A 134031-nucleotide genomic window follows, 5' to 3' on the forward strand; every position below is an offset into this window, starting at 1 on the left:
CTCTATCTCATTATATTTTGCTGATACTATATTCAGTAAATTAGTTTGTTTCACCTCAGATTGTTGTCACTGTTTTCAATTATTTTGGGATCCCCTGTTTCTCTTTTCTGGAGGCACAGATCTGTAGATCCCTCTGTCCCGCTAGTGAACAGCTATGGGCTAGAACAGGGCCGAACCAGCCCATAAACCGTTGACATACGGATAGAAAATGTCATATTTTGTAGAGAAAACTGGTATTTCTGAGTGAAAATGTCTTATTTTTGGGGAGAAAACTGGTATTTCTGAGTGAAAATGTCTTATTTTGGGGAGAAAATGTCACATATTTGGAAGAAAACTGTTATTTGCCAAACGAGAAGCAGCGACTGGGCTGGGACGAGGTGCCATCCCAACGTCACAGCTCATCCGCACTCCATTGGCTCCAAGCGCTCATCAGTTGCAGGAATGCATTGCTCTGCGTGATGTTAAGAGTGGGGATTGTTGGTAGATACAGATTCGGTCAGGCATGCCACACTGCAAAATCCCACCGCTATAGACTTTTTACTGCTGGCTCACGGGCACGGATGCGAGAACTTTGATGGAATGTGCTGCATGAACCTCACGGAACACTCGTCATCAATACACCAACAAATAGCTAAGCTACAAACCCTCACCAGCCATTTGCAGGAAGAAGAGGCTTTGGGATTAGAGGACTGGCTCCGTGGGCTAGGAATTGGCCCCTGGTTTCGAGACAGCATACGATTTGTGCTTATGATACTGGGGGTATTCACTGTGTTACTGTTGGTGGTGCCATGTGTGTTCTCTTGTCTACAGCGCTTAATGCACCGGGCAATTGATAAGCTAGTAGGAGCTAGCCTAGTTGTCCAAAAAGAAGTGTGGGGAGCGTGATTGAGACCTGGCTTGCTGAGAAAGGCCACACAGACAGTATTCGGCTAATGAGGCGAGAGTAAACAAAACAAGGATACGCTGCCCTTGAGCAATATACAGGATGTAATCAAGACAAGGACATGATGCTCTTGAGCAGTGTAACAGGATGTGAAGGAAGGAAGCAGAATGTAGAAATCAGAAAGATAAATGGCATGGTCTAACCACAAAAAGTACAAAGAAGGGCTGGGGCTACAAGTAGCTGAAAAGCCTATCAGGAGCTAAGACTTTGCAATATGTATGAGCTTCATTAGCACCAACATAAATGCACGCAACCTTGCTGATTAAAGTTGAGACTTTCTGATCAGTTATGTGGTTGTGTGTCTGTCTCCCGCCGAGCTCCAACAGGGTACACTGTAGGGCTAAATGTGGCCTTCCTCTCCAGGCTGTTTCCTATTACCTCTTGGTCAAAGTGAAATGTGCAGTCCCAGAGGACTTCGTCTAGCTGAACATGACGGAGACCCAAATTGTCTGGGGACTGACCAAAGCTCTGCAGGAAACCCCGTGGTTTGCTCCCCTTTACTCTCTCACCCTCCCTAAACACGTCTGGTGACAGCAGAGCTTTCCCAGGCTCTGGGCCAACTCTGTAGCAGACTCCCATCTTACATTTTTTGCTTTAAGTTGGGTGTGTTTTGTCCTTTCCTCTACCCATCTTGAGGCAGCCACGGAGTACTGAGTGCAGGAAAAGGCCCTCCAGGAGCAGACGGGGCTGCGCTGTGAACCAGGGCCCAGCAGTTGGGTCAAAGCCTCCTGAGATCATGTTTTAAAGAAACACAATGAAACAAATCTCCCCATCACAGGACAGGAGGGGATGCTGGGAAACGAACCTCACTCCTGTAATTAGATCCACATCTCGTGCCCACGTGGACTCAGAAGTGGGAACGGAAGGCTGCTCTGCTGTTCTGCTGCCTCAGCGATGGTGCAGCGGTTCGTGGGCACCACTGTGGCGGTGCTGCTCCAGCTGATATTCTCTATTCTTCTGAAAAGGGGGAGTTTGCGTGCAAGAGACAATTTTCACCGCACCCGAAGTCATTCATCTCTCCAGAAACAGCAGCGGATGCATAAAGAAACACGCTTCATCTCGCTGTGAACACCGCTGCGCGCCCCCAGTCAGCGCTTTCCTCGTGGCATGGATACAGCCCGTGCTCGCCTCGCTGGAAGGCCCGCACGGCACGGGGCGGCGCGGGCTCGGCCTCGCTGCGGTCCCCCACGTCCCCGCCCTCCTCCTCCCGCAGCCCCAGCCGGAGCCCGGCCGTCCCGGGGTCCTGGCAGCGGAGCGGGCGTCGCCGCGGGCAGCCGGGCCGGGGCCACCCGCGACGTGCGCGGTGATGATGCAATGACCCCGCGCGCAGCGCCCGCCCCGTTCCGCGGGCCGACCAATGGCAGCGCGGCGGAGGCGGGGCCGAGCGCGGGCTCTCTTCCAATGGCGGCCGTGGCCGCGGGGCCCCCGTGATGGCGCCGGCGGAGGCGCGGGTGTCCGTGCGGAGAAAGCCCGGGCGCGGCCATCGGTCCCTGCAGGGAGGTGCGGATAGGATGGAGCCAGGCTGCGCCCGGCGCTGCCCAGCAGCAGGACCGGAGGCTCACGCTGCACCACAGCAAGTTTCCCCGCAGTGCTGCCACCGCCGCGCCGCTTCCCCTGCTTGCACCAGGCAGGCTGCACAGCCCGTGCAGGCGATGCGCACCCAGACGTGCCCGTCCCGCAGAGCGCGTCCAGCAGCTGGGGGACATTGGGGTGGTTGCTGCGAGCCGAGAGCTGCAGCTCCTCCAGCTCAGGTTTCCCTGTATGTCACCGCTGAGCCCCCAGCTCGGCTCAGCGCCGTTGGATATTTTTGCCGGTGATCACGGTGCAGGAGATGAGTGCATCCTTGTGAAATCCACCGGGCATCCTAAGGGACGAGGTGCTGCTGGCACTCCTGAGGTTTTTAAGGGGCAGCAGGGAAAACTGGAGGGCTCAGGGCGGTAGCTGGGGGCTCTTGAAGGGACTTTGAGATGCTGTGGGTTCAGAATTGCGGTTTTTCCTCATGTTTCACACAGAAGGTGGCAGTTTGGCTCAATACCTCGAGGTGGCAGCAGGACCCCCAACAGCAGAAACGTCCGCTGCCCAGAGCCCCGTGTATGGTTGTGAGAAGGATGGAGGGTGGAATAGACGTAGAACATGCACAGGATGTTATCAGATGAAATTCAGCGTTGGCACCAAGCTTCCCCCAGAAGCTCTTTGCAGGCAGCTCAGTCATCGTGTTTTATTCTCTTCTCACCTCAGTCCAAAAGTATTATCCACATCTGTCAGCAGGTCTTACCTCCAACCTTCTCAATGGACAGTGCTTCAACAGCACCAAGTTGCCTCTGTGGCCCTCATTCACCTCACTGCGTTAGCACTCAAATGTTATTCTCACTGAACTACGTTCTTTCTTTCCTCCTCCAAATAAAATATTTGTCAGACTAGAAAAATAGAAGGCTGAATCTGGGACACCCACAGTCTGCCATGGGGAAACAATGCTGCAGGACAAGAAAGGTCTGTGCCAAGGAGCACATCTGCAAGCCACAAGAGAAGTATCACCCTGCAGCCCTTCTCCACTGAAACAGAAGGGAACACCTTAGAGAGACAGAGCACACTTCATAAGCTCAAAATCCAGCACGTCAAGCTGGCAAGAGAGGACTCTGAACTGCCACCGTTTACGCTTCCCTCCACAGTGGGGTCCGTCACGCAGAGCTGAGTAGGAACTTACCGGCATTGGCAGGGCCCTTTCTTGCAGCACTTCTTCTGACAGGATAAAATCATAAAGAAATCATAACAGAAGTTCTCTGTGAAAACTACATGTAACGTTCCTTTTACAAGCAAGCAAGCCCAATACATGCTGGTAAAAATTCCTGCATCAGAAATAAACAAAGATGGCACGGCAGGACAGAAACAGGTAGTGTGCGTGTTTAAAGGCATTTCAGAGCCTGATGGTTCTTGCTGCAGCACACCTGACTTGTGTTAAAAGCTGAATAGGTACAAGAATACCTGTTTCCATCAGGTACCTGCCATCATCCACTAGAGCCAGACTTCTGAGGTCACCTGGCCCAAACATTCTTTTTGCTCAGCACTTTATTCCTGCAAGAGAGATTTGATCATATAGCACATGCATCAGTCTTCAAACGCCCCATCCTAGCAGCAAGGAGCGAGGAGTGGCACTAATACTTCTTCACTGGTGGGAATCTCAACAGAAGGTGTTGTGCTAAAGTTGTGACTTTATACGACTGTTACCTTGTACTCTTTTCTTTTAGTCTCTCTCATCATGAAGATCTGAGGATGACCAAAGCCTGTTGCCGTGAGCTTTGCTGAACCCATCAATATTGTGGCTTAGAGGTATTACACCAGCACATGGCATAGGAGAACTCTGTAACTTAAGTGCCAAGGGAAGAAGGGGAGCTGTTTTAATTCATCACCTCCTGTAAACTGATAGTCATTGACTTCTTGTCACACCCTACTCCTGTAAAGCAGGATAACAAGGATTTAACGATGTTTACAAATGTGGTAGAGCACGCACATCTGAGCACGCTCTCCTGTCTCCGTCCCAATTCTAGAAATACCCAGAAGAGCTCAGTGTTCTCCTGCTTTCATTTACTTACATGAGCTATTTTAAAATGCATGTTGTTATAGACTGGCACAAGCTTTAGTGCCTAAAGCCACAGCTTGAGAGGCCAACAGCAGCCCTGGGCCTAAGAACACAGCCAGAGAGACTGGCATTGACCCCAGGACCTGAAGCCATAGCTGGGGATGCTGACAGCGGCCATGGGGCTGAAAGCCACAGCCACAGCCTGAGAGGTTGGCACAGGGCCCGAGGACTGAAGCCACAAGCACAGAAAGGCCAGCATCAGCCCTGGGGCTTAAAGCGCCATCCACAGCCAGGCAGGCTGGCACCAGCCATGGGGCCTAAAGCTACAGACAGCCCAGCACCGACCCCAGGCCCTAAAGCCACAGCCAGGGATGCTGACAGCGGCCATGGGACTGAAAGCCACAGCTACAGCCCGGGAGGCCGACATCAGCCCTGGGGCCTGAAGCCACAGTCAGAGGCCAGCACCGGCCCTGGGGCATAAAGATGTGCCTTCCTATTGCTTCCTACTAGTTCCCCCCGGGGCTCCATTGACCACGATGAGGCCATGTTGGTCTTTCCTGGTTTTTATTGGGCTGCACAAGAGTCATCCTCACTTCTTCGTTATTTTACTTCAAATAACCCCATTGGGTGACCATGGTGTTGGTTTCCTAAAATTTGGATCTGGGAGGTGTCCATTTCCTTCACTTATGATGAAAGCACAGAAGTGATGCAGGCACTCGCTGAGGTCACAGTGGTTGCTGGGCTGGGAGCGTTTGTGCCACAGCTGGTGAGCAGAGCTGGTGCGCTGGTGAGCGTGCTGCACGCAGAGACTGAGCTGTTATTGAGCCTTCCTTGAGAGAGATAACCCTGTGAGAGCCCACTGGAAGCACCACTGCGGTGTGTGTGAGCTGGGCACAGCTCAGGCTGAGCAGTGAGCAGGTGAGCTGGGTTTGGTGCTGGCTGGTTGCTGGGAGGTGTCTCAGCAGAAAAGCTGGGCTGGGGAGGAGTTCCCAGCTCCTGCAGTGCCCCTCAGCACGGCTGTTTCCAGGGGAAATGGGTTCTTGTTGAGATTCCATCCCACGATTCAATGAGGGTGATGAAGTATCATTATTCCCTTAGAAATCCACTGCTGGGGCCCCACCTTCATGTCAGACATTGAAAAGGAAGGAGAGTGCAGACTTCACAGAGTGCAACTTGTGCCTCACTGCCCCACGGATGGCTGGGTGCAGAGCTATTGAGGGAACTGAGAAGAGCACTTGCTGACAGAAGCCATGACAGTCAGACACAAACTGGAGCTAGAGTTGGGCAGCTCTTGCAGCCAGCTGATTTCCAGACGTTGCCCTCCTCAACACACTACCTTGCATGGCAGAAGAAAGCTGGGAAAATGCTTCTTCCTCATGAGTTTTCACTTGTTGATAATTTCTGCAGGGTTCCTGTCCAAAAGGAGATTTCAGAGACCGAGGCAGTCTCAGGAAGAGTGAAGCCATCTCTTTCCAAGAGCAGAGAAGTTCCTGTGCAGAGAGCCCTCGGAACTTCAGCTTCCTGAGACTGCGGTCATGTCTCAGCAAGGGGATGACCGCAGTTCCAGTTCTTACTCTGTGAGAGGAAAGGTATGGCTGGGTTTCCCTTGCCTGGTGTTTCTTCCTTTTTCTCACGTTTAAGGGAAGGGGTGGAGCAGGAGGAGCCCTACTGGTCCTTTGTGGCCTCAAAAACCAGTTGGATTTTGCGCTCACTGCTGACAGCCCAGGCTAATGACGTGGAAATGACTCAGGCTGTATTTTCCCTTAGTGATAATTAATCTCTCAGCACTCTGATAATCTATCTCTGGCACAATCTGGAAGCTCTCTGCAAACCTTGGCTGCCCGTTCCCACCGACGTTTCTTCCTTTCTCTCCTCAGAAGCAGCGCGGTGCGGTTCCCCATGTTTGGGAGCAGCAGCCAGCAGGCTGCTGGAGATCCAACAGCGCCTTGCAGTGCACAGAGGGACGTGATGGGGACGGACCGTCCTTCCTGCCACGCAAAAGTGAGTTTCTTCAGTCCTTCCTCTGTCATGAAGGATGGAGGATTGAATTTTGAGTATTACTTCTGAGCGGTTGCAGTGCTGTAGGGGATGTCAAGTAACCATTGTGGAAGCGTTAGAGATGCCAACAGTGGCAGTTGGTGGCAGCAGTGAGACAGATGTCTGTGTATCAACGATGGTTCTTTAAGTTGAGTGAATTCCTTTTAGGGCCAAAAAATATCTTCCTCGGCTTTTGCACCTTTTCTTTGCTGGTGCACCTTCAAGCTGTCAGGCAGACCGGGATTCCTGTGCTGCCATCTGAGCAGGAATGAGAGCAGTCATGCTTTGTGTAAGTGCCCTGCAGTTTAAACATCAGTTTCTGCTTTGGCTGTAAAACAGTGTCTTTTGTTTCTTTGGGGGTGGACGTGGGCTCACAGGACAGTGCTGCTCCTGGTGTCTGTGAAATCAACACACGATCTGTTGTTGCAGGGACAGAGCCTGTGCATCCATGGAATGGTGCTGGGCTTGGGGGAAAACGGAAAGCCTCCCCAGGTAAGAAGCTCTTGTGAGCTGTGGTGTGGGTACCTGCCTCTAAATAGGGCTGCGTGAAGGGGTGTGTGATGGAGGAGAGAGGAAGGAACACTGCAGATCTGTGCTGACTGCAGAAGTAGCACAACACTGTAGCAATGGAAAGGCAAATTGAAGAAACTACGCTTGACCAGAAGTTTGTGGCTGACTGCTGAAGTCTTCCTGCAAGGAGATGCTCTTCATGTCTTTCTTGTTTTCTTTCTGTCAGAAGCTGATGCCAGTGGCCTTCCTCTGAAGCGCAGCCATGCGGAAGGGCAGAGGAGGAGCACCGAGTGTGACATGGCACCCAAGAGAGGTACAGGCACACAATAGGCATCTGGGTGTGGTGCGCTGTCTTTCTAGTTAGGCTTTCTGCCTGTCCTTTCCTGGGACTGTTGTCGTTGTGTGCTGGTTGTGGTCATAATCACAGTCAGGTTAGCATTCCTGCACTGATTAGAAATGTGAACCCACAGTTCACCCGAGATTCTAAAACTGTGAACACTCCAGATGAGACGTCCTAGCATTGTGGCCCATTTTGCAGACTGAAAGTAGCGTTGGGCTCTTGTTCAATCTTGTTGCTTCTCCTTTCTTAACAGAGATTGGTGCTGAGCCAAATGGCAACATCTGTGTGAAAGTGGTGCAGCAGGTCCGCTCTGAGAGAGCTTGTCAACAAGCAGCAGCTGAAGCTCCTCTCCAGGCCGGAGAGCTTCCTAGAAGAGCAGGCCCCAGCACAGGGGAAGACCTTCCCCTGCCGTGTGCCCCTGCTCCGTCTCCAAGGCCCAGGCTGGATGTAAACACAAGGGCTTGGAAGAAGGGAGACCAACAGCAGCGCAGCTGCCTGCCAAAAAGAGAGCGGGCGGTCAGAGCACAGACAGCGTGCCGGCTCCAGCAGCACAGCCTGGGCCTGCCGCAGCGCGGAGCTCCAGGCAAAGAGGTGAGCAGGTGCTGTGGTACCGCCGTGCTGAGCTGCTTCCCTTTCCAAGCACCCCGAGTTTGCTTAGGGTTTGCTTTGCTTTTTCCTTCTCTGTAGAGGGGAAAAGAGTTGAAGGCCAAAGTCCAAAGGCAGTGAGGTACCAGAATGTGTAACCCCGTTTCTTTCCGTTAGCTCTTGTTGACACGGCTCTTGTTGTTCCCAGGCCTCCGTCTGTCAGACATGGAAGAGGTTTCCCGAGGGAAGTGGTGTCCTGTTTCTGCACTCGCTTTGTTTCTTTCCAATCCTCCGCAGTGAACAGCCTTGTGGAGATGATGCAGAAGCTGCAGCTGAAGGACTGAGAGGCGGAGCGTCAGAAGGCAGCAGCTGCAGTGCGCGGCGTTACAGGGCAGCGCTGCGAGTGCCGCCCAACTCGGCACTCCACCTTTGGATGCAGTCAATAAAAAACAGTCACAATTAGAGACTGACAAAGAGCACACGGCCTGATTTGTCCAGCAGCACTGCTGCACCACCTCCTCGTTATTCATCTTGGAGGAATGGAATGTTGTTTCTGCATTAGATATTAAAAAGGGGGAATTTATCTGAAGAAGTAGAGAACAGTGTACTTGTATTTTGTAACTTGTCCTTCGAGATAGCTGATGTGAAAAAGTAGAAATACCATACTGTTAGTAACATACTTTAGAAATATAGTTGCTGAATTGTGTGAGTAATTCTTGCTTGCAAAACTGCAGTCGTTTTTAAGTGTTTCAAATAGTATAGGTATAGTATTATGGACTAGAAAGCATGTTGTAGGGCTATTCCGCTTGGATAGGAGACCCTCAGCAAAAGAAAAACAGACTTCACAAACATCAAAGAAGCCAGGGCCTCTACACAAGGCTGGCTTGCCTTGCTCTGTGGGTAGGTTGGGATGGATGCAACAGGCAGGCATCAAAATACTCCCCGCTATCCTCCTTCCAAGCTTATCTCTATGTAAGGACGAGCAGATGTCCAGAAACAATGACTGAGTGTTGAATGAGCAAGTGTGAGAACTTAGCTAATTAATGATATATGCTTAGCTAGCAAAAATTGATGTTTATCCAGTATCTGTATGTTTAGTTGAATGTCGGGAAGATTGTGAACCTGCAGTATTCAGCCAATGAGGAACCAGGGGAGAAAGAGATAAGCGTCGAGAAATAGTGCATAAAGGATGTAACGCTTTTTTTCTGTGTGCTCTCCTGCTTGCAGGAGGCCTGCCATTGCAATTGCAAAGAAAATCTGCTTTATCAGAGATACCATCCTGACAAATTATTTGGATATTTCCAACAGTCTCGTGGCACTCCCACAGCTCCATCAGTGAATGCTGCCGTCTATTGATGCAGTGGAGGCAGCAGTCCTTTGCACTGCCCACAAACAGACTGTCTGCAGAGCACGTGCAAAGAGCTGTGAGAAACAAAGCCTGGCCACGAGCGTGCTAAGTGAGAGAACAATGCCATAGAGATTGCTGCGTTTCCCAGCACTGAGTGTTTTTTTGCTTTTATAATGAGTGTATAACGAACAAAGTTCACCAAAAGGACGGTGTTTTCTCTAAAAATGACACATTGTTGGCCCACAGCAGCATCTCTGCAGCTTAGGACCACCAAGCTGCCATCCTGGCACTGTTCTGCTTACAGACAGCGCTCCAGGCTCTGCTGATGTGGCACTCAGGAGGCGTCCCTCTGTCGTGCAGCCCTCCCCAGTGCCTACCTGCCTGTCCCTGTTTTGGCTGGGATGGAACTGTTTCCTTTGGAGCGCCTGGTATGACGCTGTGTCCTGGTTCTACCAGTGCCATCCTGCAGGCTGTTGTGCCCAGCGCAGTGCTGTGGAGCTGTGCTTCCCGGCCCTGTGCTCTCCAGCACTCTCGTGTGAGTTCTGCCTCTCCCAGGAATCTCCTGTTCCCAGGAACCTCCGCTGCTCCCTTGCACACACATCTGTGTGCACATACATGTGCAGAACCACACACCCACACGCAAGGACTTCCCTGCACACATACTGTGCATTCACACACACATGCAAGTACATCCTTGCACAGCTCTGTGTGCACACTCCATCCACGTGCATGCAAATGTGTGCAAAACCACACAGCCCTGTGCCAAGACCTTGATGCACACAACCGTGTTCAAGCATACACACACGTGTGCAAACCCATCCCTTTGCACACCAACGTGCATGAAGACACGAGCGCAGCTGCACCCTTGCACACAGCCATGTGCACACGCACATGCAAAACTAACTCACGTGAAAACACTCTGCACACACCCATGTGCAATGCACACACTGATGTTCAGCACCACCTCTAAGATGATCGGAGGGCTGGAGCACCTCTCCTATGAGGAAAGGTTGAGGGAACTGGGCTTGTTTAGCTTGGAGAAGACAAGGAAGAAACTGGGGAAACCTCACTGTGGCCTTCCAGTACTTGAAGGGAGCGTATAAACAGGAGGGGGAACGGCTGTTTACAAGGGTGGATAGTGACAGGACAAGGGGGAATGGTTTTACATTGAGACAGGGGAGGTTTAGGTTGGATATGAGTTTTTCACACAGAGGGTGGTGATGCACTGGAACAGGTTGCCCAAGGAGGTTGTGGATGCCCCATCCCCAGAGGCATTCAAGGCCAGGCTGGATGTGGCTCAGGGCAGCCTGGTCTGCTGGTTGGCAACCCTGCACATAGCAGGGGGTTGGAACTCGATGATTATTGTGGTCCTTTTCAACCCAGGCCATTCTATGATTCTATGTTCTATGATCTCTGCACACCCCTGTATACACACGTACCTGTACTCACAGCTCTATGACCAAATGCTGCTTGCGTGGCACAGCCAACATGCAGACAGTAGGAAATGTCAGGAGGAAAGATGCCCTGCTACGCTCCTTCATTCTCCTCTCTTTAATGAAGGCACTGGGGCACAGCTGCAGCCCCATCCTGAGATGTGGGTTGCTGTGGGATTCCTCGTTTGGACACTGCGGGGTTAACCTGGAGTTGCAGTCCGAGGGACGCTCCTTGTGCGCTCTGGAGATGGAAGATGTGCCAGGAGCAAAGACAAGACTTTCACAGACAGCGCAGGGGGGTGTTCCTGGGCCGGGCGATGACACGCAGAGCAGTGCCCACTGCCCTGGGATCTGCAGCAGTGCAGAAGGGCTCAGGGTGCAGCACTGCAGCACAGCTCACTGAGGACACCAAGTTCAGCACCAGAGCCCCAGGTGAGCTATGGGGGTCCTGGGACGGTGATGGGGGTCCTGTCAGGGACTCTGGGCGTCTGTGAGATACCAGGGGGGACTGGAAGAAATAAGGGATGTGCGAGGGAGGATATAGGGGGCTTCACTGGGAGCCCAGTTAGGGACATGGGGTGCTGTTGGGGACTGTGGGGCTCTGTGAGGTTCCAAGCTGGCTGAAGGGGAGGTGTAATGGGTCTGAGGAGGGCTTATAAGGCTCTGCCGGGGGCTATGGAGGATATAGGGCCATTGGAGGATATTGGGCACGCAGCCTGCAGGAACAGAATGCATTTCAGGAGAAGGCAAGATGTGGGCTGCAGGTGGGACACTGGGGTATCAGGTTGTATGGGGACATAGGGGGAATGGGGGGATGTGGGGAGTGGTTTGAGGTAAAAGGGGGCATGGGGTGGTGTTGGAGTGGTTTCATTTCTTTCTGAAAGGAGACAGGGGGTCCCTGTGGCCCAAAGGTGGGGCCATGAGCCATTACTCCACATGAGCCATACCCCAAGATGACCACATAACCCTGTAGGTGCATGACCCCATGGCTGCATGTGACCCACAGCCCCGCATGAACCATCCCCCCACATGACCCTGTGACTCCCTGACCTTGCCTGCCCCCATCACACTGCAGCCCCATGTGGCTCCAGAACTCTGGGATCCTTGCCGACATCATCCCCACCATATAACCCCATGTGACCCTAACATCCCATCTGACCCCATCATTGTGACCCAGAACCCCATCTGACTCCATACCAGTGCATATCCCCAAGCAACCCCACAACTCTGTGACCCTGCAGGACCCCCTATATACCCTCTCAGAACCCTTTAGCCCCATTTTATCCTACAGTCCCCCTATATACCCTCACAGACCTCTATAACCCCACATTACTCTACAACACCCCTATACCCCCTCTAAGCCCCCTATAGCCTTATAATACCCTACAGAACCCCCAACCCCCGCCCAAGCCTCCTTTACCCCCATATTACCCTACAGCCCCCCTGTATCCCCTCAGAGCCCCCACAAGTCCCGCAGTATCCTACGGCCCCCAGATAGCACCCAGGGCCCTGGATAGCGCCATAATACCCTACAGCCCCCCCATTATCCCCTCAAAGCCCCCTGCAGCCCCAGAATACTCTACATGGATGAGGCTTCAGGCCCCGGGGCCCTATCTGCCTGTGGCTTCAGTGCAGGTCATTAGGAAAAACTTCTCCAAAAGAGTGGTCAGGCACTGGGAAGGGCTGCCCAGGGAGAATCACAGAAGCATAGAATGGCCTGGGTTGAAAAGGACCTCAAAGGTCATCTAGTTTCTATCCCCCTGCCACGGGCAGGGTCACCAACCACTAGACCAGGCTGCGCGGAGCCACATCCGGCCTGGCCTTGAGTGCAGGCAGCTCTAAGTTTGTTCCATCTGCTTTGATAACCTGTCCTTCCAATGCAATTTGCACAGTCACGGCAGCTATTACCACCGGCGGAGTACAGATAGCTGCTTTTCCAGAATATTTGCTGCTTTCCGTTTTGTACAAGCGTTGCTCTTCGCTGCATAGCACAGTTGCTGTAAGTCCAGCTTTTGTTCCCACTGGAAGGCAGTTTGTATATCAGCAGGATGCAGGGGTTAGCTTGGCTGAACAGGAACAGCCACAGCAGGCTGAGCTGTGCCAGGGGAAGATCGACATGCAAAGCACCTGAGCCATGTCTTATTTTCACGTCAAAATGTCATCTTCCGGGGGCAAAACCTGGTATTTCTGGGAGCAAATGTCACGTATTTCAGAGAAAAATGGTATTTCTGTGATGAAATGCCATATTTATGGGAGTAAGTGTCATACTGAGGAGTGTAAAATAGTATTTTGTGGAGGAAATGTGAGGTATTTCTAAGAGGACTGGTATTGCAGGGAGCAAATGTCTTATTCTGGGGGGAAATGGTCATATGTATGTGGGAAAGCCGGTATTTCTGGGAGAAAAAGGCAAATTTTGGGAGGAAAATGGTATTTCTTTGAGAAAATGTTGTGGTTTTGGTTGAAAATGTCATATTTGGTATTGGAATCTAGTATTTTCTGGAGAACACCTGAAGTATTTCTAAGAATACTGGTATTTCTGGCAGAAAACATCATATTTTTGGAAGATCACATTCACAATTGAAATGTGGTATTTCTGGGAGAAAAGGACATATTGTATAACCAATGAATATACAGATGATATAGTTAAGAAATATACAAGAGAGTTTGGCTAAGCAGGTCATCACACCAAAGAAGAACATATAGAGGAATTACCCTTGTCCTGGGCCCGCTGAGAAGACTCTAAGAGGAGCTATCTGCACAAGAGACCCTTCCCCACTGCTAGTCAGCTCTTAAATGGGTCTAGGAGATGTGCAGCCAGACTCCAGCCCTGCCAGCAGCACAGCTGAATTGCCTTCACCTGTGCTCCCAGGGCTGACTCATTGCTCGCCCCAGGTGATCAATCAGAGGTTCAGGCCGTGACTCAGCAGTTGCCATACAGCTGCCCTGGGAGGGACTGGAGTCAGTGTTCCTGGGGTGCTCAGGAAACATGGAGATGCGGTGCTGAAGGACACGGTTTAGTGGGAAATAGCGGTGGTAGGTGGGCGGTTGGACAGGATGATCTTGGAGGTGTTTTCCAGCCTTGGCAGTTGTGTGATTCTGTGTGTTTTGGTGCTAAGGATTTTGCCTCTGTTTCTAAGAAAAGCACAAGACTCCTTGCTGTCTGCTCATTACTGCAAGGTGACAGCCAGCATGGGTTGTGAGCCAGGTGGCCAAGAGGGCCGACGGCGTCCTGGCCCGTGTTAGAAGCAGTGTGGCCAGCAGGAGCAGGGAGGTGACCATCCCCCTGTATTCAGCTCTGGCGAGGCCGCACCTCGAGTGCTGTGTTCAGTTTTGGCCCCTCTCTACAAGGCAGAGACTGAGGCCCTGGGACGTGGCCAGAGAAGGGCAACGAAACTGGTGATGGGTCTGGAGCACAAGTCTTATGAGGAGCAGCTGAGGGAGCTGGGATTGTTCAGCCTGGAGAAGAGGAGGCTCGGGAGAGTCCTTATTGCTCTCTATAACTACCTGAAGGGAGGTTGCGATGAGGAGGGGTTTGGCCTCTTCTCCCACGCAACAAACAGGACCCAAGGAAACGGCCAGAAGTTGTACCAGAGGAGGTTTAGGTTGGACACTAGGAGAAACTTTTTCCCTCAGAGAGTGGTCAGGCACTGGAATGGCTGCCCAGGGAGGTGGTGGAGCTGCCGTCCATGGCAGTGTTCAAGAGGCGCCTGGACGAGGAGCTGCGAGATCTGGTTTAGTGCTTGTGGTACTAATAGGCATGGTGACGGGAGGACGGTTGTGATCTTGCTGGTCCTTTCCGACCTTGTGATTCTATGATTCTGTGATTCACAACACAATCATTCCCTGATTCCCTGCCACCAATCACAGCCATAACTCAACCACAACCCCAAAGCAAACCCCAATCCCAAACAACAACTAACCCATAACTCCAACCAGAACCCCAACCAGAATCCCAGCCCCAACCAGAACCAGAACCCGAACCAGAACCCCAACCCCAAGCTCACATTTCCAATTTCTGAGTTTTGTGCTTCCGTTGCCCTCTTTTTTAATGACTTAATGAAATAATTGCAGTGAGAAATCCATTCCTCAGCGCAGACTGGGGAACTGAGCAGCCGTGAGCAGAGCTGAGTGCTGCTGGGGCCCCACGCGGGCGGGGCAGTGAGTCACAGTGGGGCCCATTGTGACGCGTCCCCGTGCCCCACAGGTCCAGCAGTGCCAGCGCTGTGCCCCTCACTTTCCGTCAGGACTCTGATGGGACAGCACGCGAGCAGACCTGCGGTGCAAACCGCCCCTCAGGCCGAGCCGCAGCGCTTCCTGCCGCCCGTGGCCGCCCGGGCCACGGCCGGTCCCCAACCTCAGCCCTCATCCTCTGCGATGGAGGAGAGAAAGCCTTTCCGCCCCGCGGAGGCCAAGGAGAAGGGCAGCCCCTCCCTGGAGCCCACTGTTGTGCCGCCCGGTGAGTGAGGGTCCCTGCAGGACTGGGGGGGGAGCGCCCTCTGCACAGTGCGGGGGCTGCGTGGGGCGGCAGAGGGCAGAGCCCCCTCCTAACCCTAAACCTGAACTCCAACCCCAACCTCAACCTCAACTCCAACTTTGACCCTAACCTGAAACCCAACCCTAACCTCAACCTCAACCCCAACCTCAATCCTAACGCTAACCCCAACCCCAACCCTAACATGAATCCCAACCCCAACCTCAATCCTAACACTAAACACATCCCTAAACCCAACTCTAATTCCAACCCCCCCTGCACTCCCAATTCCAGCTCCCCGCTTGGACACCTCTGGGATGTCTATGTGTGCCGTGGAGCGTTACGCGATGGACAACATTGAGGCCTTTGTCCGGAGAACGGAGGTGACTGCGGCCACTGCCGTCGCGGCGGCGCCCCATTGTACCCCCGGGTCGGTTTCAGCTGCAGGAGGGCTGTGCTCCCCTGACCCCCTGCTCACGCTCCCCTCACTCTCTGACAGCCTCAGAATGAGGAGCAGAAGATGAAGTTCCTGCAGAGCATCCGCACCATCTGCAACACCGCAGCGGAGAGGAACACGGCGCAGGAACTGCGCATCTTCTGCCGCCGGAACGATCTTGTGGAGAACATCACGGTGAGGGGTGGTGGGTGCTCGAGGGGGGGCAGTGGGCGGCTCCGCTCCTCCCGGCGCTGCGAGCACTGAGTGCCCGGTGCCATCCCGCTGTGCTACAGGTGCTGCTGGCAGAGGAGCCGCACGAAAAGCTGAGCTCTGAACTGCGGCTTCAAGCGATAGCCACCATCACCGCCCTCAGGTACTGCCCCACTGCTGCCGGGATGGCCCCGCAGCATTCGGATGGCCCCACACTGCCTGTATGGCCCTGCAGCCCCAGGGGACGATCCTGGTGGTACCGGGCTGCTGCTCTCCCCCATTGGGGCTGGCCACAGGGCCGAGGGAGTCCTGCAGCCCTGCTGGGCCTCAGCTCTAACACTGACCGTAACCTGGCCCTAATCCTAACCCTAAGCCTGAGCCTAACACTAACCACAACCTAAACCCTAGCCCTAGCCCTAATCCCAACCCCAACCCCAACCCACACCCACCACAGCAGCTCTCAGGACTCCCTCTGCCCCACACATCCCCATGGAGGAGGGGGCTCCTTCCGGCATTGCCCCACCGCTATGCGGAGTGCTGCCCATGGGGGGGGTCCACTCCCCGTCCCGCAGCGCAGCACTCTCAGCTCCGCAGTCCTTGTTTCTGCAGCAAGGTGGAGGGGGTGTTGGAGGAGAAGATCCCTCTCTTTGCTGTGTGCTTCCAGAGCCTCCTCCTGCTTCCCTCGGAGCAGGACCTGGACATAAACCTTTACTCCAAGGTGGGTGCTGGGGAGCTGCAGGGCCTCCCCGCCTTGCAGGACAGGGTCTTGCCGTGCATTCCCCGTCCTCCTCCCCTCTGATCTCCCCCCACTCTGTCCATGCTGCAGACTCTCAGAGCTCTGGATGACATGCTGCACACACTGGTGTTCGTCCACCCCACTGCCAGCATTGGAGAGGAGTTGAAAAACGTCTTCCAGGTGAGCTGTGCCCGCGGGGGCCGCACGGAGGAGGGGCGTTCCTCCGCCATCCCCACCCCAAAAACCTTCTGGGGTGATCCGGGGGGCCGCAGCGCAGAGCAACAGCTCCTCTTCCCACAGGTGCTGCTGCCCTTCACCTCCATGCAGAACTCAGCTGCACGCCAGAGGGTAGTGGGGCGCATCTGGAAGCTGTGCCATTCACTGGCGCATTACTGCCAGGAGAGGGTAAGGGCCCGACCCCCACAGCCTGGGGTCTTTGACCCTCCTTTTCCCCGCTCTCCCCTCTCTGGGCGTGCACTCAACATTCTGCTCTCCACGCACAGCCCCATCACTCCTCGGGACAATCCAGATCCACCCGCTATGACGAGTTCCGCCTGCCCGTGCTGGGGCAGCTGGTGGGAAGCCTCATCCTGTGCTGCGCGGAGGACAAAACACACCGCTGTGCTTTGAGCGCTCTCCATCACCTCTACAAATTTATCCTGTGGAGAAGCCGTAAGCAGACGGCCACTGACTGCCTCCATCCATTGCAGACGTCCCACGGGGCCGAGTGTGGATGGCGCTGTGTCAGCTGCCGCTCAGGGCAGTGAAGAACCCCATGGCACTGGGGAGCTGTGCCCCAGGGCCCCAGCTCGGGGGGGGTAGCTGTCCAGCTCCCTGCAGGGCTAGCACTGCTCACATACCCACACCTCGCTCTCCTTTCCAGGCTGGGAAGCGCAGCCAGATGAGCAGAGGAAACAGGAGCAGTGGGAAGATGACCACGAGTTCTCCCTCACCTGGACCACCAACACCTCGGATGTTTTGCTGGTGAGGAGGGATCGCCGCGCCAGGACTTGTGGCCACAGGGTCTGTGGGGATGGGGGGAACACAGTTGACGTTCCTTCCCCCCTCTGTGTTTGTTCCTCCCCAGCGCTTTGCAAAGCACTTCCACTCATCGGAGAGAACCGACCTCATCCTCCTGGTGCTGCAGGCTATGAAGGACTGCAGCAACTACAACACCCAGGTTGCTTCCACCATGATGGATGTGCTGATGGTTGACTTCAAGCCTACGCCCAACGATGTGAGCAACCGGCAGCTGCTTGCCAGGGGGCTGAGCCCATGGGGGGTGGGGTTGAACTGGAGGCTGGGGGTTGGGTTGGAGTTGGGTTGAGTCCTGGGGGTTGAGTTTGTGTTGGGTGCTGGATGTTGGGTTTGGGTTGGGTGATGGGTGCTGGATGGTAGGTGGGGTGGGATGGAGTTGGGTTTGCTGGGGGTTGGGTTTGTGTTGGGTGGGGTCATGATGGTTAGAGTGGGGTTGGGTTGGGTTGGGTGCTGGAAGGCTGTGTTGGGTTGGGTTGTCCTGCATGGCACTGGTCTGATTGGAGACTTCAGGGTGCTTAGCCCCTCTTGGGGACACCTGGAGTGAAGTTCTGCTGTCCCCATGACCCTTCCAGGTGCAGCGCATCGTGACAGCCATCCACAGGAGCAGGAAGCTGATCACAGAGGAGAAGGCATTGAAGCACATCCGTGACACCTTCCCGTGCCTGGCCGCCGCCAACCCTCGTGCAGTGACACTCAGCCTGCTGCACTGCTCCCCCACCTGTGACAAGTGCGCTGCCCCCACCCCCTGTAGAGAGAGACCCCCACCCCACAAGGACAGGGACCTCCACCCCACGTGGATAGGGACCCCCATCCCAAACGGAGAGAGGCCCCCACTCCACACACATAGGGAGACCACCCCATGTGGAGAGGGATGCCCACCACACATGGATAGATAGGGACCCTCAGCCGATGCGGAGAGGAATCCTCAGCCCACACCTAGAGAGACCCTCACCCCACTCATAGAAGGACCCCCAGCTTACACAGAGAGGGACCCCCACCCCACTCTTAGAGAGGCTCCCGCTGAGGATGGCTCTGTGCCGCAGGGACACATGGGAGCTGTGGGAGTTGGCGCTGTCCTCGGTGGACGTGGTGCCAAAGATGGTGCAGGAGCTGCTGCATCTGCTGGAGATCGCACCGCTGGGCCAGGAGACCGAGATCGGCACCCTTACCCTGGCTGTGAGTTTGAGGGTCTCCCGGGAACACTCCCTCCCCCCTCCGCCCAACCCGGGGGAGCAGCTCAGAGCTGAGCGCGGTTCGGGTGCTTTCCGCAGGCAGCCACGGCGCTGCATGAGCTCCTGCAGTACCTGGAGTACGGCCCGCAGGTGCGAGCGCTCTTCCCGGAGCTCTTTGTGGCGCTCATCATCCAGTTGGTGTCCTCCGGGGAGCTCGGTCCGCTGTTGGTCGCCGCCATCACGGAGGAGCCATTCCGCCCAACTGCACCCACCTGCGCCATCAGGTAACAGCGTCGTGCCGCGCTGACCCGGCGGCACCACCCACGCTGACCCCTGACCCCATGCTGACCCCTGACCCCACGCTGACCCCTGGCCCCGTGCTACCCATGACCCCACACTGCCCCATTTTTATGCAGGATGGTGGTGGAGACAGCGCACCTTTTGCTGCTGTGCACTGATATGGACAACCTGGCGTTCTCCATGGAGGCCCATGACCTGTGGGCGCAGCTGCTGGGCGCTGGCAGGTGGCGGAATGGCCTGCACTCCCTTGCCAAGTACGGCCCTAACCCCCTCCATGTGCTGCCTCACATATTGCCCCTGTGCTGCCCCACATGCTGCCCTCCTGAAATAAGTAGGGATCAAGATGGGGAGTGCTCAGGGGTGCCAAGGCGAGGCATGCAGATGGAAGAGCACACTGTGGGGCAGGATGGGTGTTCCAGTCCCCCCCCCAGCCCGGACCTGTGGGATCAGCCCTCCAACACGGGCTCAGCTCTCCCCCCATCCCACAGGGTGATGCTGAGGAAATGCCGGAGCCAGTGGAGCCGCATCTTCATCCACCTGCAGAAGCTGCTGCAGTACCACCAGCTGCAGTGGAGGGAGGTCCCGGCCATGGCGCTCTACTTCGAGGTGGGTGTGGGGATGATGCAGGGGTCCCCTTGGGGGGATGTGGGGCTGAGTCCCCTCCCGCGTGCTGACCGTCACTCCTCACAGATGTGGAGCTGCCGGGGGCACCGGAAGGATGACACCCGCACAGAGAAGATCTTCAGGAAATACATCCACAGCGAACGGCGCGAGAGCAGAGAGCTGGCGCTGCGCGGGCTGCAGAACCTTTATGCAGGGAGGATGCAGCTTCTGCTGCCCGATGTGCTGCTGTGGCTGCAGGACGTGCGGGCTGATGTCAAACTGCAGGCCACGTGTCTGCTGCAGGACATCCTTGCACAGCACCCCGCCAGCATCCGAGGTGTGCTCAGCCAGCTGGCCGTGCAGCTGCTGTCCTGCTTCAACGAGGTGAGGGTCGCGGGGCAGCAGGGAGCACCCAACATCCTCCGCACTGTGCAGAGCTCAGCACCACTCCCCATGTGTGTCCCCTTCCAGGACAACGCAGAGGTGCGCTGGCGCTCCATGGAGCTCTTTGCGCTGCTGCTGGAGGCGCCAGGCAGGAAGCAGCTGCTGCCACAGGCAGAGAGGAGTCTGGTGCCACTTTTCATCCACATGAATGAGGACATCCCCAACGTGGCCCAGGTGGGCGCAGCTCATGGGATAACGGGGTCGTGGGGTTCACCTGGCATGACCGCAGCCCACCCTGCTGATTCACTGCCTTGTGAATGCTGGGAAAGGCCTCTGAGGTCAGCGGGTCTGACCAGCAACCCCCCTCCACACCCTCCCATACAGTCCTCCTAGATCTCCGTCCCTTGTTCACTCATCCAGCCCTCCTGGATATCAGATACGCCCCCTTATATGCACCCATACAGTCCTCCCAGTTCCCGTCCTCCGCCACACCCACCCCTACAGTCATTGAGCTTAGGAAAGCCCTCCCAGATCCCACACTGCCGTTCCCCCAGACCCTGTGGGCTGAGACCATCTGTGGTGCCACCCCAGGATGGGGGTGGTGGTGACACCGCAGGCTCTCTTGCCAACCCCCCCAACTGTGTTGTTGTCCCCCAGGCTGCTCAGAATGCTCTGATCCATGCCGCCAAGTTCCTGGGCTGGCAGGAACTGCAATGCTTGGCCAGTAAAGCAGAGATCTGGATGATCGCTCACTGCCTGGTAAGGATCCCCACCTTTCAACCCCTCTCCTCCACCCCGGGACCAGCCCTGCTCCAGCAGAAAGGAGGGGGAGGCAGCTCTGTGGGTGCCTCCTCCACCGTGCTGTTCTCTGCAGCTTCAGAAGAGGGACAGAGATGCGGAGCAGTACCTCAAGCAGACCGTGCTGCATCTGAACAGCCCCCAGGCAGCTGTGAGGGAGGTGGCCGTGCGCTTCCTGGGTGAGTCCCGGTCCCAATGCGTCCCCATCCCTCTGCCCCCACCCCCGTCTGAATGCTGTGGGTTCACTGCGCAGGGGAGGCCTTGGGGGATCACTGGGGAACCGATGGTGTTCTTGGGTGTTATTGAGGCAACACTGGGATCATTGGGACATTATGGGGCTCAGTGGGGAATTGTGTAGGGTCTCTGGGGGTCATTGGGGCACCATTGGTCTTTGGGGGCATTTGTGGCACCATGGGGGTCATTGGGGTCCCTGGGACACTGTAGGGTCTCTGGGGATGATGGGAACGCTATTGGAGTACTGTGGGGTTTCTGGAGATCCTTGGGGCCTCATGGGGGTCCCTGGGGGCACTGTGCGGGTCCCTGGGCGCTGTGTGGTCTCTGGGCACCATGGGGCCAGGCAAGTGTTGACAGCGACTGTGTGTGCAGGGATGCTGGGGCGGCAGCTGAAGAACGAGAACCAGGAGATGGTGTTGGACATCCGTAAAGGTGAGCTGTCCCCCCCGCTGCCCCGCGCCCCAGGAAGCGCCGTGTGGGGCCCACGTGGTGACACAGCCCCGCTCCATTGCAGCCCTGCAGGGTGCCAAGGGAGACAGCGAGCCGGCCGTGCGCTGCCTGGTGCAGCAGACACTGCTGATCCTCAGCCTAATGGAAGATGTGCCACCCACCAGGCCTAGGGGCAGAGCGTCGCACCAGTGGTTCCGGAGGATGTGGAGGGAGTAGTGCCCGTCCAAAGTGTTTGGGGGTGTTTGCATTCTGCTCCTCACTGCCACACTAACGCCAACCCTAAGAGCAACCACAGCCCCAAAGCAAACCACATCCCAACCATAACCACAACTCCAACCTGAACCTCAAGCACAATCATAACCCCAGCTGACTTGCGAAAACTCCATAACCACAAAGGAGTGATAAAAGCAGGTATGTTTATCAGCACTGCGTGCACACACTGGATGCAAACAGGGTAACCCCTCCTAGCTTGCAGCTCCTCCTAGCTTGCAGCTCCTCTTTCCCAAAGCAAATGCCATTAATGCACTCCCAAAACAGAGCTGCACCCCGGAGAGGACGAGCTGGGCACGACACACAAAGGTCCCGCGGTCTCTGCATCTGCGAGGGGAGCAGAGCAGCCCTCGCGGGTGCTTTGGGCACACCAGAGCACCCCTGCGTGTCAGCAGGTTGACTGACAGTCAGTCTCCTCTGATGAGATCTCTCCCTCCCAATTCCAGAGGAATTTCCACCCCTCCATGTGGATCCAAGTCACCTTTGTGGTGGAAAAACAGCCCGAGAAGAGAACAAGCGATGTCTAGAAGAAGACCAGGTGAGACTGCAGGCTCAGGGTGGGATCTGCACGGGCTGTTTCCCTGACCCGGCAAGAGCCCATTGCCCAACCCCACACAGTCACTGTTCAGGGCCACCCAGTGGCGCTGAATGCAGCACATGGAGGGCTGGCATGGGGCTGCCGGGAGCCAGCACAACCCGAGAGCTGTGTGTGGGTAAGGCTGTGTTGCAGCCAAGGGTCCCGGCTCGGGGTTGCAGTATTCAGCCCCAAAGCTGTCACCCACTCAGGCAGACCCCTCCCACTCTGTCCTTTCAGTCAGCTGCCAGCGGTCCCGGGGGCATCTTCTGCCAAAAAGCAGCCTCAGAAAAAAAAGAAGGGAAAATGCTCCACCAAAAGCAAAGTGACAGAGATGGGTCCAGCACAGGCAGTGCAACCTCCACGCGGCAAAGAACAACAACACGGTGCGGTGAAAGCCCCCACTAGAGGAGGAGTGACAGAAAAGGCACGGGCCAAGCTCAGAAAGCACTGCAGAGCCCCAGCCCTGCAACAAACAACGCTGGCAGCCCTATGGTCCTCCAGCTCTGAGACCAGCCTGCCCGAGGAGCGCACCTGCAATGCCTCTGCTGCGGTGCCACTGACACACAAGGGGAGCAGATCTATGCAGAGTCAGCCACCAAAGAGCAAAGCGGGGCTCCCCAGGTGGGGGATGTCCTGTCCACGCTGACCAGGGCATGGGGTGCCCAGGAGAAGCAGAGCTCCACCTGAGGCTGCAAAACAGGTGCACAGTTCCCATCTCTGCCATCCCTGGGTGCCTGTCTCAACCCTTCCGTGGTTTTGGCTCGCAGTTTGCTTTCTGAGGCACTTCTTGCCATACAACTCCGACTTAATCTAGGAGATGCGAGGTGGGTGTGGCAACCAACATCACTTGGTGGTCATCACATTTTACATTTGAAAGCATTTCTTTGGAGCTGTTTGCCTTTGGAAGAGATTGCTCAGGAGTGTTTACTGGCTGAAGATCTGGCCTGCAACCAAAAACTCCAGCTTGGTATGGGAGAACTGGGGAACACCACCATCGTATTCAGTGAGAAACAGGATGCAGGTGGGCTTCCTCTGATCTGCTGGCGAGGCCCGGGAGATGGGAAGAAAGGAGTTTCTGCTGAGATCCCAAAGCCAGGAGCTGCTGCTCCGAAGACAGCTGACTCGACCACTTTGGATTTGAACTGTCACTCCAAAGAGAGCTGCCTCTTTTTTGTGGCCCCTTTTGGGCTTATAAATAAGTTTGTACAGTTGCCGTGTCATCAACCGAACAACAACCCCTGCTGACCCATCACTACTGAACATCAAGGTCTGAACTACGAACCAAGCTGGACCCGTGGACCCGTGGTGGTGACCGTCTCTCTCCTGCTTGCTACAGAGACTGCTTGCTTTTATTTCCCATCTTTTCTATCACCCGTCTTCCCCATCTCCCTGAACAACTTGGATTTGTAATAAACTGGACGGGCTAACATCTAACCCGTTGCGTCTTCATCTCTCCGTCAGCTGTACATACATTAAAAGAACCTCCCCTTGCTCTGATAATGGCAGCGAGACAGTGCCGTCTCCTTGAAGAAAAGCAGAGGGAGAGGAACAATGGGGACTCTTCCTTCCAAGACCCCTTGGCTCTGACAGACTACATTCCTTGCAGCCAGCAGAAGAGAGCGTGACTTTGGAAAATGAGGAACTTGAGATCCCAAGGCTGCAAGGAATGTAGTCTGAGTTCCTCATTTTCCAAAGTCACGCTCTCTTCTGCTGGCACACTGAGCACACCAAAGCCCAGGATTTGGCAGCATTTGAAAGGCGTAGCTATGCATGAGGCTGGGCCTGGGCCAAGAGGAGACTGTTTCCTTCCAGCTCGCTGCTCCTTCAGATCCCTGGTGGGAAGAGAAGGGCTTTCTGGGAGGCGCTGGCATAGCTTAGGGGCAAAACACTGCAGCTGGGCGACTTGTAGGGAAGGGATAAAGGGAGACAGAGAAATGGCCGCCTTCCCTCAGCGTTCTGAGCTGAAGCCACCCCGGGGCTATGCATGAGGGAAAAGAACTGAGCTATTATTTGAGAAGAGTCTCTCTTCTTGTACAGAAATCCATCGGTTGTCAAACCACATGGGAAGAGATGGAGGAAAATACAAGAAAGGATCCGTCCCTGAAACTCAGGCCCCAGGAGAAACAACTCCGCATTTAATAGAAATATTTGCATTCCCTCGCCAACTGGGTTTTGAGTAAAAGCTAGTCCCGTGTCCAACAGATTGTTAAGGTACCATGTTGCAATTGAAAATCCAAACCCTGGCTTTAGAAGCAAAGGAGAAGCCAAAGCCTGCCCCCCGACCCCCTGAAACGTTGCTTCTCTCTCAGCCTTGGCAGGCACTCGGCCGGCCATCTCTAAGAGGGCACGGGTGTGCTCCTCCCAGACAGCTCGTACCCAGCGGTGAATGTGGCACCAGGAGGCGTGGGATGGGCTGCCAGGAGCCCCCACTTCACAGGGCTGTCCCCTCCCCAGCCCTCAGCAGAGCCCCAGCTCAGCCGGAGAGCTGTGTGTGGGAAAGGCTGTGTCACAGCCAAGGCTCCTGGCTCGGGGCTGCAACAGGTGCCTCCTTTGAGCACTGCTGTCGCGAGCATTGTTCCAAGATCAAGGTGGGCTGACTGTGAACGTTTCAGAAGCAAGAAGGAGAAGGCCAGAGGCCCGGAAACGTGACCTGTGCAGGAGCTGCCCTGAGCAGCCGAGCACTGGACATCTAGCACTGAACACTCGCTCGTCGAGAGCAGCTGCTTTGGACCGGCCTGGCCAGCACCGCAGCAAGCGATCTCAAGGCACGAGGGGCTTTGGGGCTTCACGCTGTGCTGCCATGCAGCAATGGCAGCAGAGGGCCAGTCTGGCGGAGTGTACTCTGAAGAACTGTCCCAGGATCATAGAATCACAAGGTTGGCTACGACCTGCAAGATCATCTAGTCCAACCACCTGCCCATGCCTATTAGTACCACAAGCACTAAACCAGATCTCGCAGCTCCTCGTCCAGGCACCTCTTGAACACTGCCAGGGACGGCGGCTCCACCACCTCCCTGGGCAGCCATTCCAGTGCCTGACCACCGTCTGAGAGAAAAAGTTTCTCCTAGTGTCCAACCTAAACCTCCTCTGGTACAACTTCTGGCCGTTTCCTTGGGTCCTGTTTGTTGTGTGGGAGAAGAGGCCAAACCCCTCCTCATCGCAACCTCCCTTCAGGTAGTTATAGAGAGCAATGAGGACTCTCCCGAGCCTCCTCTTCTCCAGGCTGAACAATCCCAGCTCCCTCAGCCGCTCCTCATAAGACTTGTGCTCCAGACCCCTCACCAGTTTTGTTGCCCTTCTCTGGCCACGTCCCAGGGCCTCAGTCTCTTCCTTGTAGAGAGGGCCCAAAACTGAACACAGCACTCGAGGTGCGGCCTCGCCGGAGCTGAGTACACTAATGTACACTCTGTACTGAGTACACTCTGTACACAAATGCGCGCAGTACGGGAAATAAACAGGAAGAGTTGGAGAGCTGCGTGCGGTCTCACAGCTATGATCTCATTGCGATCACGGAGACGTGGTTGGACAGCTCGCTTGACTGGAATGTTGTCATGGAGGGCTATTTGCTTTTTAGGAAAGATCGGCCGGCGAGGCGGGGTGGTGGAGTTGCTCTTTATGTAAGAGAGCAGCTAGAATGTATTGAACTCTACCTGGGGGAGAGTGGTGTAGCAGTGGAGAGCTTGTGGGTGAGAATCAAGGGGCGGGCTGGTATGGCTGACACTGCTGTGGGAGTGTACTACAGACCCCCTGATCAGGAGGAGGAGGTTGATGAGGCCTTCCATAAGCAACTGGAAGCAGCGTCACGATCCCAGGCGCTGGTGCTTATGGGGGACTTCAATTATCCAGATATTTTCTGGATAAGCAATGTGGCCAGGCACGCGCGGTCCAGACGGTTCCTGCAATGTGTTGAGGACAACTTTCTGATGCAGGTGGTTGAGGAACCGACGAGGGGAGGGGTGTTGCTGGACTTTCTTCTCACTAATAGAGAAGGGCTCGTCAGGGAAGTAAAGGTGGGGGTAGCTTGGGTTGTAGTGACCACGAGATGGTGGAGTTCATGATCCTGAGTGGAAGAACTAAAGCAAAAAGTAGGACTGCTACCCTGGACTTTAGAGAGCCAACTTTGATCTCTTCCAGGACATACTTGGAGATATCCCATGGGCTAGGGTGTTAGAAGGTAAGGGGGCCTGTGAGAGCTGGTCGGCATTTAAACAGCTCTTCTTCCCAGCTCAGGATCGGTGCATCCCTGTGAGCAAGATATCTGGAAAGGGTGGCAGGAGACCTGTGTGGATGAGCAAGGAGCTCGTGCACAAACTCAAAGGAAAGAAGAAGGCCCACAAAATGTGGAAAAAGGGTCTGACCACTTGGGAAGAATATAGTAATGTTGTCAGGGCCTGCAGGGATGCGACAAGGAAGGCTAAAGCCCGCCTGGAATTGAACCTGGCAAAGGTGATAAAGGGTAATAAAAAAGGCTTTTTTAAGTATGTTAACAGTAAAAGGAAGACTAGGGAGAATGTGGCTCCCCTGATTAGTGACGGGGGTGTTCTGGTAACGGGGGATGCTGAGAAGGCAGAGATACTGAATGCCTTCTTTGCTTCTGTCTTCAGTGAAAAAGCTCCCCCTCGGGAATCCGAGACCCTGGAGGTTCATGAAAGGGTCTGGGTAATGGAAGACTTCCCTTTAGTCAGGGAAGAGGTGGTCCAAGAGCGCCTGGGCAACACCACTCTTCACAAATCCATGGGACCCGATGGGATGCATCCACGGGTGCTGAGGGAGCTGGCAGAGGTGACTGCTGAACCACTCTCTGTCATCTTTGAGAGGTCTTGGAGAACGGGGGAGATGCCTGAGGACTGGAGGATAGCCGATGTCACTCTGGTCTTCAAAAAGGGCAAGAAGGAAGATCCAGGCAGTTATAGGCCAGTCAGCCTCACCTCTGTCCCTGGAAAGGTGATGGAGCAGCTTGTGCTGGATTCCATCTCAGACAACTGGAAGAAAAGGAGGTTATCAGGAGCAGTCAGCATGGGTTCACCAGGGGGAGGTTGTGCTTGACCAACCTGGTAGCCTTCTATGATGTTGTCTCTGGCTGGGTGGATGGGGGGAAAGCAGTGGATGTAGTCTACCTTGATTTCAGCAAGGCGTTTGATAGCGTCTCCCACGACATCCTTATAACAAAGCTGAGGAAGTGTGGGATAGATAGTGGACAGTGAGGTGGGTTGAGAACTGGCTGACTGGCAGAGCGCAGAGGGTCGTCGTTGACGGTGCAGAGTCTGGTTGGAGGCCTGTAACCAGCGGTGCTCCCCGGGGGTCGGTGCTGGTTCCGATCTTGTTCAACATCTTCATCAATGACCTTGATGAGGGGATAGTGGCCACCCTCAGCAAGTTTGCTGATGATACGAAGTTGGGAGGATTGGCTGACACGCCTGAAGGCTGTGCTGCCATTCAGCAAGACCTGGACAGGCTGGAGAGCTGAGCAGAAAGAAACCTGATGAGGTTTAACAAAAGCAAGTGTAGAGTCTTGCATCTGGGGAGGAATAATCGCATGCACTGGTACAGGTTGGGGGATGAGCTGCTGGAGAGGAGCTCTGCGGAGAGGGACCTGGGTGTCCTGGTGGACAGCAGGTCGGCCGTGAGCCTGCAGTGTGCCCTTGTGGCCAAGAGGGCCAACGGCATTCTGGGGTGCATTAAAAAGAGCGTGGCCAGCAGGTCGAGGGAGGTGATCCTCCCCCTCTCCTCTGCCCTGGTGAGGCCTCATCTGGAGTACTGTGTCCAGTTCTGGGCTCCCCAGTACAAAAAAGACAGGGACCTCTTGGAAAGAGTCCAGCGGAGGGCCACAAGGATGGTGAAGGGCCTGGAGTGTCTCTCCTATGAGGAAAGGCTGAGTGAGCTGGGTCTGTTTAGCCTTGAGAAGACTGAGAGGAGACCTGATCCAGGTCTATAAATATCTGAGGTGTGGGGGGCAGAGTGGCGAGGCCGGACTCTTTTCAGTGGTATGTGGAGACAGGACAAAGGGAAACGGCCGAAAACTGGAGCATAGGAAGTTCCGCACAAATGTACGCAAGAACTTCTTTACGGTGAGAGTGACGGAGCACTGGAACAGGCTGCCCAGGGAGGTTGTGGAGTCTCTTTCTCTGGAGATATTCATGACCTGCCTGGATGCCTACTTGTGCGACCTGGTGTAGGGAACCTGATTTGGCAGGGGGGTTGGACTCGATGATCTCTGGAGGTCCCTTCCAACCCCTACAATTCTGTGATTCTGTGGCTGGTCACACCGCCTGTGGCCGGCGCGCTCTTGTGGGCCGCCTTGGTGGCAACCGGGCCTTTCGCTTCCGCAGGCAGGGTCGAGGAGTCGACTGCTGCCTGGAGGCAAATTACAAATTGTGTAAAGCTCTCACTTTCATTTTGTCTTATGGTGGACCATGGCGATGGCTTAACAATAACTTTAGAGGCTGTGCGAATAGCATCCCTGGCTGCACAAGTAGTTGTCATAACTTCATGGGGCTGGAGGCCCAGGGCCTGTGCTTGGGGGGCAATCATTGTTGGGTCTGTACCCATCAGCCGCTCCAGCAGGCTGGAACCATGTAGCAAGTGATCCGCCCCAGTTACTTGAGCTAGTTGTCTTGCACAGTTATCTTCCCATTCTTGTTTAAAAACAATCATCCCTGCTCCGTCAAAAATTAGTCTACAGGTTTATGTCAAATGGGAGCATATCATCTCCCCCAAAAACACCATCTATAAGGGTGGAGACCATAGCTGAGTTAAGCCCTTTATCTGCAATTGCCTTAACAACTGCTTGTATATCCCTAGGGTTTATCGGCGAGTGGACCCTCTGTCCCCCATCCATCACCCGGGCCGGGAACGCTAGTGTGGCCGATGGGGCCCAGTCAGCGCATGCAATCTTTATTTTCCTCCAGTCTGTAAGAGGGATTTCTCCCCCTCACGGTTTCTCTTTAATTTGGATGGGAAAATTTCGGCTCTTAACTGTTCGTATTCATTCCCTCCTCCTCTGAGTTTAAGTCAATTGCGAACCACTCGTCCCAGCCAGTGTCTGATCCGGAGTCAGAGCCCGACTGATCGGCCACTTCCGGTTTCCCGTACCTCTTTGTTAGGCTCCGGCCCCGCCCGCCTCCCTTGCGGGCAGGCCGTTCCCTCCCTCTTGGTTCGTCCCGCCCTCTGCCCAGCGGGATGTTCGCCCCACAGCGGCATTTCTTCAGACGGCCGCTCTGATTGGCTTTCCACCCTTCACTCACGCTCCCCTCACCTTCCCGGTCGCTCCCACCGCCTTTATCTAACACCTCCTCGATGTTCCCGCCAAGGGCGTCCTCCCCCCGCCCTCCCTCTTCTGGCTCGGCGCCATCTTGGGGCGCATAGGGGGGCGGTCGAGCCCAAACTTCCTCGGGCTCTGATTTCCCCGCAGCAGCCCTGGCCTCCTCGATTAACCCACCCCAGAAGGATTTAGCACGTTTCTGTCCCTCCGTGGGCGGGTCGGGGTTCGATTGAGAGGACACGTCATCGTCATCGTCAGAGGGGTGCAAAGTCCGCGCGGCCGCCCTGACTCCCAGTCCCGGGGTGGCCAACAAACGGCTCTCTGCCGCCCTCCAGCTCTCCCGCTCCCGCATGGCCCAGCGCAGGGCCCGCACGACTCTCCCCCACGACTCTAGGCTTCTCTCACAGCCCGAGGACATTGTCTCCTGAGTTAACGCTTTAGTGCACTTATCCCACACTTCGGGGTGGAGAATATCCACCGGCTGGTCAATGACAATAATTTGCAAAAGCCTTGCAATAGCGAGAGTAAAATCTTTGGGCTTACAATCGATACCCCACTGCTTATCTAACTGCGATACGACCTTCACAAGGACTTCCATCCTCCTTGTTGGTCCGGGAGCGTCCTCCCCGCCAGGCTGGTCCTGCCGCTCCGGCCGCCGTTCACCCGTCCAGGCGACAATCCCGGGTTTCGGCACCACTTGTTGCCTATCGTAGGCGTGGTGACCTGGTTCGGGAACGGCACGGCGACCAATCCCAGGTCGCTCGGTCCATCAGCTCGCTGACACCAATGTGGTGGACGGCAAATGGCGTTTATTGGTGGGAAAAACAGCCTTATATAACCTGGGCACTGAACACTATTGGCTATCAGGAGGGGGACCCTGTCTTCCCATACAACGCGATATCTTCCGGGCGCCAGACCCTCACTACCACACCATTCACCTCAGCCCAGAGATCCAGCTTATCCGGATCCCTCTGAAGGGCCTCCCTCCCCTCAGGCAGATCCACACCACTCCCAACTTGGTGTCGTCTGCAAACGTACTCAGGGGACACACAGTCCCCTCATCCAGGTCATCAACAAAGATATTAAACAAGGTTGGCCCCAGCACCGACCCCTGGGGACAGACACCACTTGTAACGGGTCTCCACCTGGATTAACTCCATTAGCCGCTACCTGTTGGGCACGGCCCTCCAGCCAGTTCCTCCTCCTCCATGGGGATGTGTGGGGCAGAGGGAGACTTGAGAGCTGCTGTGGTGGGGGTGGGTTGGGGTTGGACTTGGACTCTTGTGCAGCCCAATAAAAACCAGGAATGACCAGTATGGCCTCCCAGTGGTCAGTGGAATCCCAGAGGAACTAGTAGGATCCAGAAGGAGTGCACACCTGTACGGACCAGAAAAGACCAGGATGGACTCCTGGTGGTCAGTAGAGACCCATAGGAACCAGTAGGAGCGCAAACCAGTCCCGACCCATAAAAAAAAGGAAGGACCAGCATGGCCTCGGAGCAGTCAACGCAGTCCCACAGGAATCAGCAGAAACCACTAGGAATGCACATCTGTATGCCTGGTGCTGGCCTCTCTGGCTGTGGCTTCAGGCCTGGTGACCAGTGTCGGCCTCCTCCCCTCCCCTCCCCTCCCCTCCCCTCCCCTCCCCTCCCCTCCCCTCCCCTCCCCTCCCCTCCCCTCCCCTCCCCTCCCCTCCCCTGCCCTCCCCTCCCCTCCCAACCAGATCTCCTTCTATGATCTAGTGAGTCGTCTGGTAGACGAGGGAAAGGCTGTTGATGTAGTCTGCCTAGGCTTCAGCAAGGCCTTGGACACTGTCTCGCACAGCATTCTCCTGCAGAAGCTGGCAGCCCGTGGCTTGGACAGGTACGCTCTTGGCTGGGTAAGGAACCGCTGGAAGGCCGAGCCCAGAGAGGGGTGGTGAATGGAGCTAAATGCAGCTGGCGACCGGTCCGAGTGTGTGGTGTTCCCCAGGGCTCGGTGCTGGGCCTGTCCTCTTCAAGATCCTTATTGATGATCTGGGCAAGTGCAATGAGTGCACCCTCAGGAAGTTTGCGGATGACGCCAAGTTGGCTGGAAGCGTCGATCTGCCTGGGGGTCGCGAGGCCCTACAGAGGGATCTGGACAGGCTGGAGAGCTGGGCTGAAGCCAATGGGATGAGGTTCAACAAGGCCAAGTGCCGGGTCCTGCACGTTGGCCACAACAACCCCAGGCGATGCTACAGGCTTGGGGCAGAGTGGCTGAAAGACTGCGTAGAGGAGATGGACCTGGAGGTATTGATCGACGGTGGGCTCAACATGGGCCAGCAGTGTGCCCAGGTGGCCAAGAAGGCCAATGGCATCCTGGCTTGCATCAGGAACGGTGTCGCCAGCAGGATCAGGGAAGTGATCGTCCCCCTGGACTCAGCTCTGGTGAGGCCGCACCTCGAGTGCTGTGTCCAGTTTTGGGTCCCTCTCTGCCAGAAAGACACTGAGGCCCTGGAGCAGGCTGAAAGAAGGGCAGGGTCACTAGGGAGGGGTCTGGAGCACAGGCCTTCCGAGGAGCAGCTGAAGGAGCTGGGATTGTTCAGTCTGGAGGAGAGCAGGCTCAGGGGAGACCTCATTGCTCTCTACCACTACCTGAAGGGAGGTTGTAGTGAGCTGGGGGTCAGCCTCTTCTCTCCTGTAACTGGCGATAGAACTAGAGGTAACGGCTTCAAGCTGCGCCAAGGGAGATTTAGGCTGGACGTTAGGAAATACTACTTCTCTGAAAGAGTGGTCAGGCAGTGCAATGGGCTGCCCAGGGAGTGATGGAGTCACCGACCCTGGAGGTGTTCAAGGAACGTTTGGATTTTGTGTTGAGGGACACGGTTCAGCGAGTACTATTGGTGACAGGTGGACGGTTGGACTGGATGATCTTGTAGGTCTTTTCCAACCTTGGTGTTTCTGTGCTTGTGTGTTTCTGTAACCAAGAGAGGAAAAGAGAAGCGTCAGGTCATAAAAGGGCATAAAGGATGGAACGCTGTCTCTGCAGCCGTGCTTCTGCTTGCGGGACGCCCGGCACTGCAATTGCGAATAAAATCTGCTTTATCAGAGATACCGTTCTGATAAAGCATTTGTTTGTTTCCAACAATCTGGGGCCTCCTTGGGATCCTTACCTTTGGGGTTCCCCTGCTGCTGACGTGCAGAAATCAAACTCTATGACCACAGAGTACTCACAAAGCAGTTCTGTTTCATCAGCGCTGCGCACACGCCGGATGCAGGCGGGGATATTCGCACCTAGCCTGCATACGGACGGCAAGAAAGGCACGTGCTTAACGAACAAGCTGCTTACATGTGCATGAGATGTCCAAGCAAAGGCTGGGTTAACACAATGATCAACATTCCCCCCCTCGCCCCACGCCTCAGCCCTTTTATCCTCCCCTCCCCTCCCCTTCCCTCCCTTCTCCTCCCCTCCCCTCCCCTTTCCTCCCCTCCCCTCCCTTCCTCTCACCTCCCCTTCCCCTCCCCTCCTTTCGGCCGGCAAGCCGCCCGCGTGGCGACAGCGCATGCGCGACAGCGTCTCCATAGCAACCGCGCTTCAGCGCGACTGTCCCCGCCCGTTGTCCCGGCGACGCGCCGTCGCGCGCGCTGTGACGTCATCGCCCCGCGCCCGGACCAGGAGCCGGCCCTGAGGAAGTCCTGCCGTGCCCCGCGCTGCTCCAACGCGGCGGGGCGGCCCCGGGGCTCCGAGCGCCGCCTCAGCTTCTACAAGTGGCTGTTCGGGGGGGGCATCGCTGCGGGGCCCTGCCTGGGAGGCTGAGAGGCCGGGGGGCCGCGTGCCGCTCTGCGTTGGCCCCGTGGGGCCTCTGCGCTCCTCAGGGCCTCTGCTCGGGGGCGGGAGGTGCCCCGTGTCCCCCCTCTCCCCCCGCCGTGGGTCGCCCGCAACGCCCCAGTCCCTCTGTGCGGCCCCTAGGTTTGCACTCTCCCCCCAGTTTGCCCCCTCCGCTTCCCCCATTCTGATCACTTCGGTCCTTTCCCACCCCTCCCCTCACTGCCTCCCCTCAGTGTCCACCCCTGTTTTCCATTCTGACCCCCAGCGTCCCCTGTCTGCCTTTCTGCCTGTCTGCCTGTCCGCCCCGGCCCCCCTTCCCTCCCCAGTCCCCTCTGCACGCCCAAAGGCTGTGCTGCCATTCAGCGAGACCTGGACAGGCTGGAGAGCTGAGCAGAAAGAAACCAGACGAGGTTTAACAAAAGCAAGTGTAGAGTCTTGCACCTAGGGAGGAATAATTGCATGCACCGGTACAGGTTGGGGGATGAGCTGCTGGAGAGGAGCTCTGCGGAGAGGGACCTGGGTGTCCTGGTGGACAACAGGTTGGCCATGAGCCAGCAGTGTGCCCTTGTGGCCAAAAAGGCCAATGGCATTCTGGGGTGCATTAAAAAGAGTGTGGCCAGCAGGTCGAGGGAGGTGATCCTCCCCCTCTCCTCTGCCCTGGTAAGGCCTCATCTGGAGTACTGTGTCCAGTTCTGGGCTCCCCAGTACAAAAAAGACAGGGATCTCTTGGAAAGAGTCCAGCGGAGAGCCACAAAGATGGTGAAGGGCCTGGAGCGTCTCCCCTATGAAGAAAGGCTGAGTGAGCTGGGTCTGTTTAGCCTTGAGAAGAGAAGACTGAGAGGGGACCTGATCCAGGTCTATAAATATCTGAGGTGTGGGGGGCAAAGTGGCGAGGCCAGACTGTTTTCAGCAGTGTGCGGAGACAGGACAAGGGGAAATGGCCAGAAACTGGAGCATAGGAAGTTCCGCACAAATGTGCGCAAGAACTTCTTTAGGTGAGGTGACGGAGCACTGGAACAGGCTGCCCAGGGAGGTTGTGGAGTCTCCTTCTCTGGAGATATTCAAGACCCGCCTGGACGCCTACCTGTGTGACCTGGTGTAGGGATCCTGCTTTGGCAGGGGGGTTGGACTCGATGATCTCTGGAGGTCCCTTCCAACCCCTACGATTCTGTGATTCTGTGATTCCGTGATTCTTCTGATCCCTGGTGCCCCCTTCCCCCACCCCACCCCCACCAGTCTCCCCGTTCTGTCTCCTTGAGTACCCTCCAGTCCTTTCTATCTGACCACCAGTATCCCCTGTTGTCCCCCCCAAGGTTGTCCCCAGGTGGATCCAGGAAGTCCTTGGATTCATCCAGAAGGGTCTGGAGATGTCCCAGAAAGATCCTGTAGGGTCCAGGTGGGTCTCCAGGTAATTCTAGGGTATCCTTGGATTCACTCAGAAGGGTCTGGGGATTTCCCAGAGAGGACTTGTCTGGTCCAGGGCGTCCTCTGGTGGGTTCAAAGGGTCCTGTTTTCTTCTGGGAGGGTCTGGAGATGACCCAGAGGGATTTGGGGTGACCACGGGGTCCCCTGGAGTCCTCCAGAGGTCTCAAATGGGAATTCTGAGGACAGCCCCACATAGTGACACGTCCTCCTTCTGCTTTGTCCCCGCAGGATCGCCCTCAAAACCATCTGTTTCTATTAAAATAAATACTGCGTTGATTTCATTGCATTTTTTTCCCAAGTTCCCTTCAGAAATGGACGGTTCCTACCACACCCTCGTGCAAAGCCCCACTGAAACAAGCCCACGCAGGGCCACCGTGCGACACCAGGACAACCGTCAGCGGTGCCAGCACTGGGACAACATCCTGTCCCTGAAGTTTTCACTGTCACTGTAGCCGTGGAACCTGGCGCCGTCCCAACCCGTCTACCTTGAGAGCCCCATCAGCGTCCTACAGCTCCCTGCCAAGTGTGGAGGGAGTGCTGACTGGGCTGAGGGGAGAAAGGCACTTCAGAGGGACCTGAATAGGCTGGATCGATGGGCCAAGGTAAACTGAGTGAGTTTCATTAGGGCCAAGTGTCGGGTCCTGCTTTTTGGTCACAACAAGCCCCGGCAACCCTACAGGCTTGGGGAGGAGTGGCTGGAACGAGTGACAGGACGAGGGGAAATGGCCTCAAGTTGCGCCAGGGGAGGTTTTGGTTGGATATCAGGAAACACCTCTCTACGGAAAGGGTTGTTAAGCACGGTAATATAGGCTGCCCAGGGAGGTGGTTGAGTCACCATCCTTGGATATGTTTAAAAAGCATCTGGGTGTGGTGCTCTGGGCCATGATTTAGCGGAGGGTTGTTAGAGTTAGGCTAGTATGGTTAGGTTGTGGTTGGACTTGATGATCAGGAAGGTCTTTTCCATCCTGAGCAATTCTATGATTCTGTGTTTCTATGATTTTATGCTTGGCCTTGTCCAACGAAGCCAAATCTGAAACGCCTTGTTGTGCAGTGTGAAAGAAACACAGCAAGCTCACCACCTTCCTTTTTTTCCTTCGTGAAGTCCCACCCGAAGAAATCAGTGCAGTGGGAGATCCTGAAGAAAAGGGTGCTTGGGCGTGACCTGGGAGAGCATCTTCTCCACTCCGGCCATGATGCTGAGGAACAGCCCATTCTTGGGATCTTCTTCTGTTGGCAAGCTGAAGATTAAAGAGAGATCATGTCTAGCAAGGGGCAAGTTGATAGCAGTGGTTAACTGTGTACTGGGAGTTGATGGCTGAGGGGTGGATTGAGGCTAATGCTAATAAGAGGCAAGCATCAAAGTTCAATGTCGGAGCGCTGAAGACAAGTTTGCAATCTCTCAAAGTCTTCAAATAGATACTACATACATTTTCAAATGATACAAACTTCATTATTGTGTGTGAGAGAGGATTCATAAGTATGGTGAGAAAAGAGTGGATGGAGGGAGTAAAAGAGAGATGGCAGGAGAAGAGCTGAGAGGTCTAACTGTTTTTAAAGGAGTGCTGAGGCAGCTGGCTTGGATGGCTTAGCTAGAAGAGTTTTTCTGTTTGCCTGTGTGCCCTGGGTATCCATCTAACATTGCTTAAAGCAGACTGTGCGAGCCAATCCCACGTTAGCCTTTTGGCCAAAGAGAGTGTACTGAATCAGTTTCAGAGCTCCTCTGGACATGAGATTTAACACCTCCAATCTGGTGGGAGCTGTGATGGGACTTGCAGTGTCTCTGGCTTCCCCAGAATTACTTTCTCCAGGCTGATTCCTAGGTCCTGGCACTTCTTGGAAACCAAGTACACCCCTCTGTCCAGTTTCTGCACCAGAACCTACAGTGACATCTGTGACAGCTTTCTCCTCTAAGGAAGAACCAAGCAGTTCCGCCTTAGAGGCTCTAAGCTGGGCTTAGTGGATGGGAGGTGAGAAGAGCACAGCCTGGACCAGGGCTTGAATAACTGTAAAAAAAAAAAAGGAACCCCTTCCTTTTCTTGACTCTATTTTGTATTGCTTTTGACTTGTTTTCCTCTTCTTCAATCCCCTCTGCCCACTTTTGTGTCCTTCTCTCCAGCCACAGATTTGACTCTGAGCAGATTCCTGACCTAACCCAGGACAGCTACGTCTGTGACATTCGCAGCGTGAGCTCCCTCTGCAAAATGTACTTCAGGGAGCTCCCGAACCCCTGCTGACCGACCAACTGTATGAGAAGTTTGTGGTAAGTACAAGGCCATGTCTTTCATTTGCCTCTTCCCTGGGCCTCTTGGCATGGCCTGTCACATACACATACCTCTGCGCACCCTTTTTGGTCTTCATTCTGTTTAAGTTGGGCTTGTTATAGAGATCCAAAGGTTGTCTCTGTAAATCAAGCAGTTCGTGCTTCCTGCACACCAGATGCCCACCTGGTGTTGGCATTCCACCACTCGAACAGTGGGAGATGGGTGCAGCAGTGCCCCAGCTCTGAGGTCCTTTTTCTGTTGCCCCATGAGGTTTACTCATGGGGGCGTGATATTGATGCCACACTGGGTGGTTCCAGGAGGTGGTTATTTGGGTATTAACAATGCCTGCAAGAATTCCTGTTTTTTTCCTGCTGTTCCAGCAGCTGTGCTGGTGGCATTTGGCCGATCCCCATCAACTCACTGATCCCCCAACTCGCTGTTTCTGTTAAGAAGGTAACAGTAAGCTCCCCAGTGTGTGTGTGCGATATATTTACCTCCGTCTGGAGCTGCCACACACTTCTTTTCCTTTTGACCCAGTGTTTTGCTTGCCTGTTGCAGCAGGACTTCAGCCGAAAACAAAAGTCTAGCTCTCAGTCAATGTGGCCAGTACGACCCCTGGGGTAATGCTTTGCTGAGATGTAATCTCTTCACTGTCCTGAAGGTCTTGTCTGCCTGTGCAGTGAGGCACAAGAGATGGCACGTGCCAAAGCCTTGTCCAAGGGCTGCGCATCTGCCCTGTCTTCTGTCTGATGGCAGCTTTAGCTCGTCTGCCTTTTCTTCAGATCACAGCAGAGCGAGTCTGCCTGCGTCAGCAGAAGAGTTGCCTTCATGGAGGTGCAGTTGCAGTCGGCCGTTGTAGAATTCATCTTGAACCACACGGACGTCCTATTCAGCTCCAAATCCAGCCCAGTCATCGGAGATGGAGCAGGTGAGCATCTCCCTCCTTTAGCCTTATCCTGTCCAGACACCTTGATCAAATCCTGACCTCCTCTGAGATATTTGAAATATGCTTTTACTGTCGAGGAGACAGCAGACTTCTGGGCTCACATAAGAATATGGCTACCAGTATCTTTCTGGGCAGCCAAGGATGCTCTGTAAGGACACACATCTGAGTGTCCTTTTGGCTGTTGCTGTTAGGTCACTGGCAAGCCAGCCATACAGAATAACTCAACTCTTTCCCCCACTCCCTCTCTCCTTTCTAAGATCACTCTCATCAGTGCTTCTATGCGTTTTCCCCTTTGAGCGGTCCTGCAGTGCAACACAGTGCACGGTCTGCTGATCCTCACAAGCATCTCAGAAGACAAATAGCAATTAGCAGATTTAAAGAAAGCACTTGGTATTCCTTAGCACTGATGCTGAGAAATGTAAGTCCTGCTCTTAACATGAGATATTCCGACAGACGCTTTCCTGCTTACTTCTGCACAGTCCCTATAAGTTAACCAGCAGGGCTGTCCAGCTGCATGGCCCAGTTCTCTGCCTGCATTGCTGATTTGTGGCTTTAGAATCACAGAAGCATAGAATGGCCTGGGTTGAAAAGGACCTCAAAGGTCATCTAGTTTCTATCCCCCTGCCATGGGCAGGGTCACCAACCACTAGACCAGGCTGCGCGGAGCCACATCCGGCCTGGCCTTGAATGCAGGCAGCTCTAAGTTTGTTCCATCTGCTTTGATAACCTGTCCTTCCAATGCAATTTGCACAGTCACGGCAGCTATTACCACCGGCGGAGTACAGATAGCTGCTTTTCCAGAATATTTGCTGCTTTCCGTTTTGTACAAGCGTTGCTCTTCGCTGCATAGCACAGTTGCTGTAAGTCCAGCTTTTGTTCCCACTGGAAGGCAGTTTGTATATCAGCAGGATGCAGGGGTTAGCTTGGCTGAACAGGAACAGCCACAGCAGGCTGAGCTGTGCCAGGGGAAGATCGACATGCAAAGCACCTGAGCCATGTCTTATTTTCACGTCAAAATGTCATCTTCTGGGGGCAAAACCTGGTATTTCTGGGAGCAAATGTCACGTATTTCAGAGAAAAATGGTATTTCTGTGATGAAATGCCATATTTATGGGAGTAAGTGTCATACTGAGGAGTGTAAAATAGTATTTTGTGGAGGAAATGTGAGGTATTTCTAAGAGGACTGGTATTTCAGGGAGCAAATGTCTTATTTTGGGGGGAAATGGTCATATGTATGTGGGAAAGCCGGTATTTCTGGGAGAAAAAGGCAAATTTTGGGAGGAAAAAACGGTATTTCTGGTAGAAAATGTCACGTATTTGGGAGAAAAATGGTATTTCTGTGAGAAAATATTGTGGTTTTGGTTGAAAATGTCATATTTGGTATTGGAATCTAGTATTTTCTGGAGAACACCTGAAGTATTTCTAAGAATACTGGTATTTCTGGAAGAAAACATATTTTTGGAAGAAAAGGTCACATTCACAATTGAAATGTGGTATTTCTGGGAGAAAAGGACATATTGTATAACCAATGAATATACAGATGTTATAATTAAGAAATATACAAGAGAGTTTGGCTAAGCAGGTCATCACACCAAAGAAGAACATATAGAGGAATTACCCTTGTCCTGGGCCCGCTGAGAAGACTCTAAGAGGAGCTATCTGCACAAGAGACCCTTCCCCACTGCTAGTCAGCTCTTAAATGGGTCTAGGAGAGGTGCAGCCAGACTCCAGCCCTGCCAGCAGCACAGCTGAATTGCCTTCACCTGTGCTCCCAGGGCTGACTCATTGCTCACCCCAGGTGATCAATCAGAGGTTCAGGCTGCGATTCAGCAATTCCCATACAATGCCCAAGATGTATTCCTGGACTGGGGCAACAGACACCTTATACTCCCAGGGTAGGAGATGCCCAACCCCCAGTTTCAACCATGTTTGGGTGACAGGAATAGTCTGTCCCCCAAAACCACCAATCATCACTCTGTCTCCATCAAATTTGGTCAGATCTCCGTAGATAATTGATGTTTCCTCTCCAGTATCAACGAGTGCCAGAACTCTCTGGACGTTTTTCCAGAACCAGAATATTGTCAACTCTACATAGGGCCTCCAGTCCCTCCCGGAGGCCCTAGGGGGACTAACATCCCCTGTCACGCCATGAACTGAGCCTAAGTCAAGTCTTTTGTTTCAGGTGGCTCAGGCACTGTAGCCCGAGACACCTGAGGGGACTTCTTTTTTCTATTGGGAACAATGAAATCCTTTAAGTCCTATGTCATCATTGGTACTTTTTCCTCTAACTCTTACTCTTGGTTTCTTGGGTAATTTTCGAATTTCTGCTTGTCCTTCTGCTGTTTCCACAGCTGAAGGAGGATGTGATTGGGCTGGTGGCCGATTTTTGCAAATTGGACCCCAGCCCAAATAATATCGTTAAACATTTGTTTACGCAAAACCCTTACGGGCCCGACTGCGGATTCCGCACAGGTGGCCTCTTGGTTTTAACTACTGGCAGCACCTCTGCTTCTTCTACTACTCAAATATTGCACCTAGTGTGCAGACGCTCTGTCTCCCCCAGATCAGCTGCTGACTGGGCAGCCTGTTGAATCACAGCCTCTGAGGCCACCAGGGGGTTTAATATGGAAACTAAGGTTCCATATAGGTGAGAAGGGGCCTGCTGTAAGATTAAACCTCGCACACCTGCCAAAAACTTCACCATATCTGGGCTTTCTAACGAGTCCTCATATATCGCTTCTCTTATGCCCAGTTCACAAATAAAATTTTGAAGGCCCTTCATGGAGGACCATAATCTTGTGTTTAATGGAATACCTGATTTGTTCAGCCAAACCGTGCAGCATGCTGCCATTAACCAGTCTATTATTGAATGGTTCTCGATGTTATGCTGAACAGCAGCATGCAGTCTCTGCCTGAGGGCAGGGTGTACCATCATGGTGGCCGATTTTGATACTTCTGGCCCATTAACCATGATGCCTTCCGCCGCTGAATCCCATAATCTAAGCAACCACGTGGGTACGCTCTATTGGCTGCTGCTGAAATCTCTGCACCATATCCATTAGTTCTGTTGGTGTGTATGGCCCAGCCGTTACGTTACAAGTAAATGCGTTTGGGCAGGGAGCCATTGGTCAGGGGGCACCCCTGCCGGTCTATCTTGTACTTTCTTTGTCTTTTGGGTTATAATAGGACGGAGTTCCAAGGAATCCAATGTGGTTTTGGTTGAAAATGTCATATTTGGTATTGGAATCTAGTATTTTCTGGAGAACACCTGAAGTATTTCTGGGAGAAAATACCATATTTCTGGAAGAAAAGGCCACATTCACAATTGAAAGGTGGTATTTCTGTGAGAAAAGGACATATTATATAACCAATGAATATACAGATGTTATAGTTAAGAAATATACAAGAGAGTCTGGCTAAGCAGGTCATCACACCAAAGAAAAACATATAGAGGAATTACCCTTGTCCTGGGCCCGCTGAGAAGACTCTAAGAGGAGCTATCTGCACAAGAGACCCTTCCCCACTGCTAGTCAGCTCTTAAATGGGTCTAGGAGAGGTGCAGCCAGGCTGCAGCCCTTCCAGCAGCACAGCTGAATTGCCTTCACCTGTGCTCCCAGGGCTGACTCATTGCTCGCCCCAGGTGATCAATCAGAGGTTCAGGCCGTGACTCAGCAGTTGCCATACAGCTGCCCTGGGAGGGACTGGAGTCAGCGTTCCTGGAGGTGCTCAGGAAACATGGAGATGCGGTGCTGAAGGACACGGTTTAGTGGGAAATAGCGGTGGTAGGTGGGCGGTTGGACAGGATGATCTTGGAGGTGTTTTCCAGCCTTGGCAGTTGTGTGATTCTGTGTGTTTTGGTGCTAAGGATTTTGCCTCTCTGTTTCTAAGCAAAAGCACAAGACTCCTTGCTGTCTGCTCTTTATTGCAAGGTGACAGCCAGCACGGGTTCATGAAAGGCAGGTCGTGCTTGACCGACCTCATCTCCTCCTACGACTGGGAGACCAGACTGGTAGATGAGGGAAAGGCTGTCGATGCTGTCTACCTAGACTTCGGCAAAGCCTTTGACACGGTCTCTCACAGTATCCTTCTGTGGAAACTGGCTGTCCGTGGCTTTGACAGTTTTACCCCCTGTTGGATAAGGAACTCACTGGAGGGCCGTGCTCAGCGGGTGGTGGTCAATGGAGTTAATCCAGCTGGAGACCCGTTTCAAGTGGTGTCTGTCCCCCAGGAGTCGGTGCTGGGGCCCATCCTGCTTCATGTCTTTATTGCCGACTTAGATGAAGGGATTGAGTGTACCCTGAGTACGTTCGCAGATGACACCAAGTTGGGAGTGGTGTGGATCTGCCTGAGGGGAGGGAGGCCCTTCAGAGGGATCCGGATAAGCTGGATCTCTGGGCTGAGGTGAATGGGATGAGGTTCAACAAGGCCAAGCGCTGGGTCCTGCACTTTGGCCACAACAACCACATGCAGCGCTGCAGGCTTGGGTTGAGTGGCTGGATGTGTGTGAAGAGGAAAGGGACCTGGGGGTGTTGGTTGATGCTGGGCTGAACGTGAGCCGACGGTGAGCCAGGTGGCCAAGAGGGCCGACGGCGTCCTGGCCCGCGTTAGAAACAGTGTGGCCAGCAGGAGCAGGGAAGTGACCATCCCCCTGTATTCAGCTCTGGCGAGGCCGCACCTCGAGTGCTGTGTTCAGTCTTGGGCCCTCTCTACAAGGCAGAGACTGAGGCCCTGGGACGTGGCCAGAGAAGGGCAACGAAACTGGTGATGGGTCTGGAGCACAAGTCTTATGAGGAGCAGCTGAGGGAGCTAGGATTGTTCAGCCTGGAGAAGAGGAGGCTCGGGAGAGTCCTCATTGCTCTCTATAACTACCTGAAGGGAGGTTGCGATGAGGAGGGGTTTGGCCTCTTCTCCCACGCAACAAACAGGACCCAAGGAAACGGCCAGAAGTTGTACCAGAGGAGGTTTAGATTGGACACTAGGAGAAAGTTTTTCTCTCAGAGAGCGGTCAGATGCTGGAATGGCTGCCCAGGGAGGTGGTGGAGCTGCCGTCCCTGGCAGTGCTGAACGAGGTGCTACAGGATCTGGTTTAGTGCTTGTGGTGGCAATGGTGATGGGAGGACAGTTGTGACCTTGCAGGTCGTAGCCAACCTTGTGATTCTATGATTCTGTGATTCACAACACAAACCCCTACCACCAACCACAGCCATAACTCAACCACAACCCCAAAGCAAACCCCAACCCCAACGAACAAGTAACCCATAATTCCAAACAGAACCCCAACCAGAATCCCAGCCCCAACCACAACCAGAACCAACCAGAACCCCAACCCCAAGCACACATTTCCAATTTCTGAGTTTTGTGCTTCCGTTGCCCTCTTTTTTAATGACTTAATGAAATAATTGCAGTGAGAAATCCATTCCTCAGCGCAGACTGGGGAACTGAGCAGCCGTGAGCAGAGCTGAGTGCTGCAGGGGCCCCACGCGGGCGGGGCAGTGAGTCACAGTGGGGCCCATTGTGACGCGTCCCCGTGCCCCACAGGTCCAGCAGTGCCAGCGCTGTGCCCCTCACTTTCCGTCAGGACTCTGATGGGACAGCACGCGAGCAGACCTGCGGTGCAAACCGCCCCTCAGGCCGAGCCGCAGCGCTTCCTGCCGCCCGTGGCTGCCTGGGCCACGGCTGGTCCCCAACCTCAGCCCTCATCCTCTGCGATGGAGGAGAGAAAGCCCTTCCGCCCCGCGGAGGCCAAGGAGAAGGGCAACCCCCCCCCGGAGCCCACTGTTGTGCCGCCCGGTGAGTGAGGGTCCCCGCAGGACTGGGAGGGAAGCGCCCTCTGCATGGTGCAGGGGCTGTGTGAGGCGGCAGAGGGCAGAGCCCCCTCCTAACCCTAAACCTAACCCCAAACCCAACCCCAACCTCAACTCCAACTTTGACCCTAACCTGAATCCCAACCCCAACCTCAATCCTAACGCCAACCCCAACCTCAATCCTAACGCTAACCCCAACCCCAACCCTAACCTGAATCCCAACCCCAACCTCAGTCCTAACACTAAACACAGCCCTAAACCCAACTCTAATTCCAACCCCCCCCGGCACTCCCAATTCCAGCTCCCCGCTTGGACACCTCTGGGATGTCTATGTGTGCCGTGGAGCGTTACGCGATGGACAACATTGAGGCCTTTGTCCGGAGAACAGAGGTGACTGCGGCCGCTGCCGTCGCAGCGGTGCCCCATTGTCCCCCCAGGCCCGTTTCAGCTGCAGGAGGGCTGTGCCCCCCTGCTCACGCTCCCCCCACTCTCTGACAGCCTCAGAATGAGGAGCAGAAGATGAAGTTCCTGCAGAGCATCCGCACCATCTGCAACACCACAGCGGAGAGGAACACGGCGCAGGAACTGCGCATCTTCTGCCGCCGGAACGATCTTGTGGAGAACATCACGGTGAGGGGCGGTGGGTGCTCGAGGGGGGGCAGTGGGCGGCTCCGCTCCTCCCGGCGCTGCGAGCACTGAGTGCCCGGTGCCATCCCGCTGTGCTACAGGTGCTGCTGGCAGAGGAGCCGCACGAAAAGCTGAGCTCTGAACTGCGGCTTCAAGCGATAGCCACCATCACCGCCCTCAGGTACTGCCCCACTGCTGCCGGGATGGCCCCGCAGCATTCGGATGGCCCCACACTGCCTGTATGGCCCTGCAGCCCCAGGGGACGATCCTGGTGGTACCGGGCTGCTGCTCTCCCCCATTGGGGCTGGCCACACATCTCCATGGAGGAAGGGGGCTCCTCCCGGCATTGCCCCCCCGCTCTGCGGAGTGCTGCCCATGGGGGGGTCCACTCCCCATCCCGCAGCACAGCGCTCTCAGCTCCGCAGTCCTTGTTTCTGCAGCAAGGTGGAGGGGGCGTTGGAGGAGAAGATCCCTCTCTTTGCTGTGTGCTTCCAGAGCATCCTCCTGCTTCCCTCGGAGCAGGACCTGGACATAAACCTTTACTCCAAGGTGGGTGCTGGGGAGCTGCAGGGCCTCCCCGCCTTGCAGGACAGGGTCTTGCCGTGCATTCCCCGTCCTCCTCCCCTCTGATCTCCCCCCACTCTGTCCATGCTGCAGACTCTCAGAGCTCTGGATGACATGCTGCACACACTGGTGTTCGTCCACCCCACTGCCAGCATTGGAGAGGAGTTGAAAAACGTCTTCCAGGTGAGCTGTGCCCGTGGGGGCTGCATGGAAGAGGGGTGTTCCTCCGTCATCCCCACCACCCCAAAAACCTTCTGGGGTGATCCGGGGGGCCGCAGCGCAGAGCAACAGCTCCTCTTCCCACAGGTGCTGCTGCCCTTCACCTCCATGCAGAACTCAGCTGCACGCCAGAGGGTAGTGGGGCGCATCTGGAAGCTGTGCCATTCACTGGCGCATTACTGCCAGGAGAGGGTAAGGGCCCGACCCCCACAGCCTGGGGTCTTTGACCCTCCTTTTCCCCGCTCTCCCCTCTCTGGGCGTGCACTCAACATTCTGCTCTCCACGCACAGCCCCATCACTCCTCGGGACAATCCAGATCCACCCGCTATGACGAGTTCCGCCTGCCCGTGCTGGGGCAGCTGGTGGGAAGCCTCATCCTGTGCTGTGCCTTCCAGGAGGACAAAACGCACCGCTGTGCTTTGAGCGCTCTCCATCACCTCTACAAATTTATCCTGTGGAGAAGCCGTAAGCAGACGGCCACTGACTGCCTCCATCCATTGCAGACGTCCCACGGGGCTGAGCGTGGATGGCGCTGCATCAGTTGCCGCTCAGGGCAGTGAAGAACCCCATGGCACTGGGGAGCTGTGCCCCAGGGCCCCAGCTCGGGGTGGAGGCAGCTGTCCAGCTCCCTGCAGGGCTCCCACCGCTCACACACCCACGCCTCGCTCTCCTTTCCAGGCTGGGAAGTGCAGCCAGATGAGCAGAGGAAACAGGAGCAGTGGGAAGATGACCACGAGTTCTCCCTCACCTGGACCACCAACACCTCGGTCATTTTGCTGGTGAGGAGGGATCGCCGTGCCAGGACTCGTGGCCACAGGGTCTGTGGGGATGGGGGGAACACGGCTGACGTTCCTTCCCCCCCTCTGCGTTTGTTCCTCCCAGCGCTTTGCAAAGCACTTCCACTCTTCGGAGAGAACCGACCTCATCCTCCTGGCGCTGCAGGCCATGAAGGACTGCAGCAACTACAACACCCAGGTTGCTTCCACCATGATGGCCATGCTGACGGTTGACTTCAAGCCTACACCCAACGATGTGAGCAACCGGCAGCTGCTTGCCAGGCGGCTGAGCCCATGGGGTTGGGGTTGAATTGGAGGCTGGGGGTTGGTTGGGTTTGTGTTGGGTTGGGTCCTGGAGGTTGAGTTTGTGTTGGGTGCTGGATGTTGGGTTTTGGTTGGGTTGGGTGATGGGTATTAGGTTGGGTTGGATGCTGGATGCTGGGGGCTGGGTTTGTGTTGGGTTGGGTCATGATGGTTAGAGTGGGGTTGGGTTGGGTTGGGTTGGGTTGGGTGCTGGAAGGCTGTGTTGGGTTGGATTGTCCTGCACGGCACTGGTCTGATTGGAGATTTCAGGGTGCTTGGCCCCTCTTGGGGATACCTGGAGTGAAGTTCTGCTGTCCCCATGACCCTTCCAGGTGCAGCGCATCGTGACAGCCATCCACAGGAGCAGGAAGCTGATCACAGAGGAGAAGGCACTGAGGCACATCCGTGGCACCTTCCCCTGGCTGGCTGCCACCAACCCTAGTGCAATGACACTCAGCCTGCTGCACTGCTCCCCCACCTGTGACAAGTGCGCTGCCCCCACCCCCTGTAGAGAGATCCCCACCCCACAAGGACAGGGATCTCCACTCCACGTGGATAGGGACCCCCATCCCAAATGAAGAGAGGTCCCCACTCCACACACAGAGGGAGACCACCCCATGTGGAGAGGGATGCCCACCACACATGGATAGATAGGGACCCTCAGCCGATGCGGAGAGGAATCCTCAGCCCACACCTAGAGAGACCCTCACCCCACTCATAGAAGGACCCCCAGCCTACACAGAGAGGGTCCCCCACCCCACTCTTAGAGAGGTTCCCGCTGAGGATGGCTCTGTGCTGCAGGGACACATGGGAGCTGTGGGAGTTGGCGCTGTCCTCGGTGGACGTGGTGCCAAAGATGGTGCAGGAGCTGCTGCATCTGCTGGAGATCGCACCGCTGGGCCAGGAGACCGAGATCGGCACCCTTACCCTGGCCGTGAGTTTGAGGGTCTCCCGGGAACACTCCCTCCCCCCTCCCCCCAACCCGGGGGAGCAGCTCAGAGCTGAGCGCGGTCCGGGTGCTTTCCGCAGGCATCCACGGCGCTGCATGAGCTCCTGCAGTACCTGGAGTACGGCCCACAGGTGCGAGCGCTCTTCCCAGAGCTCTTTGTGGCGCTCATCATCCAGTTGGTGTCCTCTGGGGAGCTCGGTCCGCTGGAGGTCGCCGCCATCACGGAGGAGCCATTCCGCCCAACTGCACCCACCTGTGCCATCAGGTAACAACGCCGTGCCGCGCTGACCCGGCGGCACCACCCAAGCTGACCCAACCCCACGCTGACCCCCAGCCCCGCGCTGACCCGTGACCCCACGCTGCCCCATTTCCATGCAGGATGGTGGTGGAGACAGCGCACCTTTTGCTGCTGTGCACTGATATGGACAACCTGGCGTTCTCCATGGAGGCCCATGACCTGTGGGCGCAGCTGCTGGGCGCTGGCAGGTGGCGGAATGGCCTGCACTCCCTTGCCAAGTACGGCCCCAACCCCCTCCTTGTGCTGCCCCACACTGCCCCACACACTGCCTCACATGGTGCCCCATGCGCTGCCCCACATGCTGCCCTCCTCAAATAAGTAGGGATCAAGATGGGGAGTGCTCAGGGGTGCCAAGGCGAGGTGTGCAGATGGAAGAGCACACTGTGGGGCAGGAGGGGCTGCTCCGGTCCCTGTCCCCAGCCTGAACCCAGTGGGATCAGCCCTCCAACATGGGCTCAGCTCTCCCCCCATCCCACAGGTTGATGCTGGGGAACTGCTGGGCTCAGTGCAGCCGCATCTTCATCCACCTGCAGAAGCTGCTGCAGTACCACCAGCTGCAGTGGAGGGAGGTCCCGGCCATGGCGCTCTACTTCGAGGTGGGTGTGGGGATGATGCAGGGGTCCCCTTGGGGGGATGTGGGGCTGAGTCCCCTCCCGCGTGCTGACCGTCACTCCTCACAGATGTGGAGCTGCCGGGGGCACCGGAAGGATGACACCCGCACAGAGAAGATCTTCAGGAAATACATCCACAGCGAACGGCGCGAGAGCAGAGAGCTGGCGCTGCGCGGGCTGCAGAACCTTTATGCAGGGAGGATGCAGCTTCTGCTGCCCGATGTGCTGCTGTGGCTGCAGGACGTGCGGGCTGATGTCAAACTGCAGGCCACGTGTCTGCTGCAGGACATCCTTGCACAGCACCCCGCCAGCATCCGAGGTGTGCTCAGCCAGCTGGCCGTGCAGCTGCTGTCCTGCTTCAACGAGGTGAGGGTCGCGGGGCAGCAGGGAGCACCCAACATCCTCCGCACTGTGCAGAGCTCAGCACCACTCCCCATGTGTGTCCCCTTCCAGGACAACGCAGAGGTGCGCTGGCGCTCCATGGAGCTCTTTGCGCTGCTGCTGGAGGCGCCAGGCAGGAAGCAGCTGCTGCCACAGGCAGAGAGGAGTCTGGTGCCACTTTTCATCCACATGAATGAGGACATCCCCAACGTGGCCCAGGTGGGAGCAGCTCATGGGATCACGGGGTCGTGGGGTTCACCTGGCGTGACCGCAGCCCACCCTGCTGATTCACTGCTTTGTGAATGCTGGGAAAGGCCTCTGAGGTCAGCGGGTCTGACCAGCAACCCCCCTCCACACCCTGCCATACAGTCCTCCTAGATCTCCGTCCCTTGTTCACTCATACAGCCCTCCTGAATACCAGATCCGCCCCCTTATATGCACGCCACACCCACCCATACAGTCATTGAGCTTAGGAAAATCCTCCCACATCCCCCCCGCCATTCCCCCAGACCATGCAGGCCAAGACCATCTGTGGTGCCACCCCAGGGTGGGGATGGTGGTGACCTCCCAGGCTCTCTTGCCACCCCCCCCCCCCAACTGTGTTGCTGTCCCCCAGGCTGCTCAGAATGCTCTGATCCATGCCGCCAAGTTCCTGGGCTGGCAGCAACTGCAACGCTTGGCCAGTGAACGGGAGATCTGGATGATCGCTGACTGCCTGGTAAGGATCCACACCTTTCAACCCTTCTCCCCCACATCGGGACCTGTCCTGCTCTGGCAGAAAGGGAGGGAGGCAGCTCTGTGGGTGCCTCCTCCACCGTGCTGTTCTCTGCAGCTTCAGAAGAGGGACAGAGATGCGGAGCAGTACCTCAAGCAGACCGTGCTGCATCTGCACAGCCCCCAGGCAGCTGTGAGGGAGGCAGCCGTGCGCTTCCTGGGTGAGTCCCAGTCCCGATGCGTCCCCATCCCTCTGCCCCCACCCCCGTCTGAATGCTGTGGGTTCACTGCGCAGGGGAGGCCCTGGGGGATCACTGGGGAACCGATGGTTTTCTTGGGTGTTATTGAGGCAACACTGGGATCATTGGGGCATTATGGGGTTCACTGGGCATTGTGTAGGGTCTCTGGGGGTCGTTGGGACACCATCGGTCCTTGGGGGCAGTTGGGGCACCATGGGGGTCATTGGGGTACCATAGGGTCCCTGGGACACTGTAGGGTCTCTGGGGATGATGGGAACGCTATTGGGGTACTGTGGGGTTTCTGGAGATCCTTGGGACCTCATGGGGGTTCCGGGGGCACCGTGCGGGTCCCTGGGCGCTGTGTCGTCCCCGGGCACCATGGGGCCGGGCAAGTGTTGACAGCGACTGTGTGTGCAGGGATGCTGGGGCGGCAGCTGAAGAACGAGAACCAGGAGATGGTGTTGGACATCCGTAAAGGTGAGCCGTCCCCCCGCTGCCCCGCGCCCCAGGAAGCGCCGTGTGGGGCTCACGTGGTGACACAGCCCCGCTCCATTGCAGCCCTGCAGGGTGCCAAGGGAGACAGCGAGCCGGCCGTGCGCTGCCTGGTGCAGCAGACACTGCTGATTCTCTGCCAGATGGAAGATGTGCCACCCACCAGGCCTAGGGGCAGAGCGTCGCACCAGTGGTTCCGGAGGATGTGGAGGGAGTAGTGCCAGTCCAAAGTGTTTGGGGGTGTTTGCATTCTGCTCCTCACTGCCACACTAACGCCAACCCTAAGAGCAACCACAGCCCCAAAGCAAACCACATCCCAACCATAACCACAACTCCAACCTGAACCTCAAGCACAATCATAACCCCAGCTGACTTGCGAAAACTCCATAACCACAAAGGAGTGATAAAAGCAGGTATGTTTATCAGCACTGCGTGCACACGCTGGATGCAAACAGGGTAACCCCTCCTAGCTTGCAGCTCCTCCTAGCTTGCAGCTCCTCTTTCCCAAAGCAAATGCCACTAATGCACTCCCAAAACAGAGCTGCACCCCGGAGAGGACGAGCTGGGCACGACACACAAAGGTCCCGCGGTCTCTGCATCTGCGAGGGGAGCAGAGCAGCCCTCGCGGGTGCTTTGGGACACGCCTGAGCACCCCTGCGTGTCAGCAGGTTGATTGACAGTCAGTCTCCTCTGATGAGATCTCTCCTTCCCAATTCCAGAGGAATTTCCACCCCTCCCCAGCTGGATCCATGTCACCTTTGTGGTGGAAAAACAGCCCGAGAAGAGAACAAGTGATGTCAAGAAGACGACCAGGTGAGACTGCAGGCTCAGCGTGGGATCTGCACGGGCTGTTTCCCTGACCTGGCAAGAGCCCAACCCCACACAGTCACTGTTCAGGGCCGCCCAGCGGCACTGAATGCAGCACATGGAGGGCTGGCATGGGGCTGCCGGGAGCCAGCGCAACCCGAGAGCTGTGTGTGGGTAAGGCTGTGTTGCAGCCAAGGGTCCCGGCTCAGGGTTGCAGTATTCAGCCCCAAAGCTGTCACCCACTCAGGCAGACCCCTCCCACTCTGTCCTTTCAGTCAGCTGCCAGCGGTCCCGGGGGCATCTTCTGCCAAAAAGCAGCCTCAGAAAAAAAAGAAGGGAAAATGCTCCACCAAAAGCAAAGTGACAGAGATGGGTCCAGCACAGGCAGTGCAACCTCCACGCGGCAAAGAAGAACAACACGGTGTGGTGAAAGCCCCCACTAGAGGAGGAGTGACAGAAAAGGCACGGGCCAAGCTCAGAAAGCACTGCAGAGCCCCAGCCCTGCAACAAACAACGCTGGCAGCCCTATGGTCCTCCAGCTCTGAGACCAGCCTGCCCGAGGAGCGCACCTGCAATGCCTCTGCTGCGGTGCCACTGACACACAAGGGGAGCAGATCTATGCAGAGTCAGCCACCAAAGAGCAAAGCGGGGCTCCCCAGGCGGGGGATGTCCTGTCCACGCTGACCAGGGCATAGGGTGCCCAGGAGAAGCAGAGCTCCACCTGAGGCTGCAAAACAGGTGCACAGTTCCCATCTCTGCCATCCCTGGGTGCCTGTCTCAACCCTTCCGTGGTTTTGGCTCGCAGTTTGCTTTCTGAGGCACTTCTTGCCATACAACTCCGACTTAATCTAGGAGATGCGAGGTGGGTGTGGCAACCAACATCACTTGGTGGGCAATTTTACATTTGAAAGCATTTCTTTGGAGCTGTTTGCCTTTGGAAGAGATTGCTCAGGAGTGTTTACTGGCTGAAGATCTGGCCTGCAACCAAAAACTCCAGCTTGGTATGGAAGAACTGGGGAACACCACCATCGTATTCAGTGAGAAACAGGATGCAGGTGGGCTTCCTCTGATCTGCTGGCGAGGCCCGGGAGATGGGAAGAAAGGAGTTTCTGCTGAGATCCCAAAGCCAGGAGCTGCTGCTCCAAAGACAGCTGACTCAACCACTTTGGATTTGAACTGTCACTCCAAAGAGAGCTGCCTCTCTTTTGTGGCCCCTTTTGGGTTTATAAATAAGTTTGTACAGTTGCTGTGTCATCAACCGAACAACAACCCCTGCTGACCCATCACTACTGAACATCAAGGTCTGAACTACGAACCAAGCTGGACCCGTGGTGGTGACTGTCTCTCTCCTGCTTGCTACAGAGACTGCTTGCTTTTATTTCCCATCTTTTCTATCGCCCGTCTTCCCCATCTCCCTGAACAACTTGGATTTGTAATAAACTGGACGGGCTAACATCTAACCCGTTGTGTCTTCATCTCTCCGTCAGCTGTACATACATTAAAAGAACCTCCCCTTGCTCTGATAATGGCAGCGAGACAGTGCCGTCTCCTTGAAGAAAAGCAGAGGGAGAGGGACAATGGGGACTCTTCCTTCCAAGACCCCTTGGCTCTGACAGACTACATTCCTTGCAGCCAGCAGAAGAGAGCGTGACTTTGGAAAATGAGGAACTTGAGATCCCAAGGCTGCAAGGAATGTAGTCTGAGTTCCTCATTTTCCAAAGTCACGCTCTCTTCTGCTGGCACACAGAGCACACCGAAGCCCAGGATTTGGCAGCATTTGAAAGGCGTAGCTATGCATGAGGCTGGGCCTGGGCCAAGAGGAGACTGTTTCCTTCCAGCTCGCTGCTCCTTCAGATCCCTGGTGGGAAGAGAAGGGCTTTCTGGGAGGCGCTGGCATAGCTTAGGGGCAAAACACTGCAGCTGGGCGACTTGTAGGGAAGGGATAAAGGGAGACAGAGAAGTGGCCGCCTTCCCTCAGCGTTCTGAGCTGAAGCCACCCCGGGGCTACGCATGAGGGAAAAGAACTGAGCTATTATTTGAGAAGAGTCTCTCTTCTTGTACAGAAATCCATCGGTTGTCAAACCACATGGGAAGAGATGGAGGAAAATACAAGAAAGGATCCGTCCCTGAAACTCAGGCCCCAGGAGAAACAACTCCGCATTTAATAGAAATATTTGCATTCCCTCGCCAACTGCGTTTTGAGTAAAAGCTAGTCCCGTGTCCAACAGATTGTTAAGGTACCATGTTGCAATTGAAAATCCAAACCCTGGCTTTAGAAGCAAAGGAGAAGCCAAAGCCTGCCCCCCGACCCCCTGAAACGTTGCTTCTCTCTCTCAGCCTTGGCAGGCACTCGGCCGGCCATCTCTAAGAGGGCACGGGTGTGCTCCTCCCAGACAGCTCGTACCCAGCAGTGAATGTGGCACCAGGCGGCGTGGGATGGGCTGCCAGGAGCCCCCACTTCACAGGGCTGTCCCCTCCCCAGCCCTCAGCAGAGCCCCAGCTCAGCCGGAGAGCTGTGTGTGGAAAAGGCTGTGTCACAGCCAAGGCTCCTGGCTAGGGGCTGCAACAGGTGCCTCTTTTGAGCACTGCTGTCGCGAGCATTGTTCCAAGATCAAGGTGGGCTGACTGTGAACGTTTCAGAAGCAAGAAGGAGAAGGCCAGAGGCCCGGAAACGTGACCTGTGCAGGAGCTGCCCTGAGCAGCCGAGCACTGGACATCTAGCACTGAACACTCGCTCGTCGAGAGCAGCTGCTTTGGACCGGCCTGGCCAGCACCGCAGCAAGCGATCTCAAGGCACGAGGGGCTTTGGGGCTTCACGCTGTGCTGCCATGCAGCAATGGCAGCAGAGGGCCAGTCTGGCGGAGTGTACTCTGAAGAACTGTCCAAGGATCATAGAATCACAAGGTTGGCTACGACCTGCAAGATCATCTAGTCCAACCACCTGCCCATTCCTATCAGTACCACAAGCACTAAACCAGATCTCGCAGCTCCTCGTCCAGGCGCCTCGTTCAGCACTGCCAGGGACGGCGGCTCCACCACCTCCCTGGGCAGCCATTCCAGCATCTGACCGCTCTCTGAGAGAAAAAGTTTCTCCTAGTGTCCAACCTAAACCTCCTCTGGTACAACTTCTGGCCGTTTCCTTGGGTCCTGTTTGTTGCGTGGGAGAAGAGGCCAAACCCCTCCTCATCGCAACCTCCCTTCAGGTAGTTATAGAGAGCAATGAGGACTCTCCCGAGCCTCCTCTTCTCCAGGCTGAACAATCCTAGCTCCCTCAGCTGCTCCTCATAAGACTTGTGCTCCAGACCCATCACCAGTTTCGTTGCCCTTCTCTGGCCACGTCCCAGAGCCTCAGTCTCTGCCTTGTAGAGAGGGCCCAAGACTGAACACAGCACTCGAGGTGCGGCCTCGCTAGGGCTGAATACAGGGGGATGGTCACCTCCCTGCTCCTGCTGGCCACACTGTTTCTAACGCGGGCCAGGACGCCGTCGGCCCTCTTGGCCACCTGGCTCACCGTCGGCTCACGTTCAGCCCAGCATCAACCAACACCCCCAGGTCCCTTTCCTCTTCACACACATCCAGCCACTCAACCCAAGCCTGCAGCGCTGCATGGGGTTGTTGTGGCCAAAGTGCAGGACCCAGTGCTTGGCCTTGTTGAACCTCATCCCATTCACCTCAGCCCAGAGATCCAGCTTATCCGGATCCCTCTGAAGGGCCTCCCTCCCCTCAGGCAGATCCACACCACTCCCAACTTGGTGTCATCTGCGAACGTACTCAGGGTACACTCAATCCCTTCATCTAAGTCGGCAATAAAGACATGAAGCAGCATGGGCCCCAGCACCGACTCCTGGGGGACAGACACCACTTGAAACGGGTCTCCAGCTGGATTAACTCCATTGACCACCACCCGCTGAGCACGGCCCTCCAGCCAGTTCCTTATCCAACGGGGGGTAAAACTGTCCAAGCCACGGGCAGCCAGTTTCCACAGAAGGATACTGTGAGAGACCGTGTCAAAGGCTTTGCTGAAGTCTAGGTAGACTGCATCGACAGCCTTTCCCTCATCTACCAGTCTGGTCTCCCAGTCGTAGGAGATGAGGTTGGTTGAGCACGACCTGCCTTTCATGAACCCGTGCTGGCTGTCACCTTGCAATAAAGAACAGACAGCAAGGAGTCTTGTGCTTTTGCTTAGAAACAGAGAGGCAAAATCCTTAGCACCAAAAAACACAGAATCACACCACTGCCAAGGCTGGAAAACACCTCCAAGATCATCCTGTCCAACCGCCCACCTACCACCGCTATTTCCCACTAAACCGTGTCCTTCAGCACCGCATCTCCATGTTTCCTGAACACCCCAGGAACGCTGACTCCAGTCCCTCCCAGGGCAGCTGTATGGCAACTGCTGAGTCACGGCCTGAACCTCTGATTGATCACCTGGGGCGAGCAATGAGTCAGCCCTGGGAGCACAGGTGAAGGCAATTCAGCTGTGCTGCTGGCAGGGCTGGAGTCTGGCTGCACCTCTCCTAGACCCATTTAAGAGCTGACTAGCAGTGGGGAAGGGTCTCTTGTGCAGATAGCTCCTCTTAGAGTCTTCTCAGCGGGCCCAGGACAAGGGTAATTCCTCTATATGTTCTTCTTTGGTGTGATGACCTGCTTAGCCAGACTCTCTTGTATATTTCTTAATTATAACATCTGTATATTCATTGGTTATACAATATGTCCTTTTCTCACAGAAATACCACGTTTCAATTGTGAATGTGATCTTCCAAAAATATGATGTTTTCTGCCAGAAATACCAGTATTCTTAGAAATACTTCAGGTGTTCTCCAGAAAATACTAGATTCCAATACCAAATATGACATTTTCAACCAAAACCACAACATTTTCTCACAGAAATACCATTTTTCTCCCAAATACGTGACATTTTCTACCAGAAATACCGTTTTTTCCTCCCAAAATTTGCCTTTTTTTCCCAGAAATACCGGCTTTCCCACATACATATGACCATTTCCCCCCAGAATAAGACATTTGCTCCCTGAAATACCAGTCCTCTTAGAAATACCTCACATTTCCTCCACAAAATACTATTTTACACTCCTCAGTATGACACTTACTCCCATAAATATGGCATTTCATCACAGAAATACCATTTTTCTCTGAAATACGTGACATTTGCTCCCAGAAATACCAGGTTTTGCCCCCGGAAGATGACATTTTGACGTGAAAATAAGACATGGCTCAGGTGCTTTGCATGTCGATCTTCCCCTGGCACAGCTCAGCCTGCTGTGGCTGTTCCTGTCCAGCCAAGCTAACCCCTGCATCCTGCTGATATACAAACTGCCTTCCAGTGGGAACAAAAGCTGGACTTACAGCAACTGTGCTATGCAGCGAAGAGCAACGCTTGTACAAAACGGAAAGCAGCAAATATTCTGGAAAAGCAGCTATCTGTACTCCGCCGGTGGTAATAGCTGCCGTGACTGTGCAAATTGCATTGGAAGGACAGGTTATCAAAGCAGATGGAACAAACTTAGAGCTGCCTGCATTCAAGGCCAGGCCGGATGTGGCTCCGCGCAGCCTGGTCTAGTGGTTGGTGACCCTGCCCGTGGCAGGGGGATAGAAACTAGATGACCTTTGAGGTCCTTTTCAACCCAGGCCATTCTATGCTTCTGTGATTCTAAAGCCACAAATCAGCAATGCAGGCAGAGAACTGGGCCATGCAGCTGGACAGCCCTGCTGGTTAACTTATAGGGACTGTGCAGAAGTAAGCAGGAAAGCGTCTGTCGGAATATCTCATGTTAAGAGCAGGACTTACATTTCTCAGCATCAGTGCTAAGGAATACCAAGTGCTTTCTTTAAATCTGCTAATTGCTATTTGTCTTCTGAGATGCTTGTGAGGATCAGCAGACCGTGCACTGTGTTGCACTGCAGGACCGCTCAAAGGGGAAAACGCATAGAAGCACTGATGAGAGTGATCTTAGAAAGGAGAGAGGGAGTGGGGGAAAGAGTTGTGTTATTCTGTATGGCTGGCTTGCCAGTGCAAGGACCTAACAGCAGCAGCCAAAAGGACACTCAGATGTGTGTCCTTACAGAGCATCCTTGGCTGCCCAGAAAGATAACTGGTAGCCATATTCTTATGTGAGCCCAGAAGTCTGCTGTCTCCTCGACAGTAAAAGCATATTTCAAATATCTCAGAGGAGGTCAGGATTTGATCAAGGTATCTGGACAAGGTAAGGCTAATGGAGGGAGACACTCACCTGCTCCATCTCCGATGACTGGGCTGGATTTGGAGCTGAATAGGACATCCATGTGGTTCAAGATGAATTCCACAATGGCCGACAGCACCTCCATGAAGGCAACTCTTCTGCTGATGCAGGCAGACTCGCTCTGCTGTGATCTGAAGAAAAGGCAGACGAGCTAAAGCTGTCATCAGACAGAAGACAGGGCAGATGTGCAGCCCTTGGACAAGGCTTTGGCACGTGCCATCTCTTGTGCCTCACTGCACAGGCAGACAAGACCTTCGGGACAGTGAAGAGATTACATCTCAGCAAAGCATTACCCCAGGGGTCGTACTGGCCACATTGACTGAGAGCTAGACTTTTGTTTTCGGCTGAAGTCCTGCTGCAACAGGCAAGCAAAACACTGGGTCAAAAGGAAAAGAAGTGTGTGGCAGCTCCAGACGGAGGTAAATATATCGCACACACACACTGGGGAGCTTACTGTTACCTTCTTAACAGAAACAGCGAGTTGGGGGATCAGTGAGTTGATGGGGATCGGCCAAATGCCACCAGCACAGCTGCTGGAACAGCAGGAAAAAAACAGGAATTCTTGCAGGCATTGTTAATACCCAAATAACCACCTCCTGGAACCACCCAGTGTGGCATCAATATCACGCCCCCATGAGTAAACCTCATGGGGCAACAGAAAAAGGACCTCAGAGCTGGGGCACTGCTGCACCCATCTCCCACTGTTCGAGTGGTGGAATGCCAACACCAGGTGGGCATCTGGTGTGCAGGAAGCACGAACTGCTTGATTTACAGAGACAACCTTTGGATCTCTATAACAAGCCCAACTTAAACAGAATGAAGACCAAAAAGGGTGCGCAGAGGTATGTGTATGTGACAGGCCATGCCAAGAGGCCCAGGGAAGAGGCAAATGAAAGACATGGCCTTGTACTTACCACAAACTTCTCATACAGTTGGTCGGTCAGCAGGGGTTCGGGAGCTCCCTGAAGTACATTTTGCAGAGGGAGCTCACGCTGCGAATGTCACAGACGTAGCTGTCCTGGGTTAGGTCAGGAATCTGCTCAGAGTCAAATCTGTGGCTGGAGAGAAGGACACAAAAGTGGGCAGAGGGGATTGAAGAAGAGGAAAACAAGTCAAAAGCAATACAAAATAGAGTCAAGAAAAGGAAGGGGTTCCTTTTTTTTTTTTACAGTTATTCAAGCCCTGGTCCAGGCTGTGCTCTTCTCACCTCCCATCCACTAAGCCCAGCTTAGAGCCTCTAAGGCGGAACTGCTTGGTTCTTCCTTAGAGGAGAAAGCTGTCACAGATGTCACTGTAGGTTCTGGTGCAGAAACTGGACAGAGGGGTGTACTTGGTTTCCAAGAAGTGCCAGGACCTAGGAATCAGCCTGGAGAAAGTAATTCTGGGGAAGCCAGAGACACTGCAAGTCCCATCACAGCTCCCACCAGATTGGAGGTGTTAAATCTCATGTCCAGAGGAGCTCTGAAACTGATTCAGTACACTCTCTTTGGCCAAAAGGCTAACGTGGGATTGGCTCGCACAGTCTGCTTTAAGCAATGTTAGATGGATACCCAGGGCACACAGGCAAACAGAAAAACTCTTCTAGCTAAGCCATCCAAGCCAGCTGCCTCAGCACTCCTTTAAAAACAGTTAGACCTCTCAGCTCTTCTCCTGCCATCTCTCACTCCCTCTATCCACTCTTTTCTCACCGTACTTATGAATCTTCTCTCACACACAGTAATGAAGTTTGTATCATTTGAAAATATACGTAGTATCTATTTGAAGACTTTGAGAGATTGCAAACTTGTCTTCAGCGCTCCGACATTGAACTTTGATGCTTGCCTCTTATTAGCATTAGCCTCAATCCACCCCTCAGCCATCAACTCCCAGTACACAGTTAACCACTGCTATCAACTTGCCCCTTGCTAGACATGATCTCTCTTTAATCTTCAGCTTGCCAACAGAAGAAGATCCCAAGAATGGGCTGTTCCTCAGCATCATGGCCGGAGTGGAGAAGATGCTCTCCCAGGTCACGCCCAAGCACCCTTTTCTTCAGGATCTCCCACTGCACTGATTTCTTCGGGTGGGACTTCACAAAGGAAAAAAAGGAAGGTGGTGAGCTTGCTGTGTTTCTTTCACACTGCACAACAAGGCGTTTCAGATTTGGCTCCGTTGGACAAGGCCAAGCATAGAATCATAGAAACACAGAATCATAGAATTGCTCAGGATGGAAAAGACCTTCCTGATCATCAAGTCCAACCACAACCTAACCATACTAGCCTAACTCTAACAACCCTCCGCTAAATCATGGCCCAGAGCACCACACCCGGATGCTTTTTAAACATATCCAAGGATGGTGACTCAACCACCTCCCTGGGCAGCCTATATTACCGTGCTTAACAACCCTTTCCGTAGAGAGGTGTTTCCTGATATCCAACCAAAACCTCCCCTGGCGCAACTTGAGGCCATTTCCCCTCGTCCTGTCACTCGTTCCAGCCACTCCTCCCCAAGCCTGTAGGGTTGCCGGGGCTTGTTGTGACCAAAAAGCAGGACCCGACACTTGGCCCTAATGAAACTCACTCAGTTTACCTTGGCCCATCGATCCAGCCTATTCAGGTCCCTCTGTAGTGCCTTTCTCCCCTCAGCCCAATCAGCACTCCCTCCACACTTGGCAGGGAGCTGTAGGACGCTGATGGGGCTCTCAAGGTAGACGGGTTGGGACGGCGCCAGGTTCCACGGCTACAGTGACAGTGAAAACTTCAGGGACAGGATGTTGTCCCAGTGCTGGCACCGCTGACGGTTGTCCTGGTGTCGCACGGTGGCCCTGTGTGGGCTTGTTTCAGTGGGGCTTTGCACGAGGGTGTGGTAGGAACCGTCCATTTCTGAAGGGAACTTGGGAAAAAAATGCAATGAAATCAACGCAGTATTTATTTTAATAGAAACAGATGGTTTTGAGGGCGATCCTGCGGGGACAAAGCAGAAGGAGGACGTGTCACTATGTGGGGCTGTCCTCAGAATTCCCATTTGAGACCTCTGGAGGACTCCAGGGGACCCCGTGGTCACCCCAAATCCCTCTGGGTCATCTCCAGACCCTCCCAGAAGAAAACAGGACCCTTTGAACCCACCGGAGGACGCCCTGGACCGGACAAGTCCTCTCTGGGAAATCCCCAGACCCTTCTGAGTGAATCCAAGGATACCCTAGAATTACCTGGAGACCCACCTGGACCCTACAGGATCTTTCTGGGACATCTCCAGACCCTTCTGGATGAATCCAAGGACTTTCTGGATCCACCTGGGGACAACCTTGGGGGGGACAACAGGGGATACTGGTGGTCAGATAGAAAGGACTGGAGGGTACTCAAGGAGACAGAACGGGGAGACTGGTGGGGGTGGGGTGGGGGAAGGGGGCACCAGGGATCAGAAGAGGGGACTGGGGAGGGAAGGGGGGCCGGGGCGGACAGGCAGACAGGCAGAAAGGCAGACAGGGGACGCTGGGGGTCAGAATGGGAAACAGGGGTGGACACTGAGGGGAGGCACTGAGGGGAGGGGTGGGAAAGGACCGAAGTGATCAGAATGGGGGAAGCGGAGGGGGCAAACTGGGGGGAGAGTGCAAACCTAGGGGCCGCACAGAGGGACTGGGGCGTTGCGGGCGACCCACGGCGGGGGGAGAGGGGGGACACGGGGCACCTCCCGCCCCCGAGCAGAGGCCCTGAGGAGCACAGAGGCCCCACGGGGCCAACGCAGAGCGGCACGCGGCCCCCCGGCCTCTCAGCCTCCCAGGCAGGGCCCCGCAGCGATGCCCCCCCCGAACAGCCACTTGTAGAAGCTGAGGCGGCGCTCGGAGCCCCGGGGCCGCCCCGCCGCGTTGGAGCAGCGCGGGGCACGGCAGGACTTCCTCAGGGCCGGCTCCTGGTCCGGGCGCGGGGCGATGACGTCACAGCGCGCGCGACGGCGCGTCGCCGGGACAACGGGCGGGGACAGTCGCGCTGAAGCGCGGTTGCTATGGAGACGCTGTCGCGCATGCGCTGTCGCCACGCGGGCGGCTTGCCGGCCGAAAGGAGGGGAGGGGTATGCCTGATAACATACCGAGAGCGGGTAGTAAAAGGAATGGAGAGAGCTATCCCTAGAACTATCAACTGGTCTGCTCTATATGCTATAAGGCAGGGACCGAGAGAAACTCCTTCAGAGTTCCTAGATAGGCTAAGAGATACCATGAGGAGGCATACATCCTTAGATCCAGGATCAGAAATAGGTATCCAGCAACTTGTATCATTGTTTATAGGACAGTCAGTAGGGGACATATGGCGGAAGCTGCAGAAAATGAAGGGTCTTGATGCACGTAACTTAGAAAGTTTATTAGAGGAAGCATGGAGGGTGTTTAGCAGTCAAGAAGAAGAAGGTAGGAGACAGGATAGCGAATAGTAGTGGCAGCATTAGAAGAGATAGACAAGGCAGGGATGGATAGGGGAGAACCGGGAAGGAAGAGACTTGGTAGGGACCAGTGTGCGATATGTAGGAGGAAAGGACATTGGAAGAGGGACTGCCCTCAGTGGAATCAGAGGGGTAAAGGGCCATGGACAAGAATCCAAGCCCCACTAGAACAATGATGGGGACCAGGGAAACCCACCCTAGTGGATCCACTGGTTAAAATCGAGCTAGGGAATAAACAGCAAAGTATGGAATTTTTAGTTGATACGGGGGCTACGTATTCAATTCTGAATGAATCCTTAACACCGCTCAGTCAAGAATATACCATGGTAAAAGGGGCCACCTGTCATCCAGAAAAGGCATATTTTCTCAAACCTTTAAGATTTAAATTTGGAAAGCAGGTGGGTATACACAGATTTCTGTATATGCCAAATTCACCAAAATCCCTTCTGGGACGAGATTTACTAGAACAATTGGATGCAGAAATAAAATTTGAGGCAGGGGAAATGAAGCTCAAAGTAAAAGACGAGTCCATTATAGAATTACTTAGCTTGGCCTTAATAACTACCCCAATAGACACGGAGATCCCAGAGGATATAAAAGATCAGGTTTTTCCAGGAGTCTGGGAAGTTGAAATCCCAGGGCGAGCTAAGAATGCATCTCCTGTGGTTATAAAGGTTAAGGTAGGGAGCCAACCCCCAAGGATTAAACAATACCCATTACGGATGGAGGATAGGGAAGGAATACAACCAATAATTGACCGATTTATGAAATACAGCCTATTGGTGGAATGTGAATCAAAATACAGTACCCCGATACTACCAGTAAGAAAACCTGATGGTAGCTACTGAATAGTACAAGATTTGAGGGCAGTTAACAAAATAGTAGAGGATCTGTATCCTTTAGTAGCAAACCCTTATACCCTGCTCACCAAACTATGTACTGAATTAGCATGCTTTACTGTCCTGGATTTAAAGGATGCCTTCTTCTGCTTGCCACTTGCAACCGTTGTTCGCATTTGAATGGGAAAACCCCAGTACAGGACGAAAATCCCAACTCACTTGGACTGTACTCCTACAAGGATTTAAAAAGCAGCCCCACCATATTCGGGAACCAGCTGGCTAAGGACCTAGAGCTATGGGAGCGTCCACCTGGTGAAGGGGTATTACTACAGTATGTGGATGACCTTTTAATAGCTACCAAGACTAAGAGGTCTGTTTGGGATGGACAATAAGCTTACTGAATTTCCTCGGACTTAATGGCTATCGAGTCTCTCCCCAGAAGGTACAAATAGCCCGGCAGCAGGTAACATACATGGGATATGGCATCGCTGCAGGAACACAAACATTGGGAACCGCTCGGAAGGAGGCTATCTGCCAGACCCCCGAACTGCATACATCTAAGGAGCTTGGAACATTCCTGGGGATGACCGGATGGTGCCGTCTATGGATACCCAACTATGGAATACTGCTAAAACCGCTCTACGCGCTGATAAAATCTCATCCCAAAGACTTAATATGGAACGGGAAGGCTAGAGGGGCATTCCGACGATTAAAGCAGGAGCTAATGAAAGCCCCAGCTCTGGGTCTTCCCGATGTAACCAAGCCCTTTTTGCTATTTTCCTATGAGAAACAGGGAATAGCTCTGGGGGTATTAGCTCAGAACCTTGGGCCATATCAAAGAGCGGTAGCCTATTTCTCTAAACTGCTCGACGAAGTAAGCAAGGGCTGGCCAGGGTGCCTAAGGGCTGTGGCTGCTCTAGTAATCAACATCCAGGAGGCTTGAAAGTTTACAATGGGGCAAAAGATGACTGTACTAGTGTCCCACACGGTCTCCACAGTGTTGGAAGTGAAAGGGGGACATTGGCTTTCCCCTCAGCGATTTCTAAAATATCAAGCCATTTTAGTGGAACAGGACGATGTAGAAATATCAGTAACGAACATTATTAATCCAGCCTCATTTCTCAGTGGAGTTACAGGGGAACCTGTATCCCATGGCTGTCTAGAGACTATTGAAGCTGTATATTCTAGCCGTCTGGACTTGAAAGAAGAACCATTATAGGATGCAGAAGACACCTGGTACACGGACGGCAGCAGCTTTGTCTGACAAGGGACCCGTAAGGCAGGGTATGCAGTCACGACCATTGAGAAGGTAATAGAGGCCAAGGCCCTACCTCCAAATACCTCAGCACAAAAGGCTGAAATAATAGCTTTGACAAGGGCTCTAGTACTGTCAAAAGGGAAGAAGATAAACATATGGACAGACTCAAAATATGCCTTTAGTATTGTGCACGCTCATGGGGCAATATGGAAGGAGAGAGGCTTGTTGTCCTCCCAGGGAAAGAACATTAAACATGCCCAGGAGATACTCAGACTCTTGGAAGCCGTACAGCAACCTGATAAAGTGGCTATTATGCATTGCTGTCCTCATCAAAGGGGGAACAATGCGGAAGAAATGGGAAACACCTTAGCTGATCGAGAAGCAAAACAGGCAGCCGAGAACACAGTGACAGAGGGATCCTTGATTCTGGATGGTAAAATTCAAGTAGATGGTGAGCCAAAATATTCAAAGGGAGACTGGAATTTGATAAATGATTTAGGGGGATGGGTAGGAGAAGACGGGTGGGCCTTTACGCCACATGGAAAGCTAATTATTCCATCCGCTATATTATGGGCTGTAGTAATGGCAGAGCATAGGAAAACCCACTGGGAAACGGAAGCCTTGCATAGGAGTTTAATGCGACAAGTGGTAGCTAGAAATTTATATACCACAATAAAACAGGTAACCCAGCAATGCGAGATCTGTTTGCAGAATAATCCCAAGACAGGTCAAAAGGTCCAGGTAGGGCAGATAGGAAAGGGAAATTTCCCTGGACAACAGTGGCAAGTAGATTTTACAGAACTCCCAAGAAAAGGGGGGCATAGGTATTTGTTGGTCTTATCTGATACCTTTTCAGGATGGCCCGAGGCATACCCATGTAGAACCAATAAGGCAAGAGAAGTAACTAAAGCGTTATTGCATGAAATCATTCCAAGGTTCGGGGTGCCGGCTGTGTTATCTTCAGATAGAGGGCCTCACTTTGTTGCCAAAATAGTGCAGCAAGTAAGTACCCTATTGGGAGTCAATTGGCAATTACATACCCCTTACAGGCCTCAGTCCAGTGGTCAAGTGGAAAAAATGACCCACCTGATAAAGTTACAGCTAGTAAAGCTGGGACAAGAGGCTAGAATACCATGGCCCCAGGCATTGCCCTTGGCTTTATTAAGAATCCGGACTAAACCTCGAACCAAGGAAGGGTTGAGCCCTTATGAGATTCTCTGTGGAAGACCTTATGCTGTACAAAAGGGGGTTTCAGTGCAAGTGGGGAACGAAATGTTGAGTGAGTATATGGTAAGCTTGGCAAAACAACTAAGGAGAATGGAAAAGGCAGTATTTGGGACCAGGGCACAAGGCCTGGATGGTCCAATACATGATATCTCTCCAGGCGACTATGTTTATGTTAAATCCCTCTCAGATTCACCCTTGGAACCAAAGTGGGAAGGACCTTATCAAGTACTCACCTACACAGCAGCTAAAATAGAGGGACTAATTCTGTGGATACACCATAGCCGCCTGAAGAAGGTGACTCAACCACTTTGGACTGCAGAGACCAGGGGACCCCTCCGAGTGGCACTCCGAAGGAAACAATAACATGAGGGACATTGAAAGATTAATAATGGTGTTGTTGAAACTACTGCTAGGAGGGGGAGGGGAAGCCATACATAACATAGATGTTAGAATTAACATGTGTGTTACTTGGGCTAACCAAACTAACCAAGAATCTTTTTGCCTCGCGTTACAATCAGCCTCAAACCCCTTCCGAACATGCCTTATTGGGGTTCCATGGGGTTTTCAGTGGTCTGTATTCAAAAGTTATGTGAGCAACACTGTGGGCTTGTCTGCGAACCTCACAACTCTATGTGGTACGCTGGGGATAAGCCCAGGATCCACTCTGACTTGCCGGAAGTACAAAGCAAATACGGGGGTAGAAGATGCCTTTCATATGAGTGTTATAATTAACAGTTTGAATATTAGCCGTCCAGACCCAGAAGAGTTAGATTTGTTGGGAGCGGTAGTGCATAGTGAATCCAGACGTGACCCAAATAGAACGCGGTGCTTTCGCTTTGGAGGCAAAACAGCGACGAGTGCAGCCTCCATGGCTGAGTATTGGGGTAAAAACGAGTTAGAACTTTGGAGGACCATGAATCGCATAAGCCATGACTCGACCTTCACCTATGTATCTGGGAGTAGCCTCCCTTGTGAAGAAGAAACAGATAATGTGTGGAATAACAGTATGCAAGCAAAACAACTGCCACCTGGGATATTTCTAATATGCGGGGATCGAGCCTGGCCTGGTATACCGGTAAGGCCAGTAGGTGGGCCCTGTTATCTTGGTAAGTTAACCCTGTTTGCTCCCAGAATGAGAGACCTTCTGAACAGCACCATTTGGAAAAGCAGTAAGTCACACAGGGGTGGCAGGAGCGTACACCAATTATTGGAAACCTGCAATAGTCAGATTACATTTTGGAATTCTCCTGCTGTAATAATAGCCACCTTTTTTACTCCAATACTTGCTGCAAAGAATGCCGTGGATTTGGAACGGCTGGCGTGCTTTACAGCAAAAGAATTAAATCTTACCTCGGCAGTAATATCAGATCTGGTATACGATGTGGATAACATACGCCACGCAGTACTCCAAAACCGAGCTGCTATAGATTTCATATTACTTGCTCAGGGCCACGGTTGTGAGGATCTTAGTGGAATGTGTTGCTTTAATCTTTCGGACCACTTGGAATCAATACACAAGAGGCTCATGAAGATAAAAGATAATATACAAGAAATACAAATAGAAACTAACCCAATTACGGAGGGACTAAAAGAGATATGGGAAACACTGACTAGCTGGCTGCCTAACTTCACTTGGCTCAAGAAACTATTTGTATCTGGGATTGTCATAATCTTTCTGCTCGCGTTAACATGCATTGCAATGAGGTGTGTACTATGGCTGTGTAAAACATCGGGATCAAAGAGTAGTTACGAAACATGGAAAATGCATAAGCTGAGGCAAAAGGTGGAAAGTGGGAGTTACTTTAAGGTCTGTAACATCGCTTGGTTTTGCTAACTCAAAAGAAACTCGCATCACGTAATTTAACCCTTCTTGCTAACTCAGGAGGAATTTATTGCTTAGTTTAGGGAATTCGTCTCTTAGTTTAACCTCTTGTTAGTTCACGGGGAACTTATTGCTTAACCTTTGCTAGCCCAAAATACGCTCCCAACAGACAGCCTTCTCTAGTCAGCAGAAAGGGTCCCTGAGAACGTGAGGGGGAGGAAAGGATAGGCAGAATTAGAGATTGCTGAGGTATGCAGGACGGGAGAAGAGCTCAAAACTGGGACAAAGGTCGAAAGGACATAGCGAGGAAGACATCTGACTTCATCCCGGAACAACCACCAGAGGGGGAGGAAGACGTTGGGCCTTCATCCAATAGATGCTACTGTGCATGCACTGGGGAGGGGGACAGTATGTAAATGAACTCCCGGAAAGGTGAGTGAGTCTTGGGTAACACTCCTGAATATGTATGGATTGACTTATAAATGTAATGGGATCTCACTTTCCGGTGTGCAAGTTAGGAGGAGCGATCCCCCTTGCACCTGGTGTGTGGCGCAGCGCTGAAATAAAGATGTACCTGCTCTTATAACCTACGTGGGTTAGAGAGTTTGATTCTGCAAATCAGTATCGCTGATAAAGCAGATTTTATTTGCAATTGCAGTGCCGGGCGTCCCGCAAGCAGAAGCACGGCTGCAGAGACAGCGTTCCATCCTTTATGCCCTTTTATGACCTGACGCTTCTCTTTTCCTCTCTTGGTTACAGAAACACACAAACACAGAAACACCAAGGTTGGAAAAGACCTACAAGATCATCCAGTCCAACCGTCCACCTGTCACCAATAGTACTCGCTGAACCGTGTCCCTCAACACAAAATCCAAACGTTCCTTGAACACCTCCAGGGTCGGTGACTCCATCACTCCCTGGGCAGCCCATTGCACTGCCTGACCACTCTTTCAGAGAAGTAGTATTTCCTAACGTCCAGCCTAAATCTCCCTTGGCGCAGCTTGAAGCCATTACCTCTAGTTCTATCGCCAGTTACAGGAAAGAAGAGGCCGACCGCCAGCTCACTACAACCTCCCTTCAGGTAGTCGTAGAGAGCAATGAGGTCTCCCCTGAGCCTGCTCTCCTCCAGACTGAACAATCCCAGCTCCTTCAGCCGCTCCTCGGAAGGCCTGTGCTCCAGACCCCTCACCAGTGTCCCTGCCCTTCTTTCAACCTGTTCCAGGGCCTCAATGTCTTTCTGGCAGTGAGGGACCCAAAACTGGACACAGCACTCGAGGTGCGGCCTCACCAGAGCTGAGTCCAGGGGGGACGATCACTTCCCTGTTCCTGCTGGCGACACCGTTCCTGATGCAAGCCAGGATGCCATTGGCCTTCTTGGCCACCTGGGCACACTGCTGGCCCATGTTGAGCCCACCGTCGATCAATACCCCCAGGTCCATCTCCTCTACGCAGTCTTTCAGCCACTCTGCCCCAAGCCTGTAGCATCGCCTGGGGTTGTTGTGGCCAACGTGCAGGACCCGGCACTTGGCCTTGTTGAACTTCATCCCATTGGCTTCAGCCCAGCTCTCCAGCCTGTCCAGATCCCTCTGTAGGGCCTCGCGACCCCCAGGCAGATCGACGCTTCCAGCCAACTTGGCGTCATCCGCAAACTTCCTGAGGGTGCACTCATTGCACTTGCCCAGATCATCAATAAGGATCTTGAAGAGGACAGGCCCAGCACCGAGCCCTGGGGAACACCACACACTCGGACCGGTCGCCAGCTGCATTTAGCTCCATTCACCACCCCTCTCTGGGCCTGGCCTTCCAGCGGTTCCTTACCCAGCCAAGAGCGTACCTGTCCAAGCCACGGGCTGCCAGCTTCTGCAGGAGAATGCTGTGCGAGACAGTGTCCAAGGCCTTGCTGAAGCCTAGGCAGACTACATCAACAGCCTTTCCCTCGTCTACCAGACGGGTCACTAGATCATAGAAGGAGATCTGGTTGGGAAGGGAGGGGAGGGGTGGGGAGGGGAGGGCAGGGGAGGGGAAGGGAGGGCAGGGGAGGGCAGGGGAGGAGAGGGGAAGGGAGGGGAGGGGAGGGATGGGGAGGAGAGGGGAGGGTTTCTGCTGATTCCTGTGGGACAGCATTGACCGCTACGAGGCCATGCTGGTCCTTCCTGGTTTTTATGGGTCGTGACTGGTTAGCGCTCCTGCTGGTTCCTATTGTTGGGGTCTCTACTGACCACCAGGAGTCCATCCTGAACTTTTCAGGTCCGTACAGGTGTGCGCTCCTTCTGGATCCTACAAGTTCCTCTGGGATTCCACTGACCACTGGGAGGCCCTCACTGCAAGGAAGAGATTGAAGCCCTGGGACGTGGCCAGAGAAGGGCAACGAAACTGGTGATGGGTCTGGAGCACAAGTCCTATGAGGAGCGGCTGAGGGAGCTGGGATTGTTCAGCCTGGAGAAGAGGAGGCTTGGGAGAGTCCACATTGCTCTCTATAACTACCTGAAGGGAGGGTGTAGTGAGCTGGGGGTCAGCAAACAAACCCCTAACACCAACCACAGCCATAACTCAACCACAACCCCAAAGCAAACCCCAACCAACAAAAAATCCATAACCCCAACCAGAATCCCAGCCCCAACCAGAACCAGAACCCGAACCAGAACCCCAACCCCAAGCTCACATTTCCAATTTCTGAGTTTTGTGCTTCCGTTGCCCTCTTTTTTAATGACTTAATGAAATAATTGCAGTGAGAAATCCATTCCTCAGCGCAGACTGGGGAACTGAGCAGCCATGAGCAGAGCTGAGTGCTGCTGGGGCCCCACGCGGGCGGGGCAGTGAGTCACAGTGGGGCCCATTGTGACGCGTCCCCGTGCCCCACAGGTCCAGCAGTGCCAGCGCTGTGCCCCTCACTTTCCGTCAGGACTCTGATGGGACAGCACGCGAGCAGACCTGCGGTGCAAACCGCCCCTCAGGCCGAGCCGCAGCGCTTCCTGCCGCCCGTGGCCGCCCGGGCCACGGCCGGTCCCCAACCTCAGCCCTCATCCTCTGCGATGGAGGAGAGAAAGCCTTTCCGCCCCGCGGAGGCCAAGGAGAAGGGCAGCCCCTCCCTGGAGCCCACTGTTGTGCCGCCCGGTGAGTGAGGGTCCCTGCAGGACTGGGGGGGGAGCGCCCTCTGCACAGTGCGGGGGCTGCGTGGGGCGGCAGAGGGCAGAGCCCCCTCCTAACCCTAAACCTGAACTCCAACCCCAACCTCAACCTCAACTCCAACTTTGACCCTAACCTGAAACCCAACCCTAACCTCAACCTCAACCCCAACCTCAATCCTAACGCTAACCCCAACCCCAACCCTAACCTGAATCCCAACCCCAACCTCAGTCCTAACACTAAACACAGCCCTAAACCCAACTCTAATTCCAACCCCCCCCGGCACTCCCAATTCCAGCTCCCCGCTTGGACACCTCTGGGATGTCTATGTGTGCCGTGGAGCGTTACGCGATGGACAACATTGAGGCCTTTGTCCGGAGAACAGAGGTGACTGCGGCCGCTGCCGTCGCAGCGGTGCCCCATTGTCCCCCCAGGCCCGTTTCAGCTGCAGGAGGGCTGTGCCCCCCCGCTCACGCTCCCCCCACTCTCTGACAGCCTCAGAATGAGGAGCAGAAGATGAAGTTCCTGCAGAGCATCCGCACCATCTGCAACACCACAGCGGAGAGGAACACGGCGCAGGAACTGCGCATCTTCTGCCGCCGGAACGATCTTGTGGAGAACATCACGGTGAGGGGCGGTGGGTGCTCGAGGGGGGGCAGTGGGCGGCTCCGCTCCTCCCGGCGCTGCGAGCACTGAGTGCCCGGTGCCATCCCGCTGTGCTACAGGTGCTGCTGGCAGAGGAGCCGCACGAAAAGCTGAGCTCTGAACTGCGGCTTCAAGCGATAGCCACCATCACCGCCCTCAGGTACTGCCCCACTGCTGCCGGGATGGCCCCGCAGCATTCGGATGGCCCCACACTGCCTGTATGGCCCCGCAGCCCCAGGGGACGATCCTGGTGGTACCGGGCTGCTGCTCTCCCCCATTGGGGCTGGCCACACATCTCCATGGAGGAAGGGGGCTCCTCCCAGCATTGCCCCCCCGCTCTGCGGAGTGCTGCCCATGGGGGGGTCCACTCCCCATCCCGCAGCACAGCGCTCTCAGCTCCGCAGTCCTTGTTTCTGCAGCAAGGTGGAGGGGGCGTTGGAGGAGAAGATCCCTCTCTTTGCTGTGTGCTTCCAGAGCATCCTCCTGCTTCCCTCGGAGCAGGACCTGGACATAAACCTTTACTCCAAGGTGGGTGCTGGGGAGCTGCAGGGCCTCCCCGCCTTGCAGGACAGGGTCTTGCCGTGCATTCCCCGTCCTCCTCCCCTCTGATCTCCCCCCACTCTGTCCATGCTGCAGACTCTCAGAGCTCTGGATGACATGCTGCACACACTGGTGTTCGTCCACCCCACTGCCAGCATTGGAGAGGAGTTGAAAAACGTCTTCCAGGTGAGCTGTGCCCGTGGGGGCTGCATGGAAGAGGGGTGTTCCTCCGTCATCCCCACCACCCCAAAAACCTTCTGGGGTGATCCGGGGGGCCGCAGCGCAGAGCAACAGCTCCTCTTCCCACAGGTGCTGCTGCCCTTCACCTCCATGCAGAACTCAGCTGCACGCCAGAGGGTAGTGGGGCGCATCTGGAAGCTGTGCCATTCACTGGCGCATTACTGCCAGGAGAGGGTAAGGGCCCGACCCCCACAGCCTGGGGTCTTTGACCCTCCTTTTCCCCGCTCTCCCCTCTCTGGGCGTGCACTCAACATTCTGCTCTCCACGCACAGCCCCATCACTCCTCGGGACAATCCAGATCCACCCGCTATGACGAGTTCCGCCTGCCCGTGCTGGGGCAGCTGGTGGGAAGCCTCATCCTGTGCTGTGCCTTCCAGGAGGACAAAACGCACCGCTGTGCTTTGAGCGCTCTCCATCACCTCTACAAATTTATCCTGTGGAGAAGCCGTAAGCAGATGGCCACTGACTGCCTCCATCCATTGCAGACGTCCCACGGGGCCGAGTGTGGATGGCGCTGCATCAGTTGCCGCTCAGGGCAGTGAAGAACCCCATGGCACTGGGGAGCTGTGCCCCAGGGCCCCAGCTCGGGGTGGAGGCAGCTGTCCAGCTCCCTGCAGGGCTCCCACCGCTCACACACCCACGCCTCGCTCTCCTTTCCAGGCTGGGAAGTGCAGCCAGATGAGCAGAGGAAACAGGAGCAGTGGGAAGATGACCACGAGTTCTCCCTCACCTGGACCACCAACACCTCGGTCATTTTGCTGGTGAGGAGGGATCGCCGTGCCAGGACTCGTGGCCACAGGGTCTGTGGGGATGGGGGGAACACGGCTGACGTTCCTTCCCCCCCTCTGCGTTTGTTCCTCCCAGCGCTTTGCAAAGCACTTCCACTCTTCGGAGAGAACCGACCTCATCCTCCTGGCGCTGCAGGCCATGAAGGACTGCAGCAACTACAACACCCAGGTTGCTTCCACCATGATGGCCATGCTGACGGTTGACTTCAAGCCTACACCCAACGATGTGAGCAACCGGCAGCTGCTTGCCAGGCGGCTGAGCCCATGGGGTTGGGGTTGAATTGGAGGCTGGGGGTTGGTTGGGTTTGTGTTGGGTTGAGTCCTGGAGGTTGAGTTTGTGTTGGGTGCTGGATGTTGGGTTTTGGTTGGGTTGGATGATGGGTATTAGGTTGGGTTGGATGCTGGATGCTGGGGGCTGGGTTTGTGTTGGGTTGGGTCATGATGGTTAGAGTGGGGTTGGGTTGGGTTGGGTTGGGTGCTGGAAGGCTGTGTTGGGTTGGATTGTCCTGCACGGCACTGGTCTGATTGGAGATTTCAGGGTGCTTGGCCCCTCTTGGGGATACCTGGAGTGAAGTTCTGCTGTCCCCATGACCCTTCCAGGTGCAGCGCATCGTGACAGCCATCCACAGGAGCAGGAAGCTGATCACAGAGGAGAAGGCACTGAGGCACATCCGTGGCACCTTCCCCTGGCTGGCTGCCACCAACCCTAGTGCAATGACACTCAGCCTGCTGCACTGCTCCCCCACCTGTGACAAGTGCGCTGCCCCCACCCCCTGTAGAGAGATCCCCACCCCACAAGGACAGGGATCTCCACTCCACGTGGATAGGGACCCCCATCCCAAATGAAGAGAGGTCCCCACTCCACACACAGAGGGAGACCACCCCATGTGGAGAGGGATGCCCACCACACATGGATAGATAGGGACCCTCAGCCGATGCGGAGAGGAATCCTCAGCCCACACCTAGAGAGACCCTCACCCCACTCATAGAAGGACCCCCAGCCTACACAGAGAGGGACCCCCACCCCACTCTTAGAGAGGTTCCCGCTGAGGATGGCTCTGTGCTGCAGGGACACATGGGAGCTGTGGGAGTTGGCGCTGTCCTCGGTGGACGTGGTGCCAAAGATGGTGCAGGAGCTGCTGCATCTGCTGGAGATCGCACCGCTGGGCCAGGAGACCGAGATCGGCACCCTTACCCTGGCCGTGAGTTTGAGGGTCTCCCGGGAACACTCCCTCCCCCCTCCCCCCAACCCGGGGGAGCAGCTCAGAGCTGAGCGCGGTCCGGGTGCTTTCCGCAGGCATCCACGGCGCTGCATGAGCTCCTGCAGTACCTGGAGTACGGCCCACAGGTGCGAGCGCTCTTCCCAGAGCTCTTTGTGGCGCTCATCATCCAGTTGGTGTCCTCTGGGGAGCTCGGTCCGCTGGAGGTCGCCGCCATCACGGAGGAGCCATTCCGCCCAACTGCACCCACCTGTGCCATCAGGTAACAACGCCGTGCCGCGCTGACCCGGCGGCACCACCCAAGCTGACCCAACCCCACGCTGACCCCCAGCCCCGCGCTGACCCGTGACCCCACGCTGCCCCATTTCCATGCAGGATGGTGGTGGAGACAGCGCACCTTTTGCTGCTGTGCACTGATATGGACAACCTGGCGTTCTCCATGGAGGCCCATGACCTGTGGGCGCAGCTGCTGGGCGCTGGCAGGTGGCGGAATGGCCTGCACTCCCTTGCCAAGTACGGCCCCAACCCCCTCCTTGTGCTGCCCCACACTGCCCCACACACTGCCTCACATGGTGCCCCATGCGCTGCCCCACATGCTGCCCTCCTCAAATAAGTAGGGATCAAGATGGGGAGTGCTCAGGGGTGCCAAGGCGAGGTGTGCAGATGGAAGAGCACACTGTGGGGCAGGAGGGGCTGCTCCGGTCCCTGTCCCCAGCCTGAACCCAGTGGGATCAGCCCTCCAACATGGGCTCAGCTCTCCCCCCATCCCACAGGTTGATGCTGGGGAACTGCTGGGCTCAGTGCAGCCGCATCTTCATCCACCTGCAGAAGCTGCTGCAGTACCACCAGCTGCAGTGGAGGGAGGTCCCGGCCATGGCGCTCTACTTCGAGGTGGGTGTGGGGATGATGCAGGGGTCCCCTTGGGGGGATGTGGGGCTGAGTCCCCTCCCGCGTGCTGACCGTCACTCCTCACAGATGTGGAGCTGCCGGGGGCACCGGAAGGATGACACCCGCACAGAGAAGATCTTCAGGAAATACATCCACAGCGAACGGCGCGAGAGCAGAGAGCTGGCGCTGCGCGGGCTGCAGAACCTTTATGCAGGGAGGATGCAGCTTCTGCTGCCCGATGTGCTGCTGTGGCTGCAGGACGTGCGGGCTGATGTCAAACTGCAGGCCACGTGTCTGCTGCAGGACATCCTTGCACAGCACCCCGCCAGCATCCGAGGTGTGCTCAGCCAGCTGGCCGTGCAGCTGCTGTCCTGCTTCAACGAGGTGAGGGTCGCGGGGCAGCAGGGAGCACCCAACATCCTCCGCACTGTGCAGAGCTCAGCACCACTCCCCATGTGTGTCCCCTTCCAGGACAACGCAGAGGTGCGCTGGCGCTCCATGGAGCTCTTTGCGCTGCTGCTGGAGGCGCCAGGCAGGAAGCAGCTGCTGCCACAGGCAGAGAGGAGTCTGGTGCCACTTTTCATCCACATGAATGAGGACATCCCCAACGTGGCCCAGGTGGGAGCAGCTCATGGGATCACGGGGTCGTGGGGTTCACCTGGCGTGACCGCAGCCCACCCTGCTGATTCACTGCTTTGTGAATGCTGGGAAAGGCCTCTGAGGTCAGCGGGTCTGACCAGCAACCCCCCTCCACACCCTGCCATACAGTCCTCCTAGATCTCCGTCCCTTGTTCACTCATACAGCCCTCCTGAATACCAGATCCGCCCCCTTATATGCACGCCACACCCACCCATACAGTCATTGAGCTTAGGAAAATCCTCCCACATCCCCCCCGCCATTCCCCCAGACCATGCAGGCCAAGACCATCTGTGGTGCCACCCCAGGGTGGGGATGGTGGTGACCTCCCAGGCTCTCTTGCCACCCCCCCCCCCAACTGTGTTGCTGTCCCCCAGGCTGCTCAGAATGCTCTGATCCATGCCGCCAAGTTCCTGGGCTGGCAGCAACTGCAACGCTTGGCCAGTGAACGGGAGATCTGGATGATCGCTGACTGCCTGGTAAGGATCCACACCTTTCAACCCTTCTCCCCCACATCGGGACCTGTCCTGCTCTGGCAGAAAGGGAGGGAGGCAGCTCTGTGGGTGCCTCCTCCACCGTGCTGTTCTCTGCAGCTTCAGAAGAGGGACAGAGATGCGGAGCAGTACCTCAAGCAGACCGTGCTGCATCTGCACAGCCCCCAGGCAGCTGTGAGGGAGGCAGCCGTGCGCTTCCTGGGTGAGTCCCAGTCCTGATGCGTCCCCATCCCTCTGCCCCCACCCCCGTCTGAATGCTGTGGGTTCACTGCGCAGGGGAGGCCCTGGGGGATCACTGGGGAACCGATGGTTTTCTTGGGTGTTATTGAGGCAACACTGGGATCATTGGGGCATTATGGGGTTCACTGGGCATTGTGTAGGGTCTCTGGGGGTCGTTGGGACACCATCGGTCCTTGGGGGCAGTTGGGGCACCATGGGGGTCATTGGGGTACCATAGGGTCCCTGGGACACTGTAGGGTCTCTGGGGATGATGGGAACGCTATTGGGGTACTGTGGGGTTTCTGGAGATCCTTGGGACCTCATGGGGGTTCCGGGGGCACCGTGCGGGTCCCTGGGCGCTGTGTCGTCCCCGGGCACCATGGGGCCGGGCAAGTGTTGACAGCGACTGTGTGTGCAGGGATGCTGGGGCGGCAGCTGAAGAACGAGAACCAGGAGATGGTGTTGGACATCCGTAAAGGTGAGCCGTCCCCCCGCTGCCCCGCGCCCCAGGAAGCGCCGTGTGGGGCTCATGTGGTGATACAGCCCCGCTCCATTGCAGCCCTGCAGGGTGCCAAGGGAGACAGCGAGCCGGCCGTGCGCTGCCTGGTGCAGCAGACACTGCTGATTCTCTGCCAGATGGAAGATGTGCCACCCACCAGGCCTAGGGGCAGAGCGTCGCGCCAGTGGTTCCGGAGGATGTGGAGGGAGTAGTGCCAGTCCAAAGTGTTTGGGGGTGTTTGCATTCTGCTCCTCACTGCCACACTAACGCCAACCCTAAGAGCAACCACAGCCCCAAAGCAAACCACATCCCAACCATAACCACAACTCCAACCTGAACCTCAAGCACAATCATAACCCCAGCTGACTTGCGAAAACTCCATAACCACAAAGGAGTGATAAAAGCAGGTATGTTTATCAGCACTGCGTGCACACGCTGGATGCAAACAGGGTAACCCCTCCTAGCTTGCAGCTCCTCCTAGCTTGCAGCTCCTCTTTCCCAAAGCAAATGCCACTAATGCACTCCCAAAACAGAGCTGCACCCCGGAGAGGACGAGCTGGGCACGACACACAAAGGTCCCGCGGTCTCTGCATCTGCGAGGGGAGCAGAGCAGCCCTCGCGGGTGCTTTGGGACACGCCTGAGCACCCCTGCGTGTCAGCAGGTTGATTGACAGTCAGTCTCCTCTGATGAGATCTCTCCTTCCCAATTCCAGAGGAATTTCCACCCCTCCCCAGCTGGATCCATGTCACCTTTGTGGTGGAAAAACAGCCCGAGAAGAGAACAAGTGATGTCAAGAAGACGACCAGGTGAGACTGCAGGCTCAGCGTGCCTGATCTGCACGGGCTGTTTCCCTGACCTGGCAAGAGCCCAACCCCACACAGTCACTGTTCAGGGCCGCCCAGCGGCACTGAATGCAGCACATGGAGGGCTGGCATGGGGCTGCCGGGAGCCAGCGCAACCCGAGAGCTGTGTGTGGGTAAGGCTGTGTTGCAGCCAAGGGTCCCGGCTCAGGGTTGCAGTATTCAGCCCCAAAGCTGTCACCCACTCAGGCAGACCCCTCCCACTCTGTCCTTTCAGTCAGCTGCCAGCGGTCCCGGGGGCATCTTCTGCCAAAAAGCAGCCTCAGAAAAAAAAGAAGGGAAAATGCTCCACCAAAAGCAAAGTGACAGAGATGGGTCCAGCACAGGCAGTGCAACCTCCACGCGGCAAAGAAGAACAACACGGTGTGGTGAAAGCCCCCACTAGAGGAGGAGTGACAGAAAAGGCACGGGCCAAGCTCAGAAAGCACTGCAGAGCCCCAGCCCTGCAACAAACAACGCTGGCAGCCCTATGGTCCTCCAGCTCTGAGACCAGCCTGCCCGAGGAGCGCACCTGCAATGCCTCTGCTGCGGTGCCACTGACACACAAGGGGAGCAGATCTATGCAGAGTCAGCCACCAAAGAGCAAAGCGGGGCTCCCCAGGCGGGGGATGTCCTGTCCACGCTGACCAGGGCATAGGGTGCCCAGGAGAAGCAGAGCTCCACCTGAGGCTGCAAAACAGGTGCACAGTTCCCATCTCTGCCATCCCTGGGTGCCTGTCTCAACCCTTCCGTGGTTTTGGCTCGCAGTTTGCTTTCTGAGGCACTTCTTGCCATACAACTCCGACTTAATCTAGGAGATGCGAGGTGGGTGTGGCAACCAACATCACTTGGTGGGCAATTTTACATTTGAAAGCATTTCTTTGGAGCTGTTTGCCTTTGGAAGAGATTGCTCAGGAGTGTTTACTGGCTGAAGATCTGGCCTGCAACCAAAAACTCCAGCTTGGTATGGAAGAACTGGGGAACACCACCATCGTATTCAGTGAGAAACAGGATGCAGGTGGGCTTCCTCTGATCTGCTGGCGAGGCCCGGGAGATGGGAAGAAAGGAGTTTCTGCTGAGATCCCAAAGCCAGGAGCTGCTGCTCCAAAGACAGCTGACTCAACCACTTTGGATTTGAACTGTCACTCCAAAGAGAGCTGCCTCTCTTTTGTGGCCCCTTTTGGGTTTATAAATAAGTTTGTACAGTTGCTGTGTCATCAACCGAACAACAACCCCTGCTGACCCATCACTACTGAACATCAAGGTCTGAACTACGAACCAAGCTGGACCCGTGGTGGTGACTGTCTCTCTCCTGCTTGCTACAGAGACTGCTTGCTTTTATTTCCCATCTTTTCTATCGCCCGTCTTCCCCATCTCCCTGAACAACTTGGATTTGTAATAAACTGGACGGGCTAACATCTAACCCGTTGTGTCTTCATCTCTCCGTCAGCTGTACATACATTAAAAGAACCTCCCCTTGCTCTGATAATGGCAGCGAGACAGTGCCGTCTCCTTGAAGAAAAGCAGAGGGAGAGGGACAATGGGGACTCTTCCTTCCAAGACCCCTTGGCTCTGACAGACTACATTCCTTGCAGCCAGCAGAAGAGAGCGTGACTTTGGAAAATGAGGAACTTGAGATCCCAAGGCTGCAAGGAATGTAGTCTGAGTTCCTCATTTTCCAAAGTCACGCTCTCTTCTGCTGGCACACAGAGCACACCGAAGCCCAGGATTTGGCAGCATTTGAAAGGCGTAGCTATGCATGAGGCTGGGCCTGGGCCAAGAGGAGACTGTTTCCTTCCAGCTCGCTGCTCCTTCAGATCCCTGGTGGGAAGAGAAGGGCTTTCTGGGAGGCGCTGGCATAGCTTAGGGGCAAAACACTGCAGCTGGGCGACTTGTAGGGAAGGGATAAAGGGAGACAGAGAAATGGCCGCCTTCCCTCAGCGTTCTGAGCTGAAGCCACCCCGGGGCTACGCATGAGGGAAAAGAACTGAGCTATTATTTGAGAAGAGTCTCTCTTCTTGTACAGAAATCCATCGGTTGTCAAACCACATGGGAAGAGATGGAGGAAAATACAAGAAAGGATCCGTCCCTGAAACTCAGGCCCCAGGAGAAACAACTCCGCATTTAATAGAAATATTTGCATTCCCTCGCCAACTGCGTTTTGAGTAAAAGCTAGTCCCGTGTCCAACAGATTGTTAAGGTACCATGTTGCAATTGAAAATCCAAACCCTGGCTTTAGAAGCAAAGGAGAAGCCAAAGCCTGCCCCCCGACCCCCTGAAACGTTGCTTCTCTCTCTCAGCCTTGGCAGGCACTCGGCCGGCCATCTCTAAGAGGGCACGGGTGTGCTCCTCCCAGACAGCTCGTACCCAGCAGTGAATGTGGCACCAGGCGGCGTGGGATGGGCTGCCAGGAGCCCCCACTTCACAGGGCTGTCCCCTCCCCAGCCCTCAGCAGAGCCCCAGCTCAGCCGGAGAGCTGTGTGTGGAAAAGGCTGTGTCACAGCCAAGGCTCCTGGCTAGGGGCTGCAACAGGTGCCTCTTTTGAGCACTGCTGTCGCGAGCATTGTTCCAAGATCAAGGTGGGCTGACTGTGAACGTTTCAGAAGCAAGAAGGAGAAGGCCAGAGGCCCGGAAACGTGACCTGTGCAGGAGCTGCCCTGAGCAGCCGAGCACTGGACATCTAGCACTGAACACTCGCTCGTCGAGAGCAGCTGCTTTGGACCGGCCTGGCCAGCACCGCAGCAAGCGATCTCAAGGCACGAGGGGCTTTGGGGCTTCACGCTGTGCTGCCATGCAGCAATGGCAGCAGAGGGCCAGTCTGGCGGAGTGTACTCTGAAGAACTGTCCCAGGATCATAGAATCACAAGGTCGGCTACGACCTGCAAGATCATCTAGTCCAACCACCTGCCCATTCCTATCAGTACCACAAGCACTAAACCAGATCTCGCAGCTCCTCGTCCAGGCGCCTCGTTCAGCACTGCCAGGGACGGCGGCTCCACCACCTCCCTGGGCAGCCATTCCAGCATCTGACCGCTCTCTGAGAGAAAAAGTTTCTCCTAGTGTCCAACCTAAACCTCCTCTGGTACAACTTCTGGCCGTTTCCTTGGGTCCTGTTTGTTGCGTGGGAGAAGAGGCCAAACCCCTCCTCATCGCAACCTCCCTTCAGGTAGTTATAGAGAGCAATGAGGACTCTCCCGAGCCTCCTCTTCTCCAGGCTGAACAATCCTAGCTCCCTCAGCTGCTCCTCATAAGACTTGTGCTCCAGACCCATCACCAGTTTCGTTGCCCTTCTCTGGCCACGTCCCAGAGCCTCAGTCTCTGCCTTGTAGAGAGGGCCCAAGACTGAACACAGCACTCGAGGTGCGGCCTCGCTAGGGCTGAATACAGGGGGATGGTCACCTCCCTGCTCCTGCTGGCCACACTGTTTCTAACGCGGGCCAGGACGCCGTCGGCCCTCTTGGCCACCTGGCTCACCGTCGGCTCACGTTCAGCCCAGCATCAACCAACACCCCCAGGTCCCTTTCCTCTTCACACACATCCAGCCACTCAACCCAAGCCTGCAGCGCTGCATGGGGTTGTTGTGGCCAAAGTGCAGGACCCAGTGCTTGGCCTTGTTGAACCTCATCCCATTCACCTCAGCCCAGAGATCCAGCTTATCCGGATCCCTCTGAAGGGCCTCCCTCCCCTCAGGCAGATCCACACCACTCCCAACTTGGTGTCATCTGCGAACGTACTCAGGGTACACTCAATCCCTTCATCTAAGTCGGCAATAAAGACATGAAGCAGGATGGGCCCCAGCACCGACTCCTGGGGGACAGACACCACTTGAAACGGGTCTCCAGCTGGATTAACTCCATTGACCACCACCCGCTGAGCACGGCCCTCCAGCCAGTTCCTTATCCAACGGGGGGTAAAACTGTCCAAGCCACGGGCAGCCAGTTTCCACAGAAGGATACTGTGAGAGACCGTGTCAAAGGCTTTGCTGAAGTCTAGGTAGACTGCATCGACAGCCTTTCCCTCATCTACCAGTCTGGTCTCCCAGTCGTAGGAGATGAGGTTGGTTGAGCACGACCTGCCTTTCATGAACCCGTGCTGGCTGTCACCTTGCAATAAAGAACAGACAGCAAGGAGTCTTGTGCTTTTGCTTAGAAACAGAGAGGCAAAATCCTTAGCACCAAAAAACACAGAATCACACCACTGCCAAGGCTGGAAAACACCTCCAAGATCATCCTGTCCAACCGCCCACCTACCACCGCTATTTCCCACTAAACCGTGTCCTTCAGCACCGCATCTCCATGTTTCCTGAACACCCCAGGAACGCTGACTCCAGTCCCTCCCAGGGCAGCTGTATGGCAACTGCTGAGTCACGGCCTGAACCTCTGATTGATCACCTGGGGCGAGCAATGAGTCAGCCCTGGGAGCACAGGTGAAGGCAATTCAGCTGTGCTGCTGGCAGGGCTGGAGTCTGGCTGCACCTCTCCTAGACCCATTTAAGAGCTGACTAGCAGTGGGGAAGGGTCTCTTGTGCAGATAGCTCCTCTTAGAGTCTTCTCAGCGGGCCCAGGACAAGGGTAATTCCTCTATATGTTCTTCTTTGGTGTGATGACCTGCTTAGCCAGACTCTCTTGTATATTTCTTAATTATAACATCTGTATATTCATTGGTTATACAATATGTCCTTTTCTCACAGAAATACCACGTTTCAATTGTGAATGTGATCTTCCAAAAATATGATGTTTTCTGCCAGAAATACCAGTATTCTTAGAAATACTTCAGGTGTTCTCCAGAAAATACTAGATTCCAATACCAAATATGACATTTTCAACCAAAACCACAACATTTTCTCACAGAAATACCATTTTTCTCCCAAATACGTGACATTTTCTACCAGAAATACCGTTTTTTCCTCCCAAAATTTGCCTTTTTTTCCCAGAAATACCGGCTTTCCCACATACATATGACCATTTCCCCCCAGAATAAGACATTTGCTCCCTGAAATACCAGTCCTCTTAGAAATACCTCACATTTCCTCCACAAAATACTATTTTACACTCCTCAGTATGACACTTACTCCCATAAATATGGCATTTCATCACAGAAATACCATTTTTCTCTGAAATACGTGACATTTGCTCCCAGAAATACCAGGTTTTGCCCCCGGAAGATGACATTTTGACGTGAAAATAAGACATGGCTCAGGTGCTTTGCATGTCGATCTTCCCCTGGCACAGCTCAGCCTGCTGTGGCTGTTCCTGTCCAGCCAAGCTAACCCCTGCATCCTGCTGATATACAAACTGCCTTCCAGTGGGAACAAAAGCTGGACTTACAGCAGCTGTGCTATGCAGGGAAGAGCAACGCTTGTACAAAACGGAAAGCAGCAAATATTCTGGAAAAGCAGCTATCTGTACTCCGCCGGTGGTAATAGCTGCCGTGACTGTGCAAATTGCATTGGAAGGACAGGTTATCAAAGCAGATGGAACAAACTTAGAGCTGCCTGCATTCAAGGCCAGGCCGGATGTGGCTCCGCGCAGCCTGGTCTAGTGGTTGGTGACCCTGCCCGTGGCAGGGGGATAGAAACTAGATGACCTTTGAGGTCCTTTTCAACCCAGGCCATTCTATGCTTCTGTGATTCTAAAGCCACAAATCAGCAATGCAGGCAGAGAACTGGGCCATGCAGCTGGACAGCCCTGCTGGTTAACTTATAGGGACTGTGCAGAAGTAAGCAGGAAAGCGTCTGTCGGAATATCTCATGTTAAGAGCAGGACTTACATTTCTCAGCATCAGTGCTAAGGAATACCAAGTGCTTTCTTTAAATCTGCTAATTGCTATTTGTCTTCTGAGATGCTTGTGAGGATCAGCAGACCGTGCACTGTGTTGCACTGCAGGACCGCTCAAAGGGGAAAACGCATAGAAGCACTGATGAGAGTGATCTTAGAAAGGAGAGAGGGAGTGGGGGAAAGAGTTGTGTTATTCTGTATGGCTGGCTTGCCAGTGCAAGGACCTAACAGCAGCAGCCAAAAGGACACTCAGATGTGTGTCCTTACAGAGCATCCTTGGCTGCCCAGAAAGATAACTGGTAGCCATATTCTTATGTGAGCCCAGAAGTCTGCTGTCTCCTCGACAGTAAAAGCATATTTCAAATATCTCAGAGGAGGTCAGGATTTGATCAAGGTATCTGGACAAGGTAAGGCTAATGGAGGGAGACACTCACCTGCTCCATCTCCGATGACTGGGCTGGATTTGGAGCTGAATAGGACATCCATGTGGTTCAAGATGAATTCCACAATGGCCGACAGCACCTCCATGAAGGCAACTCTTCTGCTGATGCAGGCAGACTCGCTCTGCTGTGATCTGAAGAAAAGGCAGACGAGCTAAAGCTGTCATCAGACAGAAGACAGGGCAGATGTGCAGCCCTTGGACAAGGCTTTGGCACGTGCCATCTCTTGTGCCTCACTGCACAGGCAGACAAGACCTTCGGGACAGTGAAGAGATTACATCTCAGCAAAGCATTACCCCAGGGGTCGTACTGGCCACATTGACTGAGAGCTAGACTTTTGTTTTCGGCTGAAGTCCTGCTGCAACAGGCAAGCAAAACACTGGGTCAAAAGGAAAAGAAGTGTGTGGCAGCTCCAGACGGAGGTAAATATATCGCACACACACACTGGGGAGCTTACTGTTACCTTCTTAACAGAAACAGCGAGTTGGGGGATCAGTGAGTTGATGGGGATCGGCCAAATGCCACCAGCACAGCTGCTGGAACAGCAGGAAAAAAACAGGAATTCTTGCAGGCATTGTTAATACCCAAATAACCACCTCCTGGAACCACCCAGTGTGGCATCAATATCACGCCCCCATGAGTAAACCTCATGGGGCAACAGAAAAAGGACCTCAGAGCTGGGGCACTGCTGCACCCATCTCCCACTGTTCGAGTGGTGGAATGCCAACACCAGGTGGGCATCTGGTGTGCAGGAAGCACGAACTGCTTGATTTACAGAGACAACCTTTGGATCTCTATAACAAGCCCAACTTAAACAGAATGAAGACCAAAAAGGGTGCGCAGAGGTATGTGTATGTGACAGGCCATGCCAAGAGGCCCAGGGAAGAGGCAAATGAAAGACATGGCCTTGTACTTACCACAAACTTCTCATACAGTTGGTCGGTCAGCAGGGGTTCGGGAGCTCCCTGAAGTACATTTTGCAGAGGGAGCTCACGCTGCGAATGTCACAGACGTAGCTGTCCTGGGTTAGGTCAGGAATCTGCTCAGAGTCAAATCTGTGGCTGGAGAGAAGGACACAAAAGTGGGCAGAGGGGATTGAAGAAGAGGAAAACAAGTCAAAAGCAATACAAAATAGAGTCAAGAAAAGGAAGGGGTTCCTTTTTTTTTTTTACAGTTATTCAAGCCCTGGTCCAGGCTGTGCTCTTCTCACCTCCCATCCACTAAGCCCAGCTTAGAGCCTCTAAGGCGGAACTGCTTGGTTCTTCCTTAGAGGAGAAAGCTGTCACAGATGTCACTGTAGGTTCTGGTGCAGAAACTGGACAGAGGGGTGTACTTGGTTTCCAAGAAGTGCCAGGACCTAGGAATCAGCCTGGAGAAAGTAATTCTGGGGAAGCCAGAGACACTGCAAGTCCCATCACAGCTCCCACCAGATTGGAGGTGTTAAATCTCATGTCCAGAGGAGCTCTGAAACTGATTCAGTACACTCTCTTTGGCCAAAAGGCTAACGTGGGATTGGCTCGCACAGTCTGCTTTAAGCAATGTTAGATGGATACCCAGGGCACACAGGCAAACAGAAAAACTCTTCTAGCTAAGCCATCCAAGCCAGCTGCCTCAGCACTCCTTTAAAAACAGTTAGACCTCTCAGCTCTTCTCCTGCCATCTCTCACTCCCTCTATCCACTCTTTTCTCACCGTACTTATGAATCTTCTCTCACACACAGTAATGAAGTTTGTATCATTTGAAAATATACGTAGTATCTATTTGAAGACTTTGAGAGATTGCAAACTTGTCTTCAGCGCTCCGACATTGAACTTTGATGCTTGCCTCTTATTAGCATTAGCCTCAATCCACCCCTCAGCCATCAACTCCCAGTACACAGTTAACCACTGCTATCAACTTGCCCCTTGCTAGACATGATCTCTCTTTAATCTTCAGCTTGCCAACAGAAGAAGATCCCAAGAATGGGCTGTTCCTCAGCATCATGGCCGGAGTGGAGAAGATGCTCTCCCAGGTCACGCCCAAGCACCCTTTTCTTCAGGATCTCCCACTGCACTGATTTCTTCGGGTGGGACTTCACAAAGGAAAAAAAGGAAGGTGGTGAGCTTGCTGTGTTTCTTTCACACTGCACAACAAGGCGTTTCAGATTTGGCTCCGTTGGACAAGGCCAAGCATAGAATCATAGAAACACAGAATCATAGAATTGCTCAGGATGGAAAAGACCTTCCTGATCATCAAGTCCAACCACAACCTAACCATACTAGCCTAACTCTAACAACCCTCCGCTAAATCATGGCCCAGAGCACCACACCCGGATGCTTTTTAAACATATCCAAGGATGGTGACTCAACCACCTCCCTGGGCAGCCTATATTACCGTGCTTAACAACCCTTTCCGTAGAGAGGTGTTTCCTGATATCCAACCAAAACCTCCCCTGGCGCAACTTGAGGCCATTTCCCCTCGTCCTGTCACTCGTTCCAGCCACTCCTCCCCAAGCCTGTAGGGTTGCCGGGGCTTGTTGTGACCAAAAAGCAGGACCCGACACTTGGCCCTAATGAAACTCACTCAGTTTACCTTGGCCCATCGATCCAGCCTATTCAGGTCCCTCTGTAGTGCCTTTCTCCCCTCAGCCCAGTCAGCACTCCCTCCACACTTGGCAGGGAGCTGTAGGACGCTGATGGGGCTCTCAAGGTAGACGGGTTGGGACGGCGCCAGGTTCCACGGCTACAGTGACAGTGAAAACTTCAGGGACAGGATGTTGTCCCAGTGCTGGCACCGCTGACGGTTGTCCTGGTGTCGCACGGTGGCCCTGTGTGGGCTTGTTTCAGTGGGGCTTTGCACGAGGGTGTGGTAGGAACCGTCCATTTCTGAAGGGAACTTGGGAAAAAAATGCAATGAAATCAACGCAGTATTTATTTTAATAGAAACAGATGGTTTTGAGGGCGATCCTGCGGGGACAAAGCAGAAGGAGGACGTGTCACTATGTGGGGCTGTCCTCAGAATTCCCATTTGAGACCTCTGGAGGACTCCAGGGGACCCCGTGGTCACCCCAAATCCCTCTGGGTCATCTCCAGACCCTCCCAGAAGAAAACAGGACCCTTTGAACCCACCGGAGGACGCCCTGGACCGGACAAGTCCTCTCTGGGAAATCCCCAGACCCTTCTGAGTGAATCCAAGGATACCCTAGAATTACCTGGAGACCCACCTGGACCCTACAGGATCTTTCTGGGACATCTCCAGACCCTTCTGGATGAATCCAAGGACTTTCTGGATCCACCTGGGGACAACCTTGGGGGGGACAACAGGGGATACTGGTGGTCAGATAGAAAGGACTGGAGGGTACTCAAGGAGACAGAACGGGGAGACTGGTGGGGGTGGGGTGGGGGAAGGGGGCACCAGGGATCAGAAGAGGGGACTGGGGAGGGAAGGGGGGCCGGGGCGGACAGGCAGACAGGCAGAAAGGCAGACAGGGGACGCTGGGGGTCAGAATGGGAAACAGGGGTGGACACTGAGGGGAGGCACTGAGGGGAGGGGTGGGAAAGGACCGAAGTGATCAGAATGGGGGAAGCGGAGGGGGCAAACTGGGGGGAGAGTGCAAACCTAGGGGCCGCACAGAGGGACTGGGGCGTTGCGGGCGACCCACGGCGGGGGGAGAGGGGGGACACGGGGCACCTCCCGCCCCCGAGCAGAGGCCCTGAGGAGCACAGAGGCCCCACGGGGCCAACGCAGAGCGGCACGCGGCCCCCCGGCCTCTCAGCCTCCCAGGCAGGGCCCCGCAGCGATGCCCCCCCCGAACAGCCACTTGTAGAAGCTGAGGCGGCGCTCGGAGCCCCGGGGCCGCCCCGCCGCGTTGGAGCAGCGCGGGGCACGGCAGGACTTCCTCAGGGCCGGCTCCTGGTCCGGGCGCGGGGCGATGACGTCACAGCGCGCGCGACGGCGCGTCGCCGGGACAACGGGCGGGGACAGTCGCGCTGAAGCGCGGTTGCTATGGAGACGCTGTCGCGCATGCGCTGTCGCCACGCGGGCGGCTTGCCGGCCGAAAGGAGGGGAGGGGTATGCCTGATAACATACCGAGAGCGGGTAGTAAAAGGAATGGAGAGAGCTATCCCTAGAACTATCAACTGGTCTGCTCTATATGCTATAAGGCAGGGACCGAGAGAAACTCCTTCAGAGTTCCTAGATAGGCTAAGAGATACCATGAGGAGGCATACATCCTTAGATCCAGGATCAGAAATAGGTATCCAGCAACTTGTATCATTGTTTATAGGACAGTCAGTAGGGGACATATGGCGGAAGCTGCAGAAAATGAAGGGTCTTGATGCACGTAACTTAGAAAGTTTATTAGAGGAAGCATGGAGGGTGTTTAGCAGTCAAGAAGAAGAAGGTAGGAGACAGGATAGCGAATAGTAGTGGCAGCATTAGAAGAGATAGACAAGGCAGGGATGGATAGGGGAGAACCGGGAAGGAAGAGACTTGGTAGGGACCAGTGTGCGATATGTAGGAGGAAAGGACATTGGAAGAGGGACTGCCCTCAGTGGAATCAGAGGGGTAAAGGGCCATGGACAAGAATCCAAGCCCCACTAGAACAATGATGGGGACCAGGGAAACCCACCCTAGTGGATCCACTGGTTAAAATCGAGCTAGGGAATAAACAGCAAAGTATGGAATTTTTAGTTGATACGGGGGCTACGTATTCAATTCTGAATGAATCCTTAACACCGCTCAGTCAAGAATATACCATGGTAAAAGGGGCCACCTGTCATCCAGAAAAGGCATATTTTCTCAAACCTTTAAGATTTAAATTTGGAAAGCAGGTGGGTATACACAGATTTCTGTATATGCCAAATTCACCAAAATCCCTTCTGGGACGAGATTTACTAGAACAATTGGATGCAGAAATAAAATTTGAGGCAGGGGAAATGAAGCTCAAAGTAAAAGACGAGTCCATTATAGAATTACTTAGCTTGGCCTTAATAACTACCCCAATAGACACGGAGATCCCAGAGGATATAAAAGATCAGGTTTTTCCAGGAGTCTGGGAAGTTGAAATCCCAGGGCGAGCTAAGAATGCATCTCCTGTGGTTATAAAGGTTAAGGTAGGGAGCCAACCCCCAAGGATTAAACAATACCCATTACGGATGGAGGATAGGGAAGGAATACAACCAATAATTGACCGATTTATGAAATACAGCCTATTGGTGGAATGTGAATCAAAATACAGTACCCCGATACTACCAGTAAGAAAACCTGATGGTAGCTACTGAATAGTACAAGATTTGAGGGCAGTTAACAAAATAGTAGAGGATCTGTATCCTTTAGTAGCAAACCCTTATACCCTGCTCACCAAACTATGTACTGAATTAGCATGCTTTACTGTCCTGGATTTAAAGGATGCCTTCTTCTGCTTGCCACTTGCAACCGTTGTTCGCATTTGAATGGGAAAACCCCAGTACAGGACGAAAATCCCAACTCACTTGGACTGTACTCCTACAAGGATTTAAAAAGCAGCCCCACCATATTCGGGAACCAGCTGGCTAAGGACCTAGAGCTATGGGAGCGTCCACCTGGTGAAGGGGTATTACTACAGTATGTGGATGACCTTTTAATAGCTACCAAGACTAAGAGGTCTGTTTGGGATGGACAATAAGCTTACTGAATTTCCTCGGACTTAATGGCTATCGAGTCTCTCCCCAGAAGGTACAAATAGCCCGGCAGCAGGTAACATACATGGGATATGGCATCGCTGCAGGAACACAAACATTGGGAACCGCTCGGAAGGAGGCTATCTGCCAGACCCCCGAACTGCATACATCTAAGGAGCTTGGAACATTCCTGGGGATGACCGGATGGTGCCGTCTATGGATACCCAACTATGGAATACTGCTAAAACCGCTCTACGCGCTGATAAAATCTCATCCCAAAGACTTAATATGGAACGGGAAGGCTAGAGGGGCATTCCGACGATTAAAGCAGGAGCTAATGAAAGCCCCAGCTCTGGGTCTTCCCGATGTAACCAAGCCCTTTTTGCTATTTTCCTATGAGAAACAGGGAATAGCTCTGGGGGTATTAGCTCAGAACCTTGGGCCATATCAAAGAGCGGTAGCCTATTTCTCTAAACTGCTCGACGAAGTAAGCAAGGGCTGGCCAGGGTGCCTAAGGGCTGTGGCTGCTCTAGTAATCAACATCCAGGAGGCTTGAAAGTTTACAATGGGGCAAAAGATGACTGTACTAGTGTCCCACACGGTCTCCACAGTGTTGGAAGTGAAAGGGGGACATTGGCTTTCCCCTCAGCGATTTCTAAAATATCAAGCCATTTTAGTGGAACAGGACGATGTAGAAATATCAGTAACGAACATTATTAATCCAGCCTCATTTCTCAGTGGAGTTACAGGGGAACCTGTATCCCATGGCTGTCTAGAGACTATTGAAGCTGTATATTCTAGCCGTCTGGACTTGAAAGAAGAACCATTATAGGATGCAGAAGACACCTGGTACACGGACGGCAGCAGCTTTGTCTGACAAGGGACCCGTAAGGCAGGGTATGCAGTCACGACCATTGAGAAGGTAATAGAGGCCAAGGCCCTACCTCCAAATACCTCAGCACAAAAGGCTGAAATAATAGCTTTGACAAGGGCTCTAGTACTGTCAAAAGGGAAGAAGATAAACATATGGACAGACTCAAAATATGCCTTTAGTATTGTGCACGCTCATGGGGCAATATGGAAGGAGAGAGGCTTGTTGTCCTCCCAGGGAAAGAACATTAAACATGCCCAGGAGATACTCAGACTCTTGGAAGCCGTACAGCAACCTGATAAAGTGGCTATTATGCATTGCTGTCCTCATCAAAGGGGGAACAATGCGGAAGAAATGGGAAACACCTTAGCTGATCGAGAAGCAAAACAGGCAGCCGAGAACACAGTGACAGAGGGATCCTTGATTCTGGATGGTAAAATTCAAGTAGATGGTGAGCCAAAATATTCAAAGGGAGACTGGAATTTGATAAATGATTTAGGGGGATGGGTAGGAGAAGACGGGTGGGCCTTTACGCCACATGGAAAGCTAATTATTCCATCCGCTATATTATGGGCTGTAGTAATGGCAGAGCATAGGAAAACCCACTGGGAAACGGAAGCCTTGCATAGGAGTTTAATGCGACAAGTGGTAGCTAGAAATTTATATACCACAATAAAACAGGTAACCCAGCAATGCGAGATCTGTTTGCAGAATAATCCCAAGACAGGTCAAAAGGTCCAGGTAGGGCAGATAGGAAAGGGAAATTTCCCTGGACAACAGTGGCAAGTAGATTTTACAGAACTCCCAAGAAAAGGGGGGCATAGGTATTTGTTGGTCTTATCTGATACCTTTTCAGGATGGCCCGAGGCATACCCATGTAGAACCAATAAGGCAAGAGAAGTAACTAAAGCGTTATTGCATGAAATCATTCCAAGGTTCGGGGTGCCGGCTGTGTTATCTTCAGATAGAGGGCCTCACTTTGTTGCCAAAATAGTGCAGCAAGTAAGTACCCTATTGGGAGTCAATTGGCAATTACATACCCCTTACAGGCCTCAGTCCAGTGGTCAAGTGGAAAAAATGACCCACCTGATAAAGTTACAGCTAGTAAAGCTGGGACAAGAGGCTAGAATACCATGGCCCCAGGCATTGCCCTTGGCTTTATTAAGAATCCGGACTAAACCTCGAACCAAGGAAGGGTTGAGCCCTTATGAGATTCTCTGTGGAAGACCTTATGCTGTACAAAAGGGGGTTTCAGTGCAAGTGGGGAACGAAATGTTGAGTGAGTATATGGTAAGCTTGGCAAAACAACTAAGGAGAATGGAAAAGGCAGTATTTGGGACCAGGGCACAAGGCCTGGATGGTCCAATACATGATATCTCTCCAGGCGACTATGTTTATGTTAAATCCCTCTCAGATTCACCCTTGGAACCAAAGTGGGAAGGACCTTATCAAGTACTCACCTACACAGCAGCTAAAATAGAGGGACTAATTCTGTGGATACACCATAGCCGCCTGAAGAAGGTGACTCAACCACTTTGGACTGCAGAGACCAGGGGACCCCTCCGAGTGGCACTCCGAAGGAAACAATAACATGAGGGACATTGAAAGATTAATAATGGTGTTGTTGAAACTACTGCTAGGAGGGGGAGGGGAAGCCATACATAACATAGATGTTAGAATTAACATGTGGGTTACTTGGGCTAACCAAACTAACCAAGAATCTTTTTGCCTCGCGTTACAATCAGCCTCAAACCCCTTCCGAACATGCCTTATTGGGGTTCCATGGGGTTTTCAGTGGTCTGTATTCAAAAGTTATGTGAGCAACACTGTGGGCTTGTCTGCGAACCTCACAACTCTATGTGGTACGCTGGGGATAAGCCCAGGATCCACTCTGACTTGCCGGAAGTACAAAGCAAATACGGGGGTAGAAGATGCCTTTCATATGAGTGTTATAATTAACAGTTTGAATATTAGCCGTCCAGACCCAGAAGAGTTAGATTTGTTGGGAGCGGTAGTGCATAGTGAATCCAGACGTGACCCAAATAGAACGCGGTGCTTTCGCTTTGGAGGCAAAACAGCGACGAGTGCAGCCTCCATGGCTGAGTATTGGGGTAAAAACGAGTTAGAACTTTGGAGGACCATGAATCGCATAAGCCATGACTCGACCTTCACCTATGTATCTGGGAGTAGCCTCCCTTGTGAAGAAGAAACAGATAATGTGTGGAATAACAGTATGCAAGCAAAACAACTGCCACCTGGGATATTTCTAATATGCGGGGATCGAGCCTGGCCTGGTATACCGGTAAGGCCAGTAGGTGGGCCCTGTTATCTTGGTAAGTTAACCCTGTTTGCTCCCAGAATGAGAGACCTTCTGAACAGCACCATTTGGAAAAGCAGTAAGTCACACAGGGGTGGCAGGAGCGTACACCAATTATTGGAAACCTGCAATAGTCAGATTACATTTTGGAATTCTCCTGCTGTAATAATAGCCACCTTTTTTACTCCAATACTTGCTGCAAAGAATGCCGTGGATTTGGAACGGCTGGCGTGCTTTACAGCAAAAGAATTAAATCTTACCTCGGCAGTAATATCAGATCTGGTATACGATGTGGATAACATACGCCACGCAGTACTCCAAAACCGAGCTGCTATAGATTTCATATTACTTGCTCAGGGCCACGGTTGTGAGGATCTTAGTGGAATGTGTTGCTTTAATCTTTCGGACCACTTGGAATCAATACACAAGAGGCTCATGAAGATAAAAGATAATATACAAGAAATACAAATAGAAACTAACCCAATTACGGAGGGACTAAAAGAGATATGGGAAACACTGACTAGCTGGCTGCCTAACTTCACTTGGCTCAAGAAACTATTTGTATCTGGGATTGTCATAATCTTTCTGCTCGCGTTAACATGCATTGCAATGAGGTGTGTACTATGGCTGTGTAAAACATCGGGATCAAAGAGTAGTTACGAAACATGGAAAATGCATAAGCTGAGGCAAAAGGTGGAAAGTGGGAGTTACTTTAAGGTCTGTAACATCGCTTGGTTTTGCTAACTCAAAAGAAACTCGCATCACGTAATTTAACCCTTCTTGCTAACTCAGGAGGAATTTATTGCTTAGTTTAGGGAATTCGTCTCTTAGTTTAACCTCTTGTTAGTTCACGGGGAACTTATTGCTTAACCTTTGCTAGCCCAAAATACGCTCCCAACAGACAGCCTTCTCTAGTCAGCAGAAAGGGTCCCTGAGAACGTGAGGGGGAGGAAAGGATAGGCAGAATTAGAGATTGCTGAGGTATGCAGGACGGGAGAAGAGCTCAAAACTGGGACAAAGGTCGAAAGGACATAGCGAGGAAGACATCTGACTTCATCCCGGAACAACCACCAGAGGGGGAGGAAGACGTTGGGCCTTCATCCAATAGATGCTACTGTGCATGCACTGGGGAGGGGGACAGTATGTAAATGAACTCCCGGAAAGGTGAGTGAGTCTTGGGTAACACTCCTGAATATGTATGGATTGACTTATAAATGTAATGGGATCTCACTTTCCGGTGTGCAAGTTAGGAGGAGCGATCCCCCTTGCACCTGGTGTGTGGCGCAGCGCTGAAATAAAGATGTACCTGCTCTTATAACCTACGTGGGTTAGAGAGTTTGATTCTGCAAATCAGTATCGCTGATAAAGCAGATTTTATTTGCAATTGCAGTGCCGGGCGTCCCGCAAGCAGAAGCACGGCTGCAGAGACAGCGTTCCATCCTTTATGCCCTTTTATGACCTGACGCTTCTCTTTTCCTCTCTTGGTTACAGAAACACACAAACACAGAAACACCAAGGTTGGAAAAGACCTACAAGATCATCCAGTCCAACCGTCCACCTGTCACCAATAGTACTCGCTGAACCGTGTCCCTCAACACAAAATCCAAACGTTCCTTGAACACCTCCAGGGTCGGTGACTCCATCACTCCCTGGGCAGCCCATTGCACTGCCTGACCACTCTTTCAGAGAAGTAGTATTTCCTAACGTCCAGCCTAAATCTCCCTTGGCGCAGCTTGAAGCCATTACCTCTAGTTCTATCGCCAGTTACAGGAAAGAAGAGGCCGACCGCCAGCTCACTACAACCTCCCTTCAGGTAGTCGTAGAGAGCAATGAGGTCTCCCCTGAGCCTGCTCTCCTCCAGACTGAACAATCCCAGCTCCTTCAGCCGCTCCTCGGAAGGCCTGTGCTCCAGACCCCTCACCAGTGTCCCTGCCCTTCTTTCAACCTGTTCCAGGGCCTCAATGTCTTTCTGGCAGTGAGGGACCCAAAACTGGACACAGCACTCGAGGTGCGGCCTCACCAGAGCTGAGTCCAGGGGGGACGATCACTTCCCTGTTCCTGCTGGCGACACCGTTCCTGATGCAAGCCAGGATGCCATTGGCCTTCTTGGCCACCTGGGCACACTGCTGGCCCATGTTGAGCCCACCGTCGATCAATACCCCCAGGTCCATCTCCTCTACGCAGTCTTTCAGCCACTCTGCCCCAAGCCTGTAGCATCGCCTGGGGTTGTTGTGGCCAACGTGCAGGACCCGGCACTTGGCCTTGTTGAACTTCATCCCATTGGCTTCAGCCCAGCTCTCCAGCCTGTCCAGATCCCTCTGTAGGGCCTCGCGACCCCCAGGCAGATCGACGCTTCCAGCCAACTTGGCGTCATCCGCAAACTTCCTGAGGGTGCACTCATTGCACTTGCCCAGATCATCAATAAGGATCTTGAAGAGGACAGGCCCAGCACCGAGCCCTGGGGAACACCACACACTCGGACCGGTCGCCAGCTGCATTTAGCTCCATTCACCACCCCTCTCTGGGCCTGGCCTTCCAGCGGTTCCTTACCCAGCCAAGAGCGTACCTGTCCAAGCCACGGGCTGCCAGCTTCTGCAGGAGAATGCTGTGCGAGACAGTGTCCAAGGCCTTGCTGAAGCCTAGGCAGACTACATCAACAGCCTTTCCCTCGTCTACCAGACGGGTCACTAGATCATAGAAGGAGATCTGGTTGGGAAGGGAGGGGAGGGGTGGGGAGGGGAGGGCAGGGGAGGGGAAGGGAGGGCAGGGGAGGGCAGGGGAGGAGAGGGGAAGGGAGGGGAGGGGAGGGATGGGGAGGAGAGGGGAGGGTTTCTGCTGATTCCTGTGGGACAGCATTGACCGCTACGAGGCCATGCTGGTCCTTCCTGGTTTTTATGGGTCGTGACTGGTTAGCGCTCCTGCTGGTTCCTATTGTTGGGGTCTCTACTGACCACCAGGAGTCCATCCTGAACTTTTCAGGTCCGTACAGGTGTGCGCTCCTTCTGGATCCTACAAGTTCCTCTGGGATTCCACTGACCACTGGGAGGCCCTCACTGCAAGGAAGAGATTGAAGCCCTGGGACGTGGCCAGAGAAGGGCAACGAAACTGGTGATGGGTCTGGAGCACAAGTCCTATGAGGAGCGGCTGAGGGAGCTGGGATTGTTCAGCCTGGAGAAGAGGAGGCTTGGGAGAGTCCACATTGCTCTCTATAACTACCTGAAGGGAGGGTGTAGTGAGCTGGGGGTCAGCAAACAAACCCCTAACACCAACCACAGCCATAACTCAACCACAACCCCAAAGCAAACCCCAACCAACAAAAAATCCATAACCCCAACCAGAATCCCAGCCCCAACCAGAACCAGAACCCGAACCAGAACCCCAACCCCAAGCTCACATTTCCAATTTCTGAGTTTTGTGCTTCCGTTGCCCTCTTTTTTAATGACTTAATGAAATAATTGCAGTGAGAAATCCATTCCTCAGCGCAGACTGGGGAACTGAGCAGCCATGAGCAGAGCTGAGTGCTGCTGGGGCCCCACGCGGGCGGGGCAGTGAGTCACAGTGGGGCCCATTGTGACGCGTCCCCGTGCCCCACAGGTCCAGCAGTGCCAGCGCTGTGCCCCTCACTTTCCGTCAGGACTCTGATGGGACAGCACACGAGCAGACCTGCGGTGCAAACCGCCCCTCAGGCCGAGCCGCAGCGCTTCCTGCCGCCCGTGGCCGCCCGGGCCACGGCCGGTCCCCAACCTCAGCCCTCATCCTCTGCGATGGAGGAGAGAAAGCCTTTCCGCCCCGCGGAGGCCAAGGAGAAGGGCAGCCCCTCCCTGGAGCCCACTGTTGTGCCGCCCGGTGAGTGAGGGTCCCTGCAGGACTGGGGGGGGAGCGCCCTCTGCACAGTGCGGGGGCTGCGTGGGGCGGCAGAGGGCAGAGCCCCCTCCTAACCCTAAACCTGAACTCCAACCCCAACCTCAACCTCAACTCCAACTTTGACCCTAACCTGAAACCCAACCCTAACCTCAACCTCAACCCCAACCTCAATCCTAACGCTAACCCCAACCCCAACCCTAACCTGAATCCCAACCCCAACCTCAGTCCTAACACTAAACACAGCCCTAAACCCAACTCTAATTCCAACCCCCCCCGGCACTCCCAATTCCAGCTCCCCGCTTGGACACCTCTGGGATGTCTATGTGTGCCGTGGAGCGTTACGCGATGGACAACATTGAGGCCTTTGTCCGGAGAACAGAGGTGACTGCGGCCGCTGCCGTCGCAGCGGTGCCCCATTGTCCCCCCAGGCCCGTTTCAGCTGCAGGAGGGCTGTGCCCCCCCGCTCACGCTCCCCCCACTCTCTGACAGCCTCAGAATGAGGAGCAGAAGATGAAGTTCCTGCAGAGCATCCGCACCATCTGCAACACCACAGCGGAGAGGAACACGGCGCAGGAACTGCGCATCTTCTGCCGCCGGAACGATCTTGTGGAGAACATCACGGTGAGGGGCGGTGGGTGCTCGAGGGGGGGCAGTGGGCGGCTCCGCTCCTCCCGGCGCTGCGAGCACTGAGTGCCCGGTGCCATCCCGCTGTGCTACAGGTGCTGCTGGCAGAGGAGCCGCACGAAAAGCTGAGCTCTGAACTGCGGCTTCAAGCGATAGCCACCATCACCGCCCTCAGGTACTGCCCCACTGCTGCCGGGATGGCCCCGCAGCATTCGGATGGCCCCACACTGCCTGTATGGCCCCGCAGCCCCAGGGGACGATCCTGGTGGTACCGGGCTGCTGCTCTCCCCCATTGGGGCTGGCCACACATCTCCATGGAGGAAGGGGGCTCCTCCCAGCATTGCCCCCCCGCTCTGCGGAGTGCTGCCCATGGGGGGGTCCACTCCCCATCCCGCAGCACAGCGCTCTCAGCTCCGCAGTCCTTGTTTCTGCAGCAAGGTGGAGGGGGCGTTGGAGGAGAAGATCCCTCTCTTTGCTGTGTGCTTCCAGAGCATCCTCCTGCTTCCCTCGGAGCAGGACCTGGACATAAACCTTTACTCCAAGGTGGGTGCTGGGGAGCTGCAGGGCCTCCCCGCCTTGCAGGACAGGGTCTTGCCGTGCATTCCCCGTCCTCCTCCCCTCTGATCTCCCCCCACTCTGTCCATGCTGCAGACTCTCAGAGCTCTGGATGACATGCTGCACACACTGGTGTTCGTCCACCCCACTGCCAGCATTGGAGAGGAGTTGAAAAACGTCTTCCAGGTGAGCTGTGCCCGTGGGGGCTGCATGGAAGAGGGGTGTTCCTCCGTCATCCCCACCACCCCAAAAACCTTCTGGGGTGATCCGGGGGGCCGCAGCGCAGAGCAACAGCTCCTCTTCCCACAGGTGCTGCTGCCCTTCACCTCCATGCAGAACTCAGCTGCACGCCAGAGGGTAGTGGGGCGCATCTGGAAGCTGTGCCATTCACTGGCGCATTACTGCCAGGAGAGGGTAAGGGCCCGACCCCCACAGCCTGGGGTCTTTGACCCTCCTTTTCCCCGCTCTCCCCTCTCTGGGCGTGCACTCAACATTCTGCTCTCCACGCACAGCCCCATCACTCCTCGGGACAATCCAGATCCACCCGCTATGACGAGTTCCGCCTGCCCGTGCTGGGGCAGCTGGTGGGAAGCCTCATCCTGTGCTGTGCCTTCCAGGAGGACAAAACGCACCGCTGTGCTTTGAGCGCTCTCCATCACCTCTACAAATTTATCCTGTGGAGAAGCCGTAAGCAGATGGCCACTGACTGCCTCCATCCATTGCAGACGTCCCACGGGGCCGAGTGTGGATGGCGCTGCATCAGTTGCCGCTCAGGGCAGTGAAGAACCCCATGGCACTGGGGAGCTGTGCCCCAGGGCCCCAGCTCGGGGTGGAGGCAGCTGTCCAGCTCCCTGCAGGGCTCCCACCGCTCACACACCCACGCCTCGCTCTCCTTTCCAGGCTGGGAAGTGCAGCCAGATGAGCAGAGGAAACAGGAGCAGTGGGAAGATGACCACGAGTTCTCCCTCACCTGGACCACCAACACCTCGGTCATTTTGCTGGTGAGGAGGGATCGCCGTGCCAGGACTCGTGGCCACAGGGTCTGTGGGGATGGGGGGAACACGGCTGACGTTCCTTCCCCCCCTCTGCGTTTGTTCCTCCCAGCGCTTTGCAAAGCACTTCCACTCTTCGGAGAGAACCGACCTCATCCTCCTGGCGCTGCAGGCCATGAAGGACTGCAGCAACTACAACACCCAGGTTGCTTCCACCATGATGGCCATGCTGACGGTTGACTTCAAGCCTACACCCAACGATGTGAGCAACCGGCAGCTGCTTGCCAGGCGGCTGAGCCCATGGGGTTGGGGTTGAATTGGAGGCTGGGGGTTGGTTGGGTTTGTGTTGGGTTGAGTCCTGGAGGTTGAGTTTGTGTTGGGTGCTGGATGTTGGGTTTTGGTTGGGTTGGATGATGGGTATTAGGTTGGGTTGGATGCTGGATGCTGGGGGCTGGGTTTGTGTTGGGTTGGGTCATGATGGTTAGAGTGGGGTTGGGTTGGGTTGGGTTGGGTGCTGGAAGGCTGTGTTGGGTTGGATTGTCCTGCACGGCACTGGTCTGATTGGAGATTTCAGGGTGCTTGGCCCCTCTTGGGGATACCTGGAGTGAAGTTCTGCTGTCCCCATGACCCTTCCAGGTGCAGCGCATCGTGACAGCCATCCACAGGAGCAGGAAGCTGATCACAGAGGAGAAGGCACTGAGGCACATCCGTGGCACCTTCCCCTGGCTGGCTGCCACCAACCCTAGTGCAATGACACTCAGCCTGCTGCACTGCTCCCCCACCTGTGACAAGTGCGCTGCCCCCACCCCCTGTAGAGAGATCCCCACCCCACAAGGACAGGGATCTCCACTCCACGTGGATAGGGACCCCCATCCCAAATGAAGAGAGGTCCCCACTCCACACACAGAGGGAGACCACCCCATGTGGAGAGGGATGCCCACCACACATGGATAGATAGGGACCCTCAGCCGATGCGGAGAGGAATCCTCAGCCCACACCTAGAGAGACCCTCACCCCACTCATAGAAGGACCCCCAGCCTACACAGAGAGGGACCCCCACCCCACTCTTAGAGAGGTTCCCGCTGAGGATGGCTCTGTGCTGCAGGGACACATGGGAGCTGTGGGAGTTGGCGCTGTCCTCGGTGGACGTGGTGCCAAAGATGGTGCAGGAGCTGCTGCATCTGCTGGAGATCGCACCGCTGGGCCAGGAGACCGAGATCGGCACCCTTACCCTGGCCGTGAGTTTGAGGGTCTCCCGGGAACACTCCCTCCCCCCTCCCCCCAACCCGGGGGAGCAGCTCAGAGCTGAGCGCGGTCCGGGTGCTTTCCGCAGGCATCCACGGCGCTGCATGAGCTCCTGCAGTACCTGGAGTACGGCCCACAGGTGCGAGCGCTCTTCCCAGAGCTCTTTGTGGCGCTCATCATCCAGTTGGTGTCCTCTGGGGAGCTCGGTCCGCTGGAGGTCGCCGCCATCACGGAGGAGCCATTCCGCCCAACTGCACCCACCTGTGCCATCAGGTAACAACGCCGTGCCGCGCTGACCCGGCGGCACCACCCAAGCTGACCCAACCCCACGCTGACCCCCAGCCCCGCGCTGACCCGTGACCCCACGCTGCCCCATTTCCATGCAGGATGGTGGTGGAGACAGCGCACCTTTTGCTGCTGTGCACTGATATGGACAACCTGGCGTTCTCCATGGAGGCCCATGACCTGTGGGCGCAGCTGCTGGGCGCTGGCAGGTGGCGGAATGGCCTGCACTCCCTTGCCAAGTACGGCCCCAACCCCCTCCTTGTGCTGCCCCACACTGCCCCACACACTGCCTCACATGGTGCCCCATGCGCTGCCCCACATGCTGCCCTCCTCAAATAAGTAGGGATCAAGATGGGGAGTGCTCAGGGGTGCCAAGGCGAGGTGTGCAGATGGAAGAGCACACTGTGGGGCAGGAGGGGCTGCTCCGGTCCCTGTCCCCAGCCTGAACCCAGTGGGATCAGCCCTCCAACATGGGCTCAGCTCTCCCCCCATCCCACAGGTTGATGCTGGGGAACTGCTGGGCTCAGTGCAGCCGCATCTTCATCCACCTGCAGAAGCTGCTGCAGTACCACCAGCTGCAGTGGAGGGAGGTCCCGGCCATGGCGCTCTACTTCGAGGTGGGTGTGGGGATGATGCAGGGGTCCCCTTGGGGGGATGTGGGGCTGAGTCCCCTCCCGCGTGCTGACCGTCACTCCTCACAGATGTGGAGCTGCCGGGGGCACCGGAAGGATGACACCCGCACAGAGAAGATCTTCAGGAAATACATCCACAGCGAACGGCGCGAGAGCAGAGAGCTGGCGCTGCGCGGGCTGCAGAACCTTTATGCAGGGAGGATGCAGCTTCTGCTGCCCGATGTGCTGCTGTGGCTGCAGGACGTGCGGGCTGATGTCAAACTGCAGGCCACGTGTCTGCTGCAGGACATCCTTGCACAGCACCCCGCCAGCATCCGAGGTGTGCTCAGCCAGCTGGCCGTGCAGCTGCTGTCCTGCTTCAACGAGGTGAGGGTCGCGGGGCAGCAGGGAGCACCCAACATCCTCCGCACTGTGCAGAGCTCAGCACCACTCCCCATGTGTGTCCCCTTCCAGGACAACGCAGAGGTGCGCTGGCGCTCCATGGAGCTCTTTGCGCTGCTGCTGGAGGCGCCAGGCAGGAAGCAGCTGCTGCCACAGGCAGAGAGGAGTCTGGTGCCACTTTTCATCCACATGAATGAGGACATCCCCAACGTGGCCCAGGTGGGAGCAGCTCATGGGATCACGGGGTCGTGGGGTTCACCTGGCGTGACCGCAGCCCACCCTGCTGATTCACTGCTTTGTGAATGCTGGGAAAGGCCTCTGAGGTCAGCGGGTCTGACCAGCAACCCCCCTCCACACCCTGCCATACAGTCCTCCTAGATCTCCGTCCCTTGTTCACTCATACAGCCCTCCTGAATACCAGATCCGCCCCCTTATATGCACGCCACACCCACCCATACAGTCATTGAGCTTAGGAAAATCCTCCCACATCCCCCCCGCCATTCCCCCAGACCATGCAGGCCAAGACCATCTGTGGTGCCACCCCAGGGTGGGGATGGTGGTGACCTCCCAGGCTCTCTTGCCACCCCCCCCCCCCAACTGTGTTGCTGTCCCCCAGGCTGCTCAGAATGCTCTGATCCATGCCGCCAAGTTCCTGGGCTGGCAGCAACTGCAACGCTTGGCCAGTGAACGGGAGATCTGGATGATCGCTGACTGCCTGGTAAGGATCCACACCTTTCAACCCTTCTCCCCCACATCGGGACCTGTCCTGCTCTGGCAGAAAGGGAGGGAGGCAGCTCTGTGGGTGCCTCCTCCACCGTGCTGTTCTCTGCAGCTTCAGAAGAGGGACAGAGATGCGGAGCAGTACCTCAAGCAGACCGTGCTGCATCTGCACAGCCCCCAGGCAGCTGTGAGGGAGGCAGCCGTGCGCTTCCTGGGTGAGTCCCAGTCCTGATGCGTCCCCATCCCTCTGCCCCCACCCCCGTCTGAATGCTGTGGGTTCACTGCGCAGGGGAGGCCCTGGGGGATCACTGGGGAACCGATGGTTTTCTTGGGTGTTATTGAGGCAACACTGGGATCATTGGGGCATTATGGGGTTCACTGGGCATTGTGTAGGGTCTCTGGGGGTCGTTGGGACACCATCGGTCCTTGGGGGCAGTTGGGGCACCATGGGGGTCATTGGGGTACCATAGGGTCCCTGGGACACTGTAGGGTCTCTGGGGATGATGGGAACGCTATTGGGGTACTGTGGGGTTTCTGGAGATCCTTGGGACCTCATGGGGGTTCCGGGGGCACCGTGCGGGTCCCTGGGCGCTGTGTCGTCCCCGGGCACCATGGGGCCGGGCAAGTGTTGACAGCGACTGTGTGTGCAGGGATGCTGGGGCGGCAGCTGAAGAACGAGAACCAGGAGATGGTGTTGGACATCCGTAAAGGTGAGCCGTCCCCCCGCTGCCCCGCGCCCCAGGAAGCGCCGTGTGGGGCTCATGTGGTGATACAGCCCCGCTCCATTGCAGCCCTGCAGGGTGCCAAGGGAGACAGCGAGCCGGCCGTGCGCTGCCTGGTGCAGCAGACACTGCTGATTCTCTGCCAGATGGAAGATGTGCCACCCACCAGGCCTAGGGGCAGAGCGTCGCGCCAGTGGTTCCGGAGGATGTGGAGGGAGTAGTGCCAGTCCAAAGTGTTTGGGGGTGTTTGCATTCTGCTCCTCACTGCCACACTAACGCCAACCCTAAGAGCAACCACAGCCCCAAAGCAAACCACATCCCAACCATAACCACAACTCCAACCTGAACCTCAAGCACAATCATAACCCCAGCTGACTTGCGAAAACTCCATAACCACAAAGGAGTGATAAAAGCAGGTATGTTTATCAGCACTGCGTGCACACGCTGGATGCAAACAGGGTAACCCCTCCTAGCTTGCAGCTCCTCCTAGCTTGCAGCTCCTCTTTCCCAAAGCAAATGCCACTAATGCACTCCCAAAACAGAGCTGCACCCCGGAGAGGACGAGCTGGGCACGACACACAAAGGTCCCGCGGTCTCTGCATCTGCGAGGGGAGCAGAGCAGCCCTCGCGGGTGCTTTGGGACACGCCTGAGCACCCCTGCGTGTCAGCAGGTTGATTGACAGTCAGTCTCCTCTGATGAGATCTCTCCTTCCCAATTCCAGAGGAATTTCCACCCCTCCCCAGCTGGATCCATGTCACCTTTGTGGTGGAAAAACAGCCCGAGAAGAGAACAAGTGATGTCAAGAAGACGACCAGGTGAGACTGCAGGCTCAGCGTGCCTGATCTGCACGGGCTGTTTCCCTGACCTGGCAAGAGCCCAACCCCACACAGTCACTGTTCAGGGCCGCCCAGCGGCACTGAATGCAGCACATGGAGGGCTGGCATGGGGCTGCCGGGAGCCAGCGCAACCCGAGAGCTGTGTGTGGGTAAGGCTGTGTTGCAGCCAAGGGTCCCGGCTCAGGGTTGCAGTATTCAGCCCCAAAGCTGTCACCCACTCAGGCAGACCCCTCCCACTCTGTCCTTTCAGTCAGCTGCCAGCGGTCCCGGGGGCATCTTCTGCCAAAAAGCAGCCTCAGAAAAAAAAGAAGGGAAAATGCTCCACCAAAAGCAAAGTGACAGAGATGGGTCCAGCACAGGCAGTGCAACCTCCACGCGGCAAAGAAGAACAACACGGTGTGGTGAAAGCCCCCACTAGAGGAGGAGTGACAGAAAAGGCACGGGCCAAGCTCAGAAAGCACTGCAGAGCCCCAGCCCTGCAACAAACAACGCTGGCAGCCCTATGGTCCTCCAGCTCTGAGACCAGCCTGCCCGAGGAGCGCACCTGCAATGCCTCTGCTGCGGTGCCACTGACACACAAGGGGAGCAGATCTATGCAGAGTCAGCCACCAAAGAGCAAAGCGGGGCTCCCCAGGCGGGGGATGTCCTGTCCACGCTGACCAGGGCATAGGGTGCCCAGGAGAAGCAGAGCTCCACCTGAGGCTGCAAAACAGGTGCACAGTTCCCATCTCTGCCATCCCTGGGTGCCTGTCTCAACCCTTCCGTGGTTTTGGCTCGCAGTTTGCTTTCTGAGGCACTTCTTGCCATACAACTCCGACTTAATCTAGGAGATGCGAGGTGGGTGTGGCAACCAACATCACTTGGTGGGCAATTTTACATTTGAAAGCATTTCTTTGGAGCTGTTTGCCTTTGGAAGAGATTGCTCAGGAGTGTTTACTGGCTGAAGATCTGGCCTGCAACCAAAAACTCCAGCTTGGTATGGAAGAACTGGGGAACACCACCATCGTATTCAGTGAGAAACAGGATGCAGGTGGGCTTCCTCTGATCTGCTGGCGAGGCCCGGGAGATGGGAAGAAAGGAGTTTCTGCTGAGATCCCAAAGCCAGGAGCTGCTGCTCCAAAGACAGCTGACTCAACCACTTTGGATTTGAACTGTCACTCCAAAGAGAGCTGCCTCTCTTTTGTGGCCCCTTTTGGGTTTATAAATAAGTTTGTACAGTTGCTGTGTCATCAACCGAACAACAACCCCTGCTGACCCATCACTACTGAACATCAAGGTCTGAACTACGAACCAAGCTGGACCCGTGGTGGTGACTGTCTCTCTCCTGCTTGCTACAGAGACTGCTTGCTTTTATTTCCCATCTTTTCTATCGCCCGTCTTCCCCATCTCCCTGAACAACTTGGATTTGTAATAAACTGGACGGGCTAACATCTAACCCGTTGTGTCTTCATCTCTCCGTCAGCTGTACATACATTAAAAGAACCTCCCCTTGCTCTGATAATGGCAGCGAGACAGTGCCGTCTCCTTGAAGAAAAGCAGAGGGAGAGGGACAATGGGGACTCTTCCTTCCAAGACCCCTTGGCTCTGACAGACTACATTCCTTGCAGCCAGCAGAAGAGAGCGTGACTTTGGAAAATGAGGAACTTGAGATCCCAAGGCTGCAAGGAATGTAGTCTGAGTTCCTCATTTTCCAAAGTCACGCTCTCTTCTGCTGGCACACAGAGCACACCGAAGCCCAGGATTTGGCAGCATTTGAAAGGCGTAGCTATGCATGAGGCTGGGCCTGGGCCAAGAGGAGACTGTTTCCTTCCAGCTCGCTGCTCCTTCAGATCCCTGGTGGGAAGAGAAGGGCTTTCTGGGAGGCGCTGGCATAGCTTAGGGGCAAAACACTGCAGCTGGGCGACTTGTAGGGAAGGGATAAAGGGAGACAGAGAAATGGCCGCCTTCCCTCAGCGTTCTGAGCTGAAGCCACCCCGGGGCTACGCATGAGGGAAAAGAACTGAGCTATTATTTGAGAAGAGTCTCTCTTCTTGTACAGAAATCCATCGGTTGTCAAACCACATGGGAAGAGATGGAGGAAAATACAAGAAAGGATCCGTCCCTGAAACTCAGGCCCCAGGAGAAACAACTCCGCATTTAATAGAAATATTTGCATTCCCTCGCCAACTGCGTTTTGAGTAAAAGCTAGTCCCGTGTCCAACAGATTGTTAAGGTACCATGTTGCAATTGAAAATCCAAACCCTGGCTTTAGAAGCAAAGGAGAAGCCAAAGCCTGCCCCCCGACCCCCTGAAACGTTGCTTCTCTCTCTCAGCCTTGGCAGGCACTCGGCCGGCCATCTCTAAGAGGGCACGGGTGTGCTCCTCCCAGACAGCTCGTACCCAGCAGTGAATGTGGCACCAGGCGGCGTGGGATGGGCTGCCAGGAGCCCCCACTTCACAGGGCTGTCCCCTCCCCAGCCCTCAGCAGAGCCCCAGCTCAGCCGGAGAGCTGTGTGTGGAAAAGGCTGTGTCACAGCCAAGGCTCCTGGCTAGGGGCTGCAACAGGTGCCTCTTTTGAGCACTGCTGTCGCGAGCATTGTTCCAAGATCAAGGTGGGCTGACTGTGAACGTTTCAGAAGCAAGAAGGAGAAGGCCAGAGGCCCGGAAACGTGACCTGTGCAGGAGCTGCCCTGAGCAGCCGAGCACTGGACATCTAGCACTGAACACTCGCTCGTCGAGAGCAGCTGCTTTGGACCGGCCTGGCCAGCACCGCAGCAAGCGATCTCAAGGCACGAGGGGCTTTGGGGCTTCACGCTGTGCTGCCATGCAGCAATGGCAGCAGAGGGCCAGTCTGGCGGAGTGTACTCTGAAGAACTGTCCCAGGATCATAGAATCACAAGGTCGGCTACGACCTGCAAGATCATCTAGTCCAACCACCTGCCCATTCCTATCAGTACCACAAGCACTAAACCAGATCTCGCAGCTCCTCGTCCAGGCGCCTCGTTCAGCACTGCCAGGGATGGCGGCTCCACCACCTCCCTGGGCAGCCATTCCAGCATCTGACCGCTCTCTGAGAGAAAAAGTTTCTCCTAGTGTCCAACCTAAACCTCCTCTGGTACAACTTCTGGCCGTTTCCTTGGGTCCTGTTTGTTGCGTGGGAGAAGAGGCCAAACCCCTCCTCATCGCAACCTCCCTTCAGGTAGTTATAGAGAGCAATGAGGACTCTCCCGAGCCTCCTCTTCTCCAGGCTGAACAATCCTAGCTCCCTCAGCTGCTCCTCATAAGACTTGTGCTCCAGACCCATCACCAGTTTCGTTGCCCTTCTCTGGCCACGTCCCAGAGCCTCAGTCTCTGCCTTGTAGAGAGGGCCCAAGACTGAACACAGCACTCGAGGTGCGGCCTCGCTAGGGCTGAATACAGGGGGATGGTCACCTCCCTGCTCCTGCTGGCCACACTGTTTCTAACGCGGGCCAGGACGCCGTCGGCCCTCTTGGCCACCTGGCTCACCGTCGGCTCACGTTCAGCCCAGCATCAACCAACACCCCCAGGTCCCTTTCCTCTTCACACACATCCAGCCACTCAACCCAAGCCTGCAGCGCTGCATGGGGTTGTTGTGGCCAAAGTGCAGGACCCAGTGCTTGGCCTTGTTGAACCTCATCCCATTCACCTCAGCCCAGAGATCCAGCTTATCCGGATCCCTCTGAAGGGCCTCCCTCCCCTCAGGCAGATCCACACTACTCCCAACTTGGTGTCATCTGCGAACGTACTCAGGGTACACTCAATCCCTTCATCTAAGTCGGCAATAAAGACATGAAGCAGGATGGGCCCCAGCACCGACTCCTGGGGGACAGACACCACTTGAAACGGGTCTCCAGCTGGATTAACTCCATTGACCACCACCCGCTGAGCACGGCCCTCCAGCCAGTTCCTTATCCAACGGGGGGTAAAACTGTCCAAGCCACGGGCAGCCAGTTTCCACAGAAGGATACTGTGAGAGACCGTGTCAAAGGCTTTGCTGAAGTCTAGGTAGACTGCATCGACAGCCTTTCCCTCATCTACCAGTCTGGTCTCCCAGTCGTAGGAGATGAGGTTGGTTGAGCACGACCTGCCTTTCATGAACCCGTGCTGGCTGTCACCTTGCAATAAAGAACAGACAGCAAGGAGTCTTGTGCTTTTGCTTAGAAACAGAGAGGCAAAATCCTTAGCACCAAAAAACACAGAATCACACCACTGCCAAGGCTGGAAAACACCTCCAAGATCATCCTGTCCAACCGCCCACCTACCACCGCTATTTCCCACTAAACCGTGTCCTTCAGCACCGCATCTCCATGTTTCCTGAACACCCCAGGAACGCTGACTCCAGTCCCTCCCAGGGCAGCTGTATGGCAACTGCTGAGTCACGGCCTGAACCTCTGATTGATCACCTGGGGCGAGCAATGAGTCAGCCCTGGGAGCACAGGTGAAGGCAATTCAGCTGTGCTGCTGGCAGGGCTGGAGTCTGGCTGCACCTCTCCTAGACCCATTTAAGAGCTGACTAGCAGTGGGGAAGGGTCTCTTGTGCAGATAGCTCCTCTTAGAGTCTTCTCAGCGGGCCCAGGACAAGGGTAATTCCTCTATATGTTTTTCTTTGGTGTGATGACCTGCTTAGCCAGACTCTCTTGTATATTTCTTAATTATAACATCTGTATATTCATTGGTTATACAATATGTCCTTTTCTCACAGAAATACCACGTTTCAATTGTGAATGTGATCTTCCAAAAATATGATGTTTTCTGCCAGAAATACCAGTATTCTTAGAAATACTTCAGGTGTTCTCCAGAAAATACTAGATTCCAATACCAAATATGACATTTTCAACCAAAACCACAACATTTTCTCACAGAAATACCATTTTTCTCCCAAATACGTGACATTTTCTACCAGAAATACCGTTTTTTCCTCCCAAAATTTGCCTTTTTTTCCCAGAAATACCGGCTTTCCCACATACATATGACCATTTCCCCCCAGAATAAGACATTTGCTCCCTGAAATACCAGTCCTCTTAGAAATACCTCACATTTCCTCCACAAAATACTATTTTACACTCCTCAGTATGACACTTACTCCCATAAATATGGCATTTCATCACAGAAATACCATTTTTCTCTGAAATACGTGACATTTGCTCCCAGAAATACCAGGTTTTGCCCCCGGAAGATGACATTTTGACGTGAAAATAAGACATGGCTCAGGTGCTTTGCATGTCGATCTTCCCCTGGCACAGCTCAGCCTGCTGTGGCTGTTCCTGTCCAGCCAAGCTAACCCCTGCATCCTGCTGATATACAAACTGCCTTCCAGTGGGAACAAAAGCTGGACTTACAGCAGCTGTGCTATGCAGGGAAGAGCAACGCTTGTACAAAACGGAAAGCAGCAAATATTCTGGAAAAGCAGCTATCTGTACTCCGCCGGTGGTAATAGCTGCCGTGACTGTGCAAATTGCATTGGAAGGACAGGTTATCAAAGCAGATGGAACAAACTTAGAGCTGCCTGCATTCAAGGCCAGGCCGGATGTGGCTCCGCGCAGCCTGGTCTAGTGGTTGGTGACCCTGCCCATGGCAGGGGGATAGAAACTAGATGACCTTTGAGGTCCTTTTCAACCCAGGCCATTCTATGCTTCTGTGATTCTAAAGCCACAAATCAGCAATGCAGGCAGAGAACTGGGCCATGCAGCTGGACAGCCCTGCTGGTTAACTTATAGGGACTGTGCAGAAGTAAGCAGGAAAGCGTCTGTCGGAATATCTCATGTTAAGAGCAGGACTTACATTTCTCAGCATCAGTGCTAAGGAATACCAAGTGCTTTCTTTAAATCTGCTAATTGCTATTTGTCTTCTGAGATGCTTGTGAGGATCAGCAGACCGTGCACTGTGTTGCACTGCAGGACCGCTCAAAGGGGAAAACGCATAGAAGCACTGATGAGAGTGATCTTAGAAAGGAGAGAGGGAGTGGGGGAAAGAGTTGTGTTATTCTGTATGGCTGGCTTGCCAGTGCAAGGACCTAACAGCAGCAGCCAAAAGGACACTCAGATGTGTGTCCTTACAGAGCATCCTTGGCTGCCCAGAAAGATAACTGGTAGCCATATTCTTATGTGAGCCCAGAAGTCTGCTGTCTCCTCGACAGTAAAAGCATATTTCAAATATCTCAGAGGAGGTCAGGATTTGATCAAGGTATCTGGACAAGGTAAGGCTAATGGAGGGAGACACTCACCTGCTCCATCTCCGATGACTGGGCTGGATTTGGAGCTGAATAGGACATCCATGTGGTTCAAGATGAATTCCACAATGGCCGACAGCACCTCCATGAAGGCAACTCTTCTGCTGATGCAGGCAGACTCGCTCTGCTGTGATCTGAAGAAAAGGCAGACGAGCTAAAGCTGTCATCAGACAGAAGACAGGGCAGATGTGCAGCCCTTGGACAAGGCTTTGGCACGTGCCATCTCTTGTGCCTCACTGCACAGGCAGACAAGACCTTCGGGACAGTGAAGAGATTACATCTCAGCAAAGCATTACCCCAGGGGTCGTACTGGCCACATTGACTGAGAGCTAGACTTTTGTTTTCGGCTGAAGTCCTGCTGCAACAGGCAAGCAAAACACTGGGTCAAAAGGAAAAGAAGTGTGTGGCAGCTCCAGACGGAGGTAAATATATCGCACACACACACTGGGGAGCTTACTGTTACCTTCTTAACAGAAACAGCGAGTTGGGGGATCAGTGAGTTGATGGGGATCGGCCAAATGCCACCAGCACAGCTGCTGGAACAGCAGGAAAAAAACAGGAATTCTTGCAGGCATTGTTAATACCCAAATAACCACCTCCTGGAACCACCCAGTGTGGCATCAATATCACGCCCCCATGAGTAAACCTCATGGGGCAACAGAAAAAGGACCTCAGAGCTGGGGCACTGCTGCACCCATCTCCCACTGTTCGAGTGGTGGAATGCCAACACCAGGTGGGCATCTGGTGTGCAGGAAGCACGAACTGCTTGATTTACAGAGACAACCTTTGGATCTCTATAACAAGCCCAACTTAAACAGAATGAAGACCAAAAAGGGTGCGCAGAGGTATGTGTATGTGACAGGCCATGCCAAGAGGCCCAGGGAAGAGGCAAATGAAAGACATGGCCTTGTACTTACCACAAACTTCTCATACAGTTGGTCGGTCAGCAGGGGTTCGGGAGCTCCCTGAAGTACATTTTGCAGAGGGAGCTCACGCTGCGAATGTCACAGACGTAGCTGTCCTGGGTTAGGTCAGGAATCTGCTCAGAGTCAAATCTGTGGCTGGAGAGAAGGACACAAAAGTGGGCAGAGGGGATTGAAGAAGAGGAAAACAAGTCAAAAGCAATACAAAATAGAGTCAAGAAAAGGAAGGGGTTCCTTTTTTTTTTTTACAGTTATTCAAGTCCTGGTCCAGGCTGTGCTCTTCTCACCTCCCATCCACTAAGCCCAGCTTAGAGCCTCTAAGGCGGAACTGCTTGGTTCTTCCTTAGAGGAGAAAGCTGTCACAGATGTCACTGTAGGTTCTGGTGCAGAAACTGAACAGAGGGGTGTACTTGGTTTCCAAGAAGTGCCAGGACCTAGGAATCAGCCTGGAGAAAGTAATTCTGGGGAAGCCAGAGACACTGCAAGTCCCATCACAGCTCCCACCAGATTGGAGGTGTTAAATCTCATGTCCAGAGGAGCTCTGAAACTGATTCAGTACACTCTCTTTGGCCAAAAGGCTAACGTGGGATTGGCTCGCACAGTCTGCTTTAAGCAATGTTAGATGGATACCCAGGGCACACAGGCAAACAGAAAAACTCTTCTAGCTAAGCCATCCAAGCCAGCTGCCTCAGCACTCCTTTAAAAACAGTTAGACCTCTCAGCTCTTCTCCTGCCATCTCTCACTCCCTCTATCCACTCTTTTCTCACCGTACTTATGAATCTTCTCTCACACACAGTAATGAAGTTTGTATCATTTGAAAATATACGTAGTATCTATTTGAAGACTTTGAGAGATTGCAAACTTGTCTTCAGCGCTCCGACATTGAACTTTGATGCTTGCCTCTTATTAGCATTAGCCTCAATCCACCCCTCAGCCATCAACTCCCAGTACACAGTTAACCACTGCTATCAACTTGCCCCTTGCTAGACATGATCTCTCTTTAATCTTCAGCTTGCCAACAGAAGAAGATCCCAAGAATGGGCTGTTCCTCAGCATCATGGCCGGAGTGGAGAAGATGCTCTCCCAGGTCACGCCCAAGCACCCTTTTCTTCAGGATCTCCCACTGCACTGATTTCTTCGGGTGGGACTTCACGAAGGAAAAAAAGGAAGGTGGTGAGCTTGCTGTGTTTCTTTCACACTGCACAACAAGGCGTTTCAGATTTGGCTCCGTTGGACAAGGCCAAGCATAGAATCATAGAAACACAGAATCATAGAATTGCTCAGGATGGAAAAGACCTTCCTGATCATCAAGTCCAACCACAACCTAACCATACTAGCCTAACTCTAACAACCCTCCGCTAAATCATGGCCCAGAGCACCACACCCGGATGCTTTTTAAACATATCCAAGGATGGTGACTCAACCACCTCCCTGGGCAGCCTATATTACCGTGCTTAACAACCCTTTCCGTAGAGAGGTGTTTCCTGATATCCAACCAAAACCTCCCCTGGCGCAACTTGAGGCCATTTCCCCTCGTCCTGTCACTCGTTCCAGCCACTCCTCCCCAAGCCTGTAGGGTTGCCGGGGCTTGTTGTGACCAAAAAGCAGGACCCGACACTTGGCCCTAATGAAACTCACTCAGTTTACCTTGGCCCATCGATCCAGCCTATTCAGGTCCCTCTGTAGTGCCTTTCTCCCCTCAGCCCAATCAGCACTCCCTCCACACTTGGCAGGGAGCTGTAGGACGCTGATGGGGCTCTCAAGGTAGACGGGTTGGGACGGCGCCAGGTTCCACGGCTACAGTGACAGTGAAAACTTCAGGGACAGGATGTTGTCCCAGTGCTGGCACCGCTGACGGTTGTCCTGGTGTCGCACGGTGGCCCTGTGTGGGCTTGTTTCAGTGGGGCTTTGCACGAGGGTGTGGTAGGAACCGTCCATTTCTGAAGGGAACTTGGGAAAAAAATGCAATGAAATCAACGCAGTATTTATTTTAATAGAAACAGATGGTTTTGAGGGCGATCCTGCGGGGACAAAGCAGAAGGAGGACGTGTCACTATGTGGGGCTGTCCTCAGAATTCCCATTTGAGACCTCTGGAGGACTCCAGGGGACCCCGTGGTCACCCCAAATCCCTCTGGGTCATCTCCAGACCCTCCCAGAAGAAAACAGGACCCTTTGAACCCACCGGAGGACGCCCTGGACCGGACAAGTCCTCTCTGGGAAATCCCCAGACCCTTCTGAGTGAATCCAAGGATACCCTAGAATTACCTGGAGACCCACCTGGACCCTACAGGATCTTTCTGGGACATCTCCAGACCCTTCTGGATGAATCCAAGGACTTTCTGGATCCACCTGGGGACAACCTTGGGGGGGACAACAGGGGATACTGGTGGTCAGATAGAAAGGACTGGAGGGTACTCAAGGAGACAGAACGGGGAGACTGGTGGGGGTGGGGTGGGGGAAGGGGGCACCAGGGATCAGAAGAGGGGACTGGGGAGGGAAGGGGGGCCGGGGCGGACAGGCAGACAGGCAGAAAGGCAGACAGGGGACGCTGGGGGTCAGAATGGGAAACAGGGGTGGACACTGAGGGGAGGCACTGAGGGGAGGGGTGGGAAAGGACCGAAGTGATCAGAATGGGGGAAGCGGAGGGGGCAAACTGGGGGGAGAGTGCAAACCTAGGGGCCGCACAGAGGGACTGGGGCGTTGCGGGCGACCCACGGCGGGGGGAGAGGGGGGACACGGGGCACCTCCCGCCCCCGAGCAGAGGCCCTGAGGAGCACAGAGGCCCCACGGGGCCAACGCAGAGCGGCACGCGGCCCCCCGGCCTCTCAGCCTCCCAGGCAGGGCCCCGCAGCGATGCCCCCCCCGAACAGCCACTTGTAGAAGCTGAGGCGGCGCTCGGAGCCCCGGGGCCGCCCCGCCGCGTTGGAGCAGCGCGGGGCACGGCAGGACTTCCTCAGGGCCGGCTCCTGGTCCGGGCGCGGGGCGATGACGTCACAGCGCGCGCGACGGCGCGTCGCCGGGACAACGGGCGGGGACAGTCGCGCTGAAGCGCGGTTGCTATGGAGACGCTGTCGCGCATGCGCTGTCGCCACGCGGGCGGCTTGCCGGCCGAAAGGAGGGGAGGGGTATGCCTGATAACATACCGAGAGCGGGTAGTAAAAGGAATGGAGAGAGCTATCCCTAGAACTATCAACTGGTCTGCTCTATATGCTATAAGGCAGGGACCGAGAGAAACTCCTTCAGAGTTCCTAGATAGGCTAAGAGATACCATGAGGAGGCATACATCCTTAGATCCAGGATCAGAAATAGGTATCCAGCAACTTGTATCATTGTTTATAGGACAGTCAGTAGGGGACATATGGCGGAAGCTGCAGAAAATGAAGGGTCTTGATGCACGTAACTTAGAAAGTTTATTAGAGGAAGCATGGAGGGTGTTTAGCAGTCAAGAAGAAGAAGGTAGGAGACAGGATAGCGAATAGTAGTGGCAGCATTAGAAGAGATAGACAAGGCAGGGATGGATAGGGGAGAACCGGGAAGGAAGAGACTTGGTAGGGACCAGTGTGCGATATGTAGGAGGAAAGGACATTGGAAGAGGGACTGCCCTCAGTGGAATCAGAGGGGTAAAGGGCCATGGACAAGAATCCAAGCCCCACTAGAACAATGATGGGGACCAGGGAAACCCACCCTAGTGGATCCACTGGTTAAAATCGAGCTAGGGAATAAACAGCAAAGTATGGAATTTTTAGTTGATACGGGGGCTACGTATTCAATTCTGAATGAATCCTTAACACCGCTCAGTCAAGAATATACCATGGTAAAAGGGGCCACCTGTCATCCAGAAAAGGCATATTTTCTCAAACCTTTAAGATTTAAATTTGGAAAGCAGGTGGGTATACACAGATTTCTGTATATGCCAAATTCACCAAAATCCCTTCTGGGACGAGATTTACTAGAACAATTGGATGCAGAAATAAAATTTGAGGCAGGGGAAATGAAGCTCAAAGTAAAAGACGAGTCCATTATAGAATTACTTAGCTTGGCCTTAATAACTACCCCAATAGACACGGAGATCCCAGAGGATATAAAAGATCAGGTTTTTCCAGGAGTCTGGGAAGTTGAAATCCCAGGGCGAGCTAAGAATGCATCTCCTGTGGTTATAAAGGTTAAGGTAGGGAGCCAACCCCCAAGGATTAAACAATACCCATTACGGATGGAGGATAGGGAAGGAATACAACCAATAATTGACCGATTTATGAAATACAGCCTATTGGTGGAATGTGAATCAAAATACAGTACCCCGATACTACCAGTAAGAAAACCTGATGGTAGCTACTGAATAGTACAAGATTTGAGGGCAGTTAACAAAATAGTAGAGGATCTGTATCCTTTAGTAGCAAACCCTTATACCCTGCTCACCAAACTATGTACTGAATTAGCATGCTTTACTGTCCTGGATTTAAAGGATGCCTTCTTCTGCTTGCCACTTGCAACCGTTGTTCGCATTTGAATGGGAAAACCCCAGTACAGGACGAAAATCCCAACTCACTTGGACTGTACTCCTACAAGGATTTAAAAAGCAGCCCCACCATATTCGGGAACCAGCTGGCTAAGGACCTAGAGCTATGGGAGCGTCCACCTGGTGAAGGGGTATTACTACAGTATGTGGATGACCTTTTAATAGCTACCAAGACTAAGAGGTCTGTTTGGGATGGACAATAAGCTTACTGAATTTCCTCGGACTTAATGGCTATCGAGTCTCTCCCCAGAAGGTACAAATAGCCCGGCAGCAGGTAACATACATGGGATATGGCATCGCTGCAGGAACACAAACATTGGGAACCGCTCGGAAGGAGGCTATCTGCCAGACCCCCGAACTGCATACATCTAAGGAGCTTGGAACATTCCTGGGGATGACCGGATGGTGCCGTCTATGGATACCCAACTATGGAATACTGCTAAAACCGCTCTACGCGCTGATAAAATCTCATCCCAAAGACTTAATATGGAACGGGAAGGCTAGAGGGGCATTCCGACGATTAAAGCAGGAGCTAATGAAAGCCCCAGCTCTGGGTCTTCCCGATGTAACCAAGCCCTTTTTGCTATTTTCCTATGAGAAACAGGGAATAGCTCTGGGGGTATTAGCTCAGAACCTTGGGCCATATCAAAGAGCGGTAGCCTATTTCTCTAAACTGCTCGACGAAGTAAGCAAGGGCTGGCCAGGGTGCCTAAGGGCTGTGGCTGCTCTAGTAATCAACATCCAGGAGGCTTGAAAGTTTACAATGGGGCAAAAGATGACTGTACTAGTGTCCCACACGGTCTCCACAGTGTTGGAAGTGAAAGGGGGACATTGGCTTTCCCCTCAGCGATTTCTAAAATATCAAGCCATTTTAGTGGAACAGGACGATGTAGAAATATCAGTAACGAACATTATTAATCCAGCCTCATTTCTCAGTGGAGTTACAGGGGAACCTGTATCCCATGGCTGTCTAGAGACTATTGAAGCTGTATATTCTAGCCGTCTGGACTTGAAAGAAGAACCATTATAGGATGCAGAAGACACCTGGTACACGGACGGCAGCAGCTTTGTCTGACAAGGGACCCGTAAGGCAGGGTATGCAGTCACGACCATTGAGAAGGTAATAGAGGCCAAGGCCCTACCTCCAAATACCTCAGCACAAAAGGCTGAAATAATAGCTTTGACAAGGGCTCTAGTACTGTCAAAAGGGAAGAAGATAAACATATGGACAGACTCAAAATATGCCTTTAGTATTGTGCACGCTCATGGGGCAATATGGAAGGAGAGAGGCTTGTTGTCCTCCCAGGGAAAGAACATTAAACATGCCCAGGAGATACTCAGACTCTTGGAAGCCGTACAGCAACCTGATAAAGTGGCTATTATGCATTGCTGTCCTCATCAAAGGGGGAACAATGCGGAAGAAATGGGAAACACCTTAGCTGATCGAGAAGCAAAACAGGCAGCCGAGAACACAGTGACAGAGGGATCCTTGATTCTGGATGGTAAAATTCAAGTAGATGGTGAGCCAAAATATTCAAAGGGAGACTGGAATTTGATAAATGATTTAGGGGGATGGGTAGGAGAAGACGGGTGGGCCTTTACGCCACATGGAAAGCTAATTATTCCATCCGCTATATTATGGGCTGTAGTAATGGCAGAGCATAGGAAAACCCACTGGGAAACGGAAGCCTTGCATAGGAGTTTAATGCGACAAGTGGTAGCTAGAAATTTATATACCACAATAAAACAGGTAACCCAGCAATGCGAGATCTGTTTGCAGAATAATCCCAAGACAGGTCAAAAGGTCCAGGTAGGGCAGATAGGAAAGGGAAATTTCCCTGGACAACAGTGGCAAGTAGATTTTACAGAACTCCCAAGAAAAGGGGGGCATAGGTATTTGTTGGTCTTATCTGATACCTTTTCAGGATGGCCCGAGGCATACCCATGTAGAACCAATAAGGCAAGAGAAGTAACTAAAGCGTTATTGCATGAAATCATTCCAAGGTTCGGGGTGCCGGCTGTGTTATCTTCAGATAGAGGGCCTCACTTTGTTGCCAAAATAGTGCAGCAAGTAAGTACCCTATTGGGAGTCAATTGGCAATTACATACCCCTTACAGGCCTCAGTCCAGTGGTCAAGTGGAAAAAATGACCCACCTGATAAAGTTACAGCTAGTAAAGCTGGGACAAGAGGCTAGAATACCATGGCCCCAGGCATTGCCCTTGGCTTTATTAAGAATCCGGACTAAACCTCGAACCAAGGAAGGGTTGAGCCCTTATGAGATTCTCTGTGGAAGACCTTATGCTGTACAAAAGGGGGTTTCAGTGCAAGTGGGGAACGAAATGTTGAGTGAGTATATGGTAAGCTTGGCAAAACAACTAAGGAGAATGGAAAAGGCAGTATTTGGGACCAGGGCACAAGGCCTGGATGGTCCAATACATGATATCTCTCCAGGCGACTATGTTTATGTTAAATCCCTCTCAGATTCACCCTTGGAACCAAAGTGGGAAGGACCTTATCAAGTACTCACCTACACAGCAGCTAAAATAGAGGGACTAATTCTGTGGATACACCATAGCCGCCTGAAGAAGGTGACTCAACCACTTTGGACTGCAGAGACCAGGGGACCCCTCCGAGTGGCACTCCGAAGGAAACAATAACATGAGGGACATTGAAAGATTAATAATGGTGTTGTTGAAACTACTGCTAGGAGGGGGAGGGGAAGCCATACATAACATAGATGTTAGAATTAACATGTGGGTTACTTGGGCTAACCAAACTAACCAAGAATCTTTTTGCCTCGCGTTACAATCAGCCTCAAACCCCTTCCGAACATGCCTTATTGGGGTTCCATGGGGTTTTCAGTGGTCTGTATTCAAAAGTTATGTGAGCAACACTGTGGGCTTGTCTGCGAACCTCACAACTCTATGTGGTACGCTGGGGATAAGCCCAGGATCCACTCTGACTTGCCGGAAGTACAAAGCAAATACGGGGGTAGAAGATGCCTTTCATATGAGTGTTATAATTAACAGTTTGAATATTAGCCGTCCAGACCCAGAAGAGTTAGATTTGTTGGGAGCGGTAGTGCATAGTGAATCCAGACGTGACCCAAATAGAACGCGGTGCTTTCGCTTTGGAGGCAAAACAGCGACGAGTGCAGCCTCCATGGCTGAGTATTGGGGTAAAAACGAGTTAGAACTTTGGAGGACCATGAATCGCATAAGCCATGACTCGACCTTCACCTATGTATCTGGGAGTAGCCTCCCTTGTGAAGAAGAAACAGATAATGTGTGGAATAACAGTATGCAAGCAAAACAACTGCCACCTGGGATATTTCTAATATGCGGGGATCGAGCCTGGCCTGGTATACCGGTAAGGCCAGTAGGTGGGCCCTGTTATCTTGGTAAGTTAACCCTGTTTGCTCCCAGAATGAGAGACCTTCTGAACAGCACCATTTGGAAAAGCAGTAAGTCACACAGGGGTGGCAGGAGCGTACACCAATTATTGGAAACCTGCAATAGTCAGATTACATTTTGGAATTCTCCTGCTGTAATAATAGCCACCTTTTTTACTCCAATACTTGCTGCAAAGAATGCCGTGGATTTGGAACGGCTGGCGTGCTTTACAGCAAAAGAATTAAATCTTACCTCGGCAGTAATATCAGATCTGGTATACGATGTGGATAACATACGCCACGCAGTACTCCAAAACCGAGCTGCTATAGATTTCATATTACTTGCTCAGGGCCACGGTTGTGAGGATCTTAGTGGAATGTGTTGCTTTAATCTTTCGGACCACTTGGAATCAATACACAAGAGGCTCATGAAGATAAAAGATAATATACAAGAAATACAAATAGAAACTAACCCAATTACGGAGGGACTAAAAGAGATATGGGAAACACTGACTAGCTGGCTGCCTAACTTCACTTGGCTCAAGAAACTATTTGTATCTGGGATTGTCATAATCTTTCTGCTCGCGTTAACATGCATTGCAATGAGGTGTGTACTATGGCTGTGTAAAACATCGGGATCAAAGAGTAGTTACGAAACATGGAAAATGCATAAGCTGAGGCAAAAGGTGGAAAGTGGGAGTTACTTTAAGGTCTGTAACATCGCTTGGTTTTGCTAACTCAAAAGAAACTCGCATCACGTAATTTAACCCTTCTTGCTAACTCAGGAGGAATTTATTGCTTAGTTTAGGGAATTCGTCTCTTAGTTTAACCTCTTGTTAGTTCACGGGGAACTTATTGCTTAACCTTTGCTAGCCCAAAATACGCTCCCAACAGACAGCCTTCTCTAGTCAGCAGAAAGGGTCCCTGAGAACGTGAGGGGGAGGAAAGGATAGGCAGAATTAGAGATTGCTGAGGTATGCAGGATGGGAGAAGAGCTCAAAACTGGGACAAAGGTCGAAAGGACATAGCGAGGAAGACATCTGACTTCATCCCGGAACAACCACCAGAGGGGGAGGAAGACGTTGGGCCTTCATCCAATAGATGCTACTGTGCATGCACTGGGGAGGGGGACAGTATGTAAATGAACTCCCGGAAAGGTGAGTGAGTCTTGGGTAACACTCCTGAATATGTATGGATTGACTTATAAATGTAATGGGATCTCACTTTCCGGTGTGCAAGTTAGGAGGAGCGATCCCCCTTGCACCTGGTGTGTGGCGCAGCGCTGAAATAAAGATGTACCTGCTCTTATAACCTACGTGGGTTAGAGAGTTTGATTCTGCAAATCAGTATCGCTGATAAAGCAGATTTTATTTGCAATTGCAGTGCCGGGCGTCCCGCAAGCAGAAGCACGGCTGCAGAGACAGCGTTCCATCCTTTATGCCCTTTTATGACCTGACGCTTCTCTTTTCCTCTCTTGGTTACAGAAACACACAAACACAGAAACACCAAGGTTGGAAAAGACCTACAAGATCATCCAGTCCAACCGTCCACCTGTCACCAATAGTACTCGCTGAACCGTGTCCCTCAACACAAAATCCAAACGTTCCTTGAACACCTCCAGGGTCGGTGACTCCATCACTCCCTGGGCAGCCCATTGCACTGCCTGACCACTCTTTCAGAGAAGTAGTATTTCCTAACGTCCAGCCTAAATCTCCCTTGGCGCAGCTTGAAGCCATTACCTCTAGTTCTATCGCCAGTTACAGGAAAGAAGAGGCCGACCGCCAGCTCACTACAACCTCCCTTCAGGTAGTCGTAGAGAGCAATGAGGTCTCCCCTGAGCCTGCTCTCCTCCAGACTGAACAATCCCAGCTCCTTCAGCCGCTCCTCGGAAGGCCTGTGCTCCAGACCCCTCACCAGTGTCCCTGCCCTTCTTTCAACCTGTTCCAGGGCCTCAATGTCTTTCTGGCAGTGAGGGACCCAAAACTGGACACAGCACTCGAGGTGCGGCCTCACCAGAGCTGAGTCCAGGGGGGACGATCACTTCCCTGTTCCTGCTGGCGACACCGTTCCTGATGCAAGCCAGGATGCCATTGGCCTTCTTGGCCACCTGGGCACACTGCTGGCCCATGTTGAGCCCACCGTCGATCAATACCCCCAGGTCCATCTCCTCTACGCAGTCTTTCAGCCACTCTGCCCCAAGCCTGTAGCATCGCCTGGGGTTGTTGTGGCCAACGTGCAGGACCCGGCACTTGGCCTTGTTGAACCTCATCCCATTGGCTTCAGCCCAGCTCTCCAGCCTGTCCAGATCCCTCTGTAGGGCCTCGCGACCCCCAGGCAGATCGACGCTTCCAGCCAACTTGGCGTCATCCGCAAACTTCCTGAGGGTGCACTCATTGCACTTGCCCAGATCATCAATAAGGATCTTGAAGAGGACAGGCCCAGCACCGAGCCCTGGGGAACACCACACACTCGGACCGGTCGCCAGCTGCATTTAGCTCCATTCACCACCCCTCTCTGGGCCTGGCCTTCCAGCGGTTCCTTACCCAGCCAAGAGCGTACCTGTCCAAGCCACGGGCTGCCAGCTTCTGCAGGAGAATGCTGTGCGAGACAGTGTCCAAGGCCTTGCTGAAGCCTAGGCAGACTACATCAACAGCCTTTCCCTCGTCTACCAGACGGGTCACTAGATCATAGAAGGAGATCTGGTTGGGAAGGGAGGGGAGGGGTGGGGAGGGGAGGGCAGGGGAGGGGAAGGGAGGGCAGGGGAGGGCAGGGGAGGAGAGGGGAAGGGAGGGGAGGGGAGGGGTGGGGAGGGGAGGGGAGGGTTTCTGCTGATTCCTGTGGGACAGCATTGACCGCTACGAGGCCATGCTGGTCCTTCCTGGTTTTTATGGGTCGTGACTGGTTAGCGCTCCTGCTGGTTCCTATTGTTGGGGTCTCTACTGACCACCAGGAGTCCATCCTGAACTTTTCAGGTCCGTACAGGTGTGCGCTCCTTCTGGATCCTACAAGTTCCTCTGGGATTCCACTGACCACTGGGAGGCCCTCACTGCAAGGAAGAGATTGAAGCCCTGGGACGTGGCCAGAGAAGGGCAACGAAACTGGTGATGGGTCTGGAGCACAAGTCCTATGAGGAGCGGCTGAGGGAGCTGGGATTGTTCAGCCTGGAGAAGAGGAGGCTTGGGAGAGTCCACATTGCTCTCTATAACTACCTGAAGGGAGGGTGTAGTGAGCTGGGGGTCAGCAAACAAACCCCTAACACCAACCACAGCCATAACTCAACCACAACCCCAAAGCAAACCCCAACCAACAAAAAATCCATAACCCCAACCAGAATCCCAGCCCCAACCAGAACCAGAACCCGAACCAGAACCCCAACCCCAAGCTCACATTTCCAATTTCTGAGTTTTGTGCTTCCGTTGCCCTCTTTTTTAATGACTTAATGAAATAATTGCAGTGAGAAATCCATTCCTCAGCGCAGACTGGGGAACTGAGCAGCCGTGAGCAGAGCTGAGTGCTGCTGGGGCCCCACGCGGGCGGGGCAGTGAGTCACAGTGGGGCCCATTGTGACGCGTCCCCGTGCCCCACAGGTCCAGCAGTGCCAGCGCTGTGCCCCTCACTTTCCGTCAGGACTCTGATGGGACAGCACGCGAGCAGACCTGCGGTGCAAACCGCCCCTCAGGCCGAGCCGCAGCGCTTCCTGCCGCCCGTGGCCGCCCGGGCCACGGCCGGTCCCCAACCTCAGCCCTCATCCTCTGCGATGGAGGAGAGAAAGCCTTTCCGCCCCGCGGAGGCCAAGGAGAAGGGCAGCCCCTCCCTGGAGCCCACTGTTGTGCCGCCCGGTGAGTGAGGGTCCCTGCAGGACTGGGGGGGGAGCGCCCTCTGCACAGTGCGGGGGCTGCGTGGGGCGGCAGAGGGCAGAGCCCCCTCCTAACCCTAAACCTGAACTCCAACCCCAACCTCAACCTCAACTCCAACTTTGACCCTAACCTGAAACCCAACCCTAACCTCAACCTCAACCCCAACCTCAATCCTAACGCTAACCCCAACCCCAACCCTAACCTGAATCCCAACCCCAACCTCAGTCCTAACACTAAACACAGCCCTAAACCCAACTCTAATTCCAACCCCCCCCGGCACTCCCAATTCCAGCTCCCCGCTTGGACACCTCTGGGATGTCTATGTGTGCCGTGGAGCGTTACGCGATGGACAACATTGAGGCCTTTGTCCGGAGAACAGAGGTGACTGCGGCCGCTGCCGTCGCAGCGGTGCCCCATTGTCCCCCCAGGCCCGTTTCAGCTGCAGGAGGGCTGTGCCCCCCTGCTCACGCTCCCCCCACTCTCTGACAGCCTCAGAATGAGGAGCAGAAGATGAAGTTCCTGCAGAGCATCCGCACCATCTGCAACACCACAGCGGAGAGGAACACGGCGCAGGAACTGCGCATCTTCTGCCGCCGGAACGATCTTGTGGAGAACATCACGGTGAGGGGCGGTGGGTGCTCGAGGGGGGGCAGTGGGCGGCTCCGCTCCTCCCGGCGCTGCGAGCACTGAGTGCCCGGTGCCATCCCGCTGTGCTACAGGTGCTGCTGGCAGAGGAGCCGCACGAAAAGCTGAGCTCTGAACTGCGGCTTCAAGCGATAGCCACCATCACCGCCCTCAGGTACTGCCCCACTGCTGCCGGGATGGCCCCGCAGCATTCGGATGGCCCCACACTGCCTGTATGGCCCCGCAGCCCCAGGGGACGATCCTGGTGGTACCGGGCTGCTGCTCTCCCCCATTGGGGCTGGCCACACATCTCCATGGAGGAAGGGGGCTCCTCCCGGCATTGCCCCCCCGCTCTGCGGAGTGCTGCCCATGGGGGGGTCCACTCCCCATCCCGCAGCACAGCGCTCTCAGCTCCGCAGTCCTTGTTTCTGCAGCAAGGTGGAGGGGGCGTTGGAGGAGAAGATCCCTCTCTTTGCTGTGTGCTTCCAGAGCATCCTCCTGCTTCCCTCGGAGCAGGACCTGGACATAAACCTTTACTCCAAGGTGGGTGCTGGGGAGCTGCAGGGCCTCCCCGCCTTGCAGGACAGGGTCTTGCCGTGCATTCCCCGTCCTCCTCCCCTCTGATCTCCCCCCACTCTGTCCATGCTGCAGACTCTCAGAGCTCTGGATGACATGCTGCACACACTGGTGTTCGTCCACCCCACTGCCAGCATTGGAGAGGAGTTGAAAAACGTCTTCCAGGTGAGCTGTGCCCGTGGGGGCTGCATGGAAGAGGGGTGTTCCTCCGTCATCCCCACCACCCCAAAAACCTTCTGGGGTGATCCGGGGGGGCCGCAGCGCAGAGCAACAGCTCCTCTTCCCACAGGTGCTGCTGCCCTTCACCTCCATGCAGAACTCAGCTGCACGCCAGAGGGTAGTGGGGCGCATCTGGAAGCTGTGCCATTCACTGGCGCATTACTGCCAGGAGAGGGTAAGGGCCCGACCCCCACAGCCTGGGGTCTTTGACCCTCCTTTTCCCCGCTCTCCCCTCTCTGGGCGTGCACTCAACATTCTGCTCTCCACGCACAGCCCCATCACTCCTCGGGACAATCCAGATCCACCCGCTATGACGAGTTCCGCCTGCCCGTGCTGGGGCAGCTGGTGGGAAGCCTCATCCTGTGCTGTGCCTTCCAGGAGGACAAAACGCACCGCTGTGCTTTGAGCGCTCTCCATCACCTCTACAAATTTATCCTGTGGAGAAGCCGTAAGCAGATGGCCACTGACTGCCTCCATCCATTGCAGACGTCCCACGGGGCTGAGCGTGGATGGCGCTGCATCAGTTGCCGCTCAGGGCAGTGAAGAACCCCATGGCACTGGGGAGCTGTGCCCCAGGGCCCCAGCTCGGGGTGGAGGCAGCTGTCCAGCTCCCTGCAGGGCTCCCACCGCTCACACACCCACGCCTCGCTCTCCTTTCCAGGCTGGGAAGTGCAGCCAGATGAGCAGAGGAAACAGGAGCAGTGGGAAGATGACCACGAGTTCTCCCTCACCTGGACCACCAACACCTCGGTCATTTTGCTGGTGAGGAGGGATCGCCGTGCCAGGACTCGTGGCCACAGGGTCTGTGGGGATGGGGGGAACACGGCTGACGTTCCTTCCCCCCCTCTGCGTTTGTTCCTCCCAGCGCTTTGCAAAGCACTTCCACTCTTCGGAGAGAACCGACCTCATCCTCCTGGCGCTGCAGGCCATGAAGGACTGCAGCAACTACAACACCCAGGTTGCTTCCACCATGATGGCCATGCTGACGGTTGACTTCAAGCCTACACCCAACGATGTGAGCAACCGGCAGCTGCTTGCCAGGCGGCTGAGCCCATGGGGTTGGGGTTGAATTGGAGGCTGGGGGTTGGTTGGGTTTGTGTTGGGTTGAGTCCTGGAGGTTGAGTTTGTGTTGGGTGCTGGATGTTGGGTTTTGGTTGGGTTGGATGATGGGTATTAGGTTGGGTTGGATGCTGGATGCTGGGGGCTGGGTTTGTGTTGGGTTGGGTCATGATGGTTAGAGTGGGGTTGGGTTGGGTTGGGTTGGGTGCTGGAAGGCTGTGTTGGGTTGGATTGTCCTGCACGGCACTGGTCTGATTGGAGATTTCAGGGTGCTTGGCCCCTCTTGGGGATACCTGGAGTGAAGTTCTGCTGTCCCCATGACCCTTCCAGGTGCAGCGCATCGTGACAGCCATCCACAGGAGCAGGAAGCTGATCACAGAGGAGAAGGCACTGAGGCACATCCGTGGCACCTTCCCCTGGCTGGCTGCCACCAACCCTAGTGCAATGACACTCAGCCTGCTGCACTGCTCCCCCACCTGTGACAAGTGCGCTGCCCCCACCCCCTGTAGAGAGATCCCCACCCCACAAGGACAGGGATCTCCACTCCACGTGGATAGGGACCCCCATCCCAAATGAAGAGAGGTCCCCACTCCACACACAGAGGGAGACCACCCCATGTGGAGAGGGATGCCCACCACACATGGATAGATAGGGACCCTCAGCCGATGCGGAGAGGAATCCTCAGCCCACACCTAGAGAGACCCTCACCCCACTCATAGAAGGACCCCCAGCCTACACAGAGAGGGACCCCCACCCCACTCTTAGAGAGGTTCCCGCTGAGGATGGCTCTGTGCTGCAGGGACACATGGGAGCTGTGGGAGTTGGCGCTGTCCTCGGTGGACGTGGTGCCAAAGATGGTGCAGGAGCTGCTGCATCTGCTGGAGATCGCACCGCTGGGCCAGGAGACCGAGATCGGCACCCTTACCCTGGCCGTGAGTTTGAGGGTCTCCCGGGAACACTCCCTCCCCCCTCCCCCCAACCCGGGGGAGCAGCTCAGAGCTGAGCGCGGTCCGGGTGCTTTCCGCAGGCATCCACGGCGCTGCATGAGCTCCTGCAGTACCTGGAGTACGGCCCACAGGTGCGAGCGCTCTTCCCAGAGCTCTTTGTGGCGCTCATCATCCAGTTGGTGTCCTCTGGGGAGCTCGGTCCGCTGGAGGTCGCCGCCATCACGGAGGAGCCATTCCGCCCAACTGCACCCACCTGTGCCATCAGGTAACAACGCCGTGCCGCGCTGACCCGGCGGCACCACCCAAGCTGACCCAACCCCACGCTGACCCCCAGCCCCGCGCTGACCCGTGACCCCACGCTGCCCCATTTCCATGCAGGATGGTGGTGGAGACAGCGCACCTTTTGCTGCTGTGCACTGATATGGACAACCTGGCGTTCTCCATGGAGGCCCATGACCTGTGGGCGCAGCTGCTGGGCGCTGGCAGGTGGCGGAATGGCCTGCACTCCCTTGCCAAGTACGGCCCCAACCCCCTCCTTGTGCTGCCCCACACTGCCCCACACACTGCCTCACATGGTGCCCCATGCGCTGCCCCACATGCTGCCCTCCTCAAATAAGTAGGGATCAAGATGGGGAGTGCTCAGGGGTGCCAAGGCGAGGTGTGCAGATGGAAGAGCACACTGTGGGGCAGGAGGGGCTGCTCCGGTCCCTGTCCCCAGCCTGAACCCAGTGGGATCAGCCCTCCAACATGGGCTCAGCTCTCCCCCCATCCCACAGGTTGATGCTGGGGAACTGCTGGGCTCAGTGCAGCCGCATCTTCATCCACCTGCAGAAGCTGCTGCAGTACCACCAGCTGCAGTGGAGGGAGGTCCCGGCCATGGCGCTCTACTTCGAGGTGGGTGTGGGGATGATGCAGGGGTCCCCTTGGGGGGATGTGGGGCTGAGTCCCCTCCCGCGTGCTGACCGTCACTCCTCACAGATGTGGAGCTGCCGGGGGCACCGGAAGGATGACACCCGCACAGAGAAGATCTTCAGGAAATACATCCACAGCGAACGGCGCGAGAGCAGAGAGCTGGCGCTGCGCGGGCTGCAGAACCTTTATGCAGGGAGGATGCAGCTTCTGCTGCCCGATGTGCTGCTGTGGCTGCAGGACGTGCGGGCTGATGTCAAACTGCAGGCCACGTGTCTGCTGCAGGACATCCTTGCACAGCACCCCGCCAGCATCCGAGGTGTGCTCAGCCAGCTGGCCGTGCAGCTGCTGTCCTGCTTCAACGAGGTGAGGGTCGCGGGGCAGCAGGGAGCACCCAACATCCTCCGCACTGTGCAGAGCTCAGCACCACTCCCCATGTGTGTCCCCTTCCAGGACAACGCAGAGGTGCGCTGGCGCTCCATGGAGCTCTTTGCGCTGCTGCTGGAGGCGCCAGGCAGGAAGCAGCTGCTGCCACAGGCAGAGAGGAGTCTGGTGCCACTTTTCATCCACATGAATGAGGACATCCCCAACGTGGCCCAGGTGGGAGCAGCTCATGGGATCACGGGGTCGTGGGGTTCACCTGGCGTGACCGCAGCCCACCCTGCTGATTCACTGCTTTGTGAATGCTGGGAAAGGCCTCTGAGGTCAGCGGGTCTGACCAGCAACCCCCCTCCACACCCTGCCATACAGTCCTCCTAGATCTCCGTCCCTTGTTCACTCATACAGCCCTCCTGAATACCAGATCCGCCCCCTTATATGCACGCCACACCCACCCATACAGTCATTGAGCTTAGGAAAATCCTCCCACATCCCCCCCGCCATTCCCCCAGACCATGCAGGCCAAGACCATCTGTGGTGCCACCCCAGGGTGGGGATGGTGGTGACCTCCCAGGCTCTCTTGCCACCCCCCCCCCACAACTGTGTTGCTGTCCCCCAGGCTGCTCAGAATGCTCTGATCCATGCCGCCAAGTTCCTGGGCTGGCAGCAACTGCAACGCTTGGCCAGTGAACGGGAGATCTGGATGATCGCTGACTGCCTGGTAAGGATCCACACCTTTCAACCCTTCTCCCCCACATCGGGACCTGTCCTGCTCTGGCAGAAAGGGAGGGAGGCAGCTCTGTGGGTGCCTCCTCCACCGTGCTGTTCTCTGCAGCTTCAGAAGAGGGACAGAGATGCGGAGCAGTACCTCAAGCAGACCGTGCTGCATCTGCACAGCCCCCAGGCAGCTGTGAGGGAGGCAGCCGTGCGCTTCCTGGGTGAGTCCCAGTCCCGATGCGTCCCCATCCCTCTGCCCCCACCCCCGTCTGAATGCTGTGGGTTCACTGCGCAGGGGAGGCCCTGGGGGATCACTGGGGAACCGATGGTTTTCTTGGGTGTTATTGAGGCAACACTGGGATCATTGGGGCATTATGGGGTTCACTGGGCATTGTGTAGGGTCTCTGGGGGTCGTTGGGACACCATCGGTCCTTGGGGGCAGTTGGGGCACCATGGGGGTCATTGGGGTACCATAGGGTCCCTGGGACACTGTAGGGTCTCTGGGGATGATGGGAACGCTATTGGGGTACTGTGGGGTTTCTGGAGATCCTTGGGACCTCATGGGGGTTCCGGGGGCACCGTGCGGGTCCCTGGGCGCTGTGTGGTCTCTGGGCACCATGGGGCCGGGCAAGTGTTGACAGCGACTGTGTGTGCAGGGATGCTGGGGCGGCAGCTGAAGAACGAGAACCAGGAGATGGTGTTGGACATCCGTAAAGGTGAGCCGTCCCCCCGCTGCCCCGCGCCCCAGGAAGCGCCGTGTGGGGCTCACGTGGTGATACAGCCCCGCTCCATTGCAGCCCTGCAGGGTGCCAAGGGAGACAGCGAGCCGGCCGTGCGCTGCCTGGTGCAGCAGACACTGCTGATTCTCTGCCAGATGGAAGATGTGCCACCCACCAGGCCTAGGGGCAGAGCGTCGCGCCAGTGGTTCCGGAGGATGTGGAGGGAGTAGTGCCAGTCCAAAGTGTTTGGGGGTGTTTGCATTCTGCTCCTCACTGCCACACTAACGCCAACCCTAAGAGCAACCACAGCCCCAAAGCAAACCACATCCCAACCATAACCACAACTCCAACCTGAACCTCAAGCACAATCATAACCCCAGCTGACTTGCGAAAACTCCATAACCACAAAGGAGTGATAAAAGCAGGTATGTTTATCAGCACTGCGTGCACACGCTGGATGCAAACAGGGTAACCCCTCCTAGCTTGCAGCTCCTCCTAGCTTGCAGCTCCTCTTTCCCAAAGCAAATGCCACTAATGCACTCCCAAAACAGAGCTGCACCCCGGAGAGGACGAGCTGGGCACGACACACAAAGGTCCCGCGGTCTCTGCATCTGCGAGGGGAGCAGAGCAGCCCTCGCGGGTGCTTTGGGACACGCCTGAGCACCCCTGCGTGTCAGCAGGTTGATTGACAGTCAGTCTCCTCTGATAAGATCTCTCCTTCCCAATTCCAGAGGAATTTCCACCCCTCCCCAGCTGGATCCATGTCACCTTTGTGGTGGAAAAACAGCCCGAGAAGAGAACAAGTGATGTCAAGAAGACAACCAGGTGAGACTGCAGGCTCAGCGTGGGATCTGCACGGGCTGTTTCCCTGACCTGGCAAGAGCCCAACCCCACACAGTCACTGTTCAGGGCCGCCCAGCGGCACTGAATGCAGCACATGGAGGGCTGGCATGGGGCTGCCGGGAGCCAGCGCAACCCGAGAGCTGTGTGTGGGTAAGGCTGTGTTGCAGCCAAGGGTCCCGGCTCAGGGTTGCAGTATTCAGCCCCAAAGCTGTCACCCACTCAGGCAGACCCCTCCCACTCTGTCCTTTCAGTCAGCTGCCAGCGGTCCCGGGGGCATCTTCTGCCAAAAAGCAGCCTCAGAAAAAAAAGAAGGGAAAATGCTCCACCAAAAGCAAAGTGACAGAGATGGGTCCAGCACAGGCAGTGCAACCTCCACGCGGCAAAGAAGAACAACACGGTGTGGTGAAAGCCCCCACTAGAGGAGGAGTGACAGAAAAGGCACGGGCCAAGCTCAGAAAGCACTGCAGAGCCCCAGCCCTGCAACAAACAACGCTGGCAGCCCTATGGTCCTCCAGCTCTGAGACCAGCCTGCCCGAGGAGCGCACCTGCAATGCCTCTGCTGCGGTGCCACTGACACACAAGGGGAGCAGATCTATGCAGAGTCAGCCACCAAAGAGCAAAGCGGGGCTCCCCAGGCGGGGGATGTCCTGTCCACGCTGACCAGGGCATAGGGTGCCCAGGAGAAGCAGAGCTCCACCTGAGGCTGCAAAACAGGTGCACAGTTCCCATCTCTGCCATCCCTGGGTGCCTGTCTCAACCCTTCCGTGGTTTTGGCTCGCAGTTTGCTTTCTGAGGCACTTCTTGCCATACAACTCCGACTTAATCTAGGAGATGCGAGGTGGGTGTGGCAACCAACATCACTTGGTGGGCAATTTTACATTTGAAAGCATTTCTTTGGAGCTGTTTGCCTTTGGAAGAGATTGCTCAGGAGTGTTTACTGGCTGAAGATCTGGCCTGCAACCAAAAACTCCAGCTTGGTATGGAAGAACTGGGGAACACCACCATCGTATTCAGTGAGAAACAGGATGCAGGTGGGCTTCCTCTGATCTGCTGGCGAGGCCCGGGAGATGGGAAGAAAGGAGTTTCTGCTGAGATCCCAAAGCCAGGAGCTGCTGCTCCAAAGACAGCTGACTCAACCACTTTGGATTTGAACTGTCACTCCAAAGAGAGCTGCCTCTCTTTTGTGGCCCCTTTTGGGTTTATAAATAAGTTTGTACAGTTGCTGTGTCATCAACCGAACAACAACCCCTGCTGACCCATCACTACTGAACATCAAGGTCTGAACTACGAACCAAGCTGGACCCGTGGTGGTGACTGTCTCTCTCCTGCTTGCTACAGAGACTGCTTGCTTTTATTTCCCATCTTTTCTATCGCCCGTCTTCCCCATCTCCCTGAACAACTTGGATTTGTAATAAACTGGACGGGCTAACATCTAACCCGTTGTGTCTTCATCTCTCCGTCAGCTGTACATACATTAAAAGAACCTCCCCTTGCTCTGATAATGGCAGCGAGACAGTGCCGTCTCCTTGAAGAAAAGCAGAGGGAGAGGGACAATGGGGACTCTTCCTTCCAAGACCCCTTGGCTCTGACAGACTACATTCCTTGCAGCCAGCAGAAGAGAGCGTGACTTTGGAAAATGAGGAACTTGAGATCCCAAGGCTGCAAGGAATGTAGTCTGAGTTCCTCATTTTCCAAAGTCACGCTCTCTTCTGCTGGCACACAGAGCACACCGAAGCCCAGGATTTGGCAGCATTTGAAAGGCGTAGCTATGCATGAGGCTGGGCCTGGGCCAAGAGGAGACTGTTTCCTTCCAGCTCGCTGCTCCTTCAGATCCCTGGTGGGAAGAGAAGGGCTTTCTGGGAGGCGCTGGCATAGCTTAGGGGCAAAACACTGCAGCTGGGCGACTTGTAGGGAAGGGATAAAGGGAGACAGAGAAATGGCCGCCTTCCCTCAGCGTTCTGAGCTGAAGCCACCCCGGGGCTACGCATGAGGGAAAAGAACTGAGCTATTATTTGAGAAGAGTCTCTCTTCTTGTACAGAAATCCATCGGTTGTCAAACCACATGGGAAGAGATGGAGGAAAATACAAGAAAGGATCCGTCCCTGAAACTCAGGCCCCAGGAGAAACAACTCCGCATTTAATAGAAATATTTGCATTCCCTCGCCAACTGCGTTTTGAGTAAAAGCTAGTCCCGTGTCCAACAGATTGTTAAGGTACCATGTTGCAATTGAAAATCCAAACCCTGGCTTTAGAAGCAAAGGAGAAGCCAAAGCCTGCCCCCCGATCCCCTGAAACGTTGCTTCTCTCTCTCAGCCTTGGCAGGCACTCGGCCGGCCATCTCTAAGAGGGCACGGGTGTGCTCCTCCCAGACAGCTCGTACCCAGCAGTGAATGTGGCACCAGGCGGCGTGGGATGGGCTGCCAGGAGCCCCCACTTCACAGGGCTGTCTCCTCCCCAGCCCTCAGCAGAGCCCCAGCTCAGCCGGAGAGCTGTGTGTGGAAAAGGCTGTGTCACAGCCAAGGCTCCTGGCTAGGGGCTGCAACAGGTGCCTCTTTTGAGCACTGCTGTCGCGAGCATTGTTCCAAGATCAAGGTGGGCTGACTGTGAACGTTTCAGAAGCAAGAAGGAGAAGGCCAGAGGCCCGGAAACGTGACCTGTGCAGGAGCTGCCCTGAGCAGCCGAGCACTGGACATCTAGCACTGAACACTCGCTCGTCGAGAGCAGCTGCTTTGGACCGGCCTGGCCAGCACCGCAGCAAGCGATCTCAAGGCACGAGGGGCTTTGGGGCTTCACGCTGTGCTGCCATGCAGCAATGGCAGCAGAGGGCCAGTCTGGCGGAGTGTACTCTGAAGAACTGTCCCAGGATCATAGAATCACAAGGTTGGCTACGACCTGCAAGATCATCTAGTCCAACCACCTGCCCATTCCTATCAGTACCACAAGCACTAAACCAGATCTCGCAGCTCCTCGTCCAGGCGCCTCGTTCAGCACTGCCAGGGATGGCGGCTCCACCACCTCCCTGGGCAGCCATTCCAGCATCTGACCGCTCTCTGAGAGAAAAACTTTCTCCTAGTGTCCAACCTAAACCTCCTCTGGTACAACTTCTGGCCGTTTCCTTGGGTCCTGTTTGTTGCGTGGGAGAAGAGGCCAAACCCCTCCTCATCGCAACCTCCCTTCAGGTAGTTATAGAGAGCAATGAGGACTCTCCCGAGCCTCCTCTTCTCCAGGCTGAACAATCCTAGCTCCCTCAGCTGCTCCTCATAAGACTTGTGCTCCAGACCCATCACCAGTTTCGTTGCCCTTCTCTGGCCACGTCCCAGAGCCTCAGTCTCTGCCTTGTAGAGAGGGCCCAAGACTGAACACAGCACTCGAGGTGCGGCCTCGCTAGGGCTGAATACAGGGGGATGGTCACCTCCCTGCTCCTGCTGGCCACACTGTTTCTAACGCGGGCCAGGACGCCGTCGGCCCTCTTGGCCACCTGGCTCACCGTCGGCTCACGTTCAGCCCAGCATCAACCAACACCCCCAGGTCCCTTTCCTCTTCACACACATCCAGCCACTCAACCCAAGCCTGCAGCGCTGCATGGGGTTGTTGTGGCCAAAGTGCAGGACCCAGTGCTTGGCCTTGTTGAACCTCATCCCATTCACCTCAGCCCAGAGATCCAGCTTATCCGGATCCCTCTGAAGGGCCTCCCTCCCCTCAGGCAGATCCACACTACTCCCAACTTGGTGTCATCTGCGAACGTACTCAGGGTACACTCAATCCCTTCATCTAAGTCGGCAATAAAGACATGAAGCAGGATGGGCCCCAGCACCGACTCCTGGGGGACAGACACCACTTGAAACGGGTCTCCAGCTGGATTAACTCCATTGACCACCACCCGCTGAGCACGGCCCTCCAGCCAGTTCCTTATCCAACGGGGGGTAAAACTGTCCAAGCCACGGGCAGCCAGTTTCCACAGAAGGATACTGTGAGAGACCGTGTCAAAGGCTTTGCTGAAGTCTAGGTAGACTGCATCGACAGCCTTTCCCTCATCTACCAGTCTGGTCTCCCAGTCGTAGGAGATGAGGTTGGTTGAGCACGACCTGCCTTTCATGAACCCGTGCTGGCTGTCACCTTGCAATAAAGAACAGACAGCAAGGAGTCTTGTGCTTTTGCTTAGAAACAGAGAGGCAAAATCCTTAGCACCAAAAAACACAGAATCACACCACTGCCAAGGCTGGAAAACACCTCCAAGATCATCCTGTCCAACCGCCCACCTACCACCGCTATTTCCCACTAAACCGTGTCCTTCAGCACCGCATCTCCATGTTTCCTGAACACCCCAGGAACGCTGACTCCAGTCCCTCCCAGGGCAGCTGTATGGCAACTGCTGAGTCACGGCCTGAACCTCTGATTGATCACCTGGGGCGAGCAATGAGTCAGCCCTGGGAGCACAGGTGAAGGCAATTCAGCTGTGCTGCTGGCAGGGCTGGAGTCTGGCTGCACCTCTCCTAGACCCATTTAAGAGCTGACTAGCAGTGGGGAAGGGTCTCTTGTGCAGATAGCTCCTCTTAGAGTCTTCTCAGCGGGCCCAGGACAAGGGTAATTCCTCTATATGTTCTTCTTTGGTGTGATGACCTGCTTAGCCAGACTCTCTTGTATATTTCTTAATTATAACATCTGTATATTCATTGGTTATACAATATGTCCTTTTCTCACAGAAATACCACGTTTCAATTGTGAATGTGATCTTCCAAAAATATGATGTTTTCTGCCAGAAATACCAGTATTCTTAGAAATACTTCAGGTGTTCTCCAGAAAATACTAGATTCCAATACCAAATATGACATTTTCAACCAAAACCACAACATTTTCTCACAGAAATACCATTTTTCTCCCAAATACGTGACATTTTCTACCAGAAATACCGTTTTTTCCTCCCAAAATTTGCCTTTTTTTCCCAGAAATACCGGCTTTCCCACATACATATGACCATTTCCCCCCAGAATAAGACATTTGCTCCCTGAAATACCAGTCCTCTTAGAAATACCTCACATTTCCTCCACAAAATACTATTTTACACTCCTCAGTATGACACTTACTCCCATAAATATGGCATTTCATCACAGAAATACCATTTTTCTCTGAAATACGTGACATTTGCTCCCAGAAATACCAGGTTTTGCCCCCGGAAGATGACATTTTGACGTGAAAATAAGACATGGCTCAGGTGCTTTGCATGTCGATCTTCCCCTGGCACAGCTCAGCCTGCTGTGGCTGTTCCTGTCCAGCCAAGCTAACCCCTGCATCCTGCTGATATACAAACTGCCTTCCAGTGGGAACAAAAGCTGGACTTACAGCAGCTGTGCTA

The 134031-nt window shown here is 54.5% G+C and overlaps 10 protein-coding genes and 3 long non-coding RNA genes across 39 annotated transcripts; 10 read left to right on the top strand and 3 right to left on the bottom strand.

The window, feature by feature from the left end:
- The first annotated feature begins 4883 nt into the window (after positions 1 to 4883).
- On the top strand, positions 4884 to 12091 carry LOC149913817 (uncharacterized). Of its 2 annotated transcripts, XM_090128650.1 has the most exons (7): positions 4884 to 5438; positions 5928 to 6109; positions 6398 to 6521; positions 6987 to 7049; positions 7294 to 7380; positions 7661 to 7998; positions 8201 to 12091. In XM_090128650.1, the coding sequence occupies exons 2-7, from the start codon at positions 6056 to 6058 to the stop codon at positions 8453 to 8455; spliced, it is 921 nt and encodes a 306-aa protein (XP_089984776.1). In that variant the 5' UTR covers positions 4884 to 5438; positions 5928 to 6055; the 3' UTR covers positions 8456 to 12091. The 2 variants fall into 2 exon arrangements, with proteins under 2 accessions (XP_089984776.1, XP_089984777.1); XM_090128651.1 differs by lacking the exons at positions 4884 to 5438; positions 5928 to 6109 and adding an exon at positions 6726 to 6846 and having other exon boundaries at positions 6442 to 6521.
- Positions 12092 to 14641: 2550 nt separating this feature from the next.
- LOC149913818 (maestro heat-like repeat-containing protein family member 7) lies at positions 14642 to 24972 on the top strand. Of its 4 annotated transcripts, XM_090128730.1 has the most exons (23): positions 14643 to 15229; positions 15539 to 15627; positions 15744 to 15875; positions 15974 to 16053; positions 16500 to 16608; positions 16717 to 16806; positions 16927 to 17031; positions 17130 to 17298; positions 17510 to 17610; positions 17714 to 17863; positions 18237 to 18391; positions 18708 to 18840; positions 18936 to 19120; positions 19253 to 19390; positions 19625 to 19742; positions 19827 to 20123; positions 20211 to 20357; positions 20781 to 20882; positions 20998 to 21100; positions 21528 to 21587; positions 21670 to 22016; positions 22322 to 22413; positions 22690 to 24970. In XM_090128730.1, exons 1-21 carry the CDS (start codon positions 15025 to 15027, stop codon positions 21819 to 21821), a joined length of 2820 nt encoding a protein of 939 aa, XP_089984856.1. In that variant the 5' UTR covers positions 14643 to 15024; the 3' UTR covers positions 21822 to 22016; positions 22322 to 22413; positions 22690 to 24970. The 4 variants fall into 4 exon arrangements, with proteins under 4 accessions (XP_089984853.1, XP_089984855.1, XP_089984854.1 ...); XM_090128727.1 differs by having other exon boundaries at positions 14642 to 15229; positions 19625 to 20123; positions 22690 to 24972; XM_090128729.1 differs by lacking the exons at positions 22322 to 22413; positions 22690 to 24970 and adding an exon at positions 22143 to 22311 and having other exon boundaries at positions 14642 to 15229; positions 19625 to 20123.
- Positions 24973 to 33190: 8218 nt separating this feature from the next.
- LOC149913819 (maestro heat-like repeat family member 5) lies at positions 33191 to 50916 on the top strand. 12 transcript variants are annotated; one of them, XR_016460945.1, is made up of 24 exons: positions 33191 to 34897; positions 35155 to 37186; positions 37568 to 37807; positions 37970 to 38115; positions 43672 to 43923; positions 44239 to 44327; positions 44436 to 44567; positions 44666 to 44745; positions 45005 to 45113; positions 45222 to 45539; positions 45638 to 45812; positions 46026 to 46126; positions 46230 to 46379; positions 46759 to 46913; positions 47228 to 47360; positions 47456 to 47640; positions 47754 to 47891; positions 48152 to 48269; positions 48354 to 48650; positions 48738 to 48884; positions 49282 to 49600; positions 50036 to 50095; positions 50177 to 50523; positions 50830 to 50916. XR_016460945.1 is itself a non-coding variant. In XM_090128799.1 (24 exons), exons 2-24 carry the CDS (start codon positions 37173 to 37175, stop codon positions 50326 to 50328), a joined length of 3357 nt encoding a protein of 1118 aa, XP_089984925.1. In that variant the 5' UTR covers positions 33191 to 34897; positions 35155 to 37172; the 3' UTR covers positions 50329 to 50847. The 12 variants fall into 12 exon arrangements, 11 of the variants coding, with proteins under 11 accessions (XP_089984925.1, XP_089984915.1, XP_089984918.1 ...); XM_090128799.1 differs by having other exon boundaries at positions 45222 to 45311; positions 45435 to 45539; positions 48152 to 48650; ... (1 more) ...; positions 49498 to 49600; positions 50177 to 50847; XM_090128789.1 differs by having other exon boundaries at positions 35155 to 36893; positions 37043 to 37186; positions 50177 to 50847.
- LOC149913820 (uncharacterized) lies at positions 50633 to 57300 on the top strand. Its single transcript, XM_090128596.1, has 3 exons — positions 50633 to 50738; positions 50809 to 50923; positions 51193 to 57300. Exons 1-3 carry the CDS (start codon positions 50633 to 50635, stop codon positions 51599 to 51601), a joined length of 630 nt encoding a protein of 209 aa, XP_089984722.1. The 3' UTR covers positions 51602 to 57300.
- Positions 57301 to 57316: 16 nt separating this feature from the next.
- On the bottom strand, positions 57317 to 64336 carry LOC149913821 (uncharacterized). Of its 2 annotated transcripts, none has more exons than XR_016460953.1 (6): positions 60769 to 64336; positions 60374 to 60456; positions 59743 to 60116; positions 58382 to 59242; positions 58089 to 58232; positions 57317 to 57704 (listed from the first exon to the last, which is right to left on the bottom strand). It is a non-coding gene; the product is annotated as an uncharacterized LOC149913821 (long non-coding RNA). The 2 variants fall into 2 exon arrangements; XR_016460952.1 differs by having other exon boundaries at positions 57317 to 57707.
- A 5227-nt stretch (positions 64337 to 69563) lies between these two features.
- Positions 69564 to 76826, top strand: LOC149913822 (maestro heat-like repeat family member 5). 4 transcript variants are annotated; one of them, XR_016460946.1, is made up of 20 exons: positions 69564 to 69844; positions 70155 to 70243; positions 70352 to 70483; positions 70582 to 70661; positions 70921 to 71029; positions 71138 to 71455; positions 71554 to 71728; positions 71942 to 72042; positions 72146 to 72295; positions 72670 to 72824; positions 73139 to 73271; positions 73367 to 73551; positions 73665 to 73802; positions 74063 to 74180; positions 74265 to 74561; positions 74649 to 74795; positions 75192 to 75510; positions 75946 to 76005; positions 76087 to 76433; positions 76740 to 76826. XR_016460946.1 is itself a non-coding variant. In XM_090128805.1 (20 exons), exons 1-20 carry the CDS (start codon positions 69640 to 69642, stop codon positions 76236 to 76238), a joined length of 2910 nt encoding a protein of 969 aa, XP_089984931.1. In that variant the 5' UTR covers positions 69564 to 69639; the 3' UTR covers positions 76239 to 76817. The 4 variants fall into 4 exon arrangements, 3 of the variants coding, with proteins under 3 accessions (XP_089984931.1, XP_089984929.1, XP_089984930.1); XM_090128805.1 differs by having other exon boundaries at positions 71138 to 71227; positions 71351 to 71455; positions 74063 to 74561; ... (1 more) ...; positions 75408 to 75510; positions 76087 to 76817; XM_090128803.1 differs by having other exon boundaries at positions 76087 to 76817.
- Positions 76543 to 80717, top strand: LOC149913823 (uncharacterized). The gene is made up of 3 exons (XM_090128598.1): positions 76543 to 76648; positions 76719 to 76833; positions 77105 to 80717. The coding sequence occupies exons 1-3, from the start codon at positions 76543 to 76545 to the stop codon at positions 77511 to 77513; spliced, it is 630 nt and encodes a 209-aa protein (XP_089984724.1). The 3' UTR covers positions 77514 to 80717.
- Positions 80718 to 83228: 2511 nt separating this feature from the next.
- Positions 83229 to 90248, bottom strand: LOC149913824 (uncharacterized). 2 transcript variants are annotated; one of them, XR_016460955.1, is made up of 5 exons: positions 86681 to 90248; positions 86286 to 86368; positions 85655 to 86028; positions 84001 to 85154; positions 83229 to 83616 (listed from the first exon to the last, which is right to left on the bottom strand). It is a non-coding gene; the product is annotated as an uncharacterized LOC149913824 (long non-coding RNA). The 2 variants fall into 2 exon arrangements; XR_016460954.1 differs by having other exon boundaries at positions 83229 to 83619.
- A 5215-nt stretch (positions 90249 to 95463) lies between these two features.
- LOC149913825 (maestro heat-like repeat family member 5) lies at positions 95464 to 102739 on the top strand. Of its 4 annotated transcripts, none has more exons than XR_016460947.1 (20): positions 95464 to 95756; positions 96067 to 96155; positions 96264 to 96395; positions 96494 to 96573; positions 96833 to 96941; positions 97050 to 97367; positions 97466 to 97640; positions 97854 to 97954; positions 98058 to 98207; positions 98582 to 98736; positions 99051 to 99183; positions 99279 to 99463; positions 99577 to 99714; positions 99975 to 100092; positions 100177 to 100473; positions 100561 to 100707; positions 101105 to 101423; positions 101859 to 101918; positions 102000 to 102346; positions 102653 to 102739. XR_016460947.1 is itself a non-coding variant. In XM_090128808.1 (20 exons), exons 1-20 carry the CDS (start codon positions 95552 to 95554, stop codon positions 102149 to 102151), a joined length of 2910 nt encoding a protein of 969 aa, XP_089984934.1. In that variant the 5' UTR covers positions 95464 to 95551; the 3' UTR covers positions 102152 to 102730. The 4 variants fall into 4 exon arrangements, 3 of the variants coding, with proteins under 3 accessions (XP_089984934.1, XP_089984932.1, XP_089984933.1); XM_090128808.1 differs by having other exon boundaries at positions 97050 to 97139; positions 97263 to 97367; positions 99975 to 100473; ... (1 more) ...; positions 101321 to 101423; positions 102000 to 102730; XM_090128806.1 differs by having other exon boundaries at positions 102000 to 102730.
- On the top strand, positions 102456 to 106630 carry LOC149913826 (uncharacterized). Its single transcript, XM_090128599.1, has 3 exons — positions 102456 to 102561; positions 102632 to 102746; positions 103018 to 106630. The coding sequence occupies exons 1-3, from the start codon at positions 102456 to 102458 to the stop codon at positions 103424 to 103426; spliced, it is 630 nt and encodes a 209-aa protein (XP_089984725.1). The 3' UTR covers positions 103427 to 106630.
- Positions 106631 to 109141: 2511 nt separating this feature from the next.
- On the bottom strand, positions 109142 to 116161 carry LOC149913827 (uncharacterized). Of its 2 annotated transcripts, none has more exons than XR_016460949.1 (5): positions 112594 to 116161; positions 112199 to 112281; positions 110207 to 111941; positions 109914 to 110057; positions 109142 to 109529 (listed from the first exon to the last, which is right to left on the bottom strand). It is a non-coding gene; the product is annotated as an uncharacterized LOC149913827 (long non-coding RNA). The 2 variants fall into 2 exon arrangements; XR_016460948.1 differs by having other exon boundaries at positions 109142 to 109532.
- A 4871-nt stretch (positions 116162 to 121032) lies between these two features.
- LOC149913828 (maestro heat-like repeat family member 5) lies at positions 121033 to 128650 on the top strand. Of its 3 annotated transcripts, XM_090128812.1 has the most exons (21): positions 121033 to 121669; positions 121980 to 122068; positions 122177 to 122308; positions 122407 to 122486; positions 122746 to 122854; positions 122963 to 123052; positions 123177 to 123281; positions 123380 to 123554; positions 123768 to 123868; positions 123972 to 124121; positions 124496 to 124650; positions 124965 to 125097; positions 125193 to 125377; positions 125491 to 125628; positions 125889 to 126387; positions 126475 to 126621; positions 127019 to 127120; positions 127235 to 127337; positions 127773 to 127832; positions 127914 to 128260; positions 128567 to 128650. In XM_090128812.1, the coding sequence occupies exons 1-20, from the start codon at positions 121465 to 121467 to the stop codon at positions 128063 to 128065; spliced, it is 2910 nt and encodes a 969-aa protein (XP_089984938.1). In that variant the 5' UTR covers positions 121033 to 121464; the 3' UTR covers positions 128066 to 128260; positions 128567 to 128650. The 3 variants fall into 3 exon arrangements, with proteins under 3 accessions (XP_089984938.1, XP_089984935.1, XP_089984937.1); XM_090128809.1 differs by having other exon boundaries at positions 127019 to 127337; XM_090128811.1 differs by lacking the exon at positions 128567 to 128650 and having other exon boundaries at positions 127019 to 127337; positions 127914 to 128537.
- On the top strand, positions 128370 to 132542 carry LOC149913829 (uncharacterized). Its single transcript, XM_090128600.1, has 3 exons — positions 128370 to 128475; positions 128567 to 128660; positions 128930 to 132542. The coding sequence occupies exons 1-3, from the start codon at positions 128370 to 128372 to the stop codon at positions 129336 to 129338; spliced, it is 609 nt and encodes a 202-aa protein (XP_089984726.1). The 3' UTR covers positions 129339 to 132542.
- Positions 132543 to 134031: the final 1489 nt, after the last annotated feature.

This window comes from Phasianus colchicus, chromosome 34 (genome assembly GCF_987193195.1).
Source record: "Phasianus colchicus chromosome 34, bPhaCol1.hap1.1, whole genome shotgun sequence".
In the NCBI taxonomy this organism is placed as follows: domain Eukaryota; kingdom Metazoa; phylum Chordata; class Aves; order Galliformes; family Phasianidae; genus Phasianus; species Phasianus colchicus.

Excerpts from the sequence above, each read along its gene's own strand:
- LOC149913829 (XM_090128600.1), top strand. The coding sequence starts at position 128,370 with ATGCACTCCCAAAACAGAGCTGCACCCCGGAGAGGACGAGCTGGGCAC. Across the intron at positions 128,476-128,566 it reads GAGCAGAGCAGCCCTCGCGG|AGGAATTTCCACCCCTCCCC; the intron begins GTGCTTTGGGAC and ends TCCCAATTCCAG. Across the intron at positions 128,661-128,929 it reads GATGTCAAGAAGACAACCAG|TCAGCTGCCAGCGGTCCCGG; the intron begins GTGAGACTGCAG and ends CTGTCCTTTCAG.
- LOC149913818 (XM_090128727.1), top strand. The coding sequence starts at position 15,025 with ATGGGACAGCACGCGAGCAGACCTGCGGTGCAAACCGCCCCTCAGGCC. Across the intron at positions 16,054-16,499 it reads GCCACCATCACCGCCCTCAG|CAAGGTGGAGGGGGTGTTGG; the intron begins GTACTGCCCCAC and ends TTGTTTCTGCAG. Across the intron at positions 17,032-17,129 it reads CGCATTACTGCCAGGAGAGG|CCCCATCACTCCTCGGGACA; the intron begins GTAAGGGCCCGA and ends CTCCACGCACAG.
- LOC149913826 (XM_090128599.1), top strand. The coding sequence starts at position 102,456 with ATGCACTCCCAAAACAGAGCTGCACCCCGGAGAGGACGAGCTGGGCAC. Across the intron at positions 102,562-102,631 it reads GAGCAGAGCAGCCCTCGCGG|ATCTCTCCTTCCCAATTCCA; the intron begins GTGCTTTGGGAC and ends TCCTCTGATGAG. Across the intron at positions 102,747-103,017 it reads GATGTCAAGAAGACGACCAG|TCAGCTGCCAGCGGTCCCGG; the intron begins GTGAGACTGCAG and ends CTGTCCTTTCAG.
- LOC149913825 (XM_090128806.1), top strand. The coding sequence starts at position 95,552 with ATGGGACAGCACACGAGCAGACCTGCGGTGCAAACCGCCCCTCAGGCC. Across the intron at positions 97,641-97,853 it reads ATTTATCCTGTGGAGAAGCC|GCTGGGAAGTGCAGCCAGAT; the intron begins GTAAGCAGATGG and ends TCTCCTTTCCAG. Across the intron at positions 100,474-100,560 it reads TGCTGTCCTGCTTCAACGAG|GACAACGCAGAGGTGCGCTG; the intron begins GTGAGGGTCGCG and ends GTCCCCTTCCAG.
- LOC149913817 (XM_090128650.1), top strand. The coding sequence starts at position 6,056 with ATGTCTCAGCAAGGGGATGACCGCAGTTCCAGTTCTTACTCTGTGAGA. Across the intron at positions 7,050-7,293 it reads AAAACGGAAAGCCTCCCCAG|AAGCTGATGCCAGTGGCCTT; the intron begins GTAAGAAGCTCT and ends TCTTTCTGTCAG. Across the intron at positions 7,381-7,660 it reads TGACATGGCACCCAAGAGAG|AGATTGGTGCTGAGCCAAAT; the intron begins GTACAGGCACAC and ends CTTTCTTAACAG.
- LOC149913822 (XM_090128803.1), top strand. The coding sequence starts at position 69,640 with ATGGGACAGCACGCGAGCAGACCTGCGGTGCAAACCGCCCCTCAGGCC. Across the intron at positions 72,043-72,145 it reads ACACCTCGGTCATTTTGCTG|CGCTTTGCAAAGCACTTCCA; the intron begins GTGAGGAGGGAT and ends TGTTCCTCCCAG. Across the intron at positions 76,006-76,086 it reads GGTGTTGGACATCCGTAAAG|CCCTGCAGGGTGCCAAGGGA; the intron begins GTGAGCCGTCCC and ends GCTCCATTGCAG.
- LOC149913819 (XM_090128793.1), top strand. Across the intron at positions 44,328-44,435 it reads CCTTTGTCCGGAGAACAGAG|CCTCAGAATGAGGAGCAGAA; the intron begins GTGACTGCGGCC and ends ACTCTCTGACAG. Across the intron at positions 46,127-46,229 it reads ACACCTCGGTCATTTTGCTG|CGCTTTGCAAAGCACTTCCA; the intron begins GTGAGGAGGGAT and ends TGTTCCTCCCAG.
- LOC149913828 (XM_090128809.1), top strand. The coding sequence starts at position 121,465 with ATGGGACAGCACGCGAGCAGACCTGCGGTGCAAACCGCCCCTCAGGCC. Across the intron at positions 123,053-123,176 it reads AGTTGAAAAACGTCTTCCAG|GTGCTGCTGCCCTTCACCTC; the intron begins GTGAGCTGTGCC and ends CTCTTCCCACAG. Across the intron at positions 124,651-124,964 it reads TGCTCCCCCACCTGTGACAA|GGACACATGGGAGCTGTGGG; the intron begins GTGCGCTGCCCC and ends TCTGTGCTGCAG.
- LOC149913820 (XM_090128596.1), top strand. The coding sequence starts at position 50,633 with ATGCACTCCCAAAACAGAGCTGCACCCCGGAGAGGACGAGCTGGGCAC. Across the intron at positions 50,739-50,808 it reads GAGCAGAGCAGCCCTCGCGG|ATCTCTCCTTCCCAATTCCA; the intron begins GTGCTTTGGGAC and ends TCCTCTGATGAG. Across the intron at positions 50,924-51,192 it reads GATGTCAAGAAGACGACCAG|TCAGCTGCCAGCGGTCCCGG; the intron begins GTGAGACTGCAG and ends CTGTCCTTTCAG.
- LOC149913823 (XM_090128598.1), top strand. The coding sequence starts at position 76,543 with ATGCACTCCCAAAACAGAGCTGCACCCCGGAGAGGACGAGCTGGGCAC. Across the intron at positions 76,649-76,718 it reads GAGCAGAGCAGCCCTCGCGG|ATCTCTCCTTCCCAATTCCA; the intron begins GTGCTTTGGGAC and ends TCCTCTGATGAG. Across the intron at positions 76,834-77,104 it reads GATGTCAAGAAGACGACCAG|TCAGCTGCCAGCGGTCCCGG; the intron begins GTGAGACTGCAG and ends CTGTCCTTTCAG.